We start from the raw sequence: 144,179 nt of genomic DNA on the forward strand, positions 1-144,179 counted from the left end.
ACCCTGAAAAATAAACACACACACAGAATTTTCCTAGAATTCCAGGGGTTCCCATAGCTCCTGAAGTGTATGTATGCTTGGTTAAGAACTCTTGATTTTAGAGATTTTGTGTTTCTTGAGACTGATTCTGGAAATCCATGGCTTTCTTCAATGTTGTGAGGTTTAATTTTAAATATTCTAGTTACACAGAATATAAAGTAATATACACTTCAGAGTGATAAGAAGTCATTCTTGCAAATAAAAGAAAAGATTAACCAAACCTTTTTGGTTTGTAATTCTACACTGGACTGTCTGCTCTCAAAAGATGTATTGACATTTTCATGGAACACTTTTGGTTGCAGATTTAGTGTGTTAACCCTGTGGTTATTGTTTCTAGGCCAGACAAAGTAGAGTTATATGAACATTTTCTAGGTGGATAATTTTAAACTTGATTTGTAATTCTGTGCATTTTTAAAATTGGTTTTGATGGTTTCTTTTCCCCTTGTCACGGTTACATACAAATTTCAAAGAAATAGCTTGAGGCACTTCTTCCTTCCCAAACCCTATGCATCCTCTCTTTAAAACAACACCCTCATAAAGCCTACTTCTTTCTAAATCTCAGGCAGAATTATTTTTAGATGCAGCATCATGTTATATTTGAAAGAATGACCCTTCCTGTAAGTGGCCTGCCGGGATGATTTGGTTGTGGTCTCACATAATTATAGACCTGTGCCAACAGTCTAGGGACCATCAGCTATTTCCAAGGCCTCTAAATCAAGGGTATTTAGTTAATTGCTCACAGGTGTTTTCTTGTGCTTATGAATACATGCAGTCTATGAATTTTACAAAACTTGGCAGAAAGAAGGGCCGTAAGGCTGAGGAGTTTCTTAGATTTACTCAGCTAATTAATCAGGCCGGGTAGGGATTTGGCTCCTCTGTTGAGGGAGCTCTGCATTTGGAGTATGACTGAGGAGTACTGTACTTCTGAGGCAGAGTTTAAGCGGAAAACAAAAGGGAACCGAGGACAACTTCAGTAAGCCGCCCAGCTATTCTGGCTGCTTTGCGGAGATAGGTTAGCTCTGCCCCTGCAAAGAGATGGTGCTAGATTCTAAAATGAAGCAGACCGTGTTGGGTTATGAATTTTAATTTCTAAAACTGTACGTATAGTACAAGTCACACTGTTCATTCTTATTTCTGCTGACTACCAATGATCATTATTGTTGACTCAATGGCCTTGAAAAGTGTGGAATGCTGATCAGAGGAATCCTATATTAGATTTACTTAGAAGTTTATCCTAAATAGGTAAATACATTATTGGCTTAACATAAAATCAAAAGAATGCCCAGATAATTGCCCTAGGTCAGTTACTCATGGGAATAAAAGTAAGGGGGCTGGGTTACATGAAATGTACTTAGAGCCAGTTAGACCACATCATTCTGCCCGAGAAGTTAGGTGGAAAATGGTTCTGTAGTTCAGTTCAACAAGCACAGGTGAATGCCTACAAAAAGCCAGGTGCTGATGTTAACAAAGATGAAAATCACATGGTTCCTGCCCTCAAGGAGCTTCAATTTGAGAGAAGAGAGAAAAACAAATAGAGAATGTCCACTGAACATACTAAATGCTTATAGAAAGGTCTTGATTCAGCCATTGCATCTGGCAACCTTTCATGGAGAGAGGAAAGCAATTGAGCCCAACTATGAAAGGTTAGTAAGAGCTGGTCCAGCTGAGAAAGCTTGGTTTTCAAGGAGAATATTACCAGAAAAGAAGAAGGACGTAGTTTGCCTCAACCTCAGAGACTGGGAGGAGGGACAACAAGGTGTGTGCAGAAAAGCTTGTGACAGATTTGTGTTTTACCACCTCTGATGAAGTAGGAGATGATGTTATCTGCTTGAAAGCAATGGGCCTAATCCTTGGCCATACACTGGAATCACTCGAGCTTTTAAGACTCCCGATGCTTGGATCCACTGCCAGAGAATCTAATATCATTGACCTGGGAGGCAGCCGAGGCACTGGGAGTTTTCCAAGGTCCTGGGGTGACTTTAATGGCTCAGACTAGAATAAGGGGGTTGAGGAAAGTAGTGAATAGGTTGGGAACGGCTGCTGAGGGGAATGAAAAAGGGAGCTGAGGACAAGCGAAGTCACTGGGAGGCAATCTTAAAGACCAGGGGAGTCTTCAGATCATAGATTTATGAAAGCCCCAATCTGCAAAGGCTGATTTCTTTTTTTCTCCCAGCTGCAGTGTTATACCAACAAGGGAGTCTGGCGGTGGGAGTGGTCCTGAGGTGGGGTTTCCACAGGCTCGAGGTACAAGAGAGGGGTCAGGTCATCTCCATGCAGTCTAGGCTGGGCTTGGAAGAAAGCGAGACACGGAGCGGCCCAGCCCTGTTCTACCTTAATCTTCCATTTCTACTAGTGGAAGTTCTTACCAACAGGAATCTGGACAAAAAAACAAACAAGTAAACAAGGCACTGGGAGAAGCAAGAAGACCAGACAGACGCTTCACCGATTCTATCGCTAATTGCTGAATAACCTAGAGGTGGCTGAACATGCTTCCTATAAATATATATATGGCATTACATGGCAAGAACACATTTCATGCCCATCCCTTTTTGAAAATCCCCTTTCATGTCCATGAAATAAAAAGGCAGGACATGGTTTATGAGGTGTATGTCTTTCCCATCTGTCATAGAAGGCTTCTCCTAAATCCCAGGAGTGCTGTGGGCCTGCCCCCTTATTTTTAACAGGGACGGGCAGCATTTTTCTTGCTAAGGCAGTGGCCTCTTATTGAACCGTTTTGCATGTACACAGTGAGTCATTGTTCTGGCAGAATTCCCTGCTTTCCACACACATTTTTACCTACCTTTGGAATGTGGGAACACTGACCTTGTATATGATAGCCTGGCGGAAAAGTGGCTCTGTCAGAGGTTTCCCCACTGAATAGCCCAGGGAAGCAGGGAACAGAAGGGAAGGGAAGAGGGAGGGTAGGGAGGGCGGTGGCAGGGGATATAGAGAGAAGAAAGAGAATGATGACCAAGAGGTACAGAAATCATTCTACCTGCAGTATTCCTCAGTATGGGAAACCTGGCTGGGTAAAGCTCAATATGTCAGAACTGTATTTCAGTAAGATGACCAACGTGAATCTATACCTATTATGTAAAAAAAAACAAAAACAAAAACAAAAAAACACCAACAAACATTTAATATTATGTGTGTATATGTTTGAGACCTTAGACAAGTTACCTAACTTCCATTTCCTTGAAAAAAAAAAAAAAAAAAAGGATAATAATGTTACTTACCTCACAGGGTTGTTATAGGGATTAAATTAATTAATACAATTGAAACATGCTTGGGATATCATAAGAGAGGGGTAAATGTTAATCATTGTTATTGTTTTTCTGTATTAGGCAACTCTGAACTCGAGGACCTTAAACCACTTTTCCTAAATTATTTTTTTTTCTTTAAACCTGCTTTATCTGTGAAAGAGGAGACAATCATCTGGTCAATAGGTCAATAGGTTAAATTTATGAATTTAAGGGTATATTATACTCATGCACTTTAAACTGAAAAAAAAAACATGCAATGTACGAGTGCATTACCATGATGATCCATTTGTTCACAAGTATTTATTGAATACATATTAATGCATTAAATGTCTCTCTGACCTAGGACATACATGGTATCTGCCCTCATAGAGTTTATAGTCTTCAGGAGAAGTTAGACATTATATATAGTACAATAAAAATATATCATTATGATACAATATAAATACACAAATCCACAATCAATTGTGGTGAGGGTATTGAGAGAGAAAAGCCAGTTATTATGTTTAAGAATAACAATGGGAACTACATGAGCATGGGTACCAAACTTTTCGAAGGATTGACATTTAGTTAAGACCTATCTGAAGATGAAAAGACACTAGTGAGTGTCTGGGGCAGGGGTGTGGGGATAATGGGGAGAAGTAGGAAATGTGGTATGTGTTTCACATACCAAAAGAAGGCCAAAGGCAGCTAGAGTTCAGGGAGCCAAGAGAAAAGGGGCAAGAGATGTAGACCTGTGTTAAGGAATTTGGAACAGTTTGCCATGTTCACTCGTTTCAAGGGTTGTTCCGGTTGCTCTGAGCAGAACGGATTGGAAGAGGCAAGTGTGGAGGAAGAGAGACCAGGTGGGAGGCTATGGGATGAGTAGTCCAGCAAAGAACCGACGGTGGCTTGGGCCTACTGGAGTAGATGGAAACGGGAAGCAAAATAGGCAGAGTCGAAATACAATGGGGGCGGGAAATTGACAGGAACTGGGAATGGATTGAATGTGAAGGTAGATGGTGCAGCCACCGACAGAAATGAGGAAGCCTGTAGGAGGAACAGGTTTGGTGGGGAAGATGATTACATGTGATTTGTTTTCAGAATCATTTAATTGAAATGCAAATTGTTTAATCCATCGCAATCAGTAAATATTATGATATAATTATAAATGTATATTTTATGAAGAACTGACAAGGTTTCATCTGATGCAGATATATATAAAGTCATAATATTAAGAAAGTCCAGAGGATCCTTGGACTCCCTATGTTTCAAGAGTTTCAAATGATTGATTCTGAGGCAAAAAATACAGTAAGTCATCTGGTGGGTTAGTACCTGCTTGACTATTATTTTGACATCATTTAAATTTAACCATAGAGAGTACAGCTCTGCACACAAAACAGAAGTTTCTAATGACAGAAGTGCTTGCACTCTTTGTCTCAAATAAATGAATAAAATCGTAAAAAAAAAGAAAAAGAAGTTCTGTACTGAAACTTCTTGGTCTTGACGGTAAAATGAAGAGTCTTCTTGTATTTTATATTAAAACATGAATATTTCTAGTATGTATACAAAAGCTGAGCGATATGAAGGAATACTTTTTTTTTTAAGATTTTTTCTTTATTCATTTGAGACAGAGATAGAGAGAGCTTGAGCAGGGGGAGAGGCAGAGGGAGAGGGAGAAGCAGACTCCCCGCTGAGCCGGGAGCCCGACGCGGGACTCGATTCCAGGACCCAGAGATCACAACCCAAGCCGAAGGCAGATGCCCAACCATCTGAGCCACCCAGGCGCCCCGGAACACTCATTTTTAATAAATGTACAGGAGGCCAGGGCCCAGCAGGTGACCAACTGATAACAGTCTCCCTTCCACAAGCATTTATGTGGGTGACTGTTTATTAAATGGCACAGTTGGGCTTTGAGGTGTGAATAAGAAGGAGAAGGAGGAGAAAAAAAGAATGAAAAGGACAAGAAGGACAAACAAGAGGTGGAGTTGGAAGGATAAAGGATGGAAGGAAAGAAGGGAAAGAGGGAAGGAGGGAATGAAGGATGGAAAGGAAGAAGAAAAGAAAAGAAAAAAAAAAAAAGAGAAAATCCTGACTTTTACTTCTAATACATCTGAGGCCAATACACAAAGAAAAAAATGCCATTTGGAAGAGTTGTCATAAATACGACCAGAAAGATTTCTTCTCAAATACCCCATAAAACAAATCTTCCTACCATCATCACCTTCCCTAACTATTCTTAAAGGGCCAGAGACAGATGGGGAATCAGAGAATATTCCAGACTTGGAGCATAAAGGTTTATAGCTAATGGACAGTTTATGACTGGAGCCTAGGACGCAGATCAGTCCAGATGTTTGGGAAACTTTGTACTTTCCAACAGCTGGTCCACTGTACCTACCAAAATTACATCAGCTACTTTGTATACTTTTTGGAATATCTAAAACATCTCGTCAGCTGGATTCCATGTGTTTTCTTCGGGGATACAACATGACTCCATGGAAAAAAGTTAGAAGGTGAAAAAAAAAACCAGACCAGGCCTTTGCTTATGACAACTGTGTTCAAGTTGTCTCAGAAGACAAACAGGAGTTTCCCCTCGAGTACTAGTGTCACCCATACCCTTTTCACTTTCTGAGGTGACTAGTAAATAGCTGTGTGACAGGGCAAGTTCACTGACCTTTCTGAGCCCCAGGTCCTTTGTTGTAAGATGAAGTGACTAAACTCAAAGGTCTCCATAAGATTTCTTCCCGTCTGTCGTTGGACTTTGACTCGCCTCCCTGGGAACGCTGTGTTCAAACCCCATGGGAATTGGCGTGACTTGCGCTGTGGAGGTCATCCAAACCTGATTTCCACTCAGCTTGTTCTGTGATTTCTACTTTTAAGTTGGCCTGGGAACGTCTCCTCTGAAATTTACAACTGGATGAAATAAATCCATCAAGGGCAGCTAATTAGCACGAATATAGTTGCCAGCAGTAACTTATGAAGGAAGTTCTGTAAGGATAAAGGGAAATGATTCTTCCCAGACACAAGGAAAGTTCCACTGATTTGGCACACAGTTGGGAATTGGTTGCCAAGACGTAGGGCAGAAAGGTGATTACTAGGTCTTTTTCTCTGAGAAAGATATGATTCCAAAGTAGAAATGGATAAAAGAACCCCTGTGTCCTTCTATTTAGGATGAAGTTAGGACTATACCAGTCAGACATTTGAATAAGCCATCAAGGAGAGCCATCATCTCTTTGCTCCTCAAGATGTCACCCCTGACCCCCAGGAAGCCTTGCCCCAACCCTACCAGCCTTCCTCTGGCTTGCTGAGCAGTGGCTGTCCAGCCCCAGCAGGATCTGGCAAGACAGGGTAATGCAGAGACCAAGAGCCTCAGTATTTCCAAGGGCTCCCACTGAGCGTGAGTGACAGCAGCTCCTATGGGCCACGGCTCCCAGGCCATGTTGCAGCCATATTGTTGGTTGTGAGCTGGCACCAGCCTTAGAGAGCTGGGCAGTGCACCCACACTGGTCCTCAAGTTCTGACTTTTCCAGAGACAGCCCCCAAGTAGGAAGTAGTAAATTCGGGGAGAAGCAGCATCCGGGCCAGCTGACTTTCCAGAGTTTGCTGATAGAATCGACTTTGTTTGCTGCAGTGGACCTTTCTCATCACCACATTCCAGGGCTGAAGTGTAATTACTTTAAACACAGAGTGGCATTTACCCAAGCCACTGTTTATGTGCCTAAATCAGCACTCAGAGGAAGCGGCCTTTTAAATCAACTTTTTGATGTTACCTCGACATTGCATGTGACTTTGGCAGGGAAAACAAGCCTGGTTATTTGCGCTGGACGTACGACTCAAAGGCTCTGAAGTGGTGTGTTGGATCCAGTAGCCTGCCCACAGTGAAGCTGCCTTGTTGTCCCCGCTGGGCCGGCCATGCAAAGCAGCTCCACATGGGGGTGGGGTCTTCTGCCTGCCCTTCCTGCGTGTCTTTCTCTAATAGTGATGGACTGACACAGTGGGACCCACCAAGACGAAGCTATTGCATGGGGAACACCTCCTTAGTCCACCAGCACATTCAGTCCTAGTGGATCACCCAAAGGACAGGCACCCAGGTGATCTTTTGACCCAGGCCTTCCTGCCGCTCCACCCTGCAGGTTGTTTTGAGAAGATGGGTGGGTCTTCAGGAAAGCAGAACAGAGAGGACTAACTCTACTGGGCTAGATGGTATTACTTACAGATTCTTGGATCTCCAAAGCCAAAGAAACCTTACACACCAATGACTAATTTTTTTTAAGTTTTAATTTGTATTAAAACAATGACTTTTAAGAAGATAAAAGAAAAACCCGACACAACAGGAGCTTTCCTTGCAACCCACTCTAAGTAGGTCAATGTGATTACTCCCACTTTAAGATTGGGAAACAGAGATTCCCCCAGGTCCAGCTGGGGCAGAAAGGCAACGAAGATGCAAAAGTTTGAATGGAGAGCTTCCTACCTGGGCCAGGCTTGCATGGTTACAGAGGTGACCAACAAAAATAGGGCGAGCATATAACTTAGGTGCAAACCAGGACTGGTTTTTTGTTTTTTGTTTTTTTCAGAATAAAAAGGGAATTATTACATTTAAACAAGAATAACAGGCATAAAGAATAACAGGCATAACCTGGGACTTTCTGGTAAACCAGGATGAGTAGCCAAGTCATCCTCCTTCAGCCTTCATCAGGGATACTATATCTGGGCAAGCCATGAAGCCAATGAACCACAAGCTTCAGGTCCCTCACTTCCTCGGGTCCCTGAGCATGCTGGGAGCGACCAGGATGTGTAGAGTGTTGTAGGTGTGGAGTGAACACTAGAGTGTGATCAGGAAGCATTTCTGTGTAAAGCATCACTATAATTCCCCTGAAGATATTTCAGGAAAAGTTCCAAATCTCCAAGCCTTCATTTATCCGTTGTGATTTCTTTCCTTAATAATGGTTCGTTTTTGTCCCTAATTTTACATACATCATTTATTATTATTATTATTATTTTTTAAGAGCATCCCTCTCCTCACCCTCTAACCCCTACACAAATTGTATAAGCCTCAAGTTCCACACTTTGTGATAAGGGCACCTGCTCAGGTGGGGCCGTCTGGCAAGAGAAGTAGGGATCAGCATCATCCCAGTAGCGTGTAAATCAGGCTATTTCTTACCCTCGTCATATTTATATCAATGGAATTAGGACAAAATGATCACCAAAGGCAGCTCCAGAGAAGAAAATCAATCTCCCAGCCGGAGCTGAGGGTCACAGACAAAAGAAAGGGGTAGCAGTGGTCCTGATTTCGAGCCCTTGGTTATAGGAAGAAATGTCGGCAAAGATGGTTCATTGCATGTTTGTGAGCTTCAGGTCCTGTTATAGTACTCACTGGAAGGGTTATTTCCTGCCCTCGAGCTTCACTCTGAGTCAGTCCCTGAGCCAGCTCTGCTGCTGCCCAACCCCCAACACTACAAACTCAGCTCAGGTTCTAGGGTATTTGCTCCTATTCACAGTACCCTAAAGATTCATCCAGACCAAGCTTTGGGAGTCCTTCAATCTAATTCTTTGTTGGCACTGACTCATTTTCTGGCTTTGTCATTTATCATAAGATCGTCAGTTCTCTTGGATATACAGTGAAAATGAATTAATACCTCAAGAAATAGGAGATCAAATTTTGCTCCTCAAAAAAATAGGAGATCAGATTTTAAAATCAGCTGACCTCTACACACATGTTAAAATACCTTTGCTTTATGGAATGGGAGAAAGGGATAGCTGATTGTTAAAACAGAATAACACAAAAATGATCTTGATGGAATCCCTGATCATACCTCAAGAAATGAAATGAGATGCTCTTGTTTTATCACCAACTGGATACACTGTAGAATCTCCACCTCAGAGTTATGCATTTTGAACCAGTCTGCCGTCATGTTTCCTGACTACCAATCAAGGAAATGGCTTTTAAAATGGGCTCCTGAGGGGCCCCTGCGTGGCTCAGCTGGAGCGTCTGACTCTTGGTTTTAGCTTCAGGTCATGATCTCAGGGTCCCGAGATTGAGCCCCGTGTTGCGCTCCATGCTCAGTGCAGAGTCTACTTGAGATTCTTTCCCTCTACCCCTTCCCCCGTTCATGCTCTCTCCCTGTCTCTAAATAAATAAATTAATTAATTAATTAATTAAAAATTAAAATAAAAATAAAAATGGGCTCCTGAATTCTACAGGTCCAAACACTCAAATTCATTATATTGTGAAAACCAGAGCCCAGCTTATGACTTTGAAAGCTAAATTCTGCCAATTACGCAGCCCTCTTCCAGCTCTTATCACCTTTCATATTTTCGTGAAGGTCATGCACATTTTCTCATGCCTCTGGACATGCTTTTCTCCTATTAGAAAGCTGCTTTACCTCTTCTCCACCTGGACTGTACTCTTCATTGTCCTTCAGAGTTTCCCCAGCTATCACCGTTTCCTGGAAGACTTCACCATTGCCGTCCTCCTCCCATTAACACCTAGTCCATGATCATATCACATTTCTCTACACTGTCTCATCAAGGTTTATTGACTGGTCTAAGAGCAGTCCTGGTGTAGGGACTGCATTTACTGTAACTGTAGTAGACCTCCAATAAATGTTGAATAAATGAACAAATGTATGAAAGCAAGATGGCATTGTAGAGCGCTTGTAAGGACTGTGGTTCAGTGGTTCTAGAAATAGAGTCAAAGAATTTCCTATGAACCTTATTCTAGTGTTTTCCCAACTTAGAAACTATAGCCCTTATTGGGAACACCATATGGACAATAGTATTCACCAGTTGGGATGAAAGAAAATTTCAAGGGCCTGGGAGACCCTGAATGATCTATAAAAGGGTAAATTGGAATCTCCAATTTCTGAATCTTCCCCCTTGGTCCCTTTCATTCCTGGCTTTTAATATTGCTGCCTTTGTAAAAGCAAGATGAATTTGTAGGATGAGTGTATATGGGTGTGTCATCCCATTGTGGAATATCTATGTCTAACCCTTAGCTCTTTCATAAAACGGCCTCTGCTAGGCTCTGCTTAGCCAGGGACATGGGCATTGTCTAGATCTGCTTCAGTCCAGCTTCAGAAGCCCAGAGGGATGTTCTTCACTTGCCCTTCTAAACTGCAGCGCTGAGACAGCTAAACATCAGCACCAAATCTTTTAAGCTCGGCAAGTTAGTAAAATGAATTTTTAAAATCCAAATTAGTGCTGAGGGAGCTTGGGAACATTTGTCTGGAAGGCTAACTTGCCTTCATAAAACTCACTAAAATAATCTCTCACCCCAGTCTTGCACAATTAAAACTGTGTAATTAAACACATTGGAAAATTTTCAAGTTGTCCAGGTAGCAGGAAAATTATGACAGTAAAAAATTACACTGTATTTAGCAACTATGCTTGAAAACTATGAAGAGGGTTAACGCCATCTCTCCTCTTAACCTAAAAAATCCCAACAATGTTCTAATTTTAAAACATCATTTGCCACGCAGCCTGTCTCCAGCATAGTATATGCTGGAAGGGGATGAAACAGGGTAGTTTGGGGGCACTTTCACTACCTAAGTCAGTAATTTGAACACTTGGGAGTCTTACTTCCAACAGTCTGCATATTTAGAATGAGATGAATTTGTGTGTGTGGTGGGGGAGATGATTATATATTTTTCACTTTTAGCAAAAACTTATTCAGAAGAGCTTCAATAATTTCTGCTGTAGCATTTTCAGAAAATAACTGACTGAAAATGAAAACAAAACCCAGAGATTCTGGTTTCTAACCCTGTATTTGTCCCATGACCCTTCTGGGATTCCCCTTACTCTTTTTCTCTCTCTGTCTTTTTTTCTTTTCTTAAATGCGGGCAAAAAATAGACGTATTTTTTTAAAGATTTTATTTTATTTATTTATTTTTTAATTTTTATTTATTTATTTGACAGAGAGACAGCGAGAGAGGGAACACAAGCAGGGGGAGCGGGAGAGGGAGAAGCAGGCTTCCCGCGGAGCAGGGAGCCTCACGCGGGGCTCAATCCCAGGACTCTGGGATCATGACCTGAGCCGAAGGCAATCACTTTATGACTGAGCCACCCAGGCGCCCCAAGGTTTTTATTTATTTATTTGAGAGAGAGAGCGAGAGAGAGAGAGAGAGAGAGTGGGGTGAAGGGCAAAGGGAGAAGCAGACTCCCCACTGAGCAGGGAGCCCAATGCGGGACTCGATCCCGGGACTCCAGCATCATGACCTGAGCCAAAGGCAGATGCTTAATTGACTGAGCCACCCAGGCACCCCCAAAATAGACATTTTTACCCAAGACAGGAAGCAGTACCTGGATAACTATTCCCTGGGCTCTGACTGGAATGGAATTTCCTTAGTGCCACAAGTTGCCATAGGATAAGTCACTGTCACATTCAAATCTTTTTGCTCCTTAGCAGAAACCCCATCACACTGACCCCTCACAGGTGGGTGTCCTCACTGTTCTTCAATGCATCATGCCTGTTCCTAGTTCCAGTCTTCATAGAATGCTCTTCTGTCTCTTCTCTGCTATCCAAATTGTGCCTTCTGTCAGGCTCACCTGGGCCTGGCTTCACTTGAGGAGGCTACCCCATTCTCATCAGCTCATAACTGTGACCTTCTCTAAGTTCCCTTAGCACATGCTGTCTGAGTCACTCTTTTTATAACTTAATTCAGTCCTTTTCTCTGAATTATGAGCTCCTGAAGAACAAGGTCCATGTCTTACCATCCTAGGTTTATTTAGGCAACCAGTAGGCAATTGATAATGTTTGTTTAAGTGGCCAAAAAGTAATCTAATCCTTGGTGGTACTCCAAGATTCAGTGAAGAGTAAGAGAGCGTGATGGAAAGCATGTGAGTTTTGAGTCAGAATTTCCTAATCTCCCTTGTCCTCAGGTGTTTGGGTTTTTTCCCCTGTAAGTAGCAATAAGAACACCTAACTTGCCTCATTATCAGGATTAGAAATAATACATGTGAAATGCTAAGTACAGTGCCTTCCCTATAGTAGGTTCTCAATAAATGGGAGTCATTATTGGTTATGAAACCAAGACCTGGAAATAATGATTCTATTTTGTATTCATTTACCAAACAGATTAAAGGGTTTGAGATTTCTCTTACTGAGGGAGAATAAAATTATTGAGAGGCATTATTGGAACGCATGATTGGGGAACTCTAGGGGGAAGATGGGAAAGGTTGTCCTATGTCCCAGGCTTGCCTGGGCAACTTTGTCTTACCACCATCAAAATCAGGACTGGGTTTTTGCAGAGTTAATACAGCAGCCGCCACATCTTCCTAAGGAAAGGTTTTAAAGCATCTTCCTCTGTAAATCATTCATTCCATTCTCAGGATTTCTCTTCTCTGCTACTCTTGCCTGATGTCAGACTCTGATGAAGATGTCAGATTAAGAAGATAAGCCTGAAACACGCCGAGGAGAGATTTTTAAAGGGATTTGATATATAATGATATACCTTGAATAAAATGACTAGTTTTTAGTTACTTAAAAGAAATGCATATATCCACCATGTGCTAATGTGATTGATCCATAACCTCATGTCTTTTCCTCAGTGGAACTGATGCCAGAATCTTTGCATTAAATGTAAACTAAACAAAAGTGCTACTTAATTAGTTCTAATGACCTGGTAAGCTAAACACAAATGGCCCTTTTATTTTCAGCCACTCCAGTGATTTCCAGAAAATGAAGAGTCTGAATTGTTCTGGCTGTCCGGAACCTATAGCTAGAATTCAGGTAAGTACCCTATAAAAGAAGAGAGTCCTGTTCAAGAGAGTCTTGTAGCCTGGTGAACAATTTATAAAGCACTGAAGAGGAGCCCATATGGTTCAAGGACAGAAGTCTACAGGGAACCAACTTGTTTGGCTATTCTTGAGTCAGTCATATTCCCTGTCCCCTGTGGCTTCTCCATTTTTAAAAAATGAGGATGGCAGTTTTTGCAAGATACTATCATGAGTTCTATTTAGATGTACAGTGTAGTGATTGAAGACATTGGCTTTGGAGTCAGAAAGACATGGACTTGAATCCTGGTTATGTTACTTATCAACTGTCAGTTTGAGCAGAAAACCTCTTTATGTATTACTTTTCTCATTTGTAAAATGGGGGTAATTACTGTTTAGTGTGAAGATTAAGTAAGGTGCCTGGAACATCACAATAAATCAATAATTATTCGCTGTTATTTGTAAAATACTTTAAGCTTCTTATAGAAAATAAACCCATGTAATTCAAAATCCAAATTATTCAACTGACAAATACAGGTTTGGGAGGATATTTTCAGTCTTAAAGTAGTTTGTAAATAGGCTTTTACTTTAAATAAGCACTATATGCCAAATTATCTGATGTTTAGTTGATTCACACATTTCTGATTATTCTTTATATGCCTGTAGAAGTGCAACCATCAGTATTAGGAGTGTATCACATTTATCTGCATGATAACAGTGCTTCCTCTCTTGATAATTTTACTCTGAAATACTGGGACTGAATGAAGTGAAAGAGAGAATTATTAAATTATCAAGTTCCAAAATAGTCAAGCTTCACTATTCGAGATTCTCACCCACATTCACTTTTTTCAGTAATGTAAATTGCCAATGAATAATCTTAGCTTCTTAAGTGTATGTTTGTGAATGAGACCTAGAAAGAAGTTTTATAAGTTTTGTAAGTATAAGAAAAATAATGAGTGAAAGATAGGGTTTTCCTTGGTTTAAACTGTTGCACATAGGGGTTAAGAGACTTTAGAAGGTCTAGCCAGATAGGACACCCTGGTGCACAAATGACAGAAGGGCTAACAGATAGAAAAGGACAGCCCAAGGAGGCTGGAAATCAAGAAAAAGGAGGAGTGGGAGAGGTGAGGCAAAGAGAAACTGCTGGCCAAGATGAAAAATGGCAGGATGGGCATATTCGGTCCAAGGTCTCAAAAGATCAGGTCATGCCGGTGTCTTATCATCTCCATTCCTGATGTGGATAAACAGAAGTAGCTCTGGCCTGCTCATCTTCTCTCTGTGTCCTCTCTTCTGTGGCTGACATCACCCAATCCTGCTTCTCCCCTTGCTCACTGCTGCATGCCTTACCTAGTTGGAAAGCTGGAGCTTTGGAGTTGTTTACGATCAGAGTCATAGAATAATGGATATTTGAACTGAAAGACAGATATGTGACTATTTCCAGGAATACAGCCTGATTATGATATTCTCCACAATCTCTGACTGCCGCTTTTGATATGGAGATTGTCTCATGAATTGTGTAACAATGAGCATTGTTTTTTAAACAACTTTATGGAGGTGTAATTGATATATTATAAAATCTATTTTAGATGTATAATGTAATGACTTTTTAATAAATTTATAGTTATTTAATCATCGTCACAATCCAGTTTGAGAACATTTCCAACATAGCCCTCAAAATCTTTTATGCCTGTTTTTAGTGAATCCCTATTTCTACCCCATACCCCGGGCGACCACCAATATGCTCTGTCTCTGTAGATTTGCCTTTTCTAGACATTTAAATGGAATCATCCAATGTCTTTTGCATCTGGCTTCTTTCATTTAGCATAATGTGTTTGAATTTTACCCTTGTTGCAGCAGGTATCAGTTGTTTGTTCCTTTTTATTGCTGAATACTATTCCATTGTCCATGTACCAACTGATAGACATTTGAATAATTTCTGGTCTTTTGCTATTATAAATAATGCTGCTATAAATAGTCGCATACATGTCTTTGTGTGGATATATGTTTTCATTTCTCTTGGGTAGATGCCCAAGAGCAAAACTGCTGGATGAGATGGTAGGTTTAACTTCTTAAGAAACCTCCAAATTATTTTTCAAACTGAAAAATATATTTTACTGACCTGCCAGCAATATGAAGATTCCAGGTTCTCCACATCCTTGTCGACACTTACTATAGTCAGTCTTTTTAATTATGCCCATTCAGTAGGATCACAAGCATTCCACATGGGCCAGAGGCTCCTTATAACTTGAAACAGGCCCTTTGGTGTCTATACAAGCAGAAGAGGAATGCTTAGTTTCCATTTCTTATTAAAGCAGATCTCTTTAGGATAAACCTTTTGCAGTGTTAGATCATTGTGTTATGTCAAAGAAATGCCCACACATTCAGGGAAGTCATATATTCTGGATTTTCCTCCCGAAATGATGGGCTTGGATGATAAATAATGCAAGCAGAAGAGAAGAAAAGAAAGCAAAAAAGCCAACATCTGCCAACTGCCCACGTACTGGATATGAGATGAGCCTTTTCATATTTTTCATATCGTGAAATTCTCATAATCCTTGAGATAATTTCATAATGAAAGCTCAGAGAGGGTTAGGTAAATTGCATTAGGACACACACTTAATAAGTGAAGCTGGGTTTCAAGCCCAGGTCACCTAGTTGGAATCCAATTTTATTTCACTGTGCCAACTGAGAGGAAATAAACAAGGGAGGAAGATTCTGATGAGCAGGGGGGAAAAGTTAATGTAACTGCTAACTAATGAGAAAATTTAACAATGAAATTTACAGTGGTCAATTATTATACAGCCAACAATTATCTCATGGTGCAGGACTTCTCGTATTTCCATAGTTGGGTGCCATGTACATATACAAAGTTCAAACCTTGGGGACAAAGAATCAAACTCACAGCTTCAGGAGGAGTGGGGAGAAGTGGTGTTCTTATTTATTGAGTAGGCATTTTGATTTTCTCCCAGCGGAGAAAAGATTATTCATTCAAAACCCTTGCCCAGATAGTGCAGAGAAAATCCACAGAGACATTTTTACCACCCAGGGTGAGAAACTAAGAAAGTTCCAGAATTAAACTGGTACATTTTTGGAGTAATAGTTCTGCTTCCCTCGGGTGAGTGGAATCTCTCCTGATGTCACTGCCACCCACCACCACCTGGCATCCCTGCATGGTGGCGGTCACAGAAGTGTAGAGATGGAGAGGAGCAGTTACAAGAAGCTCCAGGGTGCTAGGAGGAACTCTCCCCCCAAAAAACAAAAACACGTACAGATTCCAGAGTGGAGGCCTCCTTAATCTCCATCATTAGGAATATTTATGTGTCTCTTACTTATTTGTTTTTCATAAATGTTTATATGATCATGATGAAAGAAAAAAGGGAGAACTCATCTTTAGAATGTCTAGTTTCAAGGGAAATGTCACTAGTTCCCTAAGTTCTTCTGTTCCTTAGAGCATCAAGTTCAAGGTTGTTCACGCATAGCTTAGAAATGTGGTAAAAGGGACAGGGGATGGGGAGATGAGAATATGAGTAATACGTTGCAAAATTACTTTTTCTCTAATGACAGCCAACCCAGTCAGGTAACTGGGGATTACCTGGATTTTTACCAATTAAGTCTTCAAATGTAGGGCTTTAAGTTAATTCCTAACCCTGGCAGCATTTTGTTACTGGGCTCATATCGTGTGCTTAATGGCACTTGCCTTTCTTTCTTTTTTTTTTTTTTTTAAGTTTTTCCCAATTTCTTTTCTTTTTTTTTTTATTAACATATAATGTACTATTTGTTCCAGGGGTACAGGTCTGTGATTCATCAGTCTTACACAATTCACAGTGCTCACCATAGCACATACCCTCCCCAATGTCCATCACCCAGCCACCCCATCCCTCCCACCCCCCAGCACTTACCTTTCAATGGGAATAAAAATTCCAGTTTACACCACAGGATCTAAGAGTGAGAGGAAAAACTAGCAAGTGTGATTATAAGGTGCTTTTCCAGAACAAATGGTTATTGGTGTACCTAATAAAAGCAGTAATAATAGCAGCATAGATCAATGCACTTCTCAAACCATGTCCTGAAAGATGTTAATAGGTGATCTCTGGGGAAAAGAAGCCCAACTGCATACTCAGATAGGTTTGGGAAACACAGAGTAAAATTTGTACCACACCAAAGAGCCTTGAATATATTAAATGTACCTTACGAGCCTCCATGGGGGGACTTACTGATCTGCTTGAAAAGAAAAACTTTTCGTTGCTGTTGGTATAGTTGACGCACAATGTTACATTGGTTTCAGGGGTACAACATGGTGCTCCGACAAGTTTATCCATTGAAAAGAAAAAATCGCAGGAACATTCTGTAAAACATTTTGGGGAAAGACGGCACAGAAAATTTGCAGTTGCTTTAGGAGTATAGTTTCTTGTCTCCCCGAGGTTTGCACATCCAGGCAGCTCTTGCCAATTCTCCCACATTCTGTCTAATATCTGCCATAAAGACCCTGACTGGTAAACTCCCAGAGCACAGAAATATGTTGAAAGAGAAATGATATCTATGCCCCTTTCTAAATCTGAACTTTCTTCCAAAAGCCTAGAGGTCCAGCCTGACTGAGCACTCCTTCATGGTAGTATCATGTGAAAGGGGAATTCTTCATTAAAATACAAAACTAACCTGTCTAATAACGAAATGCAATTCACGGCACTTGTTCGGACCTGGATTTCAACAAACCAAAATCCTTCCCAAAAAATAGATGAAGCAAATACGGCCAACTATTAATAACTGTTCAATCTAAGTAATGGGAGAGGTGGGGATTTTTTTTACGATATTTTTTATTTTTTGTAGTTTTGAATTTTCTGATGTTGATGAGTTTTTTTTTTTTACATGCAGGATAATCAGCCCCAAGCTACTAAATCGGACTCTTTGGAGATTGCGCCCGGGAGTCCGCTATTGCTCCCCTCCTCTTCTCTCACTCGCTCTTTCTTAAAATCATACTATCAGGGTTTTTTAGTGGGAAAGCTGAGATGCTCGCTTCCTCTGGAATGTTACAGCCTTTACACCTCTCCCAGTCATTCCTAGCCTGGTGTTTTGTTTAAGCGCTTATGAAGCAATGATGTAGGTGTGTGAGAGAGACTTTGAATATAGCAGAAAGCCCATTGCCCAGCTATGCAGGCTGAAGCTGCAGATGCTGACTAGAAGCTCAACCAACTCATTAAACAAGTAAGTTTAACGTGGCTTATTTTTACTAATTAGTTTTGATGTTTACTGTTTGTAATGCGAACACATCTTGGGGTTAAAAATGAAAAAGTGAATTACTTGCCATAACTACAAGGTAACCATAAAATTATAATAAAAAGTAATGTTCAATTTCACAAATAAAACATTTTAAAGCAAACATTATAAATAATAAGAACTCTAATCAATTCTAATGTGTGTACCTAACACTAAATTGCTTAGAGAATGGCATTATGCATGAGTAACATAAAAAATTTACATATTATGCTTCAAATACTAAATGAGAGTCAACTTCAGAAGTCACAATTTGATGTCTTTAAAAAATGCAGTGATGAACATGGAAAGTCAGTACATGCAGAATCCATGCTATTAAACCATATCATCTGTACTTTTCAAAAGTCCGTATTGTTATAGACCATGCCTGAGCATCATGCCTGTAGTTCATACGGTCTGCATAAAATGGATCATGAGCATAATTAGCCACATCCCAAGCCATAACATCCATTAAATATGGGTTTCTGAGCTGTTTTGGTTTTTCTAAAATACACTCAAATGAACACATAACTATTTTTTGAAAATGTTTGTCTCTTACCATCTAAAATCATGTGGCATACCACAAGTAATACTCTTAATACACCTTGGGGAGACATCAACCTAATTTGACAGCAGCAAGAATATATCAGATCCTTTGCTAATAGGAAAGAAAGTGAAAAAATATTCCTAAAGGGAAAGAAATATGTCGTAATTATATTTGTATGACCTGTAGCTAGCACAGTGCCTAAAACATAGTAGGCATGCAATACATGTCTGAGTAAATGAATGAATGCTTCTCCTATCTCTGAATTAGCCCTATCCCCTATTCTCAAAACCAATTATTTGTCGAGGTAAAGGTTTTAATCAGAGCTCTTAGGCCATGAAAATTAAATTGCTGAGCCGGGCCCCTTTGTAGGAAATGTAAAACTCCTGAAATTCAAGTACTCTTGGGAAATCCAAACACATTTTCATTTACCGATGTATATAAGAGCGGCAAAAATAAATTTAGATAACTTTACTACATGGCTATTAGGTTTTGACATTTCTTAAAACATTAGAAAAGGAAATGGAAAATTCTATCTCACAAATCTGGAGGCAGCTTAGAGTAACTGAGAGAATGCAAACAGAAGCCCGGGTTTGAATCCTGGGTCTGCTACTATTTAGCTGGGTGTTACCCAGTAAAGTCACTTAATCTGAGCTTTCGTTTTCTCATTTAAAAAAATGAAAAAGTGAGATTAAATTATACGCTTTCTCCCAGCTCTAAAATTCTATTTTTTTTTTAATTACTCTTCTCCAGGGGCTCCAGACCAGTGCCCAGTGTTAGACTTCTTTTCCAATATTAAGTAGGCAGAGCCTGGCATGACCCCGTGCATATAGACGCAGTGCCGCTCTGAGTTACATGAGCCCGGGTAGTGGCAAGCAAAACTTTCACATATAAATAAAGGCTCTCTGTTGTTCAATTTTTTAAACAAGCGTACTTAGAAAACAATTTAAAATACTCTCATTTCTTTTAATATTTGAAGTAAATTTTATCACAAGGCAGCCTATCTAGCTGTTAAGACCATATTCTCTGCAGTCAGATTGTTTGGGTTGGAATCCTGGCTTTAGAATTTAGACAAGGATAGGAGCTCCTGGGTGGCTCAGTTGGTTAAGCATTTGCCTTTGGCCTAGGTCATGATCTCAGGGTCCTAGGTTGAGCCCCAAATCAGGCTCCCTGTTCATTGGGGAGTCTGATTCTCCCTCTGGCTCATGCTCTCTCTCTCTCTCAAATAAATAAATAAAATCTAAAAAAAAAAAAAAAAGAACTTAGACAAGGATAGACCTGTTAACTAATTTTATTGTGGTAATCATTTTGCTCTTTATGTGTGTATCAAATAATCATCACACTGTATACCCTAAGCTCTCACAGTGTTACATGTCAGTTATATCTCAATAAAGCCAGGGGGAAAATAGATCTTAGGACAAGGGACTTCTCTATGATTCAGTTACCTCATTTTCTTAAAGTGATTACAAAAAGAAAAAAAATGCTACCTACTTCACAGGTTTGTCGGAGGCATAAGAATTAATGGAAACAAACAAACAAACAAACAAACAAAACAAAACCCACTTACCCAGCACTTGGGAGAGTGCCTGGCATGTAGTAATCACCCAACAGAGCAGCTACCACCCGTCTTTTTCAAATATCCTTTATCTAGGGAAACGCTTTTTTTCCCTACTAACTAGTAGAACACAATAAAAGTGTTCATATGCTGTGTACCTGTCTCTTCACTCTGACCTGTTTTTGTTCACATCTGCAGAATAAATGAGGAAGGCAGGTGGGGATCATTACTCGACTGCTCCTGTCCCTTTCTATCCTAGAGTCCTAGACCTCTCTGCAACTAATCGAATTGCTTTGGTCAATTTATCAAATTTGCCTACAGTTGACCATTTTTCTGTCTGGCAATGTGCTGTGGGCCATTGGGGCAGCTAGAGAGAAGTAGCCATGTGAAATGCTGATGTGCTGAAGAGGGTTCCCAAGTCCCCTATACTGTTTTTGTGAGGCAAATGAGATGATGCTTGCGATTTAAAAAACTGAAAAATGCTGTTCAAATGCTACTTTTTTTTATATGTAAAGTCCAATTTGAAGATAAAATCTAGAGGGAAAAGGCCAGAATGTGGGATGTGACCTCTGGAAGGACTCTCATTGTTATGAGTTATAGTGCTCATTTCCTAAGGGTCATGGAGTAGCTGTTTTTCTGTCCTGATTCTGTACCCTGAGAGAGATGACCTGAGGGGTAGGATAGCCCCTTCCCCCAGGAGGCAGACCAAGACGGAAGCAACGTAGGGAGGAAAAGGCCAGCTTTGTTCTGAACTATCTTCTCACATTCATTAAACATTTTAAGTAAACAGCAATCGTATTTTACATAATTTTTGTTTTTCTTTAAAATAATTGGCAGGAAAGTTTATTTGTATGGATATGTCTCCTATTTAAGGAAAAGCATAACATTTTATGTAACAACCATTAAATGAAAATCCTTTGAAAACTGATTTTACTCTATAATTGATGTGTCCCCATTTAGTATGTAAATATATGTGCAATTCCCTAATTTTAGGAACATACTTTTGCAAATTTTTATTTTTATTTTTTGGAAGCATAACACATAAAAGTGATACCATTGGCTAGAAATAGTTGCTGGGGGGAAAAACTGACACAAAGCAAATGGCATGTTATGAGCACTGCAGAACAGCACAATTAGCAACGACATTTTATCCTACTAGCACACAATTGCAATGCTTGGTGTATCTAAAAACAAACCTAGAGGGTATTATGCTAAGTGAAATAAGTCAGACTGAGAAAGGCGAATACCGTATGATTCCACTCATAAGTGGAATCTAAAACAAAACAAAACAAAACAAAACACCGAACAAACAAATAAATAAACAAAAAGCAGAATCAGACCTAAAAATACAGAGAACAAACTGATGGTTGCCAGAGGGGAGGAGGATGGGGTTGGGCAAAATGGGTGAAGGGGAGAGGGAGATACCGGCTTCCAGTTACGGCATGAGTATGTCACGAAAATAAAAGGCACAACCTAAGGAATACAGTCAATGATACTGTAATAGTGACGTAACGGGACAGATGGTAAATACACTTGTGGTGACCATTAGCATAATGTATAAACTTGTCAAATCACTAAGTTGTACACCTGAAACTAATATAACATTGTGCGTTAACTATACTCAAATAAAAAAATAAAAACAAATGTAAAGGGAACGGAGAACAAGAAAAATATTTTTTCCCTGTTAATTAGCATAACAAGTCACAAAACTAAAGGGATTTGTTTTGACATAGGACTTACAAATAGTGGGAGCAATTTTGATAAGGAGGATAAAGATGAAATTCATAATACAAGTTGATATGTTTATACCTTCATTAATGTAACCCATAAGCCCATCTAAAACAGTTTTTATTTTTTTAAAAGTTTTCATTTAAATTCCAGTTAGTTAACATACAGTGTAGTATTAGTTTCAGGTGTACAATATAGTGAGTCAACACTTCCATACAAAACCGGGTGCTCATCACAGCAAGTGCACTCCTTAATCCCCATCCCCTGTTTTACCCATCCCCTCACCCACCTAAAACAGTTTTTAAAAATCATCCCAATTTAAATCATCTCTCCCCAAATCCCCCAAAAGATTTTAATGGCCGGCTTTTCTTGAAACCCAAGGGCATTTTTTTCAAGAGTTCTCCAAGTTGCGAAGAGTAATAGGGCAATCTCTGATATAAGAAATAAAAAGTTTGCCAAGTTCTTTCCATGGATAGGGAGCTGAATGAGACAGGGACAGCACAGTGCCCAATCTTCAATGCCAGTGGGAATGGTAATTTGGTCCCTACCACCCCATTCAGACTGAGAGCCTCCAGCTGTGGGTGGTTCTGCATTGTTTGAATTCCTCCTGGAGGCTCTGGGTTGACAGCCACTGTTCTGGGAGCCACAGCTGACACAGGAAGCTCTTGTCGCAGGCTAGATTTTACAACCTGGCTCTTGCAATGATAAAATCATGGAGACTAAAGGCAGAGGTGATTCCAAGGACTACCAGTTGGTTCCCCATAGGTTCCCCTGAACTGTTCACCTCTTTCCTTTGTGGCTCAAAGGACTTAAACTGGGGGGTGCCTGGGTGGCTCAGTCATTAAGCGTCTGCCTTAAACTCAGATTATGATCCCAGGGTCCTGGGCTCGAGCCCGCATCAGGCTCCCTGCTCAGCTGGGAGCCTGCTTCTTCTCCCTCTCCCTCTGCCCACCCCCTGCTTGTGATCTCTTTCTCTCTGTCTGTCAAATAAATAAATAAAATCTTTAAAAGAAAATGAAGTAACTGGAAACTTGAAGGGACAAAGTTGAGTTGCAGATGAATGCAGAGGAGTGTAGTAACTTACCGGAGAGCTTTGGTCATTATTCCTTTAACCTGATCCATTTAAAACACAAGCAAATTTTGTTGTTGTTGTTGTTATATATATATATTTTTTTATTATGTTATGTTAATCACCATACATTACATCATTAGTTTTTGATGTGGTGTTCCATGATTCATTGTTTGCGTATAACACCCAGTGCTCCATGCAGAACGTGCCCTCTTTAATACCCATCACCAGGCTAACCCATCCTCCCACCCCCCTCCCCTCTAGAACCCTCAGTTTGTTTCTCAGAGTCCATAGTCTCTCATGGTTTGTCTCCCCCTCCGATTTCCCCCCCTTCATTTTACCCTTCCTACTATCTTCTTCTTTTTCTTAACATATAATGTATTGTTTCAGGGGTACAGGTCTGTGATTCAACAGTCTTACACAATTCATAGCGCTCACCATAGCACATACCCTCCCCAATGTCTATCACCCAGCCACCCCATCCCTCCCACCCCCCACCATTCCAGCAACCCTCAGTTTGTTTCCTGAGATTAAGAATTCCTCATATGATCTCACTGATATGAAAATACAGGCAAATTTAAGCTGTTGGAGTGGAAGGGTGTCATTAAGCACTGCCCCATTGATATCTTCTTGCCAAATGACCTCGTGTAAATTTTTACAATTATTATTATTTTTAAAGATTTTATTTATTTATTTGTCAGAGAGAGAGAGAGAGCGCACGCACAAGCAGGGGGAGCGGGAGACGGAGAAGCAGGCTTCCCGCTGAGCAGGGAGCCCGACGTGGGACTCGATCCCAGGACCCTGGGATCATGACCCAAGCCAAAGACAGACACTTAACTGACTGAGCCACCCAGGTGTCCCTACAATTATTTTTAAATAGATTACCTCCTGAAAACAGGGCTGAGAATTTTGTTCCCAGCCCTTTCTGTCCCATATACAAATTTGGGTTTGAAGCCATTTGAGTGGGCACATATCTTGGGTACTTCTTAAAGTCTGATACTACAGCTTACTGTCTGAAAATCAGACACTCTGATAAAAAGGTGGACACTATAGTGTTAGATTTTAAAAATTTTATCAAATCTAGGTGTTTCCATTATTCTCATGTGACTTTTTCTATTTTATTTTGTTTTTTAATTATTTAGAAACTCCAATACTAATGGGCTGCTTAAATTTGGGTAAGTTATCTGTGCCCTGATTTCCTTACTTGTAAAATAGGAATTGTGAGGGTACGTATCTCATTGGGTGGCTGTTATGATTAGATAATAAACTTAAAACATTTGGCACAGTACCTAAAACACTGTAAATGATCAATAAACAATCACCTGTAATTATTTTAAATGCATTGCATTCCTGGAAACCAGTCTTCTGAAGTTACTTGTCATTCATAGAACAAAACAGTATCTATCCATGCAACCTTACATTTATCAGTGAGGTGTCACCTTCCAAAGTCCTGAGTGAGTCAGTGCCGTGGGAATGAAACATGTACATGTTTATTAGGCAGCATCGAAAAGAGCAAAGCTGTGAAATAGGAAGAAGTAGAAATCGGGATGCTTACATATCCTGTTCAGTCCATATTCCATTTTCTCAGAGCTGCCCTTTAGCATATTTCTGGAGATGTTAATTAAGACTGTGATTCATTTATATACCATTAGATTGATGTGGAAGTTTCTGGGGACTAGATGCAATTATGTTATTCAGTAAGACTGGTAGGCTCTATTGCTTTATCTTGAGTTGAATGGCTTCTTATTGGCCAAATTAAAAATCACAGTTTTAGTTACTCCATTCACATCATAAAGAATAAAAAAAAAAGGCAACCTTTCTCTAATTTGAATTGGATGCACTGACATCACTGTCATTATTGTAATAAAAGATTACTAATCACATCTTAACACATTTTCCCTCCACCTCCCCTCCCACCTAATTTTATTCATTGGAAGGGGTTGGTAGAGTTACAGTACTTAAAGCATTTTGGGGTGTCAAATTAAACATTTCCAAAGTATTTTTAATCTGGCCTCTTCATTTAAATCTTACTTTAGCGGGGCGCCTGGGTGGCTCAGTCCTTAAGCGTCTGCCGTCGGCTCAGGTTCAGGTCATGATATCAGGGTCCTGGGATCGAGCCCCGCATCGGGCTCCCTGCTCTGTGGGAAGCCGGCTTCTCCCTCTTCTACTCCCCCTGCTTGTGCTCCCTCTCTCGCTGTGTCTGTCTCTGTCAAATAAATAAATAAAATCTTTAAAAAAAAATAAATCTTACTTTAGCGTAAGCATTAATAGTGCAACTATACACATGGTCACAAATAGGTGTCAGAATCCTTTGAAGAGTTTGTTGCCGTTATATTAATTTGAGATTCCCAGCCTTGCCACTAATTCTTACACGGTTCTGATACATTTACAGGTTTGGAAACAACGGTCTAAAATAAATCAGCTAATAAGTCTAAGTGCAATATATGAAAATGTGTTTATAGCTATTCTTGGGTTTTGCTTTCATGAGAATTTGAATATATTTGAATACATACATATATTCTTTATTATAAATGCTAGTGATATGAAGAATAATGGAAGGAAGTATAGAGATAGGAAATGGCTTTAAGCAATAGGAATGGGAAGAATATGATTCATGCAAATCATTTTTAATAGCCCTAGTGATCCTTTAAAAGTTTTTCTATATATTTGACAGTAGCTATTTGTTCAAAACATACATTGTTTATTATAAGCATTTCTACTACTTAAAAATAAAATTTAGCAAATTATTTCATTAAAATTATTCATTTTAAGAGCTAATAACTGGTCAGGTCTGGTTAAATTATAAACATTATTAATATGTCTTTAACACTGGGACGCCCTGGGTGGCTCAGTCAATTAAGCGTCTGCCTTCAAGCTCAGGTCATGGTCCCAGGGTCCTGGGATTGAACCCCGCGTCGGGCTCCTTGCTCAGCAGGGAGCCTGCTTCTCCCTCTGCCTGCCGCTCAGCCCTGCTTGTGCTCGTTCTCTCCCTCTCTCTCTCAAATAAATAAAAATCTTAAAAAGAAAATATGTCTTTAACACTAATTTTAGTTCAAAAGTTGGTTCTTCTTTGATGTAAGTGAAAAGCATTAGTGTTTCCAGCTTTTTTCTTCTTGACCTGTCATTTAATTTGGATTGAGATCAATCTTGCTATAGCTCTGTTGACAAACAGAATGGTGTTCTACCACATTAGAAATTTTATAGCCAGAGGTAGAAATTATACTTATGTAAAAAAAAAAAAAAAAAAGCTTTGTCAGATACAGGGATTATCCAATTTACTTATCCCTCTCAAAGTCACCATATACTAAAATAGGTGATACAAGACATAAAATGTGTATCAGGTGTCTTGGGGCTAAGACAAAGATCCGGGCGGAATTAGGGAAAGAGTAGATGGAGAAACTCAGCCTGAATACCTTACTTTATAGGTCCCAAATGATTCTTCACCTCTAGTAACTCTTCAACAGGCCTTCAGCAGGCTCAGCCAGCATCCCCAAAGGGACCCATGCCTCAAACCCAATTGATAGGGTAGCTAAATGTTCCAGTCAAGTTCACCCTTTAGATCTATGGTTCTCAACTAGGGGCAATAATTCTGTTGTGAGGTGCCCTGCGTTATAGGATGCTTAGTAGCTTCCCTAACCTCAGTCCACTAGACACTCCTCCCCACCCCCTGAGTTGCGACACCCAATCACATCTCCGGACACTGCCAAATGTTCTATCGGGGGCAAAATCACCGTCCAGTTGAAAACCGCTAGATTAAAAGTGGCAAAATACAAGTTTAAAAAGTGCCTTGTCTCACAAATATCCAACCCCCCTTACAAATGCTGAAACTCCTTTAATAAGATTGTATCTTTCTTTTCACAGAGAGTACAAGGCTTAAGCCACAGGTACCCATTTGAGGCACTGTGGTGGGGATACATTTCAGCTAAAGTGCAACTAGTCAGTCAATAATGGCAAAGGCTAGTTTTCCAAACCTTTCCAAATTTGCTGACAAAAAGGTATGAGCTAGAGGCCCACCTGAAGTGGGCTACTTTTCAGAAAGAGGACTAAGAACAAACTTCCAAACTGTAATTACTTTACCTGGAATCATTCATCCGTCTGTCAGGCATGCAGCTGTCAGGGTCAGTGCTAGATGTAGTGTGAAATGTCCAGTGATTTCAACTCTCTGTCAATGCAAAGAATGGTCTAGGAGCTGGCCAGACACTGAATACTTAAGAGGGAGAGTGGATAATTAGGTAATCTCCCAGGTTGGAAGATTAGGCCTTGTTTACCTCTGTCCCCAACACCTGGTACAGAACAGGTACTTCATATGTATTTGCTAATTGAATGAACAAGTGGTGGAGAGGCCCCTGGACAGCTAGGAGGGCTTGGGATATGGAGCTTTGGTAGGAGATTGACTGGGAGGGCTCAGGACAGAATGGCGTCAGAGGAAGACACACAGAACTTTGGAGGTGGAGGGGACTTAAAGCCCTAGTGAGAAAACCCCTGGAGTCAGCTCTGCACCAGAAGCAAAGCAGTTTAGGGAGAGCGTGTGTGAGCTTAGAGACAGATTTCCTGAGGTCAGATCCAACACTTACTTTCTTTAAGATCTTAGGCATCTGTAAACCAGGGATAATAATAATGCCTCCCTCAAAGGGCTGTTGTGAGGATTCAACGAGGTAATACTTATAAACCTTTCAGACCAGTGGCCAGCAGAGATGGGCTAGCTTGAGACTTGAGAGTGGCAGGGTTTTAGACTGGGATGACGGACTTTTTTTTTTTTTTTTAAAGATTTTATTTATTTGAGAGAATGAGATAGAGCATGAGAAGGGGTAGGGTCAGAGGGAGAAGCAGACTCCCTGCTGAGCAGGGAGCCCGATGCGGGACTCAATCCTGGGACTCCAGGATCATGACCTGAGCCGAAGGCAGTGGCTTAACCAACTGAGCCACCCAGGCGCCTGGGATGACGGACTTTAAGAGAGCCATAAAAATCTGAACATTGTGGGGCACCTGGGTGGCGTGGTTGGTTAAGTATCTGACTCTTGGTTTCAACTCAGGCTGTGATCTCAGGGTCATGAGATGGAGCTCTGCGCTCAGCATGGAGTCCGCTTAAGACTCTCTCTCCCTCTGCCCCCTGTCTCTCAAATAAAGAAATAGATCCTTAAAAAAAAAATCTGAACACTGTGGTGAAAGGGAAAGGGAGCCACCAGGAATAAATAAAAAGTTGACCAAGCATCTGTAAGTGCTCCAATGCTCAAATGTTGTCTTGATGATGTGACTAATCAACACATTCGTTAGATTTTCTTTGGTCTTCCTTGGTGACTTTAAAGCAAAATGCAAGAAATGGGTGACTGAGTTCACCTGATTATTAGGGTTGTTAGGAAAGTTGTATGAGAAGGTCAAGGAGATATGGGGCATAGACTACAGGGGAGAATAAATTCAAAATGGTGAACCTAGGCATTTAATTCAAAAGGAAAGAAGTGAGGCCAAAAATGGCCAATAAACTGGAAGAACCAGGAGGGTTTTGGTGACTGAAAGTCAAACAACAGCTCTGGTGGGAGAGGTAGAAGGGCAGGGTGTGGTGGATAGAGAGGTTTCCGGTGTTCAGAGATGGAGCAGCTCCAGATGGCACAAGGAAAACTTCACATGGATGTGGGGGCATTGAGCAAATGGAAGCAAGGCCACTGATTTTTCCCTTGTTCAACTCAAATCACTCTGTTCCCAAGGGTATCTCATCAAAATGTTTTGTTGGCAAGGAATTCAATAATTGATTAACTGCTCTAGTAAAATCCCTCTAACATTCTTCTTAATACTTCAAGGCTGTAGGGTGAGTAAAGGTAGAGGGAAAGCTGCAAATAGAAATAAAACAATAATACATTGAGGAATATCAATAGATATAGAATATTGATGATTGTATATTTATACTTTAAATATAAACATTATATGAACTGGCTGGTATATGGTATCCCATTCGAATCAACCAAAAGTCTTTTTAAGGGATACATCCTTTCTCAGATTACCTGGGATATCTGTCCAAGAAGCATCTCAAATATGTTAAACTTTTCCCATTCTCATCTCAGTGACTTCTCTCTTTTTTCCACCCACCCTCAACATGCATGCCTGTACACACACACACACACACACACACACACCCCTCCCCTACACATAATTTATGGGATTCATTCATTCAACAAATAAAAACCGGACACTGATGCTGGGACCACAGCAGTTAGTGAGATTAGGTCTGTGTTCATATGAGGCTTAAATTCTAAAGGGAGAGACAGTGACAAACAAGTGAACATATTCATAAATAATTTCAGATTATGAGAAAAGTGCTATGAAAAAAAGTGATGTGATCAAATATTTTATATTGATTTGTATATTATATGAAGTCTATATATACATAAAATTATATGTCAAGTATATATCCCATTATCTCTTAAGAAACTGGGGTGTAAGGGACAAAAATTATTATCCAATATAGAACTATGGGCAGAACAGAAAATCACTGATTTGCTGATTCTATTTTTCTGCCCAAGAAATCACATAAAATGTTTAATCATATGTGAATCGTAAATACATAATAAAGTTTTTAAAGGAAAGCATGTTTAAGAAGACCTAGCCCTACCTCTCCACCCCAACAGTCTTACCTTCAAAGCCAGATCTAGGTAAGAGTGTTGTCACCCAGCACTTTCTTCTCCAGGACTGTCAAAACTAAGTATCTGGACTTGAGGCCATTTGAGAACAAGCTCACCATCGTTGGTTTCTAATTCAAGCTCTCTGCCAAATTATCAGTGTTCTTTCTTCAAAGAACTGTAGCATAAGAATTCTGTTTAGGCTAATAGAATAATAAATTAGGCTACCCTGGGAAAAAAATATATATAACCAGTGCCTTGCCTATGGAAGAATTCCTAAAGATTTTTTTGGCATTTGGTTCCATAGCCACGCCAGACAAGAGTGACTGTAGATTTTGTTTCTAACCTAGGATCAGGTGAGAGGAAAACAGGGATCCAATGTGGGTGTTCATAAATGTTTTTTCCTTGTATACAGCTGGGTAATATAACCAGCACAAGAGGACCTTGTGTTATAACCCAAACCCCAAGCACCACAGATGGATACGGTGTTCCTTGGAGGCCCCACCAACAGAGACCTTCAGTTTCGGTGAACTTCCTGAGAAATTCCAGAGCTAGCACATCTTACCTATACTTTTATTCATCGCTCTTTTTCAAGCAGCTAAAGAGAAGCTAAAAGGCACATTTGTTATGCTTAAATTCTACACAAGGTGGCCGAATTAAACCGAATGGGTAGATTTCATAAACCGTCTTCATAAATGAAACTTTTCTTGGTATTCACAAGACAGCCAGTATTGACCAGGCTGTAAGCCTGTGCTCTGGGAGATGGGAGGTTCACATCTCCTCCTGTTCTAGTTCAGTATGTCTCGGGCACAAATTGATAAGATGTCATAAAATACTGAAGAGAATTTCAATGACATCTGTAATGTTATCATTTGTGTTTGAAAGTGACTCCTCCAGGAGTATCATCTCGGATAATCAGAGTGTGCCTGGGGCATAATTTGGAGTAACCAGCCTGTCACCAGATTCCTACTTCCTTTCACCGCTCATCAGTCTCCCACAATGGGGAGTGGAGGGAGTTGCCTTCCATCTCTGGGGGTGGGAATGTTTTCTTTCTGCTTTTCAGAGAGTAATCAGGAATGAGAGCTGAAGCATTGCTGTGGGACCTTTAAGGCCCATTGTGTAAACACAAATGGTGTAAGTCCTGAAGCCTTATCCTGTAGGGAGCCTACCCCTTGTCCCTTCACCTAGACATTTTTCTGTACCTGTCCTCAACCTTCTCTAGAATGTGAAGCCCCATGCATAATGCAGAAATGCTATTTGCACACTTAATTCCTCACTATATTTTAGTTAACAGTAGTATCCCTCAAACAAGCATGGCCTCTCTGCCACTCTACCTGTCACCTCCAAGACCTCAGGGCTGGGTTATCCTACCTTTTCCAGCTAACACCTTCACTGCCCCATTTAAAACTGCCTCTCCTCAAGAGTGAGGGGCCTGACCTGGTCCTCCCAGTCTTATCAAACTTTTTGTCTGGACTATTCAAGTATTTAGGCCCTCAAGGAACAGTAATGTGATGTTTTGGTGAAACTAACATCATAATAGAATGGAAAGAAAGGTGACTCTTCCAGTATGTCTCCTGTAAAGTTTTACATGTTGCATCAAAACCAAACTTTGTCCCAGGATAATCAAATTATCCTATTTTAATTTTATTTATTTACTTATTGTTTTTTTAATTGTTATTTATTTATTTATTTTATTTTATAGATTTTATTTATTTGACAGAGAGAGACACAGCGAGAGAGGAAACACAAGCAGGGGGAGTGGGAGAGGGAGAAGCAGGCTTCCCGCAGAGCCGGAGCCCAATGCGGGGCTTGATCCCAGGACCCAGGGATCATGACCTGAGCCGAAGGCAGATACGTAATGGCTGAGCCACCCAGGCACTCCAAATTATCCTATTTTTAAATACTTTCTCAAAATTTGATGGCCACAAGGGCAGAATTCAGTTAATTTAATTTTTTCAACTTTGTGGCTCTAAATTGGGTAAAGGTAAATCTTTCTGCATTAGATTGCTCCATAATATATTAATCCCTGTGCCATTCTGCCTCTGCAGAATAGTTATTTGTCCTGGTTAGGGGCTCCTGCTGCATAATAATGAGACATTATTTGATAATCTATTTTCCTGACTTGAGTATTAGAATCTCTTTTGGTGTTTTTGTTTAAGAGAACACAGTGATATACCACTGAGAATAATAAAAAGAGCATTTTGAATGTTAGGCAGTGAGAATCAGGACTACATCACTGCACTGTTAAGTTTCCACATCTGATTAGTTTGTCTTTCAAAGTAATATACATTAGCTAAATGGACATTTAAGGCCTTAGATTAGGACTTATTTAAATGAATTTTGATTGCTTTCAAATGTATTTTGTTTTGCTTTTTAAATGGAACTTCAGTAATTACCAAAAAAAAAAAAAAAAATGAACCTAATTTTTTTATTATGACCTTCAGCCAGAATGAAGAACAGTATTTAATTTTGGGAAGGTCTTTTTAAAAAGCCAGTATGTCAAATTACTGACTTTCTCTGTCTAGAACTTCTATTTCAGCATTGAAACATACTCTGAGTCTCAAATAACCCTGAATTATATATGGAAGATGAAGAAGAAGTAAATTTTTTTCTTTTAAAAAACTGAGCTGATCTTAATTCTCATAATACTATTCCAATGTTTGGAAAATATTTGTAAAGGAATGTGAATTATAGCAATTCACATCTCTTTGCTTTCTATATAATTGTGTTTTTTATGCCAAAAATGTGTAAATATCGGCCACCAAAGCTTAAGCCTCTTCAATTACAAAATGAGGCTCTGGCCATCATGCTTTAAACACACACCCCAGTGCACATGTTCACTCTGTGCCCTCTACCTGGGATGCCATGACCCAAGGTTCCCACAACCCATGGTTCCCACATGTGTCTCCACTTAGAATAATCTGGGGATTTTGAAACATTTCCAATGCCAGGCCACATCCCAGACCAACTAAATCACATGCCTGGGACATAGTTTTTGAAAGTCCCCACGTGATTCCAATGTGCTGCGAAGTTTGAGAACCATCACCTCAACCAGCTCGTTCTTAGGCAAACTTTGTTCATCTTTCTCATCCAGACAGAGGATGTCTGGTGCCCTCCTTGCAGGTCCTAGGCCTTCCCACTATTCCTCCTGCATAGCCCTATGCTGGCAAGCATTAAAGTTATTTTAACTGTTTATTCACATGCCTGCTTCCTCAAACTACTATAAAATTCAGGAATATATTTATCCTCAAATCCCAGAGTCTAATCCTGTGCCTGGCATTTGGAAGTACTCAATAAATTCATGGAATGTATAACTTCTTAAAAAAAAAAAGGCAAAAATATAGTTATGTTAATATTTTCATGCCATGGAAAAAGTAGTAATTTAAGATGTGCTTAAGGTGATGTTTCACTGATGGGCAATGTCTCATATTTAGGAAAACACCTCATCATATCAATGAAATAGAACTATATCTCAACATCAAAAAGAATAATAATATATAACTTTACCTATGAATTTGTATTCTTTACTGTAATAAGTGCAAGAAAACATTTCCTGTGATAAGAAATATCTAAAACAACCCATCCTCTCTCAGCTCCATTTCCATCTTGAGTGGATTATGTGTTGTTTTCCAAAGCAATCCTTTCAGAATTTTCTGATGTTTCAGGGGGTTATAAAATGGTTTTTTAAGAGTTTTTAGGTACTTAGTTTACAAAATGTATTATGTAAGAGTCCATGTTTTTTGTGGTATTCACTGTTAATATGATCATTATGATTCAAAAAATATTCACATAGTAAATTTTGCCACAATCTAATTCTAGACCATAAACCCAATCTTAAACATATGTTTGTTTGTTTTAAGATTATTTATTTATTTATTTGACAGAGAGAGAGAAAGAGAGCACAAGCAAGCAGAGTAGCAGCAGAGGGAAAGGGAGAAACAGGCTCCCCGCTGAGCAGGGAGCCCGATGCAGGACTCGATCCCAGGACCTGGGATCATGCCCTGAGCCGAAGGCAGTTGCTTAATCGACTGAGCCACCCACAGGCACCCCTTAAACATATGTTTTTTTAAAAAAGCTGTTTAAAATATTTTGCTCCTTGGGTTACCTAATTATTTTATATTGCAGCAGTGTTTCACCATCTAACAATATGTTGTTCTTTATCTGCTAGATGGAGAAAGCCTGAAAAGAAATCAGATTTAGGAACTGTTTTCCAAGATAGTAAAGCAATACTCATTTATCTTTACATATGAAATGCTGGACTATCTCATTAGACATCAAATTAATTAAAGACCTTACCAACTCGTGTTCACTATGCACTCATTCTGAATGCATGTAAAAGATAAAAATGAGAGAAAAGTGCAATCCTCCACTTTTAAATGCTTACATTGTCATCAACTACCGTCAACCAATTTTTAATTTTAGTCTATTAATTAAATACAACTAATTTAGAAGGCAATCATTGAAACATAGCTCTTGTTCTCTTTTCCATAATGAAGTCATGACTTAAAATCATAAGCGCAATATCCTTAGACACTGCTGCTTTGCTTTATCAGAAAGAAACTCTGAGTGTATTATCAACTGTGAAAAAAGATCACAGCTTCTCATATTCAGTTCCAGGGTCATGGTTCCCAAATGGTAAAAGCTGCGAATGAGGCAACTATTCCAAGTTAGCTTCAGCCCTAATGAACACAAAACTGAATTTCTTTTGCCAAGCAAAGGAGGCACACAAACAGGTACACTTTCAACCAGTCCCAGCCAGCTTTACATACTGATGTTTGGATTCAAAGAGCAGAGCCATTAAGTTGGCTTCTGTAAGCATAAATCTGATTTTGGGTAATGTCCTTTCTCAGGTCCTCCCCTGTCTGTCTCCTCACCCATTTGTCAGACCTGGAAACATACACCCTATTCCTCCTTTAGTGAGGGGCCCTGTGGGGCGTTACTGCCACCCCTGGCCAGGGGTCACTGGGGTCGGCAGTCAGCGTTAAGACCTCAGAGGGCAGAAGCCCACCAGGTGGGAGCACTGTGCGTCCAGGGCCTGGGGACCAGGTGGAGGCTGGGTCTCTCCCGTGTCTCCAGTTCCCATCAGCAGGTCCTAGCGGGCACAGGCTGACCCGCTCTTCCCCAGACCCAGCAACTAAAGGAGGCAAAGAAACCTCAATCTTCTGATTCGATTCTTAGTGCCATAAAAAAACAACTTCCAGCGGCGCTTTGCATCACCCGCCAAGCCCTCCAGCCACCTTTGGGAGCGGGCAAATAGAATTTGAGGGGTCACGAACGCTAAAACCACAGCAAATAGAGGCTGTGTCTACAATTGCATAAACAAGAGTTAGCGGGGGGAGGCTTGGCTTCCCGGCGGCGCCCCCTCCATCCAGTATAAAAACCCACAAGGGCGCGGCGTCCCGAGTGGTGGGTGGGCCGGTGGGTGCGGGACAGGAGGACGGGAGGGAAGCTAGGAGTCACGAAGCCTCCTCTGCTGGGATCGCCTCCTCTTTGAGTGGCCTCCACGCCGTCGTTCCGAATTAGTAAGACGATGCTTAGGCCAAACAGCCACCCCCGCCCAGCCCAACTGGGCTCGGGAGAGAGCGTTCCAGGGGAGCGGGGGCCGAGCGTCGGAGAGGGCCATTCGGCCAGAAGGGGGAAGCTGACAGCGTGCCCTCCCGCCTCCGTCGTGGGGAAAGGCCTAGATCGCAGTGGTCCACACACAGCGCTCTTCTGCCACTCTCCTCCTTCCTCGGGACCCGGGAGGTGCGGTGCCCTCCGCTTTCTCCCACCCCCGAGTGGCGGCACCCCTCCGCGGGACGCTTGGTTGGGTCCGGGGCGGGGCCGGCAGGCTCCACGTGCGGCCGCAAGCTGGGCTCTCCGCTCCCGCGGCTCGGCGGCCACCCCCGCCACCTCGGGGCGGGCGTGTGGGCGGAGCCTCGGGGGGCGGGGCGGGAGGCGTGGGCGGGGGGCGGGGCGGACGCGGAGCGCTCGTCAAGCCGCCGGGGCAGAGGGGCTGAGAGGAGCCGGGCTGGCGCGGCGCAAGCAGGAAGGGACGAGGAGCTGATGAGAGTCCGACGCCTGGTGCTCCGGGCTTTCTGCGAGGTACTAGCGGGAACTCGGCGCCTGGGGGCTTCCATTCGGCCCCTAGCCCGGCCACCGCGCCCCGGCTGCCCACTGTGCCCCCTGCCGGCCGGGCGGCGGCGGCGGCGGCTGGACGGGACTTTGGGAGGGTTTCTGGGAGTTGAGAGCCCCAGCTAAAACAGTGTCCCCTTCTCTGCGTCTTTCTTCGCCTTCTTGCTTCCTCGGCTCTGGGCGTCGGGCACCGGGCTGGAAGGTCGCCTCTCCACCGGCAGAGCTCGCCCACACCGGGGCGGGAGGACAGGGCCCCGGGGCAGCCGAGCCCGGCAGCGGGGGAGGCGCGGAGCTCCGTGGCCGCCTGTGCGGCGAGGACGGGAGGCCGACCGGGGCTGCGGGCTGCGCCCCGGGCTCACGGTGCCGCGCTCGGCTCCCCGGTGGTTTCCGGCGCCCTGTTCTGGGGGCGCCTGTCGGTTGCGCCCCATCGCTCGCGCCTTTGACGGAGCGCCGGGGCCAGCCCCTGAACCCTGCATTCCTGGGTGCCGTGCCGCCTGTTGTGCGCGCGCCGGGGCCCGGCAGCCGGGCTGCGGGAAGGGACCCGAGCGCGGCGTCTGCCCCACGGTCCCTGAAGTGTCTGGTCGGGGGGCCGGAGATTGAGCTGGGGCTCGGCGGCGCCAGAAGGGGGCCTCGGTGGGATGCGAGTGGGGGGCGCGGCCTGCAGAATTTGGGTTCCTGGAGGTGCTTGCGGCGTGCAGGCCGGGCCCCGGGCAGAGGAGACCACCAGCCTGTCCTGGAGGAGGGCCAGGAACTGTCAGGTATGGACCGCTGGGGGCCACCCGTGTGAGATCCACAGGGCTTCTAACAGCACCTCGAGTCCTGGGACAGCATAACCTAATGGGGAGGGCGTTTTCTTTAAGGGCATGAATAAATGGAAAGCTGTCAAAACAAGCATATTTTAAAGTTGAAATGAAGGCTGGCAGATTTTTAGGCCGTGCAGTTGTGTAGTTAGTGTCCAAAGAAATATTAGCTCCCTTACACCCTTTTCGTTTTTATTTTTTGGCAAAATCTGTGTTGCCAGAATTTCCCTCAGGAGCTTTGCATTGCCCACAGCGGGGAAGGAAAACTTCAGCAAGCGTTCTCAGGTTGCTTTTGACTTCAAGCCTGTGCTCTCCAGCTTTTTTTGAGTGTGCAGAAAAAGTATCTGATTCTCTCCCTTTTTCTCTGAGATCCCACGATGTTTGTTTATTGGTTTTATAAGCATCTATTTAAATTTAGCTTTTGCACGAAATACTCCCCGTTGCCACAGGGTGTAGTTTAGGGATTAGAAAATACTGTTGGAGAAAGCTGCTAGTGGCTTCATTTTCCAAGAATGTAAGTCATTTCCTTTCTGTGATTTCAGGGAGTTGATATTTCACAGCATCAAAACTTTGTGGGGAAAATTTTCCGTAATACATCTGTCATTAAAAAGGCTTTTGACTTTTGGATTTTTTTCTTCTTAGGGCAGCGCATAAATTCAGGCTCAGCAATGTTAAAGGATAAGAAGTTTTTCAGAATCTACAGCATCATGAGAGTATTGTAGAAAGTAATTTTAACAACCACTAAGACTTACAAACAGCCTACTCCGTAGAGAGTGGGGGAGGGGAGAAGACCAGAGGAGAGAGGCAGGAAAACAGATGCTTTTGCTGTTGTCCTTTGTAGTATAAAACTTGTAGCACTTAATCATTTTCCTTGGGTGTGGTTTTGAGAAATAAAAGTATTATGTTAAAAATGAAATTACTCCACAATATGAGATAGCTGACATTTAAATGCTCTTTCAGTATGTTTGTAAACATACTGGATTTATATTTCATATTAAAATGGACCTTTGGGATCATTAGATGGGAAGGGTCCCCCAGGGGATATCTACTATCAAGTAAGTTATCTGCAGGATATCTTTTCCAGAAAGCAGACTGACTGTAATATGAACTAATTTTCCCCCTTTTGAATTGCTTGTAAAAATGCCTGAGATCTGACACTGATGGACCACAGTAATCAGCAGTTCTTACAGAACTCAAAACATCTTAAGGGAAAGGAAATCTTTCTCTATTTCCACTCCCTCCTTTCTGGGGGGCAACCTGGGTAAGCTACCAGCTTCAAGTACATAATTTGAACTTGCTGATTTAAGATGCTCCTGGCTCTCCAGGAAAACAATAGGGGCTAGGATGAAGACACTGCATTTGAAAGCAAAGTGTCCATGTGCTAGGTAATCATTTCTGGCAACCCGTTCTGTAAAAACTCATTCAATTGGGCTAGCTGAATCCAGGGAAGTGGGGGTTGTAGAGCTTTTCTAGTTTTTGGACTTTGTTTCCACTTTTAACTACACTTAAAAAGCCTTTGGCTTTCAGAACTTATGACATAATAGACTTGTGTAGCCTTTTTGTGGCAGATGCTTGAAATGAAAGTTTCAAACCGAATTGTTTTTGCCTCAATTGTCAAGTTCAGAGTTTAGTGTAAATAAGTCCTGTCTCACAACTTTTTTGATAAAGGAATTCTTTGTAGTTTTCAACTTGGATGCTACACATTTTGATTTCTGAGACTGAGGGTTTAAAAAAAAAAAACCTGCAAACAATTATTTTATTACATGAAAGCCAGTACCAAGAAAAGATTAACTCAGTCCAGATGTAAAAATGTATGTGAATTTTAGATTTGGATGATCTCAACAAGTTTTCCCTTTTGTTGATGAAACTGCCTGGATCCCAGATGGCATTCACAAATGATCCCTTAGGTGGTTTTCTGAGTTCAGAACTAAATTCAGGGGACTTCTATAAAGGCCTTTAAAATTGTTTTAAGTGTCTAAAGGATAGAAAGTTTTCTGTATTTATGCAGACATGGGTTTTTCCGATTTCACGTTAATACAAACCTTATAAATACCCTGGTTTGGTAAATGAAGCCTGTGTAGGAAAGCCAGAAGTATTCAGTATTGTGTATTCTTATGGGCAAAGCATAGAATCTTTGGCTTTCGTTTGTGCAATTCCAGTGTTGTTTTAAAGAAAATAAAGAGTTTTGTGTGTTTGCAGTCTTCAGTAGAATCCTGTTGTAATACAGTTTCTGGTTTCCTATATTAAGCAATTGGTCCTTATATGATGATCCTCTACCCTGCTCCCTCACCAACAAGAAACAACAAACACAACCTATAAGAAAACTACAGTAGTTTAAAAAAATCTGTACTTCCAGCGCTAAAGTTATAAAGGGTGTGTGTTGCACACTTAAAATTATATACTTTCAAGAAGTCTTTGATTATATAATTACACATTTGGGAGTTTAATTGCATTGTGATTGTGTATTAAACAGTTGAGTGTAGGAGGGGGGAATAGAAAAGATACAATGAAGGAATTTTATGAGTGGTGAAATTTTAGTTAAAATGTGTCTTTCCTAGGGGCACCTGGGTGACTCAGTTAAGCATCTACCTTTGAGCACCACAGAGCCCCCCCCCCCAACGTCCTCGGGCTCCCTGCTCAGTGGGGTATATGCTTCTGTTTCTCCCTCTCCACCTGTCTCTCTCAAATAGATAAATAAAATCTTTTTAAGAAATGTATCTTTCCTAAACCCACACAGGAAAGATAGTATTGTTGGCCTCTGTAGTTAAACTTTGACATGGAGGGTAGAAGAGGGCTTTTTGAATTGCGTATTATCATGCTCGCTTCGGCAGCACACGTACTAAAATTGAATTGCATATTATCCGGAGGAAGAGGCTTTGGGGGCCTATAAAAAAAAGTAGAAACAAATTAAAGGAATAATTTGAGAGGAAGGAGGAGGTAGAATACTGGGGGTTGAGTTGCAAGGAAAATCTGAACTTAGGATGAATATTTATTTATTTATTTATTTATTTATTTTTAGATTTTATTTATTTATTTGACAGAGACAGAGATAGCGAGAACAGGAACACAAGCAGGGGGAGTGGGAGAGGGAGAAGCAGGCTTCCTGCCGGGCAGGGAGCCCGATGTGGGACTCGATCCCAGGACCCTAGGATCATGACCTGAGCCGAAGGCAGACGCTTAACGACTGAGCCACCCAGGCGCCCTGAACTTAGGATGAATATTTAAAACAAGGCTGAAGTAGGGAAAACTTTCTATTTAAAGGTGGAAATTAAAAAGTAAGATCTTTAGCTGAGAAAAAAGAAGGATTAGTATTAAGGTGCCCTACACAATCTGTGTACAACTTGAAATAGTGCTGTTAAGTGATACTTACCTTGGAAAGCTTGCCTGCGTTTGTGTCGAATTGCTGCTTTGGTGTTAAATAATGTTCAGGGACTGGATGCTTATTATTGTGTTCTGCCCCCACCCCACACCACTTCTCATTTCAAAGACTGGGAACATTTTTTGTCTAAACTCTGATGATTCTACAAATATTATTAGCCCAAACGCTTGTGAGAACTAGAGCCTGCCTGCCATGCTGTGGGACCAGAGAGGCTCTACAGTAATAATGGCCAGAGTTACCATAAAATTTTGAGTGAAAACAAGCTACCTGTGCTTCCAGGTTATCTGATATGATTTGGTGGTGTAATTACTTCTGATGCAAGTTTGTATAATACCACTTTTTTTCTGTATCAAGTGGAGCAATCATGTAGTATACCATACTGACCAAAAAGAGATAATAGAACACTGGGAAGGGGAAAGAAATCGCTGATCTGACAGGAAGAATTTTCTCAGGAGGAGAAACGTGTAGTGCTGCACCAAGTTCAGATGAACCAGTGATAGGCCAGAGGAGAAGGCAGTGTTGACTGGAGCTTTCTTGGAGCTGTCTGAGTATAACATTTTCTTGAATGCCTTTCCCCACCTGTGTGGCTTACCTAACAGAGTGTAACCGGTACAGGAAGAAACCAAGTAGAAATTTGGGAATTATCTAGTTTATTTCATTAATGTGATAACTGGGATAATTCTGACCAAAAATAACTATTTAGAACCTTCAGCATTCCTAATTGATTATCCAGGAATATTTTCAGAGGTTTTCTAATAACCCTGCCTTTATACATATTTATTTTAGAACGTTGAGCAGTAACGTTTTTCAGGTATATGAACACAGAAAAGCAATTATTTTGTACTAACTTATAACCACAGTTTCATATGAAGGAGGAAATCATTATAAAAATCAAACAAGTTCTGGATGAAGATTTTAGGAAATTAATGAAAAGCTCACTGAGCTTTTCAGGTAGTTCTTTGTGTGGCTTATATTAAATGAGTAGTTATTTTTCTCCCCACAAGTAGCAGCACGTGTACTGTCCCAGTTTCAGTAGATGGCTTGGGGGGGGGGGGTCCCTGTGGCTTTGTTTCTTTGAACTTGTTATTGAATAATTAGATACAACCAGAAAAATGCACAGATCAGAAGTGTATACCATGAAGTGATCATATCCAGGCAGCCAGCATCCAAATCAAAAAACCAGATCATTACCTCATCCCCCTGCCCCCTAGAAGCCTCTCCTTACACTGGTAATCCCTGCCCCAGGGATAACAGCTATTCTGACGTTCTTTGCCGTGGGTTAGTTTTAATCTGTTCTCAGACTGCATTTAAGTGCAATCAAATACAAGTTCTCTTTTTTGTCTTCTTCAGCTCAACATGGTGTCATGTCCAAATTGATGGCAGGTAGCAGTGCCTTTTTCTTTTACTTCTGTGGATGGATGTACCCAGTTTATTTATCCATTCTGTTGAGGGACATTTGGGGAGTTTGGGGCTGATATGTGGGGCATGACCTTTTGATGGCTCAAGAAAAGTCAAGCACTTTGGAGTTGAAAGGAGAACATAGTCTTAAGATAAAAAGAGAAAAATACTTCAGAAATGTGAGAGAAAAAAATGCAATATTACAAAAACACTGAAGTCTCAACTCAGTCCACAGAATCTTAGTGTTTCAGGGACACAGGAATATACCAGCTAGATATTGCCAGATTTTACCTGAGAATTGGGAAGAGGGAGGAGACCTCAGGTGGCAGCTAGCCTCACCATTTTTTAGAAGTGGAGGGACTGAGGCCCTGTGAGGTTGAGGGACTCGGAGTCTCAGGGCTCACGACAGCGTCAAGAGTACAAGCTGCTCTGACGCTCAGTCTAGTCTAGATTAGTGCCATCTGACCGCTAAAACCTACTCTGCAGCCCGAGCAGTGAGTCCACTGGCCTAGGGATGGCGTGCCCTTTTCTGATTGACGCCAAGGTCTTCTGTGGCTCTGTGCAGATGGACTCAGCCCTGCCCAGAGTAAGCAGAGCAGTAGCCCAGTGAGGCAGCGTTTTACCTCCTCAGGGCTGTTCTGTCTCTGCTCCCCTGCAGAAGTCCCTTGAACGTCTCTTTCTCCCTTTTCTCCCTCGCCCTGTGTTCTAGGCCTTTCTAGTGAGATACTGGGTATTAAGTGCCAGGTAGGTGACATCTCAAGGTCCCTCCTGATTTATTGTTTCATTGATCCATAAATGATCTAGGTTGGACCCCAATTTCAAAGGACTGTTTTCTAAATATTTTCAGAATAGTTCACACTTAAGGAGACATTGTGAAAAATTCTTTTTTCTTTTTTTTGTTTTTTGTTTGCCTCTTCCTGCCATTATGTCCCCACCTTTTATACACTTTCCTCCTCCCCTGGACACCCTTCCCCCTCCTTCAAGTTATCTTTTTGTAAACATCCCTGGAAACATCCTGTCTCTACCTATAACAGCAGTGAAATTCGGATGCTGAAGTCTGTGGCAGTCTCCAGGAAGCATTTACTGTAAAACATAGGATTATGAGAAATCTAATAGATAAAACAAAGTGCTTACAAAGGGAAACAAATGATATATACGTATCTTTCTTTCGTGTTTCCCTAAAGAGAAAAAGGGCATTTTTTGTGGTTTAAGAAAAGGCTCAGAATTTTGACATGGGCTCATAAGCAAGATGAAAAACAGGTAAAATAACAAAAGTTTTACAAATGGGTAGTAAATATATTCTGCTCAAATGAGGTACTGCTTAGAACAGCAAAAACTTAGCATGTGTAATCTTAGAAAATAGAAAAAAAACATGCTCACAATAGGGTCACAACTCTGACAAGTTGCTCGCTGAAATTACTGCAGAAAGAGTAGTATGTTTTGGAGGCGACATGGAAGAGAAGCAGGAAAGTATAATGGTAAGAACGAGGTCTTTGGGTGCCTGGGTCGCTCAGTCGTTACGTGTCTGCCTTCGGCTCAGGTCATGATCCCAGGGTCTTGGGATGGAGCCCGCATCAGGCTCCCTGCTCAGCGGAGAGCCTGCTTCTCCCTCTCCTGCTCCCCCTGCTTGTGTTCTTGTTCTCGCTGTCTCTCTCTCTGTCGAATAAATAAAATCTTAAAAAAACAAAAACAAAAAAAACGAGGTCTTTTGAAATCAGTCCTCTGGGGCCCAGATGCAGGCTCCACTATCTTCCAGTGTGTAACCTTGAGGAAGTTACTTAATTCTCTGAGCCTCTTTTTCCTTATCTGTAAAATGAGGATAATGATAGTAACCATACCGCAGTATAGTTTTGATTATTAAATGAAATAGTACATATAATGCAATGGCATGGTCTGACACAGTAAATTGCCAAGTAATGTTAGCTCTTATTACTGAGGACAGAAAAACCCCGATGTATAGGATTTTTAGTTTTCTTGGAAGTCCCTGAGCCTTTAATTTACAAGCAACTCATGAGATTTTATTATGTTTAGTTTTTGATGACATTCAGCAGGCAACAAAACCTAGTATTTCTCAGGTACAGATACCAGGCAATCTATGTTGCTGCACTTAGAGTAGCTGCTGGCCTGTCCCATTGATCACTAATTGATTGATTTTTCCTAATTCTAATTTCCAGTAGTCTCACTCAGTCTCTCAGCTTCTGCTTGCTAGATAATTCTTTCCAGATGCTAAAAAATAAATCTGCAGATTAAAAAATACTCTCTTTATGATAATTAAGGTTGTACAAAGTATTTTTAAATGTAAAGAGTACCAAATGGCCCATGTCTTTTGCTCTACATAGATTTTATATACTTTTAAAGAAAACCACGATTATTGGTATAAAGCAATTGTTGTTTATTTCTCTCATCCCTACCCCCCTCCAGTGGCACAGTTTATATAATGTGGGTCAGACCCCTTTATAATTTTCTCTCATGAGGCCCAAAGCTTACGATTTTAGACCATTCATTCAACGGAAATTAATAGTCTGAAAGTTTAAAAGGAGCGTTTCAGAAAAACAAACTTAAGCACATTAGAAAGACACATTTACATCTAAACAGCATAATCATAAGCCCAGTCACAATAGGCACAGCATCTTCCAGAATTATCATGATGTATCATTCTACTGTGTTCATTAAAAGCGGGACCTACTCTGTATAAGCTCATGCCCTGTAACACATTGTGTAATATCTTGAACTTAGTGAACATTTTTTAAAGTATTAAGTTACTGTGTCCATCAAAAAAATGGGTTTTACATCAGAAGTATCCAGGACCATGTTGAATACTTTGTGCAAGTCCTGCCAAAGTGTTTCTTGTCTAGGTGGGTGAACAAAATACATGTGTGTGGAAAGGAATTAGATGTTTTCAGATAAGTGCTAAATGGAGTCCTAGTTTTAGGGAGCAGAATCGCTAATGGCCAAGAGTAGGATGTCCCTTGCTTCCCTGGGGCTGCTGGATTTGTGTTGGGCCATGAGGTCAGGCTGGGATCTTTCTCTTCTTCAAGTACATAGGAGCTTTTCTGGGAACAACAACAACAATAAAAAGGTTAGGATCTAGTAAAAGACTCAAATATTAAAACTATGAAATTGGAATTATTAAATGTTTATTTAACTTCATTCATTTAATATAATGTATGCCTACTGTGTTCCACGCACTGTTCTAGGCCCTAGAGATATGTCAGTGAACAAAATAAAGACAAAAGGCCTGCCTTCATGGAGCTTATATCTTATTAGAAGACAAACAATAAACACAACAAGGCAAATTTTAGTATTTTAGAAAGTACTAAGTGTGGTTGGAAAAAGAAAAATAGAACAGGGTAAGGGACATTGGTAGGGCTGGAGGAGGGTAGTGGGGCCTTTGGCGATGTGAAGTAGTATGGTCCTGATAGGACTCACTGAGAAGATGACTTGGAGGAGGAAGTTGGCCATACAGAGATACTTGGAGGGGGAAGAGCATTCCATCAGAGATTAGCAAAGGCCTCAGGCAGAAGTGTGGTTGGTGTGTTTCAGGAACAGTGAGAAGGTCACAGAGTAGTAGTAGTAGATGAGGTCAAAGAGGTTTAGGTGGCATGTCCTGTAGGGCCTGACTGGTGGACCATTTTAAGAACTTAGGCTTTTACTCTGAGTGAAATGGGGAATCTTTGGAGAGCTTTGAGCAGGAGTAAGGGGATTTGATTTGCATTTTAATAGAATCACTGGCTGCTATGTTGAGATGGAAAAATGGAGCAGGGTGGTCAGGGGCAGAAGCAGGGATACTAGTTAGCAGCTGTTGATAATAATCCAACTGAGAAATGTCAATAGCAGTGGAGGAGGTGGTGAGAAATGACCAGGGTTTATTTTGTAGATCAAACCACTAAGATTTCCTGGCCAGCTGTTAGAGGAGTATGAGAGAGATCAGAGTAAGGATAACGTCAAGACTTTTTGCATAATTATTGAGTTGCCATGAACCGAGATGGGATCTGATGGAGGAGTTGGTTTGCAAAAGATAACTAGGAGCTGCTTTAAACGTGTAATGTTTGACTTCCAAGTGGAGAAGTTGAGTAGGTTGTTGGATATAGGAATCTGGAGTTTGGGCACCTGGGTGGCTCAGTCATTAAGCATCTGCCTTCGGCTCAGGTCAAGATCCCAGGGTCCTGGGATTGGGCTCCCTGCTCGACGGGAAGCCTGCTTCTCCCTCTCCCACTCCCCCTGCTTGTGTTCCTGCTCTCGCTATCTCTGTCTCTGACAAATAAATAAATAAAATCTTAAAAAAAATAGGCATCTGGAGTTTAAGATATCCGGGCTGGAGATTCAAATTTGGAAGGTGCCAACAGAATTTGGATGAGATCCTTTAAGGAATGTTTGTAAACAGAGAAAGCAATCCGTGGACCAAGTCTTGGGTCATACCAGTGTTTACAGTTTGTTGAAGAAGAGAGGAAATCTCCTAAGAAATTATCTTACAACATAGGAATTATGCACATATTTCCAACATAGTGGACTTAAGTGTCTCCATTTCCTAAGTAAGTTTATTAGAAGATACTGTTGTTTCTTTTGACCCACAAGATGGGAAGAATGAACTGTGAGTTGTTTTTCTGTGATGAGGCACTTGGGCTGATCCTGAGGTGTTTCAACCTGTAGAGATTGAGTTGGTAAGAAGGAACCAGTAAAGGAGACTGAGAAGGAACAGCCAGAATGATAGGGGGGAAATTGGAAGAATATCCTTGAAGTCAAGTAAAGAAAAGGGTCTGAGGGAAGAGAGAGTGAATCAGTGGTGTCATAGGTTGAGAGGTGTGAGAGGTCAAGTAGGATGAGGACTGAGTTGCTCATTGGATTTAGCAAGGGAAGTCATTGGTGACCTTGACAAGAGCTGTGTCAGTGGAGGTGTGGGGACGAAACCTGATTGGAGTGGGCTCAAGAGGGAGTAAAAAGCTTTTGAAAGAAAATTCTTATTTTCAGTTCAGTTTTTTATAAATATCCAATATTGAATGTGAGTACTATTTAATATATCTGATAGACTTTGGGGTGGGACTTCAGAATACTAGAGGCCATGAGGGTCTTCAACAGGCTCTGACAGGGATGGGGGGAGCCTTTGAGCTTCCTTCTAGTTATTACTGGTAGAGATCCTAGTGTTTAGATTGTAGACCGTTTCTTTAGAAGTAGAAAAATAGTTCTGATGCAGTTTCTTTATTCTAAATTGCATCCCTTTGATAAGAACTGTATCCTGGAAGCACTGTCGCTTTGTGTTGAGACTTTTTGTTCTGTTTCTAATAAAGAGGTGTTCTTTACAACCCGTTGATCCTTTCTATGAAAAGGATACAACAGAGCCCCGGGGAGATCTGTGCTTTGAGTTGGCTTCCTTTTCAGCAATGGTGATAGGTTTCAGCTGACCAGCCACATATCCTAGTGCCCCACGGACCTGGAAGCCTTCGTTCATGGAATGGATGGCTCAGGTTAGGGGTTCCCAAGAGGGGAGAACAAATTAAGTAATAGAAACATTGCTTGTTTTATATTTCTTTTATACCTTGCTGATATCTTCCATTGTGAATATTATTTCAAAGCATGTGATTATGCAATTTTCATAGTTCTGTATTGTATATCATAATTATGCACCAAGGATTTTCTCTTCTGGGAATTACCTTTCAATTATAATGCTAACTTTGTGTAATACTATCATCAGAATGAATCAACAAGTCTCTGATACTAATTATCTTTTCTTTCCCTAAGCTTATTAAAATGTTAACACATAGGCCTTTAATGCTTAAATATTGTTTTTGGGTAGTTAAAAGCTTAAGGTGAATGGTAGAATTAAAACTTTGTTACATGTGTTTGAATGTTGTTTGGTAATAAAAGAAAAGTATAGTAATAGTCTTTAGAAAGTTGCTAATTATGGGAAAATGCTGGAAAGAACACGGGCTTTTCTTCTGCAGTGGATTATGGTGCGTGTTTTTTGAGAAGTGGCGCTCTGGGGGCTATATGTGTGTTTCCAGTGGGTTGTGGTGTACACGTAATGTCAGCATTCTCTTAGGTACTGCTCTGTCAACACTGCTTTATTAGTATCATTTTGAATGTTTTTTCAGCTGAAACTTATAAGTCACTCCACAGTTAAATGAGCGTAATTGGCTTGTAACAGAGAAATTCTGACACAAGGCCAATGTGAAATAATTTGGCAGCCCTAGGTGTTTTACATGGTAAATACTGGAGTGTGCAGAGGTATAAAACTAAGCAAATTTTGAAATAAATGTTAAGTCTCTTAAGTCAGTGACTACAGGATGAAGTCCAGAGCTCTTAAGCATGGGAATTCAACATGCCAAACCAGAGCTGCAATCCTGTGGCCCACCAGGAAGACGGGCTGCAGACATGTTTTGGTTTCTAACATAGTATTAAAACTTTTTTGCCAACATTTAAAAGTTGAAATTTTTAATTAAAAAAAAACTGAATTCTGCACCTTCTTTTGAAAAACCAGAAGGCATGGTGATGATTTTTTGGGAGCAACGTAACAGCTTCCCCTTTCATATGGGATTTGTACTCTGCAGTCCACCATAGTACCCAGAAGAGATCCTCTTGCCCCCAACACTGAGACCAAGTGGTTGTTGGCATTTTCATCCTGCAGGCTTCCCTCCTTTCCTGCCTGCCCCAGTAGGCACATAAATTTACTCTCCTTATTTATAGTTACTTGGATGATTTTCCAGTGTCATATCACAGGTCCTTAAGTCTAACCAAATTTTTCTCCTCCTTGTCCCCCATGGTCTCCATTATCAGACTAATACTTAGTCTGGGTCCTCCTTGCTCTTCTGCTTCTACTGACCGGAGCTGCATAACGTCTGTATCACTGCATTGGAACTTAGAACCTCCTACTTTATGTAGTCCTCTTTTTACATATATTTTCTAGCTCCCCAGCTGTAAGTTTCTTGAGGGCAACAACCATATCTTATAATTTACTAGTGCCTCGCAAGTTTATTTTAGATTTACTAGATTAATTATTGTTTAGATTTATCTCCCAGTGGATGGTAATATATGATTATAATGATGCTTTAGAAGAATTAGAAAATACCAAAAATTGGGGCGCCTGGGTGGCTCAGATGGTAAGCATCTGCCTTCAGCTCAGGTCATGATCCCGGGGTCCTGGGATCGAGCCCCGCATCGGGCTCCCTGCTCGGCCAGGAGCCTGCTTCTCCCTCTCCTCCTGCTCTCCCTGCTTGTGCTCTCTCACTCTCTGTCAACTAAATAAATAAAATCTTTAAAAAAAAAAAAAGGAAGGAAAAAAAAAAGAAAATACCAAAAATTTATATAAAATATATTTCCTCAAATAGGGCTTTCTTAATTTACTATGTCCATTTCTTTGTAGCAGGATTTATGTAATTTTTTTGAGTATTCACTAAACACCTCATTTATTGCCAGTTCTGATTCTGTTATGTAGATGGATGAAGTTTCCAAGTAAGTGGATCATTATTACATAGCAGTTTATTATTTTAGATATGCTTCCTTCTAAGGCTAATACTCTTTTAAATGTCTTATTTTTTCATTCTTTTGACAACTAGTATGTACCCTATGCAAAAGGACCTGGCGATAGTGTGAGTTCAACAGGCATTATGGTACCTGCTCTCCTGAAGCTTTAACCTGTTGGCTGGAAAGGCAGATTTAAATAACAGAGTATATAATTGTTCAATTTTTTTTTAATTTTTTTTTTTTTTAAAGATTTTATTTATTTGACGAGAGAGACAGCGAGAGAGGGAACACAGGCAGGGGGAGTGGGAGAGGGAGAAGCAGGCTTCCCGCTGAGCAGGGAGCCCAATGCGGGGCTCGATCCCAGGACCCTGGGATCATGACCTGAGCCGAAGGCAGACGCTTAATGACTGAGCCACCCAGGCGCCCCTATAATTGTTCAATTTTGATAAGTATTACCAAGAAGTAGGGGGTATTCCGAGGCCTTATAAAAGAGCACTCTGGTCAGAGGGTGGGGCTTTAATGGGGAGTTTAACAGAAGTGAATTCTTAACTCTCTGACTTTCTCTTAATTCCATAACAGTTTGTAAAATATTCTGAAAGTAAAAATTTAACCTTAGAAACAAATAAATTAGGCAATTTCTGTAAAAAAAGAAGAGTTAAAAAAAAAAAAACTTTTCTAAAAAATTTACCATTGGCTGCAGTCATTGCATTAATGATAAAAAATGAATTACAACTTTATAATTTATTTTGTTTGGTACCTGAGTTGAACTCGATTTAAATAAGTAAATGAAAGACAAAAGGGAAATTGGGCTAGAAATTTTCAGATATAGCTAACTTGGAAACCAACTTTAATTTTATGAAACCATAATTATTTTAAAGATGTTTGAAGTAAGGACTTACGGCTTCCAAAAATAGAATATAAAAAATTGATTTTTTTCCCCCAAGTGTTTAATTACCTTTATTTTCTATTTCCAAACCCGTGACTGAGAAATATTAATAGTTTATCGGTCTGATCTTGGAGTGATGTAATACGGTGTCATGAAAAAATAAAGTTAGTGGCATTTGTGAGCCAAAAAATAGAGTGGAATTTTGTGTGGTGCATGTATTTTATCACAGCAATCAGAAATGCCTTAGGCATTTTTTTCCCAAAGAAAATAGAATTCTAAACTTAACTAAACCCGTCTAAATATAGTGGTAAAGTTAATTTTTTGCATAGTTTAGTGGCACACTGAAACGAAGGTCAGCTGCGGTGGTGCCATTTCTGAAATTGCTGTTGAGAAACATGTTACTGGTAATTATAGAAGGAGATTCAGAAAATTAACATATTTAAGGAAGTTTTAGTTCAAATAAACCCAGGATTTTCAAATGTGAGCTTAAGGAAATTTAAGGAAATCAGATCAGGACATAGTTTTTAAGAAATGTCAAATGTCATGTAGAATTTAAAGTGAATTCCAGATAAATCTTTTTAACCCCAAATATGCATTAACTCAGCCCACATTAATTTTAAGTTACAAAGAGGATGTTTAACTGATTATTTGTAATTTACTAAATTATTTGCTTTTCCTGGTGTCTACAGAAATATAAAGAGACATTTTCATGAATTTTAGTTGTAGAGTAAAAACTAGCGGGGAAAGCTAATGAAAGTTATCTAACTAATAAAGTTTCCTTTAATGATTGTTTAGCTTATGTATTCTTGAACTAGACTTATATTTCTGACCAATAAGTTTCAGGAAACTTGTAAGCAGCATATCATAGATAGAGGATCTAAATTAATGCATTTTAATGTATAAACTATTTTCAGTTGAGGAGACTGAAATAAATACTCAATTGCCAAGGGGATGGGAAAGGCTATGAAATGTTGTTTGGGGGCCTGGTAGGCTGGTTAGTGGTCGCTGAATTCCATTTTCTAGTGCTTGAATCCTGACTAGACTTGTTGTAGTGGTGACTCGTGTTTGTGTATCTTTTTCTTGTATGATGTTATTGTCTGTACTGTGGATATTAGTCATGTCTTCCCAGTTAGGCAGTAAGATGTTTTGAGGACACATGAGATGCTATATTTCTGCTCTCTTGAATTCTTCCATAGCTCCTAGAAAACTGTTGGCTCTTGATGTAAGCCCAACAGCATTATGGCTTTATTCTTTCTGATATGTATGATATGAGAGTACTGTCATCTAGATGTAAACCTTCAGCAAGTCAGGGAAGCAAGCATTTGACCCATTAAAAAAAAGGTAACAGAATTGTGTTTATGCTTACCTCCCAAGACTGACGTTTAAATGATATGTATGTATAAATCGTACAATACTGATAGGTATTCCTATTTCAGGTTGGCATTGGAAGTATACATTTTGTTGCTTAAATATTCAAAAGATTATGAAAAATAAAAATTTGCTTCCATAAACTTTCAAAAGACCATAAGTAAATACTGGGTTTTAAAAATTAGCAATAAACTGCAGTAATAGAAATTATCTCTAATTTCTCAGTGCAAGAAGACAAAGTCTCTTTTGAAATACCTTAGTTTGGCGTTTCTTCCCAGCCTGCATCGGAACAGGTTTCTTGTTTCCTCATGCCATGAGTTTTCTCGAGTGACAGTACAATATGCACAGCGTTCCTCTGCTTTCCTGGGGCTGACCGAGACACAAGCTTAATCCATTGGAAATGCCCATTTAACCATTCCTGCAGTTTTTTCTCCTTGGTCTGACAAGTGGTGTTGTCCACTCTTGTTCTGGTGATCAAGTTTTCCATGAGGGGGTAGTCTTAAAATGACATGGGCCTCTGACCATTTGAGTTGATGTGCTTGGCCCAGTGGCCTAGGAGTGAGATGATAATGGAAGTTATTTTGTAAGTATCTTTATGACTTTGAACCTTCCACAGGCCAGGAGCAGTTGACTCATAACACAAACTAAAAACTATGTTTATGAAAATCCATGTTATGTATTTCCAAGTCTGACATATGAATAAAATATAACTTTCATAACAGTAATATGTAGTTAGATTTAATGTAGCATTGAAAAATACAAATTTTGTTTGTTTTCAAAAACTATAAAGATTGAATTTTGGTTACCAATAAAATGTAGCTATACCATAGAACATTTTCCTCAAAGAAACAAATCAAGATGTCATTGATTTGCTTCCTGTGATAATTTTTAAAAATAATGTATATATACAATATATAAATATATATATATATATATTTAAAAATGTTTGGTTATGGGAATAATTATGTAATTGTAAGAATAATTCCAAATGGTGTTCTTTCGATTCTCTGAGATGCCAAAATGTGAAATAAAATAATAGGTCTTCAGAATGGTATGTGCATCTTAATTAATGAGGTTTTTCTACCTAAATGCAGATAGAAATATAGCCATATAGCACGATTAAGAATTCTATCATTAGAGTTCGGTATTATAATAGATCACTGTTCAGAAGTTGAATTACATCTGATTTTGAGAGAGGTCACAGATCTTAAGGTATTGTTAGATAATGGAAGATACTACTAAGATAACACAGTGTATTTGCAAGTGCTTTGTAAACGTGATACCCTGTACAGACACACCTCAGGGTCTTGTATAGTTATCTGGGGGGTCATTACTACCAGTAGGTGTCCACAAGAGAAAGCAGAGTGTAGAAATTGCTGCAGTGTTTACCCTGGGCTGCAGGTCATGAGAGGGAGACTGTGACACTCTAAAATGAAGCACAAATGCTCTGTGTGTGTGCATGGACACATACTCTGTAGGGCAAGGATGCAGAGTATTCATCAGAGTAAGAACCATGATTCATATATATTACCTCTTAAAAATTGAAGGTGAGCATGTATTTCCTTCAACTAGATATTCTGGCATCATCATAATTACATAATATCTGTGTGACATTTTGTAGTTTTAAAAGGAATTTTTACTTTGGTTACTTTATTTGATCTTCAGAGTAGTAGTCCCTCTATTTTACGGATGAGGAGGTTAAATAATTTGTACGACTTTACAACTCTATCTGGTACAGTTTGTGACACAACCAGAACATGGTATTCTTCTTCTAACTCTGCGGGCTGTGCTTTTTTACCAGTCACAGTCATCCTGTTGATAAAACATTTCTAGAGTATTTGCAAAATAAGATGTGACATTTTGATTTCCTTTTTTTTTTTAGTACCTTTTTAAGTCAATTTTAGTTTCTGCCAGATACTAAATCAATTTGTGTTCCTTAATTAGCTTACATTGATTTTGCCATAGAGAATTTTTGTGTCAGGCTGAACTAGATAGGGTAGTCTTTTCAAACATACTGTGCTTCCTGTGATAATGCATTTAACGTGGCACAAAATTTCTGATCATTGGATTTTATTAGAAGACAGCAAGGTTTACATAAAATTTCACCCTATTAATCCTTTGTTCAGAGCAGCTGTTACCTTGAAAAATATCTCTAGTAGTTTGTAGGATTGGTTAGTAAAGGAAAATTAGAATAAAGATGTTTTGAAATGATTATACATTGTACACTTAAAGGTGAAACACTATATTTGCGTGACTTCTCTTGAGAACGTTGTAATCTTTAAGTGCTAATGTTTTATGGAAACATACCACAGGCCTTTCTGTAGGAAGTTTTACTTACATGTGGACTTTGCAGATGAACCCAAATTTAGCATGAGAACATCTGCAGTTCTTTCTTTCATTCAGCTATCCATTTATATGCCAAGCATTTTGTTGGAAATTCAGTGATGAACAAGGCATGGACCTATCCTCTGGAAGTTAGAGCCTGGATGATAAGGGGAGACGGACAAACCAGTGAACACTTATACCACGTGACAAATGAAATGCTACCTGTTTAAAACTCTGCTGTGCACTTTTTGTTTAACAAGAAATTTTATCTCCAAAATTCTTACTAGGTGATACCATTGGTATACATAAAAGGCCAACCTCTGTTTTTACTTAGTAAAACATTTAAAATTATACTCTTTTTTCCAAATCACCATGAATCCTATGTTTTAATTTTTAAGGTCTGGTTTAAACTTTCCGAAGCCATGGGTTTAGCCAGGTTAGCTAATATTGTATTATATCACTTTTGTTTATACCCTGTGTCATGCAGCAGAGGGTTTGAGGTAATGTGGTATTACTTCACACATACAACACTTAAATGAACACGTAGATTCATTAAATTTTTTAGAATCAGCTTTTTTATGATATAAATTACACACAATAAAAATAAAGTTCACACATTTTAAGTAGATAATTTGGTGACTTTTGAGAAATGTATATAATCATGTAACCAGTGTCACAATCTTGATTGTCATGCCAAAAAGTTTTCTGCACCTCTTCTTAGTCGGTCCTCTTCTCTTCCACCACTTCCTCCTTTTCCTCCTTCCTCCCTCACCCTCGTTATCCACAACTGCTGATTTTTAGTTTTGCCTTTTATAGAATTTCATGTAAATTGAATCTTCTGACTTGTAGTTTTTTTGTGCCTTTCTTTTGTATCTGGCTTTTCTCACTTAGCATAATAATGCTTTTTTGATTCATTCATTTTGCTGCATATATCTATGGTTCTTTTTTCTTATTGGGTAATAGTTGTCACAATTCGTTTATTCATTCACCTGTTATTAATGGATATTTGGGTTGTTTCCAGTTTGGAGTGGAACTTTATTATTTTATGAATGAAGTTACTATAAACATTCATGTGTAAATTTTTTTAAAATTTGAGGCACACCAATCAATGCGTTTATGTTTTTAAAATTTTTATTCAAGTGTAGTTAACATACAGTGTTATATTAGTTTCAGGTGTACAATATAATGATACAACAATTCTATCCATTTCTCAGTGCTCATCAAGATAAGTGCACTCTTAATCCCCTTTATGTATTTCACCCATCCCCCCACCCACCTCCCCTCTGGCAGCCACTTTGTTTTCTGTATTTAAAAGTCTGGTTTTTGTTTTTCTCTTTTGTTTGTTCCTTTGTTTTGTTTCTTAAATTCCATATGAGTGAAATTCTGTATGAGTGAAATCATACAGTATTTGTCTTCCTCAGTCTGACTGACTTCTTTTATCATTATACACTCTAGGTCTATCCATATTTTTGCAGATGGCAAGATTTCATTCTTTTTTTATGACTGAGTAATACTCCATTGTGTATATATACCACACCTTCTTTATCCATTCATTTATCAGTGGACACTTGGGTTGCTTCCATATCTTGGCTATTGTAAATAATGCTACAAGAAACATAGGGATGCATGTATCTTTTTGAATTGGTTTTTTGTTTTCTTTGGGCAAATACCCAGTAGTGGAATTACTGGGTCATATGGTAATTCTATTTTTAATTTTTTGAGGAAGCTCCATACTGTTTTCCACAGTGGCTGTACCAGCTTGTATTCCCACCAGCAATGAATGAGGGTTCCTTTTTCTCTATGCCCTTACCAACACTTACTTCTTGTCTTTTGAATCTAGACATTCTGACTGGTGTAAGGTGATATCTGATTGTGGTTTTGATGTACATTCCCCTGATGATGAGTGACGTTGAGCATCTTTTCATGTGTCTGTTGGCCATCTGTATGTCTTCTTTGGAAAAATGTCTGTTCATGTCTTCTACCCATTCTTGATTGGGTTATTTGGGTTTTTTGGTGTTGAGTCGTAGGAGTTCTTAGAAATCCTCGGATATATCATTTGCAGATACCTTCTCCCATTCATTGGGTTGACCTTTTGTTTTGTTGATGGTTTCCTCCACTGTGCAAAAGCTTTTGATATGGTGTAGTCCCAGTAGTTTACTTTTGCTTTTGTTTCCCTTGCCTTAGTAGACATATCTAAAAAAATGTTGCTAAAGCTGATGTCGAAGAAATTAGTGCCTATATTTTCTTCAGGAGTTTTATGGTTTCAGGCTTCCCATTTAGGTCCTTAATCCTGTTGTGTATAGTGTAAAAAAGTGGCCCAATTTCATTCTCTGGCATGTAACTGTCTAGCTTTCTCAGCACTGTTTATTGAAGAGACTGTCTTATTCTCACTGTATATTCTTGCCTCCTTTGTCATAGATTAATAGACCATATGAGCATGTGTTTATTTCTGGACTCTCTTCTGTTATATTGATCTGTGTATCTGTTTTTGTTCTAGTACCATCCTGTTTTGATTACTATAGCTTTGTAGTGTATCTTGAAATCTGGGAGTGTGATGCCTCTTGCTTTGTTCTTTTTTAAGATTGCTTTGCTATTTGGAGTCTTTTGTGGTTCCATTTAGTATTATTTGTTTTAGTTCTATGAAAAATGTTATTGGTATTTTGATAAGGATTGCAAGTGTAAGTCTTTGGTGGATATATCTTTTCATTTATCTTGGGCAGATACCTAACAGTGAGATATCTGAGTTCTGTGATGAATGAATGTTAGACCTTATAAGAAGCTGTCAGTTGTTTTCCAAAGTAGTTAATACCATTTAACATTCTCACCAGCAGTGTCTGAGAGTTCTCATTGCTGCAAATTCTCACCAAGGCTTGGTATTATCAGTCTTTTCAACTTCAAACATTCTAGGGGTATGCATTGTGGTATATCACTGTAGTTTTTAATTGCATTTTCCTAATGACTAATCATGTTGAACATCATTTCAAATGCTTACTTGCCATTTGTATATGTTTTTCAGTGAAGTGACTGTTTAAATTATTTTTAAGTGAGTTGTCTTCTGTTACTAGTGAGCTATTTAAGTATTCTGGATTTAAGTCTTTAATTAGATAAATGTTTTTAAACTATATTTTTTTCCAGTCTGGGGATTGCATTGCCATTTTTTAAGTGACTTTCAAAGAGCAGAATTTTGTAAAGAAGTTCAGTTTATCCTTTAAAAAAATATTTGACCACAAAGAACTCCTAGAAGTTTTCTGTAAGTTTTACAGTTTTAGTTTTTATATTTAGATCTATAATTCATTTAAAGTTAATCTTTGTATTTAGGCTAAGGTCAGTTCTTTTCCATATGAATATCTAATTGTTCCAGCACCATTTGTTAAAAAAGTTTATTCCCTCGCTAAAGTACCTTAGCACCTTTATCAAAAATCAAATGACTTTTTAGGAGGCCTCTAGTTCTTGACTCTCTATTCCATTGACCTATATCTCTTTAGGCCAATATTTTACTGCTTTGATTAATGTATGTATTCTTTACAGTAAGTCTGAAAATCAGGTAGTAAGCCTTCCAACTTTGAATATTAATAGGGGAAAACCATTCAGTCTTTCACCATTAAGTATAATATTAGCTGTAGATTTTTCATAAACTGTCATCACTTCTACTCTTAGGGCAAGTAATTTCCAAATTCAAGACAGATTATTGCAATTGGAAGATGTTTTTGAAAGACTCCTTAGAGGGAATTTTAGGACTTGTCTCTTCATTATTGAGAACTATATCGAAGGTTACCAGTAGATAACTTACAACTTTACAAATCTTACCTGAAAAAGAATTTTCATCCAGCTTTCCCTGGAGAGACCATGATTAGTACCAACACCATATTTTCTTAATTCACTTTTCCAAATGTGAAGGTCATGAAGGAAAATAGGCACTCCTCTCTTAGTGAGTACTTTTTGAACACTTTAATAGTTCTGCCCCTGGATCTGAGATGATAAGACTCCGAGCATTTGTTGGCATTATATAACATTTTCTTGGATATGATTAAGGGAGTAAGATGACAGTGATGCACCATTGGTATTGGGCAGTGGTCCTGCCTTGAGGAATGGTTGACCTTGGAATAGGCTGCTCATCTGGTTTTTTTCAGGATCAAAGTCTATAGGTCAGCCTCAGGACTCATTGCCTTTCCAGGATGATGAGAGCCATATAAAAAAAGCAGTGCTAAACAGAGATAGGTTGGTTTCTGTTTTTTGTTTGTTTGCTTGGTTTATTTTTAAGTTCAAGGTTGAGTTATGGTTCCATTTTTCATGGAGGATTAACCCTGTCATTGTAGGGTAAAGTGTAATTCTGATTTCCTTCCTCCACACCCTTTAAAAACCAGACTTTTAAGTGTCTCTCAAAGTATTAGAGGATGATTACTATAAGAAGGAATTTTGTCTTTTGGCGGTGTGCCGGGGGGATGCACATCACAGAACCAGAAAATAGTGAACAGGTAGGTCAAATGGAGACAGCTTGACTGGGCTCTTCAGTGACGCGCTGTCGGACTGAATAGACTTTACACACCCAGGGGCCTGGAGGTTCACTGACAAATGGCTTTTACTTCTACTCTCTTTGGAATATACGGGTAATAATTGAGTTGGCTTTGTTTTTTTATCTTATTTCAAAACCCCGGTTGAGAAGAGTTCTAGAAACAAGGCCTGTGATTGGTGTATGGGAAACAGAATATTACTATGTAGGTAACTACTACTTGAAAATGAGATTTCACACTTGATGGAACTGGCAAATTTATGGTAGCTATCTTCTAAAAGTAAGCTAACAGAATTTAATGCTGGATGATGGGTAAAGAGAGCCAGCTTCTGATTGAAGATTACCTTGGGGAAAACATAAGGGATGCAGCCTCAGCTCCCCGTGATGTTCCCTACAGCCGCCTTAATAGTCTTGGATTTGTATTTCTCCAGAATAACACAAATCACCTCAGTCTTCTTAGAGTAGATTGGCTAATGATTGGATGATGCTTCCAGGAAATGGGGTAGCCATAAATAACAGGGAAGCCCTATATAAAATAAACATTTTTATCAGTTTTCTTAAGTAAGGGCTTTTAAAACTATAAATCAGAGTTTCAGGCTTTTTTTTAATGATTAAAATAATCATTGTTTTCTCTGACTTTTGAAATTGATATTTTCAGATGTCTTTATAAGTTTATGTGACAACTTTGTCTCTAACTTACTTATTCATAGCCAAACTCCCAGTGGGGTGTTAAGTAAGAACTTTTGTAGCAATATAAAGCCTTGTTAGAATGTCCAGAGGAATCTTTTACTTTGAATTCTATAGATTGTGATTTTGATCTTCTTTTACCATAAAGAGTACCTGGACCCGTGAGTTTTACTTCACACCATTCTGCACATTTGGCACGCACACAGTATGTGTGCATGTATGAGGGTGTGTCCTGCTGCAAATGATACTCTTTTGGGTGTGTCTGGTTAACAAAATAATTGCAGCCCATAATTGATGTGTATAAGGGTAAAATTTGGATTCCTAGCATCTCACACTCTTTTTCTGTCTTCGTAAACTATTTTACATATAGTTCTACAACTTTATTAGCATTTGAATACTTTTACCTTAGTAAATCATTTTAGCATGTTTCTTAACTTTATATAAAAAATGAACTTTTTGAAGAGACTAGATTAAATTAAATTGTTCCCGACTCATGGGAGAGTTTGAACAGAATTTAGAGAAGAAAAATCCTGAAAAGAAAAGCACGCTGGGTATCTAAGACTAACTGGTATTATCTTGGCAGGTCAGTGCCTCACAGCATCGGTTTCATTACCAATAAAATTAAGGGGTTGTTGTAGATCGTCTGTAAAATCTGATACAGTGGTGAAGTTTTCATTTGGTTGTTATTTTATTGCATTATTTTTCCATTTAGTAGTAGATAGACTCCCAGAAATTAATACATACGCATACTACCAAATTGTAAATACTCCTATAAGAATTCATTAACAACACCAGAATATCTAAAGCTTTTCCCCATTTCTGGGCCATGGAAACAGTTGTGTAGTAAGCACAATAATATTGTGCAAAGATTATTTTAGTTTGCTGTAGTTTAAGTGTTTGTACAGGATCCTCAGTGGATTTATTTTATGTTAAAAGTAGCAGGCCATTATAACAGGATTGCATACTTCTACTTTATGTATCTTTTTCAAGTCTAATCACCAGTATATATTCATAGCATTTTCAACAACACCTCTGATAAATTTTATTTTTTTAATTATGAAATACACAGAAAGTGCTTATAATGTCTGTGTACATTTTAAATGACAGTAGTAATCAACATCATTGTATCCACTACCAAGCATAAGAAAAATATTTCTCTAGCTCCTTTGTAGCTCCCGCCCCTTTCTGAAGACATCCACTATTCCCAGCCTACCCCATCCAGCACCATTTTGAGGTTAATCATTACATTGCCTTTCTTTATAGTCTTACCAATATATATTATGTATCTCTAAATTATTTATTGGTTAGTCACCTGTTTTTGAACTTTGTATTCATAGGAAGGAATTGTATATATTCTTCTATAACTTTTTTTTGCTGAACATTGTCTGAGATTCATAGCTGTTATCTTCGTATGGCTGTGCTTCATTAATGTTCACTGAATTGTTTTAACATACCATATTTTATTTCTTCTCCTATCAGCGGACTTTTGCCTTTCCAGTTTGTACATTTATTTTGTTGTTGTCAAGAACCATTTAATAGGGGCGCGTCGGTGGCTCAGATGGTTAAGCGTCTGCCTTCGGCTCAGGTCATGATCCTAGGGTCCTGGGATCGAGCCCCACATCAGGCTCCTGGCTCAGCAGGGAACCTGCTTCTCCCTCTCCCTCTGCCTCTCTCCCTGCTCATGCTCTCTCTCTCTCTCTGTATCTCTGTGTCTCAAATGAATAAATAAAATCTTAAAAAAAAAACAAAACTATTTAATAGTATGGAAAATCCTTGCAATGTTAAATTAGCAACTTCCCAAATGCTTTATTCAATCTTCTTTAAAGGCATTATACTCTCTTAGGGAAAAAAAAATATTTCAGGGGAAAAATAAATAAAGTTAATGTTAAGATTCCTATGTAATATAAGAATTTCTATATTACTACCAGATAATGAGAATTATTAGCAAAATCATTATCTAGAAAGCTGCAGTTCCAGTGTCAGAGGGAATTGTGTGCAAGTCTCATGAATGAAGGAATCAAAGATTTCATTGTGGAAATTAGAAGCAGATGCTTCTAAGTTGGAGGATTTTCCCTGAGAACAGCACTTTTTGTTGGCGATGTCGTGCTAGAAATTCATCTTGGCTGAAAGGAATTCTTGTGCCTGGTTGCTAAACCTGATATGACTTTTGAATACAGATGGCTATGAAAAACTAAAGTTTGTCTGGTTGAAAATTCATGAATTTTACCATTGCCTTTGTTCTTTTTGTTGGTTGCCTCTCTAGCATCTCCCCTCATCTCCCAGCTTCCCACAGGTACTCAGATTTTTGTTTTGATGTCCATGTACTTCAGGGGAAGTTGATCCTTCCTCTAGCTCTAGAGGTGGGCCTCGGGTGGCCTCAGCTAGTCTAACTATTCCTTGCCCCTGTCCTGTGATAGGGGTGCTGGTGACCTAAGACATCCAGTTAGGCTGAGTATCATTACTCTTGTGTGTTTCCTCATTCTGGTTTATTTGACCACTCTTGGAGATGCAAGCCTTAAAGCAGAGTGGTTCCAAGGTGCCAGGAAGAAACTAGGTTTTGCGTGACATCTCAAACTACCGCATCAAACTACCCACAAACCCTTTCATCCTACTTGTAGTCTTTAAGTTACTTTGATTTTTATGAATTTCCCTTATAGCATTTAACTAGTTTACTAATAGTTAACATTTCTGTAGTATCTACCATATGCTTTATTGTCATCCTTTAAAGTAGACGCCGTTGTTATTTCCATTTTATAGACATTGAGGCAGAGATGTAGAGGTGATAGGACTTGTCCAGTGTCATATAGCTAGGAAATAGCTGGCTAATAGTCAAACCCAGGCAATTTGGCTAACAGAGTTCAAGTTTGAGTTGGATAATTTTGATACTTGTGATTTAATGCCTCTCAACCAATAAATCTTTTTACATATTTGCTTTCACATAAGCTGGCTTAATTTGATACATAGGGAAACTTTCCTAGAAACTATTTTGTTGACAGTTTGGAGATTAGTATTCTTTCATGTTTGTCCTCTACATTTAAAGACAAGGAAAAATATGCACTTTTCCCCTGTAATTAATATGCAGAAAATATTTAAGAAGCTGTGACCAATACTGACTCCCATTTCTGGAGTGGGGATGGGGGGGTGCTTCTTAAAAAACATAATTTTAATCTTTTTTTTTTTTAAGATCTTATTTATTTGTCAGAGAGAGAGAACACAAGCAGGGGGAGTGGCAGGCAGAGGGAGAAGCAAGCTCCCCACTGAGCAAGGAGCCTGATGTGGGACTTGATCTCAGGACCCTGGGGTCATGACCTGAGCCAAAGACAGACACTTAACTGACTGAGCCACCCAGGCATCCTCATAATTTTAATCTTAATTACTAAAGAATTCACATGTCCAGTGAATTTATAAATAATTTACTCCTCATATCCTGCTGTGTGCCTATCATAGACCTAATACTACTGCAGACATTAGAGACATAAAGATGCTGATGGATCCTGTCCTGGAGGAGATTCCAGTTCTCCATGGGGAGACAGACTTGCCAACAAGTACAAGGGTGATAAGAGTGCAAGGGAAATGACCCTTAGCTGCCTACCAATGTGGAAGCATGCTTACCAGAGAAGTATCTTGAGTTTTCGGGGGAGAACGAAGATATTTTGTTCTTGTTCTTTTAGAGGTGGGTGGATAATATGCAAGGGAGGATATCTAGGCAGCGGGAACAACACAGTCAAAAGCACAGACATATGACAGCAAGACTTGCTCAGAGGACTACAAGGAAAACAATTGTAGTAAATGTACGACATGAGTTAGAGAATGGCCACACAGAGGCTAGATGGAACCCAGTGGTGAAGGATTGTGCCTTAGAGTTCAGGTGTTCTCCCGTGGAAGTGCTGTAGCATGAAAGAGTGTGAGCTGGGATGTGAGAGACTGGATGTGCCCTTTAATGAGGTCACCCTGGCAGTATTGTGGGTGGCAGACTTAAGGAGTGAAACAAGACAGAACATTTAGAAATCCAGGTGAGAATACAGTGAAGATGTATGGTAGAGGAGAAAGGCACTAGAATGATAGACGAGACAAAAGGAAGGATTTTTTTTTTTAATAAGATTATTTTTTAAGTGGATGTATAGCAACTGAATCCCAACCTTTTGACCACTGAGAATCACTTTTGTTGTCCTCCTTCTCCCCCATCTTCCTTGGGCCTCATGTCTGAAAAGATTGTCTATCAAAATAAATTGTTTTCATTTTTTAAATCGGGCACGAAAAACTAAATGTGCTATCAAAATAAGCACTTGAAAAATGGTATTAAAATTACTTAAGTGAATGATCTCTTAGTTTTCCTTGAAATACTACCATGGATAAATGTGCCAGTTTTGTTTTTTTTTTTAATATGCCAGTTTTATCAGGGTGTTTGAAATATTTAAAATAACTGTAAAGATCTCATTACTTTTTTTTTTTAATTAGAGTATGATTGACACAAAGTGGTACATTAATTTCAGGTGTCCAACATAGTGGTTTGACAAGTTTCTATGTTATGCTCTGCTCACCACAGGTGTAGCTATCATCTATCACTATATAATGCTATTACAGTGTCGTTGACTATTCCTTATGTTGTCCCTTTTATACCCATGACCTCTTCATTTCATAGCTAGAAGCCTGTGTCTCCCACTCCCCTTCACCCGTTTTGCTCATCCCTCGACCCCCCTTTCCTCTAGCAACCACCAATTCTTTGTGTTTTTGGATCTCTTTCTGCTTTTTGTTTGTTTTGTTTCTTAGATTCTACATACAAGTGAATTCATACAGTATTTGTCTTTCTCTGTCTGACTTACTTCACTTAGTATAATACCCTCTAGGTCCATCCATTTTTTTTGCAAATGGCAAGATCTCATCCTTCTTTGCGGCTATAAGTAATACTCCATTGTATATATATGCACCACATCTTCTTTATCCATTCATCTATCAATGGACACTTGGGTTGCTTCCATATCTTGGCTATTGTAAATAATGTTGCAACAAACATAGGGGTGCATTTATCTTTTTGAATTAGTGTTTTTGTTTTCTTTGGGTAAATACCTAGTAGTGGAATTACTGGGTCATATGGTAATTCTATTTTTAAATTTTTGAGGAACCTCCATAGTGTTTTCCACAGTTGGCTGTACTAGTTTGCATTCCCACCAACAGCGCATGAGAATTCCTTTTTCTCCACATCCTTGCCAACACTTGTTATTTCTTGTCTTTTTGCTTTTACCCATTCTAACAGGTATTAAGGTGATATCTCATTATGGTTTTGATTTGTATTTCCTTGATGATTAGTGGTGTTGGGCATCACTGTATGCCTTCTTTGAGAAAATGTCTATTCAGGTCCTCCTCCCATTTTTTAATTGGGTTATTTGGGGTTTTTTTGGTGTTGAGTTGTGTAAGTTCTTCATATATGATAGTAACCCCTTACTGAATACATCATTTGTAAATATCTTCTCCTGTTCATTAGGTTGCCTTTTTGTTTTGTTGATGGTTTCCTTCACTGTGCAAAAGCTTTTTATTTTGCCGTAGTCCCAATAGTTTAATTTTGTTTTTGTTTTCCTTGCCTTAGGAGACATCTAGAAAAATGTTGCTGAAGTCAGTGTTGAAGAAATTACTGCCTGTGTTTTCTTCCAGGAGTTTTATGGTTTCAGGCCTCACATTTAGGTCTTTAATTCATTTTGAGTTTATTTTTCTGTATAGTGTGATAAAATGGTCTAGTTTCATTCTTTTGCATATAGCCATCCAGTTTTCCCAGCACCATTTATTGAAGAGACTGTCTTTTCCTTATTGTATATTCTTGCCTCCTTTGTCATAGATTAATTGACCATATAAGTTATGTATTCATTTCTGGGTTCTCTGTCCAGTTGATCTGTGAATCTGTTTTTGTGCTGGTACCATAGTGTTTTGATTACTGCAGCTTTGTAGTGTATGTTGAAATCTGGGATTCTGATACCTCCAGCTTTGTTCCTCTTTTTCAAGATTGCTTTGACTATTTGGAGCCTTCTGTAGTACCGTACAAATTTTAGTATTATTTGTTCTAGTTTTGTGGAAAATGTTGGTATTTTGATAGGGCTCACATTGAATCTGTAGATTACTTTGGATAGTATGGACATTTTAACAGTATTAATTCTTCCAATCTGTGACCATGGAATATCTTTCCATTTGTTTGTGTCTTCAATTTCTTTCTTTAATGTTTTACAGTTTTTAGAGTTCTTGGTCTTTCATCTCCTTGGTTAAGTTTATTCCTCGGTATTCTTTTTCATGCAATTGTAAGTGGAATCTTTTTTTTTTAAGTTTTTGTTTTAATCACCCTGTGCTCATCACAAGTGCACTCCTTAATCCCCATCACCTATTTAACACCCCACCCCCACCACCCCTCTGGTAACCATCAGTTTGTCCTCTGTAGTTAAGAGTCTATTTCTTGGTTTCTCTGTCTCTCTCTCTTTCCTTTTGCTCATTTGTTTTGTTTCTTAAATTCCACATATGAGTGAAATGATACGGTATTTGTCTTCCTCTGACTGACGTCACTTAGCATGATACCCTCTAGCTCCATCTCTGTCATTGCAAATGGCAAGATTTCATTCTTTTTATGGCTGAATTATATTCCATTGTATATTTATACCACATCTTCTTTATCCATCCATCTATCAGTAGACACTTGTGCTACTTCCATTTCTTGACTCTTGTAAATAATGCTGCAATGAACAGAGGGGTGCATATATCCCTTTGGATTAGTGTTTTTGTATTTTTGGGTTAGATACCCAGTAGTGCTATTACTGGATCATTTAGTATAGTTCTATTTTTCACTTTTTGAGGAACCTCCATACTGTTTTCCACAGTGGCTGCAGTAGTTTGCATTCTCACCAACAGTGCAAGAGGGTTCCTCTTTCTCCACATCCTCACCAACACCTGTTATTTCTTATGTTGTTGATTTTAGCCATTCTTACAGGTGTGAGGTGATATCTTATTGTAGTTTTAATTTGCATTTCCCTGATAAGTGATGATGAGCATCTTTTCATGTGTCTGTTAGCCATCTGAATGGCCATATATAAGTTCTTCATATATTTTGGATACTAATCCTTTATTGGATATGTCTGGGATTGTTTTCTTAATTTCTCTTTTTGCTACGTCATGATTAGTGTATACAAAAATGCAACTGATTTCTGTGTATTAATTTTGTATCTTGCAACTTCTCTTAATTCATTTATTCTAACAGTTTTTTTGGTCTTTAGAGTATTCTATGTATAGTATCATGTCATCTATAGATAGTGATAGTTTAACTTTTTCCTTAACAATTTGGGGTGCCTTTTATTTTTCTTGTCTGATTGTTGTACCCATTACTTCTTTTATGAACCCCAGATTAGAAGCCATTATAATTGTTGGTCAACAGAATTATGCTTATTACTATTCTGTCTAGACAGTATACCAGAATCATGCTTTGTAGAAATGTTTTTGATCTCAAGAAAAAAAAAAAAAGTGATGGTTTCATTTTCTGCATACCACTATTATCATTACCCTGTGCTTGGCCTCTGTAATCAAGTGCATAAAGTGAGTATGGTCATAGCAGAAAATAATGACAAAGAAGGGCAAACTTTGAAAGGCTAGGAGTCAGAATACCACAGGATGCAGAACTGTTTCCAAAGCTTAGAGAATGTGATTGGTTGAGTTAGCATAGAACAAAACTTGAAAAATGACCCACTCTGTAGGATACTGTTGTGATGTCCAGTGAGTCTCCTTGGAAGCCTCGTCAGGGTACTGAAGGAGATTCCTTGTAATTCAGGGGAACACCCCACAGCCTGATTTCTCATCAGTCTGAGTTTGCATCATGGGACAGCAATGCAGATTCTTTGACGGACTCAGGCCTCTCTCCTGCCTCCCTACCTGGGGCGCTTATCTGTATGACTTTACACCCTTGTCATTCTTTTTCTCCCCACTGCCTACAAACCATTTCACCTCCCTCCATGACATCTTTCCTCAGTAGCTGCACTTCCCTCTGTTCTCAGCCTTTCCACAAATCCATGGACAGCCTTCTTTTTACCACACAATTTAGCATTTAACTTAAAATATAATTGTATTGCTTCCTTTGTTTCTACTGTGTCAATTTTAACTCTTCAAAGAGGTTACAAGGTCTCTAAGGGCCAGAATTTAGAAATGACGTGAGAGACAAAAAGGAGTAGTATACTTTAAGGAAGTGCTGGAGGACTCAAGTACCAGCTAGCTTATATGCTTGCTCATTGACTGACAGAATATTCGTGATCTTTTTCTTTTCTTTCTTTCTTTCTTTCTTTCTTTCTTTCTTTCTTTCTTTCTTTCTTTTTCTTTCTTTCTCTTTCTTTCTTTCTTTCTTTCTCTTTCTTTCTCTCTCTCTCTCTCTCTCTCTCTCTTTCTCTCTCTCTCTTTCTTTCTCTTTTCTCTCTCTCTCTCTCTTTCTCCCTGACTTGTTATCTTACTGTCTTTCTTTCTACCTATTTAATTTAGGGGCTTTCTTTATTCCTGCTAGTTCTATTCTAAAAACATAGTGAAACAGAGTAAGTTTGGGCTACATGGGACATTTGTGATTTGGGGAGAATGGGCTCAATAAATGGTGTTTTTTTTATTGATGTACTACAATTTACTAATCCATTCCTGTGGTTAAACTATTTAGGTTTTTTTTTCCAGTTTTTACTGATGGATAATAGTTTAGTGAGTACTTATGATCAAAAGCGTGACGTACTTTGGTTGAATTATTTCCTTTTTATACATTCCCAGGAAGTCAGGTTATTGGGTCAAAGGGTGCAAACATTTGTAGGACTAGCCACATAATTTTATTCCTTAGAGTATGATAAGCATTAGTTGGCACCAATTCAAGTCCACTTTGATTGGAAGGTGCTTTGCCATTCCCAGCTCCAAGGTGTGTGTAGCAAATCTCATTTTAGAGAAACAAAATAATCTATTAACTACAAACAAGAGAAAAACACTATTTCTTTTAGAACTCAAGATACAATTAATGACAGAATAGATTGATTTAACTACCACATACTACCAAAAAGCAGTTCTTCTCCTTACTTTCTATAACATGACATCAGTAATGTTACTTGGTATTAAAGAATAGCTAATTTAATAATCTTCACAACAGTTTGATTTCAGAGGTGAGAAAAATGGACACAAAGAAGTAAAGAGCCTTGCCCAAGGGTACCCAGGTTTCAAGCATTTCAGCTGGGATCCAAATCCAGGCAGTCTGAATCCATGCTCTTAAGCAGCACATTATATTGCCTCTCACTATATTCCCACTTTCCAAACTTAACATTTCTTTTGATTGAATAACTGCATTTCAAGTGTAGTTATTACTTGTATTATATGTTTGTACTTATATGCATGTAAAATATATAAATATACTCAGATGAAATACGTATATTTGCATAATACTGTACATAGGTTAACTATATATAAAGCTTCATTTCAGATAACATACACAACCACTTTTAGCTGTATAGTGTAAAAATGCTGTAGTCAGGTTATAGTCTGTACTAGATTGCATTTGGTAGTTAGCAAATTTTCCCCTTACCAAGTTTGTAAAATAGACCCCAAGTTAAAGATACTTTTACTAGAAAAATAATTTTTAAAAAATGCTTTTACAGTTCTCAAATTGCTGTGTGTAGTACTCTTCCAGAATAGTAGTGTCTGAACTGTAGCTTAACCACCTAAACTTTTCAGTTGCTCAGATTTTTTTTTTTTTGGCCTTCCAGGTCTTCTTTGCTAATGATGAATATTCATCAGAGAGTGTATTATCCTTTGTCCAAAGAGAGGAGTAGCTCTCTCCATCCCAGCATTTGTATAACAAATTTCTTGGAAGAATTCTGGCTTTACTTGGATTATACGTTTACCCTTCAGACCAAGCACTGTGACTGGAGATTGGGGCACCCTCTTGGGCCAGCTTTGGGTCACATTCATACCCTATGTCATCTCTTCACCCTTCTAAAGTAGAGAATACGCTGATTGATAGCCCCACTGGAAACATGTGGGATTGGAGGGGAGCACTGCCAGAGGGAAGATGGCGCCAAACAGAATTACACAGATGCCTTTCACATTCCATCTTTTGGTCAGCCAGCATACATTTGAGCCTATGCACTCATACACACTTTCTCTTTTTCAGTATATAAAATTTCGAAGGAGTCACCACCTAATATAGTGCAACTGTCCCATTTATAATCAACACTATTCTTCCCCACCCCAAAGTAGACCTCCCAAAGTTTAGCCCAGTTGTTGCATCTGGCTCTAAATTCCAGATCTCTAGGTGATAATGTTTTCTTGTTGATCAGTTATCGATGTGCCTTTTTATGACCTGGCAGTGCATGACTGTTGTTTCAATGAACCATCCCCCCCAACAACCTGATACCTAATACTTTATATTCATTATCTCATTTAATCTTTGTAATAGTTCTAGAAGGCCAAAATTACATATTTTACAGGTGAAGAATCAAGCTCAGAGATTAGGTACTTGCCCATGGTCATTGTAGAATCCAGATTAGGATTCAGGTTTGACTCTGGAGAGGTTAAGTCCATCTTTTTAATCAATATTCTGTCCCTCTTGTCTCTAAACAGCTGAGGTTTAACCATGTGAAAGGTGGTCTTAAGGTCTTCACAGTCCCTCGTTTATCTATGAGAGCAATGGTTGGAACATGGGAAAGAGCAACAAAGAGTGATGTTCTTTCTAGAGGGTTTGGCTCCAGATAGTTGATAGATACCAACTACTTTCCTTTTCAGATAAAACAATAACTGCAAAAAAGGGACATGAAATGCAAAGTGTTCAATTTACTTACTCTTCAAATTAAGTGAGAAAAATATTTCTGTAGTCCCAAAATGACTCTTACAAGCAAATTACCCTTACTTACGAAAAAAATACCTTCATAATGCAGAGCATACAGACAAACTGAAAATCAGGTATTATTTGTTTCCAGGTCTGTTTTTATATTTCCAGGTATAAAATCAAAATGTAGGACTCTCCAGGAATAAGTACCTGATAATAATGGAAGTGTACTTATGTGAGAATTTTGGCAGTACACTCCATTAAAAATTTAAGTTTCAAGAAGGCTAAACATCAAAGCAGCCTCTGAAGCCAGAGGCCAATAAGACATTCAAAAGGTTAAAAAAGTTGACTTCAAGATTCAAGCCAGGTTTCTGAGTTTTGACTCAGTTGCTGACCTTTAGTTGGAAAATATGTGTTTAGTAAATGTTGTACTATTACAGACGTACCCCAAGACATTGCAAGTTAGGTTTCAGACCACGGCAGAAAAGTGAATATTGTAATAAAGCGAGTCAAATGAGCTTTTTGGTTTCCCAGTGTGTATAAAGGTTATATTTTCACTCTACTGTTGTCTGTTAAGTACACAATAGTATTACGTCTAAAAAAATGTATATAGCTTAATTCAAAATACTATAGTGCTAAAACAGTGCTAACCATCATCTCATTTTTTATCAGGTCATAATTCTTTTGCTGGAAGGTCTTGCCTCTGCATTGATGGCTGCTAACTGATCAGGGTGGTGGTTGCTGACGGGTGGGATGGCTGTGGCAATTTCTAAAAATGAGACAGTAATGAAGTTTGCTGCATCAATTGACTCTTCCTTTCATGAACAGTTTCTCTGTCTCATGTGATGCTGTTTGATAGCATTTTACCTGCAGTAGAACTTCCTTCAAAAGTGGCTTCAGTACTCAAATCCTTCTGCTGCTTTATCAGCTAAGCTTATGATGTATTCTAAATACTTTGTTGTCATTTCCACAGTCTTCATGGCATCTTCACCAGGAGTAGATTACATCTCAAGAAATCACTTTCTTTGCTCATCTGTAAGAGAAGCAACTCCTCATTCATTCAGGTTTTATCCTGAGATTGTAGCAATTCAGTCCCATCTTCAGGCTCCACTTCTAATTCTAGTTCTCTCACTGTTTCCACCACATCTGCAGTTACTTCCTCCACTGAAGTCTTGAATCCCTCAAAGTCATCCATGAGGGTTGGAATCCATGACTTCCAAACTCCTGTTCATGTTGATATTTTGACCTTTTCCCATGAATCATGATGTTCTTAATGGCATCTAGAATGGTGACTCGAGGTTTTCAGTTGACTTTGCCTGGATCCGTCAGAGGAATCGCTACCCATGGCAGCTATAGCCTTATGGAAAGTATTTCTTAAATAAAACTAGAAGGTCAAGATGACTCCTTGATCCATCGGCTTCAGGAAGGATGTTGTGTTAGCAGGCTTGAAAACAACATTAATCTCAGTGTCCATCTCCCCATCAGAGCTCTTGGGTGACCAGGTGCATTGTCAATGAGCAGTCCTATTTTGAAAGGAATATTTTCCTGAGTGGTAGGTCTCCATAGTGGACCTAAAATACCCAGTAAACCATGTTGTAAACAGATGGGCTGTCATCCAGGCTTTGTTGTTCCATTTACAGAGCACGGGCAGAGTAGAGTTAGCATTATTCTTAAGGGCCCTAGGATTCTCAGAATGGTAAATGAGTATTAGCTTCAACTTCACGTCACCAGCTGCATTAGCCCCTAGCAAGACAGTCAGCCTGTCCTTTAAAGTTTCGAAGCCAGGCATTGACTTCTTCTCTCTAGTCATGAAATTTTTAGATGGCATCTTCTGACAGAGGCTGTTTCACCTACATTGAAAATCTGTTGTTGAGTGTAGCCACCTTCATTTATTATCTGAGCTACATCTTCTGGATAACTTGCTGCAGCTTCTGCATCAGCACTTGCTGCTTCACCTTGCACTTTTATGTTATTGGGATGGCTTCTTTCTTTAAACTTCATGAACCAACCTCTGCTAGCTTCATACATTTCTTCTGCAGCTTCCTCAACTCTTTCAGCCTTCCTAGAATTGAAGAGAGTTAGGGCCTTGCTCTGGATTACTCTGGCTTAAGCGAATGCTGTGGCTGATTTGATCTATCCAGACCGCTAAGTAAAGCTGTTCTGCTTTTTTACCATTTGTGTGTTCACTGAAATGGCACTTTTCCTTCAAGAACTTTTCCTTTGCATTCATTCACAGTTTGGCTAAGTGGTGCAAGAGGCCTAGCTTTTGGCCCATCTTGGCTTTTGCATTGCCTTCCTTACTAAGCTTAATCATTTCTAGCTTTTGATATAAAGTGGAAGACATGCAACTCTTCCTTTCACATGAATGCTCAGAGACCATTGTAGGGTTATTAATTGTTCTTATTCCAATATCATTGTTTCGCAGAGAATAGGGAGGCAAGGGAGACAGAATGGCTGGTTGGTGGAGCAGTCAGAGCACCCACATTGATTAAGTTCATTCTCTTATATGGGCACCCCAAAACAATTACAATAGTAACATTAAAGATCACTGATCATAGATCACCATTACAAATATAATAATAATGAAAAAGTTGAAATATTGTGAGAATTACCAAATGTGAAACAGAGAACACAAAGTTAGCAAATGCTGTTGGAAAAATGCTGCCAGCAGGCTTTCCACAAACTTTAAATTTGTAAAAAAAAAACAAAAAAAAAAACAGACAAATAACCTTCCCTCCCCGCCAAATGCATTATCTGTAAAGTGCAATAAAGCAAAGTTCAATAAAACAAGATATGCCTATATTTTTTAAAAACAGCTAGATTGTAAAAAGTAATGACTTTAAGGAAACTTGTTCTCAATAGTTGGTTCTCAACAGTGGGTGATTTTACCCCAAGGGGGCATTTGACAATATCCAAAGAAATTTTGGGTTGTCACAACTGGGACGTGGGGGGATTCTCCTGACATCTAGTGGGTAGAGGCCAGGAATGCTGCTGAACATCCCACAGTGCACAGGATGCCCACACGGCAAAGGATATTTGACCCATAATGTCAGTAATGCCAAGGTTAAGAAACCCTGCTGTGTAGGATCTTCCTCGTCCAAAGACATGTATGTAGTAAGTGAAACAACCCACACTTCATGAGCAAGCCTGCCATTGGAGATGAAAAGAAATCTGAGTTGGGGAAATAGACAAGAAAGATAACTATAACCTACTGAACTGTTAGAGATAGTGCTTTGAAATAACAGACAAAGAGCATTTACACAAATGAGTTATCCATGAGGCAGAACTTCTAACCGAACATGAGTTAGTCACAGGGCAAGCCCAGATTCAAGGGAAGGGGAAATAGATCCCATCTCTTAATGGGAAGCATGGCAAAGAGTTTACAGTTTTCTTTAATACACTGTAAGTGCTTAACAGTAGAACCTGGCACATAGTAAGTATGTACTAAATGTTAGCTGTAATTAGTCCTCTTATTCTGCCTTTTCTTAACAGTAGGTGAACCTTAGCATTTGCTGTTCCCTCTATTTGGAAAACTTCCCTGGGATGGATGGATCAGTGGGAGGAAGGAAGGGAGGGAGGGAGGAAAGGAAATGACATCCCTCTCTTAATTCTGTTATCAGCTCAAATAGCAACTTATAAGAGATGCTTCCCCTGATTACTCTGTTTGAAATAGCATCTACACTACCACCTTATCTCCATCAACTCTCTCATCTACTCTGGGTTTATTTTTCTTCACAGTACATATCACCATCTACATTATATATTTATTGTCTCTCTGTGCTTTGTTCAGTGTTATATGCTCCACGCCTACGACAACACTTAGTACGTTGTAGGTGTTTAATGTGTATACATGGAATGAATGAATAAATGAATGAGGAAAAAAAAACAAGCCATTTTACCAAAGGCATGTTGATATCACTTTTAGGAATACCATACATTAAAAGACTATATACTATTTATTCCATAATGATATAAGCCACAGTATTCATATGTTTCATGCTGTCAGCTGTTATGTCTTCCCATGAGAGTCGCCCGTCAGAATACATGTGTTCTTGGGAAGCAGGGACAATATCATTATCTTAAGTTTCTTGGCAAAGGTATGTCCCTAACTAGATTCTGAGCTCAAGGGTGTAGGAGCACATCTTTTATTGCTTTTGTATTCTGCTTTTTAGCAAATAAATATTATAGTACTGTGTGTATAGCATGAGCTTCCTACATGTATAATTAAATTGAAAGTTAGGGCTCTCTGTGATCCAGTTTTCCAAGATCAATTTTGATCTTGTTTTTGTTAGGTAATAAAGACACCTTGTTGACTGTTGAAATACGGCTACTAAGCATGATTGCCTTATAGAATTCATCATACCACAGTACCACCTTTTCACTTTTTTTAGGGTGACAATCTCAGAATTGAGAATCCTTTGCCTCCATTCAAAGTGAGATTATATCATGTGTTGGAGATTTCTGGCAACCTCGTTCTTTTTTTTTTTATAAACTTTTTTATTTTAGAATACTTCTAGATATATAGGACTAGCAAAGAGAATAGGAGTTCCTAGATACCCCACATGTACCCACTTTCCCCTATTGTTAACATCTTACATGAGGGTGCTACATTTGTCACAACGGATAACCAGTATTGATACATTATAATAAAGTTCATACTTTCATTCAGGGGTGACCCAGTTTAAAGGTTAATTCCAATAATTTCTAAAAAATGAAAACTGATACTCAGTGTACACACATCAGGTGGTGGCTTCCTGATTCTTAAAAGAAACAAAGTAACTTTTAACCAGTGGGGCTTATCAGGAAAAAGGGACTTATAATAATGTAGGTTTAAAATTCAGGTGGGGGGAGGGACACCTGGGTGGCTCAGTCGTTGAGCGTCTGCCTTCTGCTCAGGTCACGGTCCCAGGGTCCTGGGATGAGCCCCGCATCAGGCTCCCTGCTCAGCGGGAAGCCTGCCTCTCCCTCCGACCCTCCTCCTGCTTGTGTCCCTTTCTCGCTGTATCTCTCTCTGTCAAATAAATAAATAAAATCTTAAAAAAAAAAAAAATTCAAGTGGGGGAATCTTATAACATTTTATTTGTAAGTTGGATATTAATAAAGATGATAGGATGGGGTTTGATCATTATTAAAGCTGTTTTGTTGTTGCCTGGAAAATATGATTCTGTAGCATGGTGTGTTCTTCATAAATATCTATCCTAAAAGCAATAATCTATCCAAAGATCCCTGGACAGAAAAGGGCTGCCGTGGAGTAGGAAATGTGCTCTCCTGGGGCTGAGTCGGGACTCAGCTGAGGACACAGCATAGGTAGCTGGTAGCTCAGAGGCGAATTTCTACAATTCAGATTGGTATAAATTTAGTCTGATTCTTTTCCCCAGGACTGTCCAAAGTATGATTAAATTTTATACTGGAGCATTTTAGAGATAATAGGCATTTTGCTATTTCGCTGGAACCTTTTAATCAGCTTTCATGCAGTCCTGGGTGAAGTAAAAAACTTCATCCTATCTCTCTTTTAGGACTTTTTAGTTTGCCATCCTCAAAGCAGAAAAGGCAGCAAAGGGACAGCACTGCTTCTTTTTAAAGACTCTTGCTTTTTATGAAATTTTCTTCAATAATCCTACTCCAGTCTTCTACTGCATTATTTGAATCATAAAATAAGTAAAAATTGTACTCAAATGAAATTTGAAAATTATCTTAATGAAGCTCTGGAAACATCTCAAACCTCAGAAGATAATTTTTTCCTTAATTTTTTTAATTATAGAAAGTAGGTCAATAGAAATACCCCCTTTAATTGGTTTAATTACGAATGGAAAATTATAGGAGTAACTCAATTTGAAGTGTAGATTTAAATAAGAAGAATTACACTGGGATTAATATCATTTTAGGTTTTGAATTTAAGTAAGATGCATTTAATTGTAGCTTATAATTTCTTCTTGAAAAGATTTTAATAGAGAGGAGGCCTAAGTGTTGGAATAGAGCAATACATAGGAAAAAATCTGCCATTAAAGATTTGACAAGGAAATTGCTTTACAACCATAATTCTCAAATGGTATGTTTAAGAATTTATTCTACAGGACCTTAATAGAGAGGTCTTAGAGGAGAGGGAAACTATTCAGTGACCAAGTAAGTTTGAGAAATATTAAGTTAAACAAATTTAAGAAATTGCCTGCAGGACTCTTCAGAGCCTTTAATATTGAGGATTTTTTTTTTTTCAGTTATAGTGATGATGTCTTTTACATATGTTGGCTTATTCCCCATTCTATACCTCATGATGTTTTCCTGGTATATACTATGAAGGTATTACAACCAACTCTCTGCTCAGTACCTTCCTTCTGTTAATTCAAGTGTGGTTTTTATACATGACTATATGTCAGAAATACCTGGGAGCTTTTTTAAAAGATTAAGATTACTGAGCCCTGACGTGGGCTCAGTGAGTAGAATGCCACTGTGCTCGGGATTCTGTATTTATCACAGACACCCAGGTGATTCTGAGGCAGCCAACACCGGTCTTACAATTGGTGCTTTGGAGCTGTTGAACTAAAAGTGGATTGAGGGGCGCCTGGGTGGCTCAGTCGGTTAAGCATCTGCCTTTGGCTCAGGTCATGATCTCAGGGTCTTGGGATCGAGTCCCGCATAGGGCTCCCTGCTCACCAGGGAGTCTGCTTCTCCCTCTCCCTCTGTCTCTTCCCCCTGCTCATGCTCTCTCTCTGTCTCTCTCTCAAATAAATAAATAAAATCTTAAAAATAAATAAATAAAAGTGGATTGGATTTGGGGTGCACTTAGTTTGTGCTCACAGAAACATGGGCTAACCATCCCATACTGAAGATAAACTGCAGTGCTGAACTTCACTGATCCTGTAGGGTGATGTGCTGGCTACAACCTAATGTGAAACAATTGCTATGATCCTTTAAGAAAAGCAGAATGCTTCTAAGGGGCCTTTTGGTCACCTTCCTAATAACGAAATACTGTATATAAGGTTACCATTTGTTTTTACTCAGTCTGAGTAGCTGCCTTGTGGTTGGTATTTTATTCATACTTTAAAAAGAAATAATAGTTTATATTTACTCCTAGTGCCATAAAAGATTATATTCTCTCCCATCTTCCTACTGATAACAGATGGACGTTTAACCTTAAGCAGATTATAAGTCATTTATGCTTTGGTCTACATGAGCGCTGACAGTAGCTTTTCTATTAAAACTGTGTTGTTATACTCTCTGCTTGGTAAAATCTTCTGCTCCTACAAATATAGCTGGAAAGAGACAATATAAATGCTACTGGAGAAAAATAATTACTGTGTGTTTGAGAGGCAACTAGCCTTAACACATCTTGGTTGAATAGTGTTATATTAGCAATAATATATGAAACAGTAGGCACACTCATTTGAAAGTAGAAAATATCCCCCATTGTTTTAAAATTATTCTCCAAAGGTTTGCCAATGCAATAAGACATGAAACAAAGAAAGGATGTGAGTATTGAAGATTGGAGATAAAAATCTTCATTACTTGCAAAAAAAAAAAAAAATTGTATACATTGAAAACCTGAGAGAAGTTTAAAAATAATGTGTTTAATAAACTGATTAGATATCCACAAAATCCACAGTTCTTTGGTATACAAACATGGTTGATACATACAGTTTCGTTATTTCTATGTGTTGGTTGGTGAAGTACATAGAGGTATTGTTTGCATTGTCAGATTAAAGGATCAGGAGAGAGAGCAGCGTCATAAAAACTCAGAGAGAAAAAAAGTTGTAAGGAGGCCTTAACCTTGGTGAGAGAGAGAGAGATCAATTGAAGTGAATCCTAGAGATGCTGCTGATGGTCTAGAGATCCCTGGCTTCCTTTGGCAGAGCCATGTTGGTGAAGCAAAGGAAGTAAAAGCCAGACCACAGTGGGCGCCTGGGTGGCTCAGTTGGTTGGGCGACTGCCTTCGGCTCAGGTCATGATCCTGGAGTCCCGGGATCGAGTCCCGCATCGGGCTCCCTGCTCAGCAGGCAGTCTGCTTCTCCCTCTGACCCTCCCCCCTCTCATGTGCTCTCTCTCTCTCTTTCAAATAAATAAATAAAATCTTTAAAAAAAAAAAAAAAAAAAGCCAGACCACAGTGGTTGAAGAAGGAACGTAATGGAAGAGCTAAGACACTTATTTGAGTTTGTAATGGAAAAAAAGAGCAAGAGATTGAGAATTTTGTTGTCGCTGCTGTTTTGTCATTTTGTTTGTTTATTTATGGAACCCTTCGTTATCTCCCATGTGAGCTTGGAAACTTCCCAAAGGCAGGCTCTCTGTTTCTGTGAGCTCTGCAGCGCATAGTACTGCCTTGAATGTATGAGGCACTCACTGGCTTTATGTTTAATTCATGACTGTGAATGAAAGTTTGAAAACAGTTGATAGTGGGCAAAATACAGACTAAATTTCAGTGAGTTCTCCTTTATTAAAACAGGCAACCCTAGCTCTGAGACGTGCTGACCCTGTGCCAGCAAGAGCAGTTGTGCTGCTCATCTCCCTGTCTCTCTCACCAGTCTCGCTGCCTTTATTTATGGCTGGCTTTGGGGCTTTTTTTTTTTACAGCTATGAACCCTACATAGGGGAACATCCTGCTGCTTCACCTGTAGGGCGAGTGATGAGGAGTGGGGTCTGGCTTTGGATTGTTCGGAACCAGAGGAATTGCCGAGGACTCGGAGCCCAGCCCTGACCACTCGAGAGCCCACAACACAATGAACAAATTGAACTTCCATAACAATAGAGTCATGCAAGACCGCCGGAGTGTGTGTATTTTCCTTCCCAATGATGAATCTCTGAACATCATCATAAATGTAAGTAGGTCCAACTTGGGAAATGTTGGAATATTCTATTCCCAGCAGTGACCACATTCAAGTTATTACCTGGTGAAGGGTGAAAGCCTTACAGAATGAGACCATGAGTAATGTAGCAGAATTGGGGTGTTTTAAAGTTGTCTACACAAGTATAAACTTTGAATTATGGCTTAAGTGCAGCTGCCTTCAACATTCCTTCACCTGGGGGTAAAATTACAGAATTTTGGTTACCATATTATAGAAAAACTAACACCTTGCTATTTTATAACTTTTTACTGAAATATAAATTTTTATTAATATATAATATGAATTTGCTTTTTAAATGCTTTTGAGTTGTCACACAAATGAAATGGTAATAATTGCTAGCCTCTTACTATGCATCTTGATCATTACTAGTAGCCTGAGTCTAGCCAATTTCAAGAATAAGCTGTGACTTGAGCACTAAGCTGTGGCTTTTGGTTCTTGAGTCAGAGTTAACTGTCTTATTAGTCATCGGACATTGAGGAATATGGTACTATTTTTCTTAACTTCTAAAATTGAGTTATAATCTACATACAGCAAAGTGTAGGAATCTTAAGTGTGCAGCTCAGAGAATTTTTACAAGTGTATATACCCGTGTAATCATCATCCAGCTTGAGATATGCTATATTTTCAGCACCCTGGAAAGATCTGTTGTGACTCCGCCTAGACAGTAATCTCCACCCAAAGAGGGGTAGTAACTGTTTCCTCCTCTATCATTTGTTTCTGAACTTCACACAGCTGAAATTATGTGGTGTGTTCTCTTTTGTATCTGGCTTCTTTCAATCAGCATTTGGTCTGTGAAATTCATTTATGCTATTACATGTAACACTAATTCCTTTTCGTTGTTGTGTAATATTCCGTTGTGTGCAATTTGTTTATCCATTTATTTTTGATGGATATTAGGTTGTTGTAAGTATTGGGCTATTATGAACAAAACTATTATGAGCATTTTATGTGTATACCCATGTGTATACATTTGTGGGGTTTATTCAAGAGTGGAGTTGGGAATCATAAAGTATATCTGTGTTTAGCTTTGGTAGAGACTGCCAAACAGGTTTATGGTAATCAGAATCATGCCTAGCATTTTTCAACCCCTCTCCCTATTATCAGCTTTCATATTCTTCCTCTCACTGATTGTATTCAGATGGAATTAGGGAGAAACTTGCCTTAGTGCATGCCTTGAATTGTTTTTTTTTGCTATATGCTACTGTATTTTTAACCCAATTGCTATATAAAAGAATATTTCTAAATGTTATACTGAGTATATATGACATTTAAGTAGTGTCATTAAAAAATTTAGACAGGAAAAGGTTCTGCTTATTACCATAATTATTTTGGTTTTATTCTGAGAATCACCACAGTTTCAGTTTCTTGATTTACTAATGTAACCTCATTTTTGCTCATAGGGATTGTCTGAGCATCAAACTTACCTCTTGGATGAATTTTATCATCTGTTGGGCAGAATTTCTTTTGATTAACAAATTGTTATTCAGGGTACCCGAAGTTGTTTTTGAATATGTGAACTGATAGGCTATTATTTTTACATTTGGTTTTTAAAAATCTAATAGAACTTGGCAGCTTACCTTTTTCAGTGTGGTCATGGGCAAAATACATTAAAATGTAATTCTACTTATATAGGTGAATATGCTATTTCAGTTGTTATATACAGTTATTTTATAAAAAGATACCCACTGAATTTTTTAAAAAAATCAAAATCAAGACATATAGCCTAAGCACTTTAAGAAACTTCTCTCAGTTCCATTTATGAATTTAAACATAATCCACTGGTTGGATTGTATATCTGTGTGTTCATGTGTGCACTTATGCACACATACAAGATATGGAACAAAACCTTCCTGACCTCAGGTAAGTGGAAGGAAGGACTAATCTGTCTTCATGAGGAACACTAAGAGCTGACTACAATTTTCAAAGAAATTAATTTGTACTAAAGTCTCAGCTGAGGAAGATAATTAGGAATAACACCTCTGCTACAACCATACTATGTGATTGTGAGAATTGAGGGTTGGCACACAGTGTCATTCCTGACACAACATAGTAGCTGCTATTATTACTGTAATTCCTCATCAGAGATTAATTTTACATGTCTTCACTTCCCTTATTTTGCAAAATTACTGTAATATCCCCACAGGATGGTCAGGACTATGATCATGGATTGTATAGCCATATATCGTCATGATTAAGGAGGGTTTAGAGTCACAGGGACCTCACTTGAAATCCCTACTCCTCGACATACTCTAGCCTTGGGCAAGTTAGGTTTTTTTTGCTTCCGTTTCCTCATCTATAAAGTAGAGATAATCTTCCTCTCCTCATCAGGGTCACTGTGAGGATTTAAAGATATAACATGAATAAACTTCTAATTGTAGTGCCTGGCAGCTGGGAATTGCTCAGTAAGTGAGCACTTAATAGAGTAACACTTGTTTTAATTTCTTTGAGCTGTTTGTTCATTTCATTAGGGAGCTCTGTTAATGAAGCTCAAATGGAGAATCTGAACTCCCTCTAGGCCTGTAAGATTTTCTTATTCCAGGGCACATAGACTCCCCTGCCACGTTCAGACTCCTCTCTAGCAAGCTGTTGAACAAAGGAGGGAGGAGGGACCGAGTTAAGTAGTATGGAGGCCCCTCATTGCTAGAAAACCGATTCAGGGCTGCCAAAGGTCTGTCTTTTTTCTACAGTGTTATCTTTGTATTCATAAAATTGCAACTGATGTTTGTAGTGTTGTACTCTAACAAATTAACGGTAGCAAAAACAGTTTTATTAATGGTCTCATTTTTCATCATTTCTAAATATTTTTTAAACAAAGATAGTTTATTCCTTGACATGTGTAGTTGATATGATAGAATGTTGTCTTTCTGCATGTGGGGTAAACTTAGTGTTTTGATCATCCTAGTTTCTCCATGAGTTTGAACTAGTAGGCGATGTTTTAAATGATTTTAATCATCAGGTAAATATTAAATATGGAAACTTGGTAAATTTTGACAATAAAATTATGGTAAATATAAAAATTTTTGAGTAATATAAATAGTGGCCAAAGAGTTTATACCTATTCACTAAGACTAAAGTGAACAATTCTTTTTTTGGAATATATTTCAAGCATGCTTACTCAAAAACAATGACATTTATTTATTTTAAAGAATTATTTATTTATTTTAGAGAGGGCATGAGCAGGGTGAGGGGCAGAAGGAAAGGGAGAGAATCTAAAGCAGGCTCCCCACTGAGTGGGGAGCCTGGCACAGGACTCGAACTCAGGACCCAGGATCATGATGTGAGCTGAAACCAAGAGTCAGACACTGAACTGACTGGGCCACCCAGGTGCCCCAACCATTGATATTTAGGATCAAATGATGTTTTTATTAGAAAGTTCCATATGGAGTATATTTTTAGATAATACTTTAATTCTTAATACCTCATACTCTATAGCACTTTTTAAAGCTTCATTGCTCCTGAAGATTAAAGAACTTGAAAAATTGCACAATTAGCTAAAATGTAGCCTTAAAGACTCATAATATGCAAATACAAATAACTCAGGCTTGTTTTCACAGCAGGTTAAGACTTTAGAGCCACAGCGCTACTTAATTACAGTTTTAGTTTTATTTATTTTTTTAAAGGGAACTTCTTTTTTTTTTTAAGATTTTATTTATTTATTTGACAGAGAGCGTGCACAAGCAGGGGGAGGGACAGAGGGAGAAGCAGACCCCCTGCTGAGCAGGGAGCCCTTAATTACAGTTTTAAACAAGAACACTGCTTACTTGATAGTTGTTACAGAGTTTTATCGGTAGGCTCCAAATACTTGATTTAAACTAGCAGAACAATAGTAAGTATGGAGGAAATGTACAGCATTATTTGATTAGCAGTTAGACAAAGTTACAACATGGTTTGCTTTATATATAGTTTGTGGTTTGGAATTTTTCTGTTAACTTTTTATCACAGTTTATCCCAAGAGCTTTGTTTATGACATTTAAAAATACAGTCAAAACTAAGGATTAAAGGTGCTATAGCTGGTATGACATTTTAAGTCTCAAATTTGTAGTATATTAGCATATTAGGCCATCAAGAAGAAAGCCTTCCTTGTAAAGATACTTGCCTAATTCAGGCTTTTGATAATCTGAGTAGCCTGTTTTGGATATCTTCTGAAATATTTATCATGCGCCATGATTTTAGAATAGGCCTTGTCCATGTATTATAAGATTTATGAGTCTTGGACAAGATAGTATTGGTACCTTATTACCATTTCATAAACATTTGTATTGTGATAATCATTATTGAAACACAGCACAGATTAAAGCAATTTCCATGGACCAACAGTTGTTTTGCTAGCGTTGCTTGTCATTTTAAGGCGTATATTTAGGGTGCATTAAATTGCCTGTTTGTGGGGGTGCCTGAGTGGCTCAGTCGGTTAAGCGTCTGACTCTTCGTTTCTGCTCAGGTCATGATCTCAGGGCCATGGGACCGAGCCCTGTGTCACACTCCCGAGTTCAGCGTGGAGTATGCTGGAGATTCTTTCCCCATCCCTCTCCCTCCCACTCTGCTACTCCCCCCACTTGCATATTCGATCTCTTTAAAATAAATAAATAAAATCTTTTAAAAAATTAAAAAAAATAAATTGCCTGGTTGTGGCTCAGCATGTGGGCTTGGTTTGTTTGCTATCACAAGTTGTGTTGTTTTGTTTTTTTTCTCTACAGGTTAAAATTCTGTGTCACCAGTTGCTGGTTCAGGTGTGTGACCTACTCAGGCTAAAGGACTGTCACCTGTTTGGACTCAGTGTTATACAAAGTAGGTCTTAGTCCCATCTCTGATAGATTTAGCCAACTATCCCTGAGGAAATGATATTTTATAGCTGTAACTTAATTTGGGCAAATTGGGTTAAGATTGTGATTATCAAAATACCCATAAGTTGGTCATTATTTTTAGTCTAGTAGTCATTTTTAAATCTTAACTGATGTGTATTTCTTTTAAGATTTAGAATTTTAGGCCACGTATTATAGTTTGAACTTAAAAATGGGTTCCTTTTTAGGAATCTAGATTTTGTGTTTGTTCTTTTCTGTTTTAATGAACCAAGCTTGATTTTTGTTTCCTTGCACTCAGGGAGCAGCTGGAGCTAGGAGGAAATTATCTTGAATGTTTTTATAATTTCTTTTATAATTTTTGACATTAAAAAATTTAGACATAAGAAAAATAACTCTATTCAAGTTCTCTTACTGTTGACTGTATAGTATAACAAAGTGATCTACTAATTTGCTCCTATTTTCTGTTTTTCCCTCTGCACACCTTCTGTTTTTTCCAATTGGACTATATGACATGAAGATAAGGGATCAGTTTCTTCTGTATATTTTATGTGAAGGTTTTCTGCACATAAAGGGCTCAATATAAGTCTCTTCCCCACCTCACCCCCATAATATCTTAGAGTTACTAAGGATTTACCTGCAACCATTCCTTATAAGCTTTTTCTTTCACATCATGCTTTTAAATTTCTCTAGTCTTATGTCAAAAGATCTTTTATATCTGTGTTCAGTTTTTCAGGATCTTTTTTTTGTGAAATGTATTTATTTATATTTTATACTTCTTTATGGATCGTATTCTACTACTGGAATTGGTTTAAATTTAAAGGCTTATGACATCTTGAGAATCTGGTTAGTACCATAAAATGCTTAGATCTGCCAGGTTGGAAGGTGTATCATGATGAGCTGATAAACAAGGCCCTTCTCCACCAAAATGTGAACGATTTTCAGTTATCTTCTTAGGAGAGGCCAGAGAACATGGATCAGGGAGCACCTCAAGAATCAGTGAATCAACCATTTGCTCTTCAGTCTCTTCCTGTAATAGTTAAAGCAGTAAAAACACAAATGCTTAGCTCCATCCTTCTATCAGTGCATCTCTCAGTCATTCTTTCAAGGAAGGGTCCGGGAGAAATAAGATGCCCTATAGATTCTAAAAAATTTTTCTTTTATTCTAAACTCAAAGTTGATTCTTTTAATTCTACAACTACAGCCAGACTGTTGATCTGTGTTGTTCAACAAGTCAGTCTAATAAAACCAGTTTACAGCTTCCTTAAATTTCAAAATGAGAGTTTTTAAGATACCTTTTTTAAAAGAGAGATTGTAGTGTGGCAAAAGAACATTGGAAAAGGAATCAGTTGACCCGGTTCTAATTCTGGTTCTACCACTAGCTAGCTGTGTGGCTTTAGAAATATCACTTGACTTCTCTCGATTTCATTTTTCTCACATGTCAACTGGAAATTACTGCTTCACCTGCTTTGTCAGATTTTGATACATGCTTTTGAATTCTTAAAATATAAAGCCACGATCAAACTGTCAGATAGTAGAGATATGGTGGTAGTTTAAAAATATGTGCTATTACACAGTGAACAGTCTCAGTTCTGTTTATTATATGGCTTCCTCAGATGGCAACCCAAGCAAAACACTAATCATATTCAACAGGAAGGGTGTCTGGTCTTGTTCATTTCATGTTAATTGGTAGCATATGAGAGATGGGAGATAATTTAGTTGATCTGATAAGTAGATTTAATAGCACCCTTTTTTTGTCCCTGGGACCTCTTCCCTATCCCTTTTCAAATTGGTTGGCTTAATATGTCATTTATAAACAGAGTAGCTGTACCCTTCCTATTCTCTTATTGCTCTTTTTCAATCAAACCCCCCCCACCCCCAGCATTGAGTCAGGAGTGACAGTGTGGTCAGGCGTGTTACCCTGGTAGGGAGTAGTCAAAGAGACGCACTACCCTTCCAGAGTGAGTGCATTTTTATGCAGAGCTTTCCACGAGCATACTCCCTTAGTGATGGTTAGAGAAAAAGGAATAAACTTTAAAAAAAAAAAGGCTTAAAACTTTGGGGGCACCTAGGTGGCTCAGTCAGTGAAGCCACCAACTCTTAGTTTTGGCTCAGGTCATGATCTCATGGTTGTGGGATTGAGCCCTGTGTTGGACTGCTGCGCACTCAGCGGGGAGTCTGCTTCGGATCCTCTCCCCCACCCTCCCCTTTCTGCCCATCCAACCCCCCCCCACTCCTGCACCCTTGTGCTCTCTCTAAAATAAATGAATGAAATCTTTAAAAAGGAAGAAGACTTAAAACTTAGTATGGGATAGGAATGCTGAAGGCTTTTGTTGTGAAATATCTCGCTTTTAAAAGATTCTTTTCAGGAAATCTGAAAATTTAATATTTTTTTACCAGCTTGTCTTCACATGTTTAGATAATTTTTACATGGGTTTTAACAATCATAGTTTCTGCTCATCTTAAGAACATCATCCCCTTGAGGAAACACTTTGGCATTCTTTTTTTGCATGAGATTCTTCTCCTCATTCCACAGGATCAGTCCCAAAGGCAGTGAGAGTAATGGCTTGGTATTTTATCAGGCTGTGTTATATGTGGAGAAAACAGAGAAGAAATAGTCTTAAAGGCCGTTGTTCACAGAGCATAGGTCAGTCCCCTCACTTGGAAATAGGCAGTTATCCTCAATGTCCCCTAATGTCTTACATAGCAGTTAGGATGCTGTTTCTTCTCTGTTTCATTATTCTGCACCTATGATGAGAGTTCTCTGTGAACTTAACAAAAGCATGTTTCTTCTAAGAGCCAGGAAGCCCACAGTGTTGGAAGTTTGTGCATTAGGATGACCATAGAAACTAAGTAAAAACAGGAGGTGGAAGCTTAATATTTCTTCTAAATATTACAGATTTTTAATAGTATGTGTTCTGTATTGCAAATGCAAAATAATTCATAAAAAATCTCATTAATGTCTAGCCAACCTTTTGTCTTTTAGTATCTTGTTGAGTTTTTGTGGTACTTTGTGAATTCAGAACACATTCACAAATCTTGAGGCTTTTTAAAAAAACCTGTTTTTGTGTATATTCTTTTCTTTTAAATCTTTTCTTATCATCTTGTCTCCTTTTTTTAATATGCAGATAATGAACATGTCTATATGGAGTTGTCGCAAAAGCTGTATAAATATTGTCCAAAAGAATGGAAGAAGGAAGCCAGCAAGGTACGACAATACGAAGTCACTTGGGTGAGATTACATTTATAAGCAAAATTATTTTGATTTTTTAAAAGGTTTATTTTAGCTATTATACATTAGAAAAATACTAAATTTTAAAATTTTAATTCATAAAAATATTATGAAGTAGAGCATGGGAAAGGGAAATGAATTATAAGTTCCAAAATGTCATGTTGATGAAGGGTTAATAGTTTATTGCATATAACAGTAGATTTTAGGTATCTGCTTAAATAGGGGTACCTGGGTGGCTCAGTCGGTTGAGTGTCTGCCTTAGGCTCAGGTCTTGATCCCAGGGTCCAGGGAGCAGGGAGCCTGCTTCTCCCTCTGCCTGCCACTCCCTCTGCTTGTGCTCTCGCTCTGTCAAATAAATAAATAAAATCTTAAAAAAAAAAAGATAATCTGCTTAAATAATGTTGGATAATAACTTTTTAGTAATTTGAGGATAATGCTTTGAAATGAAAACCATGGAAAAATATTCCTTTTGTGGCTATATTGTCAAAACTGATGTTCTAGAAGTTATTAATAATTTTTGAATCTACTTTTACTATACTTACCTTTGATACTTTGTTACTTTATTGTACTGGTGGTGCTTTTATTTAGTAAACATTAATTCCATTTACATGGGAGATCATTCACAGGGAATTTACCTAGTGTTTCCAGGATCACCCTAGAAAATCAGGAATAAATCCCTAGTGTCTAATCCTAGATCCTCCAATTTGTATTTTAAGAATTCTTGGAATAAACGGGAAGGCTACTTGAAAGCCAACTACAAAGTAAGGCACATTAAAGTCTAAATAAACAAACAGCATATTAGAATTTGGTATGTGGAATGTCAGAGGCACAAGAGAACATTTGTAATGAGGAGCAAATGGTCACCACAGGGGATAGAGCTGAGAGAGGAGCTGGATCTCAACTAGAAATTTCCACTGGTATTTATTTTTATCTTCCCTTATGTTGTCATTGGCCTTACGGTGAATGAGTATATGCTGATGCTTTATTACTTCCCAGTTTTGCATGAACTTGGTATCCATATGGGATAATTGTCTGCCCTCTGCCAGTCACCACCACCCCCCCCAATTAGAAATAGATAAAACCTTTCAAGATTTAAAAACTATCTTGTAAATAATGGCATTTTGTTGCTTTTGAAACCCCTTTTTGTAGTAACTAAAAATAGCTTGCTTTTTATATGTGTCTTTGTTTTAGGGTATTGACCAGTTTGGACCTCCTATGATCATTCACTTCCGCGTGCAGTACTATGTGGAAAATGGCAGATTGATCAGGTATGAGAACAGGGATTCTAAACTTTTACTTTGCCGTAGCACTCACCTTCTAACATACCAAATAAGGTCCTCATGTTTGTTTGTTTCCACCTGCTATGATATAAATGCCAAAAGAGCAAGGATTTAAAAAAAAAAGAAATCTTTTTGTATGCTCATGTATCCTCAGTTCCTAGAACAGAGGTTCAATAGACACTCAATAAATATTTGTTGAATGAATGAATGATAATGTTAGACTATTAATGAAAATGTTAACAATATCACGGCCTCTCATTTTCTATACTCCACGTTTTTGATCACAAATCAGTCAACACAAAGGTATTTCATTCAAGAAGGAACTAGCATTTTTGTGAAGAATAGAGAAACTAAAGGATTATATTCTTGTGGTAGGGTGGGGAGTAGTAGGGCAAGCAAGCAAGAACTCTCTCCTATAAAAATGCATGGTGTTTATACACCCTGGTTTTCTTTTCACCTTCGGGGTCTTGCTTCTGTTCTTGGCAGTAGTTTTAAAAGCTGAGATTACACCCAATGGAGCTATCCTGTAAGAATCTTAGATGCAGTTCGGCAAGGGCAGGTAATTGATTCTTTTTCTGGAGGTTGGTGCGTGAACAATACTATGCTCGTGATACAAACTCAGAATTTACCATCTCAGAAGCTAAGTTTATCATTTGTATAGGAGGATTCAGTGCTGGGTTCAGAGGTGGTTTTGTTGGCTGATAGAGAAAATGGTGAACTCTCTTTTACTTATTTACTTTTAAACTCTGAGAAACCCCATGTAAAAGAGACAAAGATACATTTAGTTAATGAGTTATATGTGAGGTTCGCTCTTAATATTTGTATTTTTGCCATATGTAATTTTAAAAGTAAAAAATATTAGCGCATAAATAATTTTTTTAAAAGGCTAAGAAACTTTTTTAGTTATTCCGAGTTTATGTAAAATTTTTACTCAGTTTACCTACTAAGTATGGAATGTGCTGAAAAGAAGCAAAATATATTATTTAGCCACTAATTAACCCCCCGGGACTAATGAATGTTTAATTCATCCATGTACTTCTTTTCCCCAGGGATGAACTAGTCCAAACACTGTGTGGTCAGCATTATAAAAAGAAGTGCTCTGAAAAGTATTCTGTCCCGAGGGGGAAAAAATTACATAAATGCCTTATTTTTAAACTCTTCATACTTAAACACCATCTTAGTTGAAATCAACTCATGTTTTTATTGTCATCAGCTAATAAGCTATGAATTTCAGATAAACATTCGATCTAAAATAATAGGAAGGCAAATAAATTCCTTAAACACACACACACACACACACACACACACACACACACCCTTTTTTTCTTGCATTTTTACTTTGATCACAAAGGCGTCTCATTTGCCTGTGACATTTTTTGGAGCTTGACCATGTTTTCCCCCAGTCAGCACTTCTTATTCAACGTATTTAATGGGAACTATATTTATTTCTGACCTCAACAGATTGTAATGAGTGCATTATTAGTATTTCCATTTGTGAGGAGTATCATGATTGTCATAACATGTGCATATAAAACCACACCCATAAAGTAACATCCATTTAAAAAAAGAGAGAGAGACTTAAGGCAAGCTTTTTTATTTAGTTCATTCATTCTGAGAAAGAAAAAAAAAACTCTATAGTCAAATTTTTTTTTAAATGGACATATAAACAGAAATATTTTTAAAAGGGCCTTAGAGTATTTGTAAACAAACCAAAACAGAACGGCAAAACGTTAGAGCCAGGATTGTCCCCTCAGATTTGTCCTTGTTTATGGCATATGTGCAGCATTATTGCAGCAAAATAATTTTAATGCAGACAACAAATGCCTAGGCTTCTATACTAATCCTTGTTCAATGAAATGTTTACCATATTGCGGTGGAATGATTCAGACCTTGTTTCCATTCTCTGAATGAATCAAATGGTATAGGCCTCAGGAAATGGTAAGTTTGCTGTTGGGTAGTCTGACTTGGAGTTCTGCCTCCCTGCGACTTGGGCGAGGCAGCAATCAGGTATTAGCTACAACCCTCCCCCCTTCTCTCCAAGGAGTTGGGGCGGGGAGGGAGGAAGAAGGAGCAGAAACAGAAGAGCTCTTGTCAGCAGATGGATAGCAGGATTTGGGTTCTGTTTACATGCCATCGGATTGTTCCATCAAATGTGAGTTCGGTTTTCTTTTCTTTTCCTAGTGACAGAGCAGCAAGATACTATTATTACTGGCACCTGAGAAAACAAGTGCTTCATTCTCAGTGTGTGCTCCGAGAAGAGGCCTATTTCCTGCTGGCCGCCTTTGCCCTGCAGGCTGATCTTGGGAACTTCAAAAGGAATAAGCACTATGGAAAGTACTTTGAGCCAGAGGCTTACTTCCCGTCCTGGGTAGGCACTGTTTTCAAATTTTAAAGTGTTTTCTCTAGCACATTTCTGGTTCATTATGCCGCTACTCATGTTGCTTCAAGAAATGGGAACCCAGATGTTTGTGGCCAGTAAAACCTTTCATGATGCCCAAATACAAATTTAACACTTGAGAGCACTGTACACACGGATCTCTTGATATATTTGATCCGCTCCTTCTAGTTAATGGGGAAGAGGATTGCTATCCGTCCTAAATATGGTGCAACTTGGAAGTTGCCAGCCTTGTTTTGGTATTTGCAATGTCTTTACTTTCTTATTTCTTATTCAAGCTTCATTTTCTTTCCTTTGGAGGGAGAAAAAACATGACTCTTTAAAAAGTGAGATCATTGACAACTTTTCCTGTGTTGAGAAAACAAATATAAGTAAACTCCTTGCTCTGACCTCCATCTCCTCCACTCCCAAGAGAGAAACCATGCCACCATGTCAGCAAGAAAATTTAGGTTATTCCAGCATGAAATGTCTCAGCTGTCCTTTCTCCACACAACCCTGCCCCTGTCTGCCCACCCTTCCTCCAGGTCTCTGCTGTCACTTGTCTCTCTCCCATATCTCCACATCGCGAGCCTCTACTCAAACTAACTTCTTCAGTCAGAACAGACAAAGCACGTTTGGCTGGCCCCACTCATCCTCAGGAAGAAAGGAAAAAGGGAAAGAAGAGCTCCCACTCTCGCCTTCCCTTCTCAGTAAAGCCTCTTGAAAAAATAATGTATATTTGATTTTTTACCTTCTTTATTTCCCAAATGAACCCCTCAGCATGCTTCCATCTTGCCTTCCTTGCCTACCACTCCCCTCGTGGCGCTTTCCCTAAGGTCACCAGTGACCTTGAGATTGCCAGGTCCAGTGGACACTTTCCGCTTCTTTTCTCGGCTGTATCTGACATGTAACCGCTCTCATCCTGGAGATCTCATCCAAATGAACGCTTTTTGACAACCACTTACGTGCTGGCAACTCCCAAATCTGTTTCTCTCCCCCTTGATCATTAGATAGCTGTTTACCCATAGGCACCTCAAACTCAGGATGCCCCAAATCAAATTCACCTTTTCCCCACCTCCATTCTGTGTATTCCTTCCGCTGTGTTCCTATCTCAGCTAGTGGCGCAGCCATCCCCCCAGTCACCCAGAAGCTTGAGAGTCGTACAGATCTCTCCCCATCACCCTTCTTTTTCCCTGCCCTATCCAGGCAACTGGAGCATCGTCTAACATAAAACACTTGATCACCCATCACTCAGCTTAAGAAATAAAATTCTCTTGAATTTTTGCTGTGGTTGACTTGCTAAATGTTTATCGTGTGCCCGACCCATCATCCCATCTCCCAGGTTTTAGCTCTTGTCAGCGCTCAGCAGCACTCCTGTGGGGCTTGTCTTTGCTTCAGTCTTTACAGCTTGCAGATGAGTTGATTTTGCTTCTGACTTAAACCTTCAGGGCCTCCCCTGTCACCTGCAGAGTGAAAGCCAGGCTCTCAAACATGACCGAGGAACTTTCCAGGATCTGATCTCTGCCAGTCTTTCCAGCTTCCTCTCTGGTTGTCCTGCACCTTGAATTTGATGCTCTGACAACATCCAGCAATTCCTATGTCTCCACACATCCTGTGGTGTTTCACACTTCTGGCCTTCCTTCTGAAGTTCCTTTAGCCAGTGAAGCCCCTCTCCCTGTTTGACCTGGCAGACTCCTGTTCATCCTCCAAGACTGCTCAGCTGTAGTTCCCTCTGGGCGGACTGTCTAGCCCCCACCTCTGGGCTCTGTCAGACCCTAGACGTAGTGTTTTACATCTCCTTTTCAGATGATCTGTTAATCTTTTGCCTCCAGTAAACTGTTTTTTTACTATATTCTAAAGGACAGGCACAAACGTCACCTTTTCTGTTCTTCAGCATTTCACATTGAGGTGCTCCATGTAAGTTTTTGTGGACTGATTGTCAGTGCTTCAGTTAAAGGGAAACCACAAAAGGTGTCAAGCTTTTACATATCAGTGTCGGTGGAACCCAAATTAGCCCGTATTTCATTCCCTAGTTGTTGTCAGGTACTCACTGAATCTTGGTCCTTTAAACCTGAGCTCCCCATCAGGTGCCACGGCCTCCCGAGTGCTGAGATCCGAGCTTCTTCAGTCTTTGGGATCAGCAAAGCCACCTACTTCAGTGCCCTTACAAATACTATTTTCTGTGTGTTCTTTGACCTGAGAGAGTTTGACAATTGCTCACTTAGGTGATCTCCATGTAAAAGGAGTCTAGAAGGAAAAATCTAACTTTGAGTTCTCAGCAGAACTTCTTAAATGGCCAGTAATTGATCACATTTCATTCAATAGGAAGAAACACAATGTCAGTATCTATAAAAACATTTTTAAACTAAAAATTCTTTAATTTTTTTATTCTGATGATTTTAAGCACTACTCTTTTTGCTCTCCTTGCATAATTCTTTCCTTATTTTATAATCCTCATGAAATCAGCTGAGACTTTGAACTAATCAGCACCTTTCTCTTAGCCTGCAGCTAGCTGCTGGCTACTATATATTTTGGGCATTGAAAGGCTCAGGCTACTGTCCCATGAAAACCTGAGCCACGGTGAATTGCAATGAATGCTTGAATGAAATTTTCTCACAAGTATTCAAATAGAGTGTTAATATCAGCCTTTTATGCAAAAACCAAAAATGTTTCAGAGAATTCCTCCCAGTCCCCTGCCTTCTTTGGATTAACATTTAGAACCTCCCACTCTGTGGCTGTAATTTTAGAAGAGTTAAGTAGGATCCAGAACCTGAAGATGTGTTGACAGTCAGTGTATTGCATGGTACCAATCATTTTGCAAGTATAAACAGTGATGTGTACAAAATTTTGCAAGTTCGCATGGTTTTTTTTTTCCCTTGGTGAGTTTAAAGCCAAGAGAGCATATTTTTCTCATTTCTTGTGATTTTTCTTCTCACATACGCAGTACTACAGCTAAACTGACTTTGTAGCTTCTAGTATTAGCTGATTCAGCCTAGTAACATAACAGATGGTGAAAACGGAATAAAAGTGGGAAATGTCCTACTGGAAATTAGCCAGTTTACGTGGCCTATTTTAGGTTCTTGTCCTTTCATCATTTTGGGGATGAGGGTAGAACTTCCATCCCTCCAACAAATGTTGCATTGCATACCCATTGTATCCCAACAGGTTGTTTCCAAGAGAGGGAAGGACTACATCCTGAAGCACATTCCAAACATGCACAAAGATCAGTTTGCACTGACAGCTTCCGAGGCTCATCTTAAATACATCAAAGAGGCCGTCCGGCTGGATGATGTTGCCGTGCATTACTACAGATTGTATAAGGTACAAAACTGTAGTGTGTCTGCAGCTTCTGAGGAAAAAATTACCTTCTCGATTAGAAGAAGCTTTTATTAAAATTTGTCATTTCATTTTTTAATGGGATTTTTATTTTTAATTTTTTTTTTAAGATTTATTTATTTGAGAGAGAGGGAGAGAGCGCACGGGCACACAGGTGGGGGTGGGGGGAGGGGTAAAGGGAGAGGGAGAGAGAGAATCCAGAACAGATTCCACACTGAGCGTGGAGCGCTACACGGGGCTCAGTTTCATGACCCTGAGATCACAACCTGAGCTGAAACCAAGAATCGGGCACTTAAGCGACTGTGCCACGCAGGTGCCCCATTAAAGGGCTTTAAAAAAAAAAAAGTTTCATGTGAACTGTTATCATAGGTCAGTCTTGGAGTTAATGATGCTTTTCCTCAGGCCTGGGAGCACAATGGAATCTTTCTGTAATGATTCTGATATTGAGATAACAAGTGGCTTCAGATTGTGAATCTAGCTTTTCAGTGATTATGAAATAGTTATTTTTCTCTTTTCCAAATCGGCATGTCTGTCTTGGGGACTAACATTTGCAATTTGTTTGATCAGTAATTTTTAATATTCCTCAAAGTGAAGCCATACCTGCATTGTATCCATTAATAAGAAGAACTACCACAACAGCTAATGATTATTGAGTATTATCTTCATGGGGCACACTTGATTTTCTTTTTTAAATTCTCACGATTCTGTAAGATAGAAACTGATATTCATTTTACAGATGAGGAAACAGACCAAAGAGCATGAAACTAGCAAGTGGCAGAGCCAGGATTCAACCCAGGTCTGCCTGACTAGAGGAATTTATGGATAAAAAGTGTTTAAAACAGTGCCCAGCACATGTTAGGCATGATGTTTGGCTGTTAGCGTTATCACTGTTACTGTTACGCTCCTTATTACTCCTGTACCCTTTGTGGTAAGATTAGCATAACTGGGCCATTGGAGGCTGGACTATAGTTTGGCTGCGTTACTGGATAATCTTCCTGGCTGGTTCAGAAAACTTAATAAGGTACCAAAGAATAGTATTTTTTTTTCTCACTTCCATGCCCAAGAGATGCATCGTTAATGTCCTATCATCCTTGAGAGGCATAATTGAGTTCCATAGGAGCTCTTTGGCCGAATTCCTGAAGGACTGAATTGTTATTTCTTTTTTTTCCTTAAAAGATTTCATTTGTGACACCTCAGTTTATATGAGAAAATGCAAGTAAATGACATTTGACGATCGTTTGTATTTTAAAATGTACTGGAAGCATGAATGGTGTATAAGAAAGAGTGTGGCTTTAGAGTCAGATATTAGAAACCCTACATCACCACTATTATGGGATCCTGGGCAAATATAACTATAATCCTGGACCATCTATGAAGTGGGAGGGATTCTATACAATTCACAAGTTTGGGAAAATTCTGTGAGATAGTGAATCCGAAATGACCAGGTGGAATGCCTGGCACATTAATCAGTGCTCAGTAAATATCAGCTGCTCCTTATTTGATAGGGAAACAGTATTTTAAAGAATCCTGTTAAGAATCCTTTAGTAAATTATCCCCAGTTTATCTTTTGTGTACAAATTAATCTTTTTTTTTTTTTTTTTATTCGAGAGAGAGTGAGAGAGAGCACAAGAGGGATAGGGTCAGAGGGAGGAGCAGACTCCCCGCTGAGCAGGGAGCCCGATGCGGGACTCGATCCCGGGACTCCGGGATCATGACCTGAGCTGAAGGCAGCCGCTTAACCAACTGAGCCACCCGGGAGCCCCTACAAATTAATCTTTTATTTGCTTACAGTGTGGTACTTCTGCATGGCATAGAAAATGACCCTCTTACCTGCTTAAAACAAGATAATTAATGTAACTGAATGAAGTGAGGAAACAGATACTGGGCAGAGTTTTCATTCTTTACAGAAATAAAGTGGCCTTTAAAACATGGGCAGAGTTTTCATTCTTTAGAGAAATCAAGAAGCCATTAAAACTGCTTCATTTAAGACCCGCTTCTAAAGTGGAAATAAAGTAGAGAGAGGACAGGAAACATCCTGGGGAAAAAAAGATTCTGAGTCCCTTTCTCAGTAACGCACACCTTGTGCCTGCCCAGCCAGCATTTTTATGAGCACAGTCTTATTTCCGAAAGCAGTCAGAGTAGCCTTGAGGAGGAGATTGACCTAAACTCACAGTGATAGATTGGTTTCTCCCATTAAACCTATACTGTATGTGCCTTTCTTGATATAAAAACATATTCGTTGGAAAAAAACAGCCCAAATAGTGAAAATAGGCCTTGTCTTGTCTTTACTATGCCAGATGAGGATGCATTTTCTAAACACATATCTTCTCATGTTCATGGGAAAACTGGCACTAAATATACTCATTTATTTTTACTGAGGAAACTCATAATGAAAATATTTCAGTTATTTAATAATTTTATTTTCTGTTTTGAACTTCATACCTTATATCCCGTTATTACAGATAAGCACTTAAAAGATGTGGCCCAATTTCAGAGTACATTTAAAATTCAGAGAACATTTCAGGAATTTTTTTTCCCATATGCTCATTGTAATTTATTTTTTTTGTAGTTTATGGTTTAGCTGGTAGAATGGATATCATATTATATGCAAATGATGAATCACTGAACTCTGCCTCTGAAACTAATAATGCAATATATGTTAATTGAATTTAAGTAAAATAAAGTAAAAAAAAAAAAAAAGGTATATTGTATTGGCAAGTGATAGTTGAATTTCTTAGAAATAAGTATTTTCTTTCCAAACTGAATATAAAGCATTTCAGCCTTTTATCCTCATGAGATGACAACCTTAAATATTTAGGCTTGCCTATGATTTTGGCTTCAGAGCTGGAGAGTTACATGGTTTGAAACCTATAAAATCTAGTGCCTTTCAGAATATAACTATGACATTATATTCAACATTCTAACCTCTGAGAAAAGGTAGAAAGCTAAAAAAAAATAAGCAGCAAAAATAGTCTTGTTTATCAGAGTTTTCAATAATGTAATAATTTAGAATATTGTCAGATATGAGAGTGTATGTAATATAGTGAAAATACTAATGCTTTGAAATCTCAGTAGTTTAAAAAGTAGAATATACCATTATTGATTTAATATGTACTCGTGATTTTCTTAAAGCTTATAGTAAAGTAGGGATGCAGAAAGATGAGCAAAGTTATTTTAAGTCACAAACTTTCTAATCCTGGGATTTCTCCTTCTGTTTTTCTTCTTTGGTGCTTAATTGTCCATTATACAAGAAAAACATACTTTTTCATATGATTTTATTTCTATAGGATAAAAGGGAAATTGAAGCTTCTCTGACCCTTGGATTGACCATGCGGGGAATACAGATTTTTCAGGTTAGTAAATGAGAAATAAGTGTCAAATGGTATCTACTATGTCTTACATTGGCATTGCACCTGCCTGCTCCTTTGATAGGTTCACTGGTTCATTTCTGGCCATTGATTGGTCATTACTTCTTGTTTGTCCAGTACAGATGTGAATGATGTAGGATAGAGGAAGTGATACAGTCCAAACCTCAACAGTAATAAGTCCTCCAGAACAGAAAATAATAAGCCAAAGATTGGCCCAGGTTCATCACTAATAGATCCTTAATATCCAGACATTCTTCTTTGTGGGTATTAATTTTAAATATTCTCTTTTATCCTCTGGAGCATTATAACTGTGCAAAGAAAAAAATGACATTTTAATACAGTGCCAGACCAGACATTTTAATTTCCATTACACTTTCTGATAAAGCCTGTCCCTTGAATAAGTAATAACTGTCACACTTTTGCAGGCAGAATAGTATTATCCTACAGCCATCAACAGGGGAGAGAGAATGCCTCTTTCTGTGAGACCAAGGAGAATGTAAGGATCTCTTATCTTTGGTTTAGGCAAATATCCAGTTATGAAAGTCTAAGTGCCTTTTCTCATCTCTTGAATGCCTGAGTCTTGGACTTTTTATTTAAATTTAGGGATAGGCTCAAAGGGAAAAGATTACCTTGAAAGACCAGTTAATGCAGTCACTCAGGAACCCAGAGCTACAGTTTGGTATCACTAATCTTTTAATTACTGTCTGAACATCTCCAAAGAGAGTTGAGGACCCCTTTCAGATTTTAATTACCACATTTTAGTTTTCCAGGAGAGAAGTTACAGCCGTTGTAGAGTGTCTGGCATTTTCCTCCATAACACTGTGTGCATTATAACTTTTTCCACAGAATTTAGATGAAGAGAAACAGTTACTTTATGATTTCCCCTGGACAAATGTTGGAAAGTTGGTGTTTGTGGTAAGTTTAAAATAAATGACTAAAAAATAGCGCAGTTGTTTGTTTTGTGGATTTTTGTTGTTCCCACTTCTGTTTTGTTTTTAAAAATAATGTTGTCCCAGGCACAAAAGTTGGTATTTTTTTTAAAAAGTTGACAAAGAAGACAACTAGCTTTCTTATATTCTTATTATATGTGTTTTAATCCTTGCCACTCATCAGTAGTGAACCTAAAATTAAAGAATCTTATAGCAAAAAAGATGACTAATTTTAATTTGTGGGTCTGGGTCCCACTGCACTATCCTAAGTTACTCTAGTTGCAGAAGAAATGTAGTGGGGGAATGTATAAGATGAGTTTATCAAACAGAATTATTTTTAAAAGCAAAGGGATCAGAAAACAGCCATAATCACAGGATAAATTACTCGTAGCATGGGGGTTGGCCAGTTCTTTTGGAAGTCACTTCTTTTGAGCAGAGAATAAAGAGTGATATAACAAGATGTTTCTATTAATATCTAACTCTTTGAAACTCATCATTATAAAGAAAGGTCTACAGTTCTTAATAGGAAAAATGCTGTTATTTTTAGAATATTGAGAATAGTATCCTTTTTTTATCGTAAGAGCAAATTCATGATTTTTCCCAGGTGTTTCTCTACCTTGCCAGCTATGTCTGGGTTTTGGTAGGGTTCAAAGAATTACAGTTAATAATATGTATATCTAGTGGTCATTAGAATCCGTGTTTTTTTCTTTGTTCAGAAATTGTTGGGAAAAATGCGCAAAGAAAGGAGGAAAATAAGGTTTTGTACACATGTGCCTCTCTCCCCTAAGGAAGACGGCCTATATAAATACAGGGCTGTATTGCCAAACAGCATTTGGGCCCTGACTCCACACTGCCCTGTGAAGTCAAAGACCTGTTCCTGACTTTACATTATTTTAATTACTTGGGCACCGTTCAATCTGATTCCACTTTACTGATACATCGAATGGGGCCTGACCTGCCTCCTCTTCACTTGCTGTCTCTCATCCAGGCCCTTTGTAAAAGAATCTGAGCGATATGAAAATGAGCAAATTATTACCCCACTTGGCCCTGTCGTGTCCCAAATTGAGTAGTAATAAAATGCACTTATGAAATTGAGTGTTTTCAGGGTCCTGGACTCAGTGGTTCCTGAACTGAGTTGTGCATCAGCCTCATCTGAGGAGCTTAAGATAAAAATTTCTGAGCCTCATCCTCCTCCCCTAAGAGATTTTTGATTCAGTGGGTGTGCGTTGGGGACCAGGCATCTATTTTGATGAATTTCCCAGATGATTCTTCTCATGGCCAGCCCAGTCCTGCCCAAGTTGTAGTACCTTGAGCAAGTTACTTAACCTGTGTGCCTTGGTTTCTTTGTTCCCAACTGGGGATAATTGGTCCTCCCTCATAGGCTTAATTGTGAGGATTAAATGAGTTAATACCTGCCGAGTGCTCATTAAGTGGCAGTTATTACCATCCTGGCATTGGGATCCACTGGTGGTTCCTTTAAAATGAAAAGTCGAAGGGTGAGAACTCCATCCCCAACTGATATACACAAAGCCATATTGTTTTGTATTGACTTTAAGTGTGTAGTTAGAAGATGCCTCCCTCTTTGCTTTACTTCTCCACTCTGGCTGAGAATTGTTATGTCTGGAATATTCCTTTTGCAGTCCTGCTGCCATGTTCATTAATAGGAGAGGTGAAGGAATTTATACTATCCCATAACTGTAAGAAACTTTGCCAAACTCTCACCCTCAACTTATGTTAATGAACTTTGTTAATGATCCCAGGCTTAAAGAATGAGATTCCTTATATCTCTACTGATAGAGATAATTATATCTCTTCCTTTCTCATCCCTCCAACTGTCCCTCTAGCTTCCAGCTCCCCCTTTTTTTTAAGACACTGCATGCCCAACGTGGGGCTTGAACTCACCATCCTGAGATCAAGAGTTGCATACTCTTACTGACTGAGTCAGCCAGGTGCCCACCCCCCGTCCAGCCTCCCTCTTTGATCCAGCTAAAGAAGTTTTTCCATTTCTTTTCTTAACCCTAAATAGGAATTAGTTGTGTTTTCTATCAAAACTCCTTATTTCCTCCCTGGAGTTTATCACAAACGATAGTTATTTTATGTGTTTATGTACCATCTCTCCCACCAGAATATCTCTCTATGAAGATAGGGACCTTGTCTGCCCTATTCACTGTCATTTTCTCAGTGACTAGCACAGTGTTTGGTACATAGTGTTTAACAAATATTTGAATGCATTATGCTTCTAGAATCTGTCATCTTGTTTGCTGAATTAGGGTGTTGGAATTGCATTTGAAGATGCTTTCATGATGGGCCCTTCTCTTCTCTATTGTGTAAATGGCCCCACTAGCCAGAGAAACCGAAGATACTCCTCGACCGTCATACCCAAGTCAGTGTTTACTAGAAGACCCTGGCTAGACACTTCCCTGAATTTTTGGTAAACCTTGTCCTGTGACATTTTGAATGGAAAAACAACAATTTATCTCTCAGTGAATTTTGAATGGAGCTTTCTACATCTAGTTCTGAGCCTGTAGTTTTCCTTACTAAAAAGAGAGTGAAGGGGACCTTGGCTGGTGAGAGACTTCTCTTCCCAAATCCGACTCGTGCTTTTGCTCCACAGGGTAAGAAATTTGAGATTTTGCCAGACGGCTTGCCCTCGGCCAGGAAGCTCCTCTACTACACGGGGTGCCCCATGCGTTCCCGACACCTCCTGCAGCTCCTCAGCAACAGCCACCGTCTCTACATGAACCTGCAGCCTGTGCTGCGCCACATCCGAAAGCTGGAGGAAAACGAAGGTATGGCGCAGCCGGGGGGCGGGGGGGGCAAACGGTGCCTTTGCCGCCTGTGGCCCCTTACTCCTGAGAGCCCTGAGGAAGAGGCCCCGAGGGTTGGGCTTCTCCAGATTCAGAGCGGCGTTCCTGCTCACATGTCATCACTGTCCTGGAAGACCAGGGTTAGCCTTGAGGCCCCCCAGCTGTAGGACCTGTCCAGAGCACCTGAGCTTATCCCTGTCATTTAGCTGTCCCTGAATACAGTCTCTTTAAGGTTTCCCCACACTTGCCTTGAAGACCCTTACAGAAAGCCACCACATGAAGGTGCAGGCCAAGGTTTATCTGCGACTCAGAGCCCCTTGGAATCTGGAATTTTTTTCCAGTGCAATTATTCCTTAGATTAGAGTGACAATAAAGGTGGGTGACAGAAATGTCTCCAGTCTCTCTTATAGACTGCCAGGAGGCCCCCAAGTCGAGGTGAGCAGAATGACAAAGGAGAAAGAAGTTTTCACTCAAGGATTTTATAAGCCAGTCCTGTGGGGGCTTTGCTGAGACACGGAAAAGAGCAATCCATTTGGGGCCCCTGAAAACGGGGACAAGTCATGGTAAGGAAGAGGAAGGCAGCAGACTTCAGCTCTACAATATGAACCTGACAGCCCTTTATCTTGAGCTGTGGCACCCCAGGGTGACTCCATTTAACACACTCCAGCTTCTAATCCTCCCAGATGCTACTTTGCATATTTGCCTATGTTAATGTCTTCAATTTGTTTTGCAAATTCACGTTGTAGTAATTCTTATAATTCAATTAGATTAGATTTAGGATATCTGCATGAACATTTGGATGCAGATTCATATCTTGGGTCCATGTCCGAAACAAATACTGACCTCTTGGACCCCACCTTTCCCACAGAAACCAGGCAAATACCTGTACTCTTAACAAAAAACCTTATAGAGGTTTGCACATCTGATTGATATTTCTCAAAAGCTATCTCTAACTAAATGAGACACAGTTTGGAGATGCCATTGCATTTTAAGCAGCCATCAGAACATGAATCATCCCCCACTGTCTGCCACCAAAGTGCTTCTGTCTTTGGAGAGAATTGGCATAACTGCCAGGTGTGTTGGCTTCCTCTGCTGCCACACAGCCCGTTCCTCCCACGGTGACTCATCGGTAGAACAGATACATCTCTTCAATGCTGGCATGAATATTAGGAGGAGTGAAGATGGGACAGAAGCACCAAGGAAACTTGGAAGAATAGGTGACCTCAGTGTAGAGCCCATCGTTTGCCAAATTGGCCACATTCCTAAGTGGCCAGGTTATAGGGCCTTGAGAAGTTCATTCCATGACCTTTGCCATCAGCATTTTCGTAAATTCTTATTTAGATGACCTTAAGGGGAGCGCTTTAGAGCCTGAGAGAATTCATGAACTCACAGGTTCTAAGGTAAAATTACAAGGAATTTTCAGTTCTTTGAGGGCAGGGTTTTGTCTCTTACCATACATAGTACTACATACATATTTGGGGGCTTACATGAGGAGGGCAATGAAGGAGTGATAAAGGTGTAAGTTGGATTTTTTATTTGGATAAATGTAGATAGATTTGAGGGGACATCTCTCTTTTTCTTCTAAAGAAAACATACTTAGTTTCTTCTACTTAGAGATTCCTCTAGGTCTAAAGAAAACCTGAACTAAGTTTTTCTGGGCCAGCCTTGACCTGACTCCATTTATCTCATCCACACGTAAGGGCTTCATTCTTACAAGAAAGCTCTTTTCCCAGTGTCCGTTTAGCAAAACAAACAAAAAACCCAGCACAAAAAGAGACTGTATTTTCCTTTAATTGAGAGTCACCTTGTCTGAAATACTCTTTTAGCATTTTATAGTAGAAAATGATCACAAGAATTCTTCCATAGCATTAAAAGCTTTTGTCATGAGAAAGGTTTTTTAACCCAACTTGATTCAACAGTTGGAGCTTATTCTTAGGTCTTATGTCAAGAGGTCACACTGACTGCATTCTGTTCCAAAATCATGTATAAAAAGCTTTGTGGTCTCTGCGCTTCTACAACAAAGGGAATACAAAGAACACCAACATATTGATGATTTGTGCAGTTGACACCATTGATTACTAGGGAGGTGTGAGGGGTTGCATTTTGAAGGTCTTAGAATAAATTTCAGAATTATGTAAACATTTCCTTCAGTTTGTAACAGAGTAGTGTGACACTTCTTAACTCTTTGCACTGGGTCTAAGTGATTCAGCCCTAAGAAGGGAACACTGGCCAGCCACATAGAACACCGAGGCTGCTCTGACACGTTGAGAGGAAGTAGATTTAGGCTAGGCTCCTATGAGGTAGAGAATAGGTTGGTGAGTGCTTATGTTCTGGTATACTAATGAATATAGAGTAACTGTAATTGACTCTGAACCTCTGGGAAGGGTTGGGAGTAAAAGGGCTATTTGTAAAAAGGTAGAAAAGCTTTTAAGTTATTTGATCCATAATTCCCAATTGTCTTAGAATTCCAGCACCCTAAAGAATATTTTAGAAAACTATTTTCTCTTTGCTTTCCACCTTCCAAGTGCCCCATGGCTATTATTTTGAAACTACCGTGAATAGAAATTGTATGAGAATTTTGCAAACCCCTTTAGGTCTCCATCTTCATCTCAACCACTGTTGCCTTCAGAAAATAGGAATCTTTAGAACCCAGTCTCACTCTAAAAGATGGATTGTAGATGATGAACGTGAGACTTGTCTCAGATGTGTGTGCGTTGGGCTTTGGTATCCAACCCCAGTCTGCTTTCCGTGTGGGCTATATGCATACTCGCTGCTGTGGTGCAGCCTGATTCCTTAGAATTGATAGGAATGGCCCGGGTGCAAAAACGTACATTGCTTCCTGGAAAGCACATCTTCTCTTTCTGCTGATGCTCCTTCCCTCTCTGGGGAGCCCGTGGTGATTATATTTCAGAGTTGGGTTTAGACATGAGGAGTGCAAGTGTTTTCACTTACCCAAGAAACAAGACAATTAAATCCCATCAATAGGCCCCTGAGAACCCAATTAGTCTACAAATTAGCAGTTTCTGAAATAATATCAATTTAACCTTCCCCAAGTGCATTCTCCATCTTTCACATTGTTCTAATGTGTTATTTCCCATCAGTGTTAAGAATACAAAGAATCTGAACTACTTCTCTGTTTTAAAATTTTGACCTGTAACACAAAGGTATTATTGTATACCTGCAACTCAGTTGTGATTGGTGCTTTAATGTAATGGTTAGTTAAGCATTTGATAAAAGGGACTTTCTAATATGTCTTTGTGTTAAAGAATGGCACTGACCTATGAAAGAACAGTTTTATCAGTCAGAGGCCACACAGGTATAAATCACCAAATAGGTATCTATTATCTAAATAGATAATAAAGCCTCACTAGTTCAGCCCAGATGGAGAAAAGGAGTCTTCATTAATGAGAAACTGAATTTTAGAACTCTTTGGAAGAAATTTGCAGAAGAATAGTTCTATTTTAAATTATATTCAACAGTCAGAACTAAACTAATTACAGGCCAAATTGAATAAATAAAATCAATGGCAATTAGTATAATTATATTTCTTAAACAGTCTTCTACAACAGTGCTTCTGAAATTATTTTAAAATTTCCAATCTATTGTGGACTGATCTTCGGCATAATGCAAAATCACAACAGTGGCTGGCATGGCGAGGTCCCATCGCTCTAAAAACTTCTGAGTATTTATTCCCACTTACTGAACCCATGTCACTGTGGACCCATAGCAGTTTGCAGACTAGAGGTGGCCTGGCGACTCTGCACGGAAGAGCACTTTTCTCCAGTTTTGAAGCTTTAAAACTCCTGGAGTGGTTCAAATACTCCCTCATATCTGTTGTTCTGGCTGATACTCATTTGCAGTCTTCTGAAGTTGAGCTCCTGTCCCAATCCTCACCACCCCCCAGCCCCTAGATTCTGGGTGTGCAGCCCCCTGCCTCTTGGCCGGGTGACTCACTTCCGTTCCCCGGCCGTGCGCTCTGGGTTGGTTGACTGTAACGGCGCGCTCTGCTCCTCACCACGCAGAGAAGAAGCAGTACCGGGAGTCTTACATCAGTGACAGCCTGGACCTCGACGTGGACCAGCTGGAAAAGCGGTCCCGGGCCAGCGGGAGCAGCGCGGGCAGCGGGAAGCACAGGCGCCTGTCCCGGCACTCCACCGCCAGCCATAGCAGCTCCCACACCTCGGGCATCGAGGCAGACCCCAAGCCCCGGGACGCGGGGCCGGAGGACAGCTACTCCGGCAGCGCGGTCCACCGCAAGCTGAGAACCTGCAGCTCCATGACCAGCCACGGCAGCTCGCACACCTCCGGAGTGGAGAGCAGCGGCAAGGACCGGCTCGAGGAGGACTCGCAGGACGACGGTAAGCCGCTCGCCGGGGCTCTCCCAGCTCGCAGCGCTGCCCGCCGGCTCCGGCCCCCTCCTCCGGCTGGCCTAGTATTGTTTTCACATACCAGTTCTGGAGAGTTGATGTGTGGCGCGCCGCTAGGAAGTACTAGTAGATGAGAAGAGGGGTCTTGCATCCCCTCCTTCCCACCCCCACCCCCCCGCCCCCCGATTTGGTGGAGTTGCTTGTGTGTGAAGAAAGCGTTCCTCTAGCGGTGAGATACGTGGCGGCCACAGGCTTGGATGCTGGTGGATTCCGAGGCCTAGCGGTTTCTGTGAAGTAGAGTAGAGGTCAGCCCTGCGGCGCTCACGGCTGCATTTCTGATTCCCAGATTAAATAGGCATTGGTTAGGACAGCAGAGTAGATGCAGTGATAGTGACAGAAATGTCTTCAACTTTTTGCAGGGGGAAAAAAAAAAGATTTGAGCCCAGGCCATTGGTTATTTAATATTTCTTCAATTCCTCCTATGCAACTGGAACTCTGGGAATATAATAGAAATTAGCACCTGGCTGCTTAACTCTCTGTTAAGGAGATAAAACGAGACCTCCAGCCAAACTTAGCCTATGTGTGCATCCTTTTTATTATTTTACTGCCTCAAGTGCTATAGCATTCAGATTTGGGAAAAAGATACTGACTTCATTAAGGACAAATGCAGCACATTTGCTTGGTTTGGTTACCATAGAATTCATGCGGATCTCAAATGAAGTCCCTGAAATGCCTTGTGAGTAGGCAGCAATGGGAAATGGGGAGCTTCGTGAACTACTCATTGTGCTCTGGCCTTAGGCAAACAGCCTGTCAGTCTCAGTTTACCCTTTGTCATCTCAGCAAGGTGCTATAGCTCTTTCCTTCTTTTTAATTTTTTTTAGGGTTTAATTTATTATTTATTTTAGAGAGCACATACGAGCGTGAGCATGTACAAAGGGTGGAGCAGAGCGAGAGGGACAAACAGACTCTGTGCTGAGTGAGGAGCCTGATTCAGGACTTGCTCTCACAAGCCTGAGATCAGGACCTGAGCAGAAATCAAGAGTCAGTTAACTGAGCCACCCAGGCGCCCCTTTCTCTTTCCCTCTTTCTTAAAGAGTAAAGAATAATTGACAGTCAAATCATGGCATGAGAAGACATGTAGATAAACAGCGATCCTGTGAAAAAAGAGAACAAATTCATCTAGTTGAGGATTGTCCCTAGAGTTTCCTATTGTAGATTCTTATTAGCAAATCTGTTTTAGAATATGGATAATCACATAGCCTCCCTCAAAGTATGGCTATGAACTCTGGTGTCCATTTCCCTTCATATCCCCAAATGTCTTTTCCTTCTTCTGTGTCAGAAATAGAGATGCTGGTCGATGACCCCAGGGACCTGGAGCAGATGAATGAAGAGTCTCTGGAAGTCAGCCCAGACATGTGCATCTATATCACTGAGGACATGCTCATGTCGCGGAAGCTGAATGGACACTCTGGTGAGCTCTTACGGGAAGTTCTCCTTAAGCAGTGGACTGTCCCAGGCTGAGAAGCAGGTGCCTCAGAAAATAGAAGGGTTGGGTGGGGCTCTAGGTCCGATAGGACTGGAATCAGAACCTTTCCAAGTCAGCACCATAGACTGCAGGATTGAGTTTCTTCTGAGGAAGAAAGGGAAAGGAAGGGGACGAAGCACCTAGGATTGGGAATTAGCATCTTCTACCGCAAGCGCTGGACAAAGTGGTAAAATACAGTTTTCTCTTGTTGTTGTTTTGTTTTGCTGTTTTAAACGATAATCAGAGAATCCTATAATACATCTAGAAGGGGCCTCAGAGACCTTTTTACAGATGAGAAATCCTGTAGATTAGGGGGACAAATGCTGTGTGGCTAGAAACAGAAGTCAGGTCTCCAGGTTTGTTTTGTATTGTTTCCCCACTATATCATACTGGGTGTAGGAGTCTAGAGGAAAAAGGTGTCAAAAAAGTTTGACATAAAAAGACATTCTTACTAAATCCCATATTCGATTAACTCTATTAGAAAACATGCATTCACTGGAACCCTAGTATAAGGTTATATAATATGTAATATCTATTTCTACCAAATAAAAGATGTTACCCTAAAAAAAAAAAAACAAACAGCACTATGGGTTTTGTTTTTAAGCCTCAGTCACTCCTAATGGCTCTTGTCACATTTCATGACTTGGTCTCTGTTCTGTACAAAAACACGCGTTAGGAATCAGCAGTGTGGACGTGGCGCAGATGCTTATTGCTCAGCCATGTCGAGCTTTGAGTGAAAGACCCTGTTGACAACTGGGGTGACCTGTGATTGCTCTGTCAAGACCCACGGTCCCCAATAGTGAGCATCACCCCTGCAACAGGTGCTGGGAATCAGAGATGAACAAGGCCAGCACACATGGTCCCCTCATCCTGCCATTTAATCTGTAATTTCACTTGCTGACCTAGCAGAACCATGGCCTCCAGATGCTCCGCCAGGAGCCAGCCTGCCAGTGGTTACAGAGAATCCCTCTGCCGAACCAACACAGATTCGTCAGGCTGCTTGCTCTGGTCATGCTTAAGAGTTCTCGTACCAAACTTGGCCCCTTTTGTTTTTTGGCCATTTGCTTTATTACATAGACATTTTTCCTTATAAATACATTTTAATATATATTAAATATAAACATACAATTATATGCACATTATAGGTGCATGGATATCATGCTCTCGATGCGTGCATGTGTATTGTTGTGGAAAGAAAATGGTATAAACAATACACACCAAAGTGTCTATGGGACGAGGAGGTGTGAGGGAAGCAGAGTTTTGCTTTTTATTTATATATTTCTACGTTTAATTTTTATGATAAGATTTTGTAATTTTGAATAAAGTATAAATAAGGTAGCGGTTTAAAAAGATTTATATACAAAAAATACTTCTTGTAATGTTATTTATAATAGCAAAGAAAAGGAAAAAGACCCTAAACAGTTAACAATGAAAAGTTGTGTTCTGTCCATATAGTGGAATATTGTACGGCCATTAAGTAATGAGATTTTCAAAGGATATTTAATAATATGAGAAAGATAGGCAGGAAGAACAGCACAAATTATATAAACAGTAGGATCTCAAATTATAAAAATGTATATATGTATGTGGAAAAATACATAAAAATATTAATAGCCTTTTCTCTGGATGATGGGGTTATAGATGATCTTATTTTCTTTCTTGCATCATCCTACTTTTCCAAATTCTTTACAATTTGAGCATTTAAACATTGTTTTTAAAATGTGGAGATGAGATTGAGTAGTGATAAAAGTTAGGTAGATGTCGGTTTAGTATTCTGACCACCAGACTTGATGCTGATTTATCTAATGCAGAGTCTGGGTTTGGGAGCAGATTATTTACAGGCATAGTGGCCAAGAGCACAGTTACCAGGAAATCCAGGAGGACCCATCCCAGGTCCTAGTGCACTAGTCCACATCTTTCTGTGAGGATTTGTTAAGAGTTTAAAGCTTTTTAAAATACAAGGATATTCTAGAGAAAGACCCCCTACTAAAGCAGTCTGTACCACCCCCAAAACATAAATATCCACCTGAGAGTTTTTAAACTGTCTACATGTAAACCAAGAATGTCTTCCTTTTGTGTTTCAGTTGAATTAATTATCAAAACACTTAATATATGCAAGGCCTATATTAGTCACTTGAATCATGAGTCATTTCTAAAGAGTTAAGAGATAATACAAAAGGCCATTTCTGAGGTTATTAGCAGTAGCTAAATAAAAATCCCATTACTCAGGGTTCTTTTTTTATAAGGTGAGAATGTACTTTACCTGAGAAGCCATTTGGCCTTGAGGCTCTGGGGTTTGACTGATGTGCTTCATCTGCCTGCAAGAAAAATGTCAGTGGTCATCTTCACTCGTGTCTCCAGTTCTTGTTAGTGGTTTTATCGCCGGAAACATCGGTTTCTGGTGCTTCACTCACGTGTCACAGACGCAGAGGGAGGTTTCAGCCCTGGATTTCTGTTGCCAAAGTATTAGCGGATTGCCCTTGAGCGCTGGGGCGATTAGGGACCCTGTTGCTCTCAGAGGTCCAGAACCGAATGTTCAGGGCGACCTCCCATTTGTGGCCTCTCCCCGGTAAGATCTGCTGCAGGAGGCGAGTGCCACAGGGCCCCTGTCAGCCCGAGGCGTTCCTGTGAGCTGAGTTTGTCCTGCGGGCAGGCCCGACACCTTGCCCTTGCCATGCATTTGCTCTTCAGTCATCCTTAGACTCTGTGGGATGAATGCTGCTTGCAGCCCCACTTTATAGGAGACTTAAGACACAGGGAGGCACAGTCACTGGCCAGCATACACAGCCAATTACTCGTCTGGGCCCAGTTCCATCCCAGATCCGTGTGACTCCGGAGGTCAGACCCCCCACTAAACCACTGCACATCTAAGGGGAAGCAAGCGTAGAATGCCGTGTCACAGTTCAGCTGGAGTTAAGTTCAGACTCTGTGCTCTGTGGAACATGGAGAAACTTGAGGCGATAAACTGCTTTACACCTACAGTCTTTCTTTTTGTTACTCACTTCATAAATCGCTTAATTAGAAGTTGTCGTTTAGAAAAATCAGACTCTAAACTCCTTCCTGTCCTCTCACCCCACATTTACTCCTCTCCCGCTCCTCCCTATTTACTGTAAGACAAGAGACAGAATGTGTTCCGTCCTGGCTGTCCACCACGGAAGAGTAACAGATTTTCCAGTAACGGTTAATATTTGACCTCTCAGTCCTGGTGGTCGTATATGTCAGATATGTGGCAAGAGGTATGACCAACAGGAAATCTTCTGTTTTTTTTTTTTTCTTCTTCTTCTGTGTTTTACTTTAGGGTTGATTGTGAAAGAAATCGGTTCTTCCAGCTCCAGCTCCTCAGAAACCGTTGTCAAGCTTCGCGGCCAGAGCACTGATTCTCTTCCACAGGTACAGAAGGGATTGGAAAATTTAAATTGGGTACTGAAGCTATAGAAAACTAAATAGAACTTAGAGTTATATTTATATAAATGAGCAGAAAATTTAAAAAACCCTAAGGAAATGATTCTTACTAGGGACATTTCAGTTTTGTTCTGAATTTATGTCCATTTTATTTGCTAGTTGCATTCATCTTTAAGTTGATTTCTATTTGGATAAATTGTATACTTTAACACTTTTTATAGCTGGGAAGCCTCTAGACCTCAAACTTCAGGTTAACTGTGTGTGTGTGTGTGTGTGTGTGTGTATTTATTGACCTCAACAACTGGGAGGATAATTTTCTCGTCAGGTGTGTCATGGCAGAAATGTTTCCACACTCTGATTTTTCCATTCAGATTGAATTTTCTAAGCATGCTGAGTGAGGCTGTTTGATAACCTGTGATCGCTGGCTAGACTATTAAAATATCAAAAGATAAAACACTCTGAAACTCATGGTTGCAGCATCTGGATTTATTCTGCAGCTGATTCTCACCTCTGCTTCCTGAGCATTCTCTTGCTCTCTCCTTTTATGCCTCTCTCTCGGAATGTCTCTTTTTTGTTTTTTTGTCTTCTGTGTGTGCTTCTCTCCTCCCTTTTCTCTGTCTCTCTCATTTAAGTAGCCTTAATGTGCACCTGATGTTTTATTAAATATTTTTTTGAGTGCTCCAGTGAGTCATTGCTAAAGCAGTATGTGTAGCATGATGATTACGAGCTCCAGGGTCCCACTGCTCGGGTTTGCCCCCCAGTTCTACCCGCCCCCCCCGCCAGCGGTATTAGGTCTGACTGTACAGAAATGTCCATGGGGCACAGCTCGGGATCAGGTTGCACAGCGGCAAGGCGGGAAGCACCGTTGTATGCGTGTCGCAAGGATTTGCAGTGAGGACCTAGTGCATTCTCTGAGGGAGACGCCCGGTGGCCCCTGGGGAGCCTGCCTGAGTACAGGCGGCGATCAGCATCTTCAGGGAGTGCTCAGATGGGTTACTTCCTAATAAAATGTTTTTGGGCTTAGACCCTGTTCTATCCTCCTGGCACTTTTGCCTTTAGCAACACTCGATCACTTAACTCTAACAAGGGTTGGCTTTTGTGGTGTTCAGCAGCACAAGCTGAGAGGGCCATGCCTTGTTTCCTTAAATCACCCAGTAAGTATCTTTCATTCATGTAATTGTCTGAACCACTTTTTAACCTATTTATATTTTCAGCCAGTAGCACTTCTTGGGATAATGAGTTCTAGAAGTCTGCTGCCCGCTGTGTGAAGTATTTGGCAGAATACCACTTAGAGTGTTCGGGAGCTGCCTCTTGCCTCCCAGCCTTTTCTGTACTTTGAATTATTTTTTGATCCAAGAATTCTAGCTTTTTAAAAAAAACAATTCTTCAAATTGTGTTTCTTGAATAATAATTGGTTCGTTTCCCCACTTCTTATTAAAATAATAACAGACCTCAGCATGAGAGTGTTACCATGCTGAATTGTCATATTCTAGTGGGGGAAAAAAAAAATTGGGCCCTATCTTTACCTATCCAGCCCTATTTTAAGACTGTTTCTTGACAGTTGGGTTCCTGATGTATTTACTTCCTTTGCCTTAGATTATTCATCTGTAAAATGGGGAGAATAATGGCACTGGCCTCGTAGGGCTGACTGGAAGATTGAACGGCCAGGGCCTGCACATAAGGGCTCAGTGAACGTTCGCCGCTGTTACTGGTTGTGGGGATGACATTTTCCCCCCAGGGCCTTAGGGGCCCAGAAACCTCAGATCGGAAATCACACTTTCCAACATACAAAGATTCCATAACCTTCTATGATTTTGCAGCCTCTCTCTTAACAAGAGCAAATACTGCTAACCTTTCACTTTGGTCTATACTCTTAAGGTTGTTTTAACCTTCCCTTATTTTGCAGACTATATGTCGGAAACCAAAGACCTCCACCGATCGACACAGCTTGAGCCTTGATGACATCAGACTTTACCAGAAAGACTTCTTGCGCATTGCGGGTCTATGCCAAGACACTGCTCAGAGCTACACTTTCGGGTGTGGCCACGAACTGGATGAGGAGGGCCTCTACTGCAACAGCTGCTTGGCTCAGCAGTGTGTCAACATCCAAGATGCTTTTCCAGTCAAAAGAACGAGCAAGTACTTTTCTCTGGATCTCACTCATGATGAAGTTCCAGAGTTTGTTGTATAAAGTACGTCTGCGCACAGCTAGCTCTCCATAGCCCTACAGGCAGCCTGCTGTTGGCTGGAGGCTGGAAAGCCATGGTTCGTTCTTTTAATTATTGTGCCATATTCTCTTCACCCCAGAACATAGCTCTTTCTTGATGATAACTTGCGATGGAAATAAAAGCCTTGGGACAATTGCACTTTAAGTATTACACAGAGATAAAAGAACTGCGGAGAATGTACAGCAAGACAAGTGCCCGGAAGTTCATGATCCTTTGGAAGGAAATGTGCTTTACTGGTTACCAAGCCTTCGGAATATTGAATCGTGGTGTGTTTGTTCCTCGTTTTGTTTTTTCGTTTGATTACGTGACATCGCATTTTTTTTTATCATGTGAAAGATGTTGTTAGGTTTATTTGTTTGCTTGTAATTTTTTTTTTTTTTGGTTACTCCCTCACGCACGTGGTTTGAGGGAGGAGAGAAGGGTCTCTCCTTTTAACGGAGAGACCGGTGCCCACTACGTAGCCATTGCTGCCTCACTGGGGCTGTCCCAAAGTGAGCACTGATGAAGTGGTCAAAGTCCTGTAGCTCTAGCAAGCCAAAGATACGGACATACCAGAAGCTCAGCCCAGGTCCAGAAGACGTGAGTGAAGCAATAACCAGAAGGCTCTGTGTGCTATGATGCCTTTTGACTCCTTCACACCCAGTCGGTGCCGTGTCCCCTTCCTGCTCTCCCTGAAGGCTCTCGGACCCAGTGGAGTTTGTCAGCCGAGGAACGAATCAGTGGTGTTCATGTCATCGTGCATTTTGTGGCGTTAACAAAACCAGTTTCTGTTAAAACTGTGGAAATGCCTTAGAAAATGTTTGTGCTTGGTGTTTTGTTTTAATCAAGAACCAATTATGGTAATGCTAGTTTCTGCTTAACCAAAATACCCTAACTGTACGTATATGTTATACATATATAAGTACCTGAGATTGCGTGTGTCTGTATGTGTTTAAAGCTTACTAACTCTTCTTCTTGGCTCCCATGACTGTTCTTGTGTATGTGGTCTTTCTTGTTGAGTATGGAGGATGTGTCACTGAATGAATGATACCTACAGACAATCAGTTAATATATGTAGAGTTAAGAATGACTGTTTCTCGTGGGTCTTTTGCCGTGATTCTCAGCCCTGGTTGCTTTAAAAACAGTAACAATGTCTGGGTCCCACGTCAGGCCAATAAACTCAGTCTCTTGTAGTGAGGTCCAGGTGGACCTGCCTTCTCCTTTAAAGCTCCGAATGGAGCTAATACGAAACAGGGTTTAAAACCATGGCTCCAGAGGGTGTCTTTCTGTTTTAATTTCGAAGTTAAAAGTGTACAGAGAATGTTAGCGTTTGAGAGAGGGCCATTTTTAAGAGTTACTGCCACTGCTGTTAGGATATAGAACGAAACCACGTCAGGAGAGTGAATCTATTAACCTTTAGATGTACAGTAACAATGTTGTTCGCACTTCAGGAGAGAACTTTAGCACAATGTCTTTCTAGGAGATGTTTGTAATGATTTCATATTTTATAACATTTGTTTACCATATTTTGATATACCATTTTTTCTATCTGCCAGGTTTTCTTAAAAAAAAAAACTATATATTATTTTCTAAAGAAACAGTCATATTTTTATACAAAATTAAGTTTTCAGGTCACAAAGAAATAGATTTCGGGTACAGCGGAACATGCGGTGTTCCCCGGGTGGGAGTCGGTATGATAAATGCATGGAGAACACGGACCCGCCCGCCTGGGCCGCCCTGCACGCCCGCATGTGGGTGTGCACCCGCACTCCAAGCCCGGTCAGATCAGTTCCACCCGACACCGGTAAAGGAACAGAAGTTCTGTAGGGTTCTGTAGTCGTGAAATTATTTTGCTTTTATCAAAAGTTCTAAAAGAACCAAAGTTTCAGATACCAGAATGTACAAAAGTATCTCAGTCTTCTGTACGAAAGGGTAGAAGGACCAGCCAATGACTGCTTCACTTACAAGTAAGTCGTTAAATAATCCACCATTTCGTATAGATGCTTCAGAGACGAGTCCTGGAAGGTTTAACTGTAAAGAGCCCAGATCATAATGTGGTGCATTTCCTTAGCTCTTAGTGTTTCTTGCAAACATCAAGACAAAAGCATATTTAATTAAGTATTTAGTGCTTTATTTTCTCTGTACTTCAACCAGAATCAGGTCTTCAGGGTTTTGCCAGCATTGTTGGTGGTTTTGCACACCCTCTTTCCAGTTGGATTTATGAATAGTCTTGTGGGTTTTCAAAAATTGAAACATGCTGAGGAACATTTTTGCTTTTTGATCCAGTTTGCAGCAGAGTTATATATATGTATATGAAAGTCCATTTTGGTTATCGACATTTTGTATTTGGAAATTGTTTTAAACAATAAAAAAGGAAAAGAAACGTATGAAGCTGTAATTTATTCTGCATTTGTTAATATCGTTGCTAGTCGGTATACCCGTTTGGTATATATGGCCTCTCTCCATCTACATTTGTATCTGCAACAATGAGCTTTATATCTACATAAACTGTAAATAATCCTTTCTGTGAAAGGATCATCATTATCAGGATGATACCAAAAGTGTGTAAAAGAAAACTGCATTATTTTGTAATGATTTCTTATAGGCATTTCATGGTAAGATTAGCAGTCAATAAAGTTACTTTTTATTTGTCTTTAAAGTGCCTTTTTTTTTTTTTAATTAGAGTTCTCAGTGAAGCAAGAGGCATTAAGAAGTGAATGTTTTCTTTGTGTTCTTCTTTCCTATAACAGAGCACCTGGAGGGACATCCTAAAGGTCCAGTGTGGTGGAGCTCCCAGCCGGACAGCCCTGTGGCGGGGATGCTCGTGAGGACGGAGGCTGAGCCCTGCCACGTGCTGTGCCCGTCCCACGTGTGTTAGGAGTTCATGGATTAACTCCTTTCATCCTCATATGCACATAAGGCAGGTGCTAGTCTTCGTCTCAAGTTAGAGATGAAGGAACCAAGGCTCCAAGAGGCCGTGGCAGCCAGCTGTTATGCACGCCCAGGTGGAGGCGCTGAAAGCACTCAGTAAAGTAGAATCTTTTTCATTTTTTTCAATTAAAATAACCACTTTAGTTTTGCCCACAAAACAATCATCTTTGGCGTGTTAAGTTTTCAGTTTTAAAAAGTAAGTGATTACGTCTACAAGCATGCAGTCCCCAGGCTGAAGGTGAGGGCAACGTGGCATCAAGGATGGAGATGGCACTTCCACTTCCGGTCGGTAGACAGGAGTCTGAAGAGCCCGGTCAGCCTTGGGGAGGGCGGCCAGTATCCTCCCGTTACTCCGGTTTTCTTCCCTATGGTGGGATCAATAATTCAGAGGGCTATATGGGGCTTCAATCAGGTAATAGTTAAAATACGCCCCTGAGGACGAAGGTGGGAGAGAGGAGGGTTTTCAAATCTAAGCAACATTTAACTTGTATAGAATTGTGGCCGTTTGGAAGCATACAATCCAAAACCTCAGTAGAGGTGTTACTCGTGAATCTTGCAGTGTATCTGGTAAATTGTGAGTAAAGTGTCTGGTCACCTGCTATGTATCTGACACAACGACACATGTCCTGTCTAATCTTCACAACCCTTCAGGGAGTCCACTCATTTTACAGCCGAGGAAACAGACTTCCCCAAGATCCTGCAGCTCATAAGCCTAGAGCAGCGTTTGAAACCCAAATCCACCTCCAAAAGCTTTGCTTTTTCTACTACATATACCACGTTATCCACTGCACTTAGAGAAAGTTCAGAATCTAATACAGAAGACAGACTTACGATTTTGATACCGCGAGAAATGAAATAATTTGTTGGCACACTTTTTTTGGCCACTCCTATGCCAGACCTGTGGGAGGATTATCTGGGTATTGCTCTGGCGCAGAGGCAGTGAAGACCTTGGGTGGGTAGGGAGTGGCAAGTGGGAAGAATGGAGGTTTTACTCGGAGGAAGAGCCTTGAAGGGGGACTTCTGGCAGATTGGGGTGAGGTAAAAACTGTCCGCGCGAAGATGAGAAGCCAGAGACAACAGTGTTCATTCAGGGACCTTTGGGCTTGAGGAACGACTCTCTCCAGACTGGTCGTGAAAGGCCCTGGGTGCCCAGAGGAGGACACTGAGTTTTTCTCTAGACAGGGAGCCACTGAAGGGGACTATAAAAGGAAGGAGACATATTTGAGAGACATTATTTGAGAGGAATAATGGGATCAGTGCTACTGGAAGATAGGGAGAAGGGGGCAGGACTGGAGAGATGGTGACCCGAACAAGGATGCGGCCACAGGGAGAAGAAAAATTCAAAAATGTAGCTATGCCTCTCTCCCCCTCTCTCTCATTCTCTCCCCTCTTCTCCTCCCCCCCCACCCCATCTCTCTCTCTCTCTCTCACACACACACGTCACCTTCTAAGCTAAATACTAGAAAAATAGGCAAGTTTTCCATATCTGGCAACATGCTTGGGAAAGCAAAAAGTTCACTACTGCTTTATATATAATGAATTAAAATCTGCACGAATGCTTTGAATGTTAAATACTGGCCCCATGGCCACAAACACTCTCATGTGGAGGCAGTGGTTCTCCAGCTGGGCTGCACATAACAATGACCTGCAGAATTTAAAACACCAATGCCTGGGGTCCAGACCAGAGCTTCTGATTTATTCAGTCCGGGTGGGCATGGTACTATGGAAAGTTCGGCTAGTGGTGCCAATGTGCATCAGGGGTAGACTCGTTCTACAGGTGAGCCCAAGCAGTGTAGACCAACCAGGCAACTGCTCCTGAGCTGGCCTGATCCACGCTTGGGCTGAGTTGCATTGCCAGAGTGTCCCAGTTGATTGCATTTTGTGAGAATGACATTGTTTTTACCAATACAGAGGTCAGAGCGTGGACCAATGTTCAAGTCCAGTGAACTCACCATTTCGGGAAGTCTGAATACACCCACATTCTGGAGAGCTGGGTGATACATACATATAGTTGTTTTGCCAAGTATGAGAGTGGAGGTTATGGGAGTTCAGTAAAATACTCGAACGTCTCCTCCCTGTCACTTTTATTTGCTTTGTCATTTCTCTGATGCTTTATATAAGTTGATCGCTACAGAGAATAATGAATAAAAGTAAGCTAACTTCCACCTAGCCCTTTGATTCTTAAGACATTTATTTGAGTTAATGGAGGAGCCTGACCTCTGAAAAGTCCTGCTCAGATGCCATGAGACATTGTGGGTGATGGAGCTATATACTCTCAAGAGATTAATCGAAGGTCTATAAACAGGGCACAGCTATAATTAACCAACTCATTACTTAAGATGGGTGTTTACCCATCTGGTGTCAACTGTAGTCAGTTAAGGTCTCCTTATTTTATTACTGTCATTATGGCAAGAGATGGATTTCATAAAAACAGACAGTTCCCAACTTAGAAAGGAATTATGTTCCAAGTTTGCTTTTAAATGGGTTGCTTGGTGTTTACAACACAACCTCCCCAACTTCCCTAACTAGCCCACAAATGCCTGTTTATCCCAGAGATACTATTGGAGATGATTTTTTTCTGCGAATTAGTAACCATCAACAAAGAGGCCCAGAGTATAAATAAGGTAGACAGAGTGACCCCAAAACCAGATACAGAAGACCAGTAATTCAATCTTCAGGTTTTACTTCTCAGAGTACATCCGTATCCAAGTGTAGATAAAAATAGAAAAAAGCAGTTTGCCTGGGTGGCTCAGTCGGTTAAGCGGCCAACTCTTGATTTCAGTTCAGGTCTTGATCTCAGGGTCGTAAGTTCAAGCCCCAAGTTGGGCTCCACTCTGGGTGTGGAGTCTACTTAAAAAAAAAGAAAAAGAAAAAGAAAAAAGCTTCAGGCAAGCCATGTCAAAATAAAGCCGCTCTCAGTCAGTTTCTACCTTGGGGTTCCATGAGGGGTGCTTCTAGGGTTTTCCCAACCACATGCCCAGGCTCCAGTCCAGAGCTGCCCAGTGCTGCTCTGCCATCATGAAAGAATCAGCAAGAATGAAGCCAACCCCAAAGGTCAAGTCGCAGGCCCTCTTCTGATCTCCAGGTGGGAGGAAGAGGATGGGTCTAGGAGCTACTTGCAGAAGCAGAAGCCCCAGGGTCTTACTTAGACTCTATCCCTGCGTTGTTACAGAGTATAAATAAGATGCTAAGAAAAAAGTGAAGGAGCCTCTACAGGGGCCTTTAAATGCAACAGCTAAGTGAATGTGGAAGACCACAAAAGCCACTGGAGGAATTAAAAGAAGGCCTAAATTAATACCCCCATGTTCCTAAAAGGAAAGACTCAATAAGATCAATTTTTCCCCATCAATTTCAATCAAAATCCCAACAATGAAACATCTTAACCAGGATGGAGTAATAGGACACGTTTTGCCCTCTCACCTTAAACAACTTTACAAAAAGAAAAAAGGTCTAAGAAATGTTTTTTAAACCTTCAACAATAGTGCAGTAGAGTCAGCACCCCCTCGCGCCCCCCCCACACACACACCCGCGCGCGCACACGCACACACGCGCGCACCAAAGAAAAACAAGGTGAGCCGCGCCATTGTCCCAGTTTACTGCCTGGAGAGTTTCCAGACCACCAAGGGAGGAGGGACCCAGGCAGATCCCAGTGGTCTCCCAGAGTTGAGAGAGCAGGGTGGGTAACTGGGGAGGCCAGCGTAGCTAGAGTTCACAGGGCTGAGTACCGGAAAAGAGAGCGCTGCCCAGAGCAGGGAGGAGAAGCGGGAGAGGGTGAGCGATGCAGAGCGCGCACATGCGCTCTGGAGGTCTGCGTGAGTTTCTCCCCGTGCTGCGCTGAGCGCTCAGTACATAGACTGCTCAATTCTTTACCTGTCATCTGGGCCGCTTTCCAGCTGCGGAGTGGACTAGTCACAACAGAGCCATAGGGCCTGCAGAGCCCAACATATTTACTCTTTGGCCCTTTATAGAGAAGAAATCGCCAATTCTTCATCAATGTCATTAATAACAGGAATTCTATGGTATTTTTTTGCCTCTGGAAAAAATGTTCTTACTGGGTCTGTATTTCAAAAAAATTCTGGGCTATTCCTTGTAAATAAATGTCTTCAGTGAATTCTGCGTTGAATTGATTATTGATACTGATTGGGTTTAAATGTACCAACATTCTATTTGATTTTACTTGTCCTCTTCTCTGTTCCTTTTTTCCTCTTTGCCTTCTTTGGGCTTAATGATTTTTATTTCATTTTCTCTCTTATGCTTCTTTGTTTATTTATAGTGGTTGCTTTAAAGTTTATAGTATACATCTTTAAGCTCTCATAATCCACCTTCAAATAATATTACACCACTTTAAATATAGTATAAGAAACTTACAACAGAATACTTATATTTCCCTTTCCTGGTCTTTTTGCAGTTGCAGTACATTTGACTTTTTACATATGTTATAAACTTCAAAACACACTGTTTTTATTCTTGCTTTAAACGGTCAGTTATTTTTAAAAAGATTTAAAATATGAAAAAAAAATGTGTTTTATATTTACCCACATATTTGCCACTTCTGGGACTCTCCCTTCTTTGTGCAAATAAAGTGTTTCATCTGGTATTTTCTTTTTGCCTGAAAGATTTCCATTGACATTTCTTATACAGATCTCCTGGTGTTGAATTCTTTCAGCTTTTGTAGGCCTACAAAAGTTTTTATTTCAGTTCTAATGCTGAAACCTCGTTTTGGAAAGGAATGCAAATGTGTAATTTACATGTTGAAACATAGGTGTATGGTTATCTGTTTAATTTCAAAATTTAGTTTACTTTCACTCCTGCCACAGGAATATTCTGGTGTCCATAAATCTAAAAATAAAATTATTGCCAAGCCTTTAAAAAAAAAGTTTTAATTTCATTTTTGTTTTTGAAAGAGGTCTTTGCTGGGTATAGTACTCAACAGCACTTCTCTTTCAATATTTAAAAGACTTGCTTTTTAAGCTCTGTTAGGACCAGAGAACCTTTAGTCCTAGAAGAGAGAGAATGAATGTGTGTGCCAAGTGGTATCTTATCTTCCATAATAGGAAGCTGGCAGATAATATTTCAAATTGAAAAAGCAGTATACAAATATTATGAGACTGTTACTTGAAAATATGGAGGCAAATACTTTTCTTCTAGAACCACCTCAAGAACTGAAAGTGTTAGTATCTGGGGAGGGAAGAGGAAAGTGCTCTTTTTTTTGTTAGAGGCTTTAGAGATCTATTGCTTTAAAATTTTAAAAATTCTTTTTAAGAAAATAAAACTGATTTCAGTCACTAGCAAAGAACCCTGGGTTCCCAGACACCATAAAGAGAAAAGGATCAGCACATGGAAGCAAGTGGGGTGGGGAGTCAGGCTTCCTTTTGAGGAGTGGGAACTGTTAAGTTTGTCTCCAATGAACACAGTGTGGGCATAAGCCCAGGAGGTAGAAGGGAAGAGGGAGGCTGTTCCTTTGGGCTTGGACTCTTCCTGACAACGCCTGCAGGCTATTCTGGGAGGTATTGGGCTATTAATGAAAAAGACTTCCCGCGGCCACATGGGAGTTTGTAGTGAAAGCACCAGAAGGTGGGATGAATCTCCCTTTCTCCCTGCACATTGGGACATGTGGGGTTGATGCCCAGTGAAAGTGATCTGGCTCCTGTTTCCTTGGTGAGAACAGTCAGCAGATGGGTGTCTGGTAACTCAAAGCCTTTGTTGAACCGGCCCAAGTCAATTGCTCCACCTGGCATGGGGTTGGGGCTTACTCAGGTTTCAGCAGCCCGCCTTGGGGGCGGGGGGCGGCTAAGACAAAAAAAAGTGGGCAGAAGATGGAACCTGAGGCTGGGCATGCGGAGGGAGTGGGTGGACACACAGACGATGTCAGCATCAGAGATGACTATAAGTAGGAGACTGTTGATCAGTCTATGCCCTCGGTCAAGTGTTCACAAACCTGAGTCTCAGAAGCTCCCAAGAAGCTTTTCTAAAAGATAGATTTATTTCCAGGCCTCACAGCCCACCAGCCCATCAGAACCTGCAGGGGTGAGGCCCAGGATTCGGCTGTGCCCGCTCATTCCTCTACCGCCCCCTGGAAACCCTGCTCTGCCGGTTGCAGACCATTCCAGACCACTCCTGCCCGGGGCCCCAAGGCAGTCCTCTCCTACTTTAGCTTTCTCTTCTTCCTTCTTTAGTAGCAATTCAGATGCAGTAGGAACTTTCTGAAACCCGGGGGTAAAATTCTGCTTTTTGCCAGGGGGGTCGACAGCGTCTGGCAGTTACAAATTCATGCTATAGAAGCGGGGGCTTCCTGGAAAGGGTGGGAGCAAAGCTCTCCTATAGATTGTTGCCACTTCTGTACCATCGTTCATCTTCAGTGAGAAACTCAGAAAGGCCCCTGAGGGGTTCAAACACAAACCGTTCTTTCCCCTTTGACAGCCTCCAAGGTCTGAGAAGTGTGGGCAGGCCCGGCCATTGCGCTTCTGCTCAGCACCAATAGAGGGCGCCCAAAATGACAATGCCGGAATGGGCTGGATTCAGTTATGGAAGATAGGAGCTCGGCTTTGGCAACCCAATTCGTCTTCTTACCCAGAACTGGCGAGATGGGATGGTATGAAGAGTATGCTAGAGAGCAAAGGAAAGCTTCCTTCCCTCTAGAATGGGCAGGCTGTGATGGCTGGATTTTTTTTTTTTTTAATCTGTGCCACCAGACATCACATTCAGGTTCTTGGGACCTCCAGATGATTCCCCCGTTGGATTTTGGTATTTGTAGTCACAAAGGCCTCCCCAACAGGGCCACACTAATCCAAAAGCTAAAATAAATCTTCTATGATGAAGGTTAATGGTAAACTTAGAAACTGAGCAACAGCAGAGACTTATCTTTAAGAATTGCACCAGGTTATAAATTTTAGGAGGGCAGAAACCAGGTCATTCTTGCTCACACCTGCATCCTCACCAACTAGTGTCACGTGACTCAAAAAAGTTGTTTGAAAAATGTTGAGTTAAGCAACAAGAGGAGGTTCGGTCGCTGTGGGCCAAGGTGCCGGGTGGACTTGGTTGAAACTACAAGAAAATACTCTCTACCTGGAATATTCCACCTCAGGTCCTTCTCTTCATTCCAACCTCAATTCCATGACCCCTCCTCAGAAAGTTCTTCCCTGAACACCCAACTGAAATTGGCCCCTCCATTGCATCTCTGCCCTATTACCCTATTTATTTCTTTAATAGTACCGGTCACAATCTCCAACTCTCTGATCCACTAATTCAATTATCATGCTGTCATTTCCTGCCTCCTACACCATAGTAGCTGCACTGTGAGGGACACAACATTGTGAATCTGGCTCACCCCTCCCAGCAGGCTCTTGGCTCAGAAGGTACTCTATGAATTTGAGTTGAATGAATAAAGTAACAATCAATTATGAGAAGAAGAAACCTTTCTCTATTCTAAAACACATTTTGTATTGATTCTGGAACTGGGCTGCATCTTACGACAGAGGAGCATATTTGATGCCGTATTTCACTCCCACTTCCCCCTGAAAAGCTGTTAGGACATCAGGGTGCTCGTGTGGTAAATTTTGTCTTAGCACCAATGAAGGACAACAAACATTATCCTGAGCAGAGAGCTTAGCTGCCTCTAATCCAGAATGCTTTTTCAGAGCAATGAGGAGGAGGGAGGGACGTCAAAGAGGATGACATAAGGAAACCAGTGCCCAGAAATGATTAGAAGGAACACAGTGCATGAAGGACATCAGGAGAGGGTTGGGTCAGCGGCAGTGGTCTTCATCTGGGACCAGGGAGTAAGAATTTTCCTTCATCCTCAGCCTCCTTCATCCCCATCTTGGGTGGTTATTCACGTGGCCGGAGACCACACATCTGATGCCTCATCCCATGGCCTGTTTAAGTCCCGGGCTAGACACAAAGCCAAATCCCTCCACGTACGGACTGCCCTGGTTTGAACTGCTTAAAGCATTGTCTTGTCGAAGTGTGTTCCTGCACTACCTGCCTCAGAACCCTGAGTTCGCACACGATGCAGATTCTTGGGCCCAAACCCCCCACCCGGAGAGTCTGCCCCCAGAATCAGGCCCCAGGATAAGCACCGCCTCCCCCACCCCCACGTGATTCTTAGGTGCGTGGTTCTCCAACTTAATGGAAATGAGGGAATGATTCCCTCGCGGGCCTAACTCAACTCCGGGCAGCTTCTGTGACAAATGGGAAAGGAATCCACACGCAGTGCTGGACGCGCTTGGTTGGCTGAGTCTGGGTGCGCGGTCAGGCCGGCCGCCGGGCGGGAGACGGGGGGGGGGAGCTCAGCCTTGGGGTGTCCCTGCCTGTTCTCAGCCGCAGCCTGACCCCTGGCGGTCCCAGCGACTGGCTCGGCAGGAAGGACCCAGGGCTTGGGTCTTGTTGAGATTCCGGGAGAAGTTACACTCCACCTCTTGGCGCTCTTGCCAAGACTGGAAGGCTTTGAGGAGGGGGTGATACGCAGTTAATGGATTTTCCGAATTCCTGTATTACCTCCATTGCTTACTCATCTTGCCCCCCCCCCCCCAACGTCTGCAGGCAGTTTGTTAGCTGCATATCTTATCCGAGGGAGGAGGGACAGAGAGAGAGATGGACAGGAAGCTGGGTGTTTTTACAATCATTTTTTTAAAGGTTGGGGAGGGGAGCAAGGTTTAAAAATCGCGACCAGGCACACGTGTGCTCCGGCGCTGCCTTTCCCTGGTTAGCGTCGCGGACGCCGGCCCCTCCCCGCGCCGCGCCCCGGAGCGCACTGAGCGTGCAGCCCGCTGGCCCCGCTGCTGCTGCCCCCCTCCCTCCGCTCTCTGGGGCTCCCCGCGGCTTACCCAGCCCTCGGGCCCTGCACCTGTTGAACTGGCAGAAGTTCGGTCCCTCCCGGGATGCCGGTGGTCCTAAAAACAGGTAATTCAAAAAGTCTCTCCGACAAACGATCTTTCTCTCCTTTCCCTTTTTTGTTTTAAGATTTTATTTATTTATTTGAGAGAGAGACAGAGATAGCCAGAGAGAGCGAGCACGAGGTAGAGAAGGGGAGAGGGAGAAGCAGGCCCCCCCGCTGAGCGGGGAACCCGATGCGGGGCTCGATCTCAGGACCTCGGGATCCTGACCTGAGCCCAAGGCAGACGCTTAAGTGACTGAGACACCCAGGCGCCCCTCTCCTTTTCCTTTTTAATTCTCGGTAATGTGTAAACCAACAGAAATAGATCACTTGACTTTTTAATAGTGAACAATAATATGCTTTTGCATTTTCCGAACTGAATTCTAGAGCCCAATTCGAGAAATCATTATTCTTTTGTCTGGTGGTCCCAGAGAAAGATTAGTGTAGCAGGCTTGCAAACACAGAAGTGAGAGGCTCCCCCTGAGGGATGGTGTGGTGGAAGGAGAAGACGGCCTGAGTGTCAAGGAGTCTGAGCTCTTGTCAGGTCGACTGCAACTCATTTATTCAGTCATTTCACAAATTTTACTGAGAGCTCTCTAGGAGGAAGGCATTGAACAGGATGCTAGGAAGACAAAGAAAAGTAAGAAATATGGCTCCTACCCTCAAGTTATTTTCCGTCTTGTGGGAGGCTGTAGAAAGACATATAAACCAAAAATTAGCCAACTGTTTGGACCGTGAGTTTCTCTGGCATATTTAATTCTTTGATTTGCTGTGTGACCATTTTCATTGCCACTCTCCATTCATAGCATGCATAGAAACTTACTCAATTCTCATGATAACCCTGTAAGGGAGGGCCTATTATATACCCATTTTATAAATGAGGACACCGAGTACTTGGGGGGATCAGATCGCGTGCCCAAGGTCACATAGCTGGTGAGTGGTGGTACCAGAATCCAGAGCGGTGTGACTTCGGAGCCCAGGCTGCTAATGATAATGTTCCCCAGGGCCTTCTACTTCTCATCCTGTTCCTGCTGCTTTGTTGCTTAGAGTCAACTTCTTAACCTCTCCCTGACAGCTTATCTCTACCCACTTCTCCATCCTGACATTCTTTCCTCCAGTGGCAGAGAATAAGGTACAAATCCTGCTGCCAAAGCTCATGCCGCCCCCGTCTTCCTTCCTTCTCCTCCAGACTACATCCACTCGTCTCCTTTCTCCTAGACCTTCAATTCATTGTCTCTGCTCATTCCTTCCCCTCAGCCCATAAACTTGTCAGAGGCTCACATTTGCTAGCAAACCTACAAACAAATAAAACACAGTGCAATAAAAGCTTCCTATAGCCTACACCTATTAGAAATGGTAAAATAAAAAATATCGACAATACCAAATGCTGATGAGAAGATGGAACGATTGGATCGCTCATAAATTGCTAGTGGGAATGCAAAATGGTACAGTCCTCTGGAAAATAATTGGTAGTTTCCTATAAAAGTAGACATACACTTACCATATGATACAAAAATGGCAAATATGCCAGAGAAATGTAAACGAACATCACAAAAACTTCTACCCTACTGCTACACAATGTCCATAGCACCTTTCTGTGTAAGAGCCCCAAACTGAAAACAACCCAGATGTCTTTCAAAGAAGTGAATGGCTGAACTGTGTGGTATTTCCATATAATGGGATACTATCCAGTAATAAAAAAACCCAAACTCTTAATATCTGCAACCACACTGATGGTCTCAAGGCTGAGTGAACAAAAGCCCGTCTCTAAATGTTACATACTCTATAGTGCCATTTCTATCATATTTTCAAAATGACAATTGTAGTGATTTGTGGTCACCAGGGGTTGGGGCACTATGAGGGAGTTCTCTGTGGTGATGGAATAGCTCTGTATTTGATTGTGGTGGTGGTGGTGGCACAAATCGAGGCCGATGATAAAGTTGCAGAGAACTATTCAAACACATATAAGTGCCTGTAAGAACTGTTGAAATTTGAATAGGTCTATAGGTTGTAGCAATGTCCATTTCCTGGTTTCGAGACTATCGACTATGGCAATGTAAGATGTTACTCGTGGGTGAAGCAGAACCTCTCTGTACTGTTTTTGCAACTTCCTGTGAATCTATAATGATTTTTTTTAGAAAAGTAAAAAAAAAAATGCATATACTTTAAAATCAAACAAATAACAGAAGGTTTTTTTACCCTATATTCAGTTCAGCCCTGCTGGCTCCTCACCTCACGGTCACCACTCCATCGCCCACCTCTCTCCTCCCCTTCTCAGCCTGTGCCACCCAAAAGGTGACCTGCTCTCATTGTCTCCACGTTCTCAGCTTCCCTTGGCTCTCCAGTCCACCGCCCTCAGCCCGCTGCAACCTCCCCGTCACCAAGCAGTGTGGCGAGGCCACAGTCTTGATCTTGCTGGGTCTCTCTGCTGCATTAGCACCATCGACTCCTTCCTTCTAATCATTTGGAGTCTATGGCATAGCACTTTCCTGCTTCGACTTACACCTCCTTGGCCATTCCTTGTCTGTCTCCTGTATGGATTTCTCTTTCCAATAGCTTCTCTTCTGCTTCTTATCCCTTCACTGTCAATGTTAAAGGAATCAACACTGACCCGCTCCTTGACTCTATTCCAGGACCATCTCATCTACTGTCCTGGTTTTAACCACACTTATCCGTTGCTGTCTCCCAAATAAATACTACTGCTCCAGACCCTTGATCAGGTTTCAGCTGTAACTGCCTGCCTGCTGGTCATCTCTAGCTGCATGTCCTCTGAGCACTTCAGACTCAGCATGCCCAAATCCTATTTTTGTCACCTTCCTTCCAAATCAGCCCTTCCTCCCGATGCCACAGCTCCTTACTCTTATAAGCCGGACACTTAGGAGTTGCCCTGATCCCTCACTTTCAGTTGATGGGGTCCTCTTGAGTGAGCCTTCTCAATGCTCCTCTCTACGCCTTCACCACAATCCTGGCTCAGGCCACATCGTCTCCCGCCTGAGTTACTTCAATCGTATCCCAACTGGTTTCCCAGGATACAGGAATATCTTTCCTTAATCTGTCCTTCCCCTTAGGGGTAGAGCGATTCATTTAAATCATAAACCGCCTTCATCAAACTCTTCAGGGGTTCAGTCCATCCCTTAGAGCCAGAGGCCCAACTGCCTGTCACAGCGCTGCTTCCTCAGTGGCTCTCTGCGTTTTGGTCTCTAGCACCCCAGAACGACCTGTGCACGTAGCTTGCATCTGCTGTCCCTCACCTCCAGCCTGCACGTGTCGTGTCCGTGGAGAACGTTTTCCCTCATGCCAGCCTCACTCCTCTGCCCACCTAGGACTAGCTAACTCCCACTCAGCCTTTGGAGATCATCTCTAACCTGCCCTCCCCTCAGGTTTATGTTGCAGTGATTTGTCTGTGTGTCTGGACCACGTTTCCTCACGATTTCCTAGGAAAGATGATGACACCGGATTTAAGGGCAGGTCTTCTCATTACTTCAGGCAATGGGAATATTCTCTTCTCTGCGAGTGAGATGCATGAGCCACTGGGGAGGTATTACAAATGCTTTAGGCTCCATAATATGCCTTTCGCCAGCTGGTAGATTGTAAGTGAGGAGGAAGGACCGGGACGGAAGATGGTGGCCCTGTCAGCAGAGGGCTGTATGGAGTGGCGGCTCGCAGGAGGGGCAGGACCACTGCAGCCCAGGCCTGGGTCTATTCCAGGTGAGATACAGAACAAAATCGACTCCCGGATCCAGGTGCTAGCATCGCAACCACAGCAAGTAATGTCTGAAGTGGATGCTCAGCAGCAGAGAACATGGGGCAGGGGGGGATTTGTGAGAAACCCGTCCTTGCCATCATGGGAAAAGAGAAAAGAACACAGGTCTCTATGGGAGTAGAAGAGGAACTCAGGAACGTTACACTCTGGTCAAGGCTCAAGTAGACCCTCAGTCAGGGACCCCGATAGCCCATTCTGGAGTGGGGAGCTCTGACAAGAATATGAGCGCGGAGGGAGGCAGCAGGACCAGGGGCGGACACCAAGAAGGCTCGTCCTACCACTTCTGCTCCTGGGTCCCCCCACCGCAGCCTTTCTCCTGTCACCTCTCAGGCTGGCAGAATCTCCTTCCATGCTCTTTGCTTTGTCCTGAGCATTTTTAAGAGTGAAGGAGGCAACTTTTAAAAATAAATGCATCTTCTTCTGATTCGAAATATGCCTGGTTTCAGACTTGCACTGCGGTGTTCCCTTCCCGAAAGAAGAGGGTTGTGTGCCATCTTGTGGTTGAGGGGCATCACGACAGCGGTTCTGCACCCGGAGCATCCTTTCTAGCCCAGCACCGGCCTTACCTGCCATAAAGCTCTGGAACGGGTTCTGGTTCAGGGGTAGGGGCAATCAGAGAATGCATCTCCAGAGAGACACTGGGGACTGAACTGGTAATGAATGGCATTGGAGTACGGTCCAAAGGGATTTTTCCTGCAACCGGTATGATTTTATCTCTAGGTACCCTTCTCCATAATTAATAAATGAATTCCAGAAAAATGACCTTGCACGGTGGCAAGAACGCCAGACCGAGAGCTAAGATACCTGGTATCTAATTGCCCCTCTGCCACAGACTAGCCAAAGGAACCAGCAGCAGAGAATAGTGTGGAAAGAGTACTGAACTGGGGCCAGGAGCTTGCTACTCAAGAGCTACCACAATCTAGTGTGTTAACACTTTGACTGAGCACCTTCGTGTGCCAGGTGCTGTCCAAGGTACTTTTTATGTTTCTTCCTCATAGCCATGCGGATAGTGGGTCTAGAAGTCAGGAAACTGAGGCTCAGCAAGAGTGAGTGAGCTGTCCAAAGTCACAGACTCAGTGAGTGACGAGTCAGAATCTGATTGGAAGACTGACTCCAAAGCATATGATCTTCATTTTTTAAATTATTGTATTGTTACGATTTTTTGTCACGTGAATGTGGGGAAGTTAGTGGGGGGTCACACAGAGGCCAGATGGTTTGAGTTTATTGTGTCCCTTGCTGATCGGGCAAGCGTGATTTCCGCCTGAGTGCTGTCTTAGTTTCCTGTGTGTTCTCACCTCTCCCCATCTGACTTAGTTTATAAAGGCATTTTTTTAAAATTTTATTTATTTTTGAGAGAGAGAGAATGAGAGGAGTGAGGGTCAGAGGGAGAAGCAGACTCCCTGCTAAGCAGGGAGCCCGATGTGGGACTCGATTCCGGGACCCCAGGATCATGACCCAAGCCAAAGGCAGTCGCTTAACCAACTGAGCCACCCAGGTGCGCAAGGCATTTTTAAGAGATTGAACTACCTCGGCTTCAAAAATCAGGTCCTTTGATTTCTGAAGATAACAGCTACAACCTAGAGAGAGAACACTGTCTGTGGGATGAATAGTAAAATCAGGTTTTTACAGGGAGGACGAGATGCTGTACCTGCCATTGGTGTGGTACTTGTCTAAGGACTGTCACTGCAGGGTCTCACCTGTGACATGCTTGTTATTACTGTCCCCTGAGGGGACAAGAAACTTGTTCAAGATCACACAACTAGGACTTGAGCACAGGCCTTTTTAAAAACAACTTTATTGAAATATAACTGAACTATAATAGACTGCACATATGTAGAGTAAAATTTGGCAAGTTTTGACATGTATAAAATGGTGAAACCATCACCATAATCAAGATAATGAATATATCTGTTATCCCCATAAATTTCCTCAGCTGCTTGGGAATCCCTCCCCCTGTCCTACCCCCTCTCCTCTTCACCCCCACACTATCATCTCCAGGCAAGCTTTGATCTGCCTTCTGTCACTATGGTTTTCATTTTATTCTTAAAGATTTTATTTTTGCACGCACACACGAGAGAGAGAGAGAGAGCACGAGTGGGGGGGAGGGGCAGAGGGGGAAGCAGCCTCCCCACTGAGCAGGGAGCCTGATGCAGGACTTGATCCCCAGGACCCCGGGATCATGACCTGAGCTGAAGGCGATGCTTAACCAACTAAATCACCCAGGTGACCCTGGTTTTCATTTTATACAATTTTATATAAATGGAAGCATACAGCATGCACTCTTTTTTGTCTGGCTATATTCATTCATCATACTTTTCCTGAGATTCATTCATGTTTTGTGCATTAGCAGTTCATTTTTTTATAGTTGATGAATATTCCTTTATATGGATATACCACAATTTGTTTATCCATTCCCTGGCGATGGGAATATAGATTATTTCTATTTGGGGTCTACTCTGAATAAAGCTGTTATAAACATTAATGTACAAGTCCCTGCCATGGACATAGGCTTTCATGTCTTTTAGGTAAATAGCTAGAAATGGAATATCTGGGTTATATGATAGGTACATGTTTAACTTTTAGGAAACAGTGAAACTGTTTTCCAAAGTAGTTATACATTTTACATATCAGTAGTTCCAGAGTTCCAGTTTCTCCACATCTTTGCCAACACTTGCCATGGTCAGTCTTTTCATTTTATACATTCCGGTAAGTATGTAATAATATCTCATTGTGCTCTTAATTTGCATTTCCTTGATGACTAATGATTTTCATGTGCTTATTAGCCATTCCTATATCTTCTTTAGTGAAGTGTCTATTCAAATCTTTTGCCCATTTTAAAAATTAGGTTGTTTGCTTTTTGAGATTTATGAGTTCTTTATATATTTTGGATATGAGTATTTATCAGATATGTGATTTTTCAAATACTTTTCTCATTCTGTAGATTGTCTTTTCATTCTCCTATTAATGTCTTTTGAAGAGTGGATGTTTAAATTTTGATGAGGTCAAATTTATAAAATTTGTCTTTTGTAGGTCATGGTTTGGGTGCCATATCTAAGAAGGCTTTGCCTAACTCAGGTCACAAGGATTTTTTTCTAAGTCTTCTAGAAGTTCTGTGATTTGGGGCTTTACTTTTGGTCTTTGATACATTTTGCTTCATTTTTACATCATGTGAGAGTGTATTGAATTTCTTATTTGTGTGCTTGTTTGCAAATGGATATCCAGTTGTTCCGGCACCATTTATTGAAAGGCTATCCTTTCTCCATTGAATTTTCTTTGCATCTTTTTTGAATATCAATTGGCCAGATATATGTAATGATATTTCTAGAATCTCTGTTCTGTTCCACTAATCTATTTGTTTATCTTTATGCCAATACCATACTTTCTGATTACTATAGCTTTATAATGAGTCTTGAAATCAGGAAGCATAAACCCTCCAAATTTGCTCTTCTTTTTTAAACTTGTTTTGACTATTCTTGTTTTTTTTTGTTTACATTTCCATACAAATTTTAGAATCAGCTTTTTTACATTTCCATACAAATTTTAGAATCAGCTTTTCAATTTCTACAAAAAAGACTTCTGAAATTTTGTTAAGGATTGCATTGACTTTACACAGGTTTTAAGACTCACCTCATTTTTAAGAAATCATGTCTCAAGAGTCACAGTCCTTTGTTTTCTAATGTTCATATTTTTGAAAACCTTTCTTTCTTTCTTTCTTTCTTTCTTTCTTTCTTTCTTTCTTTCTTTCTTTCTTTCTTTCTTTCTTTCTTTCATGGTTTCAGGTGGGAATGTAAATCTCATCCCTGTTATTCCATCTTGACTGGAAATGGCAGATGAGCAAACCAAGGTCTTTGACCCCAAATCCTGTGCTCTTTCCTTAAGAAGCCTGATGGAAGAGAAGGTGGGTATAGTCTCACTTTAAAACAAACAAAAAACATTTTTATAAAAAGTTAAATTTTACTCCTGTTACTACCTTCAGTAAATGTTTAAAACCCTGTCCCCCACTCCCTGATATGACACATCAATTTTTAAATTCCCAAATTTTGATTCTCACACATTAAATCTATTCTTTTTGTTCAATTTTTTGTATGGAAAGTCACAAAAAACCCTAATATTGGAGCAAATTTACTGACTTGGAGGAGACGCTATTTCCTCTGTAATTCTGATAGTAAATGATACAGGACATAGTCATTTAGTATGAAAAGAGGGACTGGTTTTTCTGATAAATCTCATCTTGTCGTGAAAGAGCAGAATCCAGGACTATGGGATATTGGTGGTTGCAGGCAGAAACCCTAATGATCTACTATATATACTTAGCTTTTGACTTCATTAACTTGGAAATGAAACTGTTGGGAAAGCTAATCTAATGTCATCCATTAAATAAGAAAAATAGAAATTAGATCATTAAGGTGAAGGTGGCTGGTGCCAAGGTGAACATAATGAAAAATACTTTATTACTCTCCCTTATTTCAAAGCAGTCCTTTAATTAAGATTTCTTCCACCAGCGAAACTAATTTCATAAGTTTATACAGCCATCACATTTCAATTTGCACCTCCAGAAAGTAACCCTTTTGCATTATAGGGAATTTATGTTTATTATCCAGGAAGGAAATGAGGCCAGGAGGCAAGAGAGACACCTCCGCGTGGTGGGGTGATGATTGTCCTGTCCAGCCTTGGCACACACGGCCAACAGTTACATTTCCAATTCCTCAGACTAAATTGAGTCTTATCTACTTTTCACATCAACAGCTAGTCTAAGAAATATTGCTGGAGATAGCAGGCTGTCTCTGGATTTTATCCCTCCTTGAATTTGTTGATGAAAGTGGAAGCCTGAATAGCAGTATCATTCTAGTTGCTGGTTTCCATGAAGATGGGGCAGCATAAATTCAATAACTGTTCAGAATATTAATTTAAGCTTCAGCCTGACAGCCAATGATCACTGGAACATATAGTACTGACCCAGCTGCTCAGCTCTTTTAGAAATGACTTAATTACACAGTCGGAACAGCTGCTAGCACCAGCCAAAGACACAAGGAAAAAAAACAACAGTTAAAGGAGAAACAAGACAGGATTAATTTGTGGTCTAACTCATTAAGACCTCCTGCTGTCACCCTTTGCCAAGCCACTGAGCCTTCACTTCTTAGAAAATGATCACACACCTCCAACTACTCTTATTAGTTCCCTTGATTTTGCAGAAATCATCACAACACCCAGGAGTCATGAAAAGCACCTGGAGCATGTAATCTATTCCAAATGGGCAAAGCCTTCCCAGGGGGACCAGGGATGGCCCACAGAGCCTCTGCCCTTCCCTCTGTGGTGGAAGATCTCCCTCTCGATGTAGCTATGCAAGCCCAGGGTGACTCTCACTTTTCTTCCATTCTCCCCGTCCTCCGTTCTCTCATCTTTCTTCCTCCCTCTTTCCATCCTTCTTTCTCCCTTCCCTCGTCACCCTCTGGCAGCTGGATTGAGGCTGAAGATGGGGTGTCAGACGCAGTCAGATGTGGAGCTGCTGCCGATGCACCTGCCCAGCAATCTGCATTCACCACTCATTCAGTCCTTACAAAAACCTCGAGAAGAGGCACTTCTCCCCGTGACACAGGGAGAGGAACTGAGGCTAAGAGAGCTTCTGTCATTCCTGTAAGGCCATCGTACTGGTTAGTAAGTGATTTCTTTCTGTTTCAGAACCCATCTTTTCTGTGATGCTGAGGCCTGGACTCTGCAAACCACATTTCTGCTTTATCACTGGCTCTTCGTTGGCAGGCTAGCAGGAGACTGTCGCGCTGGGCAAGGGAGAAGGGACTGCTGCTTCCTATTTGCTTCCCAGTAAGGTCAGCATCTCGCCCGTAGTGGTTTTCACCTCTGCAGCAGTAACTTCCCACATCCCCAGACCGGCCCTTCAAAAATATCAGTGTCAGTCAACTCAGAGGTCCGGGTCCCAGTTATAAAGGGCTCTGCTCCGAGCTTTGAGGTTCTAATATCCTCATCCTCTTCTCTTTGTCCTGTTAGCCCTTGGGGCAGTCGCTGCTTCCTAAAGTCACCATCCCTCTGTGCCTCAGTGGCCTCTTTGTTTTTTTTACCTTTTTGCATCTCCAGTACCCATTTAACCAATTCCTCTGTTAAATTCTTTTCTGTTAAAGTTACTGGCTTAGTTTCTGTTTTCCTAATACACAGAGCACTAGGATTCAAAACCAAGTATGTTTGACTCCAAATCCAGGCCCTTGATCCCTACTCTGGGCTGTTCCCACCCACTCCCTTTCCTACCTGTGGCAAAGATACATTGCTTTGATCAAACTTTACTCAACCTCCTAATCCTTCTCCTAGGCCCATCTGTGCACCACCTTATAAAAATCTAGTTTTGTCAAGAACCCTGCTAAGTCAGTTTAACCAGAACCTTCCACCCTCGATATCTGATCAGGCTCCCCATGCTCCACTACCCCCCAGGTGATGTCTGCTCACCCTGACCTGTCTTCAGCAAGAATTCAGTTGGGTCAGTTTTGCCAGACAAACCCCCCTCACCCCAGATGTTTCCTCTCAGTAATTTTCTATCTACTGACCCTCACTGTGCTCCTTGCCTATAAATTCCCACTTGCCCACCCTGTATTCCAAGTTTAGCCCCATCTCTCCTCCCACCATGGAATCCCATTGTAGTGGTCCCCATACATTCATGATGGTCCTGAATAAAGTCTGTCTCACCAACTTCAACAAATATCATTAAAAAAAATTTTTTTTCATTAACAGTGGCATTCAAAAAACACTTTGAATCAAGTATCATTAGGAACTCAAGTTACAGTCTTTGGGTGCATTCCTTGGGGAAAGTCCTAAACATTGTCATATTGATTACTGAAGATTCCATCCACTGTTAAATGGTTTGGAAAGCACCTAGCATAACATAAGTGAATATAATAGCCTCAGCTAAACAAGATGGAACTCTGATTAATATATTCCTAAAAAGATCACAGAATTGACACATTTGCAAGTCATAGCAGTAATGGGAACTTACCAGCCCTCTGAGTTTCAACTGGAAATCTCATTTCTCTAAAAGCAGAACATACGGTATACTTTTGACCTTGTCTTGCTGATAATTTCATTTTGCAGAGGAAGAGAAAGAAACACAAGGAACTTCTCTCCTAGATTTAATTCTGACCTTGGAGGAAGAAGTAAAAACTAGTTATTGAGGCAGAAACGTAGGAAGCTGGGGGGATGCCGGGAATCTTTCACATGGGGGGTTAACATGCCCAAGAAAAACCATTCAGGGGAGGCTCTGACATGGATCCTAAAGTCAGCACACAGCTCTCAGAAGCTCAGAGGAAAGTGCAGTCTGATCCCATAGCCAGATAATTTGAAAGAAGAAACAGTATAAGAGGGATGACAGGATCTCAAAAATGAAAATCTGAGGATAGAAGAGTATGGCTCTTGACAAGGGGTGAAAGGGATTGGCCTCCCGAAATGCCAGTGTGCCTGCACAGAGAGCAGTTTAATGAGCTTAATTTATCAAAGGGTTTGACGAAAGATGGGAGACGTGTACAGCCGGTGGTGATCTGTAGATGCCTGTTTGTTACACGTACCATCTAGAAGTGAGCTATCCAGGTCATTGCCTTCAAGATACTTACCTCCCAGGGAAGAGACAAATAATAAGCCTAAAAATAAGCAATAAAACCATAAATACATAAAGGGTAACAGGTAAGTACAATAATGTTATGTGTGTGTGTTAAACCAATTGAAATTGACAATATTCTATTTCATTTCATTTTTGACTTACAAAGATGGCCATTTCATACGGTGCAACCTACCATATTGTTGAGGGATGGGGGTGACATTCCGCATAAGGTCATGAGAAAATGCCTCTCAGAGAAGGTGGCAGATGAGCAGAGACCTGAATACAGAGAGGGAATGAGCCATGTCAGAACAGAAGAATGTTCCAGACTTAGGGGAAAGCAAGGTTCAAGATTTTGAGGTGGGAATGCTGGGTGCGTGTGAGGAATGTCTGGAAGTCCAGTGTAGATAAAATAGAGGGATAGGGGCAAAAGCAGGAGGAGATAGGATGAAAGTGGCAGCCAGAGACAGATCATATAGGGCCTTATATGGCCCCCAGGTCATGACAAAGACTTTGAGTTTTGTTCTGGGAATAAAATGAGAAGCCCTTAGAGGTATGAGAACAGAGATGATGTGATGAATGATCGATCTTGGGAACCGTGTGGAGGGGCAAGCATGGGAGCAGGGGGACTGGCTGGGAGGCAGTGAAGGAGGTGAGAACGGATAGACGTTAGGATGTAAAAGTGGCAGGATTCGCAGACTGCATTAAAAGTAACAGTTGAGAATGAAGAGTTGAAGATGACAAGAATGTTGGCCTGGGCTCTTGGATAAGTGGAGCCATTTACTGCCCTAGGAAAGAGAGAAGGTAAAAATTGACTTGGGTGGAAAAAATAGTTTGATTTTAGATACATTCAACTTAACATTTGTCTCAGATATCCAATTTGAGATAACTATATAAGAAGTTGGATAAACAAATTTAGAGTTTTAGGAATAGGACAAAATGGGAGTTATTAGCATAATGATCTATTTAATGCAGGGGACTGGTAGAAATCACATAGGGAATGACTGTAGTTAGAACAGAGAAGAGGTCTGAGGCAGAGGTCCGGGCACTTCACCATTTAGAGGCTGTGAGGAAGGGGATCCAGCGTAGGAGACTCAGCAGCTGTTGTCGGCGAGGACAGAGGACAAACATACACAAAATCACTCAAATTCCCAGTCCTTGCCACAGCCCTGTTTGGAAGAGGGACCTTTCAGAAAGCATAAGGAAAGCTAGAGAAGGATCCACAGGAGAATCCTCAGGCACCATCAGTTCAAATAAATATGAGGGCGACACTCCAGGGACTCCCTCCCTCCCATGAGAATGAGCCTCTGTGCCCCCTCCCTTCTGCCACCTCTTCCTAACCCCAAGTGAAAAAAGTCAGGTCCACGTATTTCAGGTATAAAAACCTCTCTTGCCTTTCCAATGGTCACAACAATTATAACTCACAAATCCTCATCAAAATGCAGTCACTTTCTAGAAGTCCATCAGAAAGCAACTTCCTGCCTAGGGTGTGAAAGATCCAGGTCCGAGGAAACCCAGAGGAATTCTCAGACACATATTGGCAAAAATACTAAAAGGCTAAAGATTAAATTAATTAGAAGACTAGACAAAGGAACCAGAGGAGAATCCAACAAGATGATCAAAGATAAAGTAAATCGTAAACAGAACCAGTCTGGGCAGTGTTCTTTGGAGACCACCGCTAGAATACAGTCACAAACCTGCCGAAAAGCCTTCTGGAAGAGGCCAGGTCTCTGTCACTTAGGACAACTGGGTCACCGGGACTTGCCCAGCGGTGCTTATCTACCTGCCCATACCCACATCCCTCGGGTAATCAGAATAAGAGACTCCCAGCAAGAGAGGAGCCAGGCCAGTACGTACCAATCAGAACCGCCTCCGGATTCAGGGCGCCTCCACCAGTTGCGAAGTAGAATTTTCATTCTAAATATCTCTGGAAATAAGTCAACAGACAAATGCTGGTCTTGAGAGCACAAGACTTTTACAAAAGGTATTCAGAAGCATGAATATAAAAAGGAGTGTTCATCTTGTGCATTGCTGGGGAGATAAAATGATGTGACCACTGTGGAAACCACCTGGCAGTGCTTCATCAGAATGAAACACACAATCACCGCATGATCCAGTACTGCCACTCCGGGGATTCTTTTACGTCTTTCAAAAAAGTGAGGACAGGGCTCCAACAGATATTTGTACACTCATGTTCATAGCAACGTCATTCACAATAGCCGAAAGGCAGAAGCCATCTAAGTGTCTATCAACAGATGAATGAATAAAAAAAAAACATGGTATCTGCGTACAGGAGAATATTATTCAGTCTACAAAAGGAGGAAATTCTGACACCAGCTACAACATGGATGAAACTTGAAGATACTCTGCTGAATGAATTAAGCCAATCACAAAAAGACAAATATTGTAGGCTTCTACTTGTGGGAGATACCTAGAGTAGTCAAATTCATAGAGACGGGAAGTAGAAAGCTGGCTGCCAGGTGCAGGGGGGAGGGAGGTCATGGGGAATTATTGTTTAAGGGGGACAGAGTTTCAGTTTAGGACAATGAAAAAGTTCTGGAGGTGGATGAGGTGAATATACTTAATGCCATTGAGTTGTACACTTAAAAATGGGTAAAATGGTAAGAACAAAATTGCAAGGTTCCAAGAGTATAAGGTTAAAAGGTGATTGTTCATTAGGCAAATGTGTCTCAAAAGACTTATCAACATTGCTCAGTTGGAACAAAAATCTCATTGTTAGTATTAAAGAACCCATCTTTTAAAATATGTGGGAAGTATGTGCATGTAAAACTTGGTGTATATTGTCAGCATATAATGGTTTTGTGTGGCTCATCTTCAAGATTCTTTCTCTTCTCTTCGTGTATGTGAGAGCTATAAATTCATCGTTGAAAAATTACAGATCTCAGTATAATTCTGATAGCTGGGGGATAGTGTATTGTCAGGTGTACTGGAGAAAAAAGAACTGGACTTTAAATAATTAAGCCAAATTGACTGCATTAATTAACTTATATCCTTAATCACTAATTTCATTTTTTATATTTCCCCTGACTTTTGGGGGAGGAATAGTCTGTCTCAAAAGCAGACTTTAGTGACCTAACGGTTTGAAAAGCAACCAGAGATAACGAGGCAAATATATTTAAATGGAAACATGCCAGCAATTATTAGTTAATTGAAAGTTTTTATGATTTTGGCCTGAGGTCAGTGCTTTTCCTGCTAAGCTATAATGTGGGCAGGGGAGAACAACAACTTTGTTTCCTTTTTTTTTTTTTTAATGAAAGTACTGATGAGTAATTTTGAAGCTTTTATTAAATTAAAAATTAAAAGTAAAAATAGTCTAACAATTTTAAAAATCTGTTATATCTCAGTTGAGAGGTTTTCTTTTTAAATTTTTTTAAATTGAGGTATAATTGACATAATATTGTATTAGTTTCAGGTGTACAACATAGTGATCAACATACGGATATGTAGTGAGATGATCACCACAATAAGGTTAATTAACATACATCACTACACATAGTTACAAATTTTTCTTTATTTACAACTTTTAAGATCTACCTCCTTAGCAACTTTCAAATATATAACACAGCATTGTTAACTATAGTCACCATGCTGTACATTTCATCCCCAGAAATTATTTGTTTTGTAATTGGAAGTTTATAACTTTTGACCTCCTTCACCCATTTCTCACCCCACCCCCTGCCTCTGGCAACCATGAGGGGAATATTATTCTGTCTATGTATCTATGAGTTTGGCTTTCTTTTTTTTTTAGATTCCATGTTATCAGTGAGATCATACAGTATTTGTCTTTCTCTGCCTGACTTATTTCATTTATGTTCATCTGTGTTGTTGCAGATGGCAGGATTTCCTTCCTTTTTATGGCTGAATAAGATTATATTGTGTGTGTGTGGTGTGTGGTGTGTGTGTGTGTGTGTGTGTGTGTGTGTATACCACATCTTCTTGATCCATTCATCCATTGCTGGACACTTAGATTGTTTCCATGTCTTGGCTATTGTTGATAATGCTGCAATGAACATGAGGGTGCAGATAATCTCTTTAAGATAGTGATTTCATTTCCTTTGGATATATACCCAGAAGTGGAATTTCTGAATCATGCGCTACTTCTATTCTATGGTACTTCCTCAACATTTTTGAGGACCCTCCATACTGTTTTCCAGAGTGGCTGCACCAGTTCGCGTTCCAACCGATAGTGCCTGAGGGTTCCCTTTTTTCCACATTCTCACCAACACTTGTTACTTCTTGTCTTTTTTTAATAATTGCTATTCTAACAGGTGTGAGGTAATATCTCACTGTGGTTTTGATTTGCATTTCGCTGATGATTAGGGATGTTCAGCACATTTTCATATATCTGTTGGCCATCTGTATGTCTTCTTTTGAGAAATGTTTATTCATGTCCTTTGCCTATTTTTAAATCAAATTGTCTGTTTTCTACTGACTTATATGAGCTCTTTATATATTTTGGAAATTAACCCCTTATCAAATATACAGTTTGCAAATATTTACTCCCGTTCCATAGGTTGCCCTTTCATTTTGCTGATGGTTTCCATTGCTATAAAGAAGCTGTTTAGATTGATATAATCCACTTGTTTGTTTTTGCTTTCAGTGTCAAATCCAAAAAATTGTTGCCAAGACTGAGAACAAGGGGCTTTCCCCCCATGTTTTCTTTATGGAGTTTTATGGTTTCAGGTCTCATGTTCAAGTCTTTAATCCATTTTGAGTTGATTTTTGTGTGTGGTGTAGATAATGGTCCGGTTTCTCTATTTTGCATGTAGCTGTCCAGTTTTTCCAACACTATTGACAAGACCATCCTTTCCCCATTGTAAATTATTGGTTCCTTTGTCATAAATTAATTGACCGTATATGTGTAAGTTTATTTCTGGGTTCACTATGAGGGATTTTTAAAGATAAGTCCATGTGAAATCGGGAATACATTTCTACTGGCAAACTTTATTGGTGGTAGCTATACAATTCCCACAGAATGTATAATTGAGTGGAGGGAATTCCAGGCACAGTATATTATCATGATGCAGAAAATGTAGATACTTAATATCAAAACAATACAACCTTTCTCTGTTTGAACCTCATATAAAATATCTGAGACTATTAAAAAATTGTGTGCAAAAATATTAATAAAAATTGAGCTAATGTAATAATGAAGGTGGAATTTTAACTGAAATGTGCTTTAATTTACCTACATAAATATTTTTTAAAAGATTTTATCTATTTATTCATTTATTTATTTGAGAGCAAGAGTAAGCAGGGAAAGGGGCAGAGGGAGGGAGAGGGAGAGAATCTCAAGCAAACTCCTGGCTGAGCATGGGGCCCAATGTGGAGCTCCATCTCTTGACCCTGAGACCATGACCCAAGCCAAAATCAAGAGTCAGATGCTTAACTGACTGAGCCACCCAAGTACCCCTACATGTGTGTTTTTTATAATCAGTATTTGTGAACTCAGACCACCTTGTGAGTAAGAACGTAACCTTGTATTCTGTAATCTTGTATGTATTTTACTAAAAAAAATCTTGATATGCATTTTAACCACATTTTAAATTAATCAAATTAAAGATTTAGCAGAAAGTCCTCAATATTACAGATTTCTCTGGCACTGGTTTGGTCTAAAGTTAAAATACCTGCCAAAAAGCAAAACTCGTGAGCAGGACTTGCTTTGCTTAATAGGTTATACTTCTACATTTTAAGTTTCTGAAGAAATGAAGTCCTTTATTTTATATCTTTAGTATACTAACAACTGATCATTAAAATAAAATAAAATGCTCCTCATTAAGAAAAAGGAACAAGGAGTGAATTAACACAAGCTCAAAAATAAGATGGAAGAATGTTACCTTAAAAATTCAAATGTTATAATGACTCCCTAGGGCAAGGGTTGGGAGAAAGTCCTTACACAACAAGAGAAATAAAATAGAACAAGGAAGATAATACCGTAAGATTTTAAAAAGAAAAAAAAGAAAACTGACATCTCACAAAAGATGATATCCAAATGGCCAACCAGTATATGAAAGGTATTTTGTTGCCTTCATCATAGGGAAAATGCAAATTGAAACCACATTGCAATACCACTGAGCACCCACCAGAATGGTTAAAAAGGAAAATATAGAAAATATCAAGTTTTGGTGATAATGTGGAGCAAATGGAACCCTTTGGAAACCTGTTTGGCATTATATACTAAAGTTAAACGTGTGCGAATTTATGACCCAAAAATGCCACTCCTAGGAACCGACAACAATGCATATGTGTGTTACATATGTTCACCAAAAGACATTGAAAAGAATGTTTATAACAGCACTATTTCAAATAGCCCACAAATGAAATCTGCACAAATGTTCATCAACGGTCAGATGGATGAAGTGTAGAATATTCACACACTGTAATGCTCTACAGCAGTAGGAATGAGGGATCTACTAACTAACCCGCAATAGTGTACATGGATCTCACAAAAACACTGTTGGGTGGCAGAAACCAGACACAAATGAGTACATACTTATGATTTGATTTATTTAAATTATAAAAATTGGTAAAACTAGTCTATGCTGTTAGAAGCTACAAAATGACTGGGTTGGGAGGTGGGGTAGTAACTGAAAGGCAATGCGAGGGGATTTCTGGTCACTAGTCACGGTTAGTGTCTCACTCTAGGGGCTAATTATACAGGTGTGATCAGGTTTTTAAAATCCATCAAGTTGCACACTTATGTGCACTTTCCTGGATGTATGCTATATTTCAAAAAATGTTTAAAAATATGGAGGGAATGAGGGGTGCCTGGCTGGTTCAGTCCGTAGAGTGTGTGACTCTTGATCTCGGGGTTGTGAGTTCAAGCCCCACATTGGATGTAGAGATTAGTCTAAAAAAATTTAAAATCTTTCAAAAAAAAGATATAAATAAATAAGGAGGGAATGAAAATGGCACTATTAACCAGAAAATATAAAAATGGATTCCAAAACAGGGCTTCTACTTGTCATGCTAGGGGCTGCATGCCCTTAAGATTCCCTCGAGGAATGGTCCTCTTGAGGGAAGTTGGGTTTTGCTTTTCTTTTCTGACCGCTGGTGCTACTTTCTGATAATACCAACCAGCAGATCATAGACTCTGCACTATTTGGAACCAGTTCCCAGATTTTGAACTAAGAGTTGAGAAGGAAGGAAGAAAAAAAAAAAAAAAGCATGGCCACCACACTTTCCCATAATGTTTCTACTTATGTATTCTTTTTGTAAATCACATTAGTCACCCTAAAACCTAAAATGCAACCACTAGAGCACCCTAAATGCTCTTACATGGGGAGTGGGGATAATATCTGCTGTTCTGGGCAGCACTTTAATTCAAATACAGGATTTGGTGTGATAATATTTAACACAAAATGTCAAATTTGAAAGGGATACATATATATATATATCCATATATATATGGTACATACGTATGTGTGTGTGTGTAAGTATGCACAAAAGGGTTGGAAACTTACCTATATATATAATAAGATATTTCAAAAACAAAGGGAGGGAACTAGAGCAGGTGAATTGAAAGCATCAACATGAGCTAATGCTTTATGGCAAGGTTTCTCAACCTCAACGCTATTGACACTTGGAGCCAGATAATTCTTGGGGTGGTAGCTGTCCTGCATATTGTAGGATATTTAGCAGTATCCCTGGCCATCTAGTGTGTAGATACTAGATGCCAGTAGCAAGTCTCCTCTCCCCAGTCACGACAAGTAAAAATGTCCCAAACTTTGCCAAATGTCTTGTGGGGGACAAATTTGCCTCGTTGAGAACCATGCTTTATGGTACATTGTGCCTTTGGTTCTGTCATTCCTGCAGCCAAAGTCACAGTCATGTCCGGAGCGCAATATAGACTCCACATTCCAGCCTGTCTCACTATTTACCATGAAAAGGAGCCAGAGCTCCTTGGCGGATATTGGAACCAGTCTTAGAGAAAAAGCAAGATAGGCTGAAAATATTCCAAAACTGTCAGAAAGTAAGAATACTTTTAGAAAGTTCTAGCTTAGTGTTAAAAGAAAAGAGGATTCCCACTGTTAAGGTAGAAAAAACTAAACAAGTTTATAATAATAATAGTAATAATAGTAGTAGTAGAGTCCGTTGGAATAAATTATGTCTATCAAAAACATTATGATATAAAAATAGATCATATAAAAGGTATATACAAGGAAGTTTGTGGTACACACAACAGTTTATAGTACTGTCACCAACCCTTTCGCCCCCTAATAAAGCTGTTTATTAATCCATTTAAATGAATACAATTTCTGTTCTAGTTTTAGACAACACCTAATATACCAGCCACAACTGATAAATAGAAATAGGAAGGAAACCATTTTTAGGATTGCTCATACAAATCTTACAATTTCAGAGTTGCTTGCAAATCTTAAGTAGGCCAGTTCTAGGACATATGTTGACCATTTAGAGTAGAAGCCGTTTTGTTTTGGTACAATTCTGCTCAGCATCAGTGTTGGAGTAGGAGACCCCTGGATTTCCTAATGGATGACATGAAGGAAGAACCGGTCCTAACAAAATGTGACCAGGAGATTGTCTGGAGGACCTAAATGGGACAGCAAGGCTAATCCTTAACATCACAGAGTTGTTCAACTAACCGCGCCATCTGGCAAGTACAGTGAGTGATGAGGCTACTCAAGAGCATGTGTATCAAGGACAGCGATTAAGGAAGCTAGCCTCACCTCACAGCTTCAGAAAGAGGTGGATGCCTATTAATCGGGAAATTAATAGAATTCAGCCAATTCATTTCCAAGTTGGCGGAAGGAGACCTGAACACAAGAGTAAGCATGCACTCCAAACCAACCATCCCTCACCTCCAAGATTCGCCCAGCTTCTGCCTCTGAGCATACCCTCCATTACCCTGATACTAAGGCAAGGAGGAAGAAGACAACAGAACAAACATTGCAAGGACCCTTTGAGGTTTAGGCCAGACTCCCTGGGACAGCCTATCTTGACCAGAGGGCTGTAACATGCTTTCTGAAATGGTTTTTGATAACTATAGAGTGTACTGTTCCATAGTAAATGGTGTTAAGGGTTAGCCATGATTACTCTGTGGAGAACAT

The 144,179-nt window shown here is 40.2% G+C and overlaps 1 protein-coding gene across 3 annotated transcripts; it reads left to right on the forward strand.

Annotated features, from left to right (window-relative positions):
• The first annotated feature begins 35,698 nt into the window (after positions 1–35,698).
• On the forward strand, positions 35,699–114,583 carry FRMD6 (FERM domain containing 6). Of its 3 annotated transcripts, none has more exons than XM_036111189.2 (14): positions 35,699–35,830; positions 78,036–78,280; positions 83,002–83,092; positions 86,232–86,335; positions 87,527–87,603; positions 89,797–89,983; positions 93,155–93,310; positions 96,613–96,678; positions 97,540–97,608; positions 100,237–100,411; positions 104,452–104,787; positions 106,136–106,267; positions 109,620–109,711; positions 111,630–114,583. In XM_036111189.2, the coding sequence occupies exons 2-14, from the start codon at positions 78,182–78,184 to the stop codon at positions 111,912–111,914; spliced, it is 1,869 nt and encodes a 622-aa protein (XP_035967082.1). In that variant the 5' UTR covers positions 35,699–35,830; positions 78,036–78,181; the 3' UTR covers positions 111,915–114,583. The 3 variants fall into 3 exon arrangements, with proteins under 3 accessions (XP_035967082.1, XP_035967095.1, XP_035967089.1); XM_036111202.2 differs by having other exon boundaries at positions 86,232–86,311; XM_036111196.2 differs by lacking the exon at positions 35,699–35,830 and adding an exon at positions 36,507–36,618.
• The last annotated feature ends 29,596 nt before the right edge of the window (positions 114,584–144,179 follow it).

This window comes from Halichoerus grypus, chromosome 8 (assembly GCF_964656455.1).
Source record: "Halichoerus grypus chromosome 8, mHalGry1.hap1.1, whole genome shotgun sequence".
Lineage (NCBI taxonomy): Eukaryota > Metazoa > Chordata > Mammalia > Carnivora > Phocidae > Halichoerus > Halichoerus grypus.

What these genes read in the sequence shown, in the direction of transcription:
- FRMD6 (XM_036111189.2), top strand. Translation starts at nt 78,182, where the DNA reads ATGAACAAATTGAACTTCCATAACAATAGAGTCATGCAAGACCGCCGG. An exon ending in TTGGAAAGTTGGTGTTTGTG is followed by an intron (nt 97,609 to 100,236) that starts GTAAGTTTAAAA and finishes TTTGCTCCACAG; the next exon opens with GGTAAGAAATTTGAGATTTT. An exon ending in AAAGCTGGAGGAAAACGAAG is followed by an intron (nt 100,412 to 104,451) that starts GTATGGCGCAGC and finishes CTCACCACGCAG; the next exon opens with AGAAGAAGCAGTACCGGGAG.